The following is a 144,179-nucleotide window of genomic DNA, read 5'->3' as shown; positions in this document are numbered from 1 at the left end:
GCATGTGCGGGTGGGCAGCGGTTCTTGGCCTTAGATGCAGCGGCTACTCCTTCTGACGTCCCTGGCCTGACTTCCCCTTGTCCCCCTTCCTGGGCGTCTGTTGCAAAAGACTCTCTATTCCCATCTATGACTTCACCCAGAGCCTGTCCTAAGATAAGACCAAGACTTTTAACCTTAAATGTAATCCAGGGAGTGATTTTCCCCACATTATTGAACAGTATTCTCTTTTGGTTGAAGGGCCGACTAGTAGGATTTCACTCTTAAAAGTGTACCGTTGTGTGTCATCTGCGTAACTATGGAAACATACGTTATCTGTCACTAAGTGGCAGCATGTTTAGTGAGAATAGCAATGGGCCAAGACATCTCCCTTGTGCAACCCCAAAACCGATGTCATGTTTCTCAGACTCATGATCTCCAAGACTGACTGAACAACTAACTCCCATTGATTGTTGATTGATTGTTGTGAACCAGTTTAACACAAAGTCAGACAGGCCAACCATCTTGAAAAGAAGATTTTTCTTTCACTCTCTCTCTCTCTCTCTCTCAGTAATCAAGTCTCTGTTTTATGCAGATGACCTGGTGCTGCTGTCACCTACTATATGGCGATAGTTCAGATTTAGGTTCAGCAACATTGAGCAGAAAGAGGTGCTGGGTATAACATGCAAAGTAAAAGTCGCCACATCATGCAGCAACACAACTAATTTTTTATTGGCACCTTAATGAAAATGAAGTGATCGATGTGGTTACTAGAACAAAACCTCAAATTTGCTACTGAAAAGCAGAAGCCAGTGACACAGGCGTATCTTGAAAGAGGTCACACACAAATGGAGTGTGATTCTTTGCATAGTGGGATCGAGAGAAGATTCAGGGAAAGAGACATCTGTATTCCGTCTGAGTATGCTGCAGTGATCCGGTAAGCTGCGGAGTCTGAATCTGTGGTTGCGGGCTTCTTACTACTCCCAAGATTCTGATCGATCACCCATTGCTTCTCTCTCTCTCTATCTCAGTTGTCAAGTCTCTGTTTTATGCAGATGACCTCATGCTGCTGTCCAAAAGATGGACTACAGCAGCAGCTAAACCTCCTGGAACAATACTGCCAGAACTGGGCCCTGGCAGTAACCCCTCAAAAACTGAGATCATGATCTTTCTACACAATGAACTAAACCTACCTGGGCCTTCAAACCACAGCTTCAGCGGGGAACTTCTGTCCATCAGTGAATGCACTAAAAGAAAAATCTTGTACGGTTCTCTATGCAATTAAACAGAAAGTTAGAAGACAGAAAGTATCCCAATTAAAATCTGGTGTACGGTATTTGACAGTGTTAATAAGCTGATTGCACACTATGGAAGCGAAGATTGGGGTCAGTCATCAGAACTACAACATATGGGAGAAGCATCCCATCGGGACCCTACATGCAGAATTCTGAAGAAACATCCTACACATTCAGAGAAAGTGTCCTACAAATGCGTGTAGAGTGGAATTAATAATATAGCAATTACAGATACCCAAAAAAGAGCACTAAACTTCCAGATGCACCTCAGATAAAGTCCCCAAGACTCCCTTCAATTCTCTTAAAACCCTGAACCTAGAAAGGAGTTCCTTATGGCAGCTGATCCTGAGACAAACAAATCCTGCAACATGTCACACACACCTTTCTCAAGCCAGCACTGCTTTACAAACACCAGTTAGAATAAACCAAGTTATCACTCAAAGCAACAACACTTATTTGGAACACTGGACGGAAAAGACAAAAAACAACACAAACTAGAATGTTATCTGGCCATAAACAGAGATTATGAAATGGCAGAATGTCTCTCTTCTGTCAGAGATATCAAGCAGAGGCAGCTTCTTACCAAGTACAGACTCAGTGACCACAGCCTTGTAACTGAAAAAAGGAGACATAAAAAGTCCTGGTTACCAAGAGATTATAGAGTATGTGAGAGTGAGGTGTGACAGAGATGCATTTTTTCCTGAAATGTGATAAATATAGAAGCATAAGAGAGCTATATTTTGAGAAAATCCATTTATTAATATCAGATTTCAAAAAACTTGAAGATAACTATAAATTAAGAATAATCCTAGGAGAAGGAAATACAGCAAACCTCGCCACCAAGTTATCTGGCCCTGTGTCACAACCTGAGGGACAGCGAGTGGGTTAGGGTTAACCCTAACCCTTCCACACCTAACCCTAACCCTTACATCCTGTTTATCTGTAGTTTATGTTCTATCTTTATTTATTATTTTTATTTTTGTAACTTATAACTGCTAAATTGTATGGTCATATTCAAATGTAAACTATTGAATTTTGTTGCAAACTGCTTTGGCAACATGGTTTAACATAACATCCATAACTAAATAAATAAATATTTATTCAAGCTTTTCCTTGGCTGTGTCGCCAAGTGCTTGCTCATGGTTGGAATTGTTGGGTCTCAATTGCTGGGTATTATTACATAACAAGTGCAGTGAGATAACTTCTGTTATGAATTGGCACTATAAAAAAATATAAAACTGAACTGAATTGAACTGATTAAGAAATCATAGTCATTCATATAAAACTGCACTTAAATCACTTAATTATTATTTTAGTAAGAGCAGTTTCAATGCTGTGATATGTTCTAAAAATTCCTCCAGGAGTTTAGTTTCTTTAATAAAGAGTTTATTTGCACTGAAACCACCTTTGCAAGTATCTTACTAATGAATGGAAGGTTTGATATCAACCTTTAGCTGGTCAGTGCATTACCGTCTAGGTTGGGTTTCTTTAGTGAGGGTTTTACAACAGCTGTTTTGAAGTCATCTCGGTCGATGCCTGTTTGAAGAGATGTATTTATAATCTTCAGGACATGACCTGGAACACTCGCTTAGAAACTGATGTAGGTATAAGCCGCAGTTATTGTAATGAAGGGGAACTTTTCCATGGTTACATATTTCTTACAGGAGTTGCTGAGGTCATCTGTGTTTACATGGGCAGCAATACTGGCTCTAATTGAAGTTATTGAAGAAGGTAGGTTCTTTACAATTTGATGCAAAGTAATGCAGACAGTGTGGAGTAGCTGGTCAATGGTGGTCTTGGAAAAGTTATCCTTTCTTGCCAGACATATTGCTGTGTCTTTTTACTGTATATATTACAGTAAACTGTGACCCTAGTTTTTCTCCTTTTGTTTCAGCTGATTGACACATTATCTTAATAACTTTAACACTGCACCATGTAATATACTTTCTATGACTTGTTATTTATCCACCCATCTATTGTAAATCATTTTCTTTCTGAGTAGCATAAAGGGAACCACAGCTTCATCTTGTTATATGTTTGTTTGTTGTAAATGATAAATAAATCTACTTTGTATCTTGTTTAACTATGGGGAGATTCTGTCAGTCAACCTCTTTTTAACCTTAAGTGGAGCGACAGTATTTACAGCAGATGACCAGGTACTGTTGACGTTTTCAAACAACAACTGTATGACTCAAATGATCTCATAATATTAGAGAAATGTGCTTCAGCCTTGCTATATAGGAATCTCGTTTGAACCAGAAAATCACTTTTAGTCTTTGTTAAGACTGGGTTGGCATCAAAAAACACACAGTTGCTACACTGACACCATGCTGATGAGTGGCTTCATTTACATGTTATGTAAGTTCAGAGCTGTCCAGAAAAATAACAAGCTCCACTGCGTTGGAGTCATTCTTTGTGTTGATTTAAATATTCAGGTGTGCATTGAGGATTACTCTATCATATCTAGATCAGCTGAGAAATCGTGCAGAAACAGCAATGAAGAGCTTTGTGGCTGACAATGTAATGATGAGCCCTGATAATTTTGCTTTGAGGTCAAGAGCCTCTTGGACCTGAGGCCAGAGGTCTCACCGCTGTGAAGCCTGCTTGGAACAGACGCACAGCAGAACCGAACTCTGTTTGTTATGGCAGCAATGCAAAAGCCTGTCTAAGACCCCTACAAACAAATCTTAGTTAGCCACAGCAGCTACGACACAAAGTCTGCCAGCTAACTTCATCAAGCAACAGAAACAACTAATGAAGTTGGTGCAAGCTAACTCTGAGGACAGAGCAAAGGACAGAGTGAGCATGCTTCCTCCAATATGGACACTGCACCACAATTTCCCCCTGCCTGGCTGACCCACAACAAAACCGCCAGCTGGTAAAGCAGCACCGTCGACTGGTAATGTACATTGCCAATGTAATGTACACTGCATACAGCAGTGTTCAGCTACACAAACACACACACACACACACACACACACACACAGATCCACCCATGTGAGAACAACATTTACAGAATTTGATCGTTTCTCTGGATTTATTTTAGAATGAGCATTAATTATTTCTGGAGGACTCCTCCTGGAGGTGGTGAGGCTCGTCCAGGAAGGCTGAGAAAGAGGGAAAATCCAAAGAGCTGGAACATGAGCATTCAGAAAAGGAGGAGAATGGGGGGCCAGTCCTATCTCTGGAGGAAGAATCAAGAGACTGGGCCATGCCAGTCTGTGTCCTGCCAAAAGGGGATTGGACTGGAAAGAGAAGGACATTTTTGTGAATCCAGGAGGTCAGCTGTCACCTTGTAGTGGCACTGCATGAATGGGATTTTTGGCAGTTAATGTCATGTTAAATTGCCGTAAAGTTCAGATTAACGGCTGCACACGGGAATTTCTGGCCAGCATTAAAAACTGTCAGGAACCGCTGGGAATTGACATGGATTTTGTTTGTCATTGTGGTCTTTTACAATGTCCGGACTGGGTGTTTACAATGCCACGAGCTATGGGCACAAGGTAAATTACAGCTCTGTGGATAAAAGTTCATAGTTGTAACTTGAATGGTACCAAACTGCTGTATTCTGTTCTATGTATAATATCCGACCTGTCCTGTGTGAGTCCTGCTGTGATTTGAGTTCGCTAACTGAAGTTTTTAATCAGTTCTGCCTTCAGATAGAATGCTAGCATTCTAAGTCCGCTTGAAAACAGTGTTACAAAACGTCATCGTACATTGTTAACAACATGTTACTCTGCTCTTATATCAGGGAGCCATATTAGCAGAGTATACCCCACACACACAGCTCATGTATGTCTGTGTTCCTTGGAAAACTACAGGTGTGGAGATTTTCTTTGTGTGTAATGTTGTGAAAATGTTCTTGTTGGTTCAGTGTATGCTGTTGAATGAGCTGCTATTTTTAGCCGGGGTTGCGAGATGGAATTACAGATGCTTTCTAATATGATTTTAGGCTACGTTCAGACTGCAGGCCTTAATGCTCAATTCCGATTTTTTTTTTTGTTTGACAGTTCACTACTGTCTACATGCGCAGAAGAATAACACAATGTCACATGCAGCAGCACGCTGTTGGAGGTCACAGAAGTAAACAGGGAGCAAGAGACGTTAGCTCCGGTTAGCTCACAGGGGACTCCCGTTTTTCATTGTCCTCTCACGGGTCACATTTCTCCCGAATTATGACAACAACTCACTCCATCTCTCCTCACTGTGTCCGCACATAACTCAGAAGAGAGCTTGCGGTCCTGTGGATTTCAGGTGTAACAAAGAGAATTTGGGAGCAGATGATAGCGAGGTAGAGGAGGAAGACAGCCACATGATTAATACTGACTTTTGTGTGTCTTGTCTCACTAGAATGAGAGTGAGTTGATGTCTTGTTTTACATAGCGCTGGATTTGAGCTTCTATAAAATTGTTTACAGTTGTTGTTTTAGTTTTTGTTTTACCTCCGGATTTACACAGTGTGGATCATGATGACGTGCCTAAGTAGCAAACTTTTTGGTGTGGTGTTTTATAAAAAATGTTTGTACTGCGCCTATGCTATTTATTTATAACACTGAATTTTGTTTTCCAGCTGCTTGTGTGACCCACTATGAGACAGTACTGTCAACTAGATGTTGCTGCTAGGGCGACAGCCTTTAAGAGTTCTGTTGATCGAGAAGGAAGCAGGTAATATTAGTTGGATTAGATTAATTCATTCACTTTATTTTTCAGTGAGATGTATTGTTTCCCCCAAGCTGTGAGACTTTTGAACTCTGGCTCGAATTCATCAGCACTGCTCTGTGAAATAGTTTAAATGTTTATAAATGGGTAGCTCAAATCAAGCAATCTGATTGGTTCATTGTAGTGATATAATAAGCATACACCACGGCGTGTCGTGAGCTAGTGCTTAATTACCATTCTATGGTTATTTTTGTAAACTGTATATTGTCTGCTTTGCAGCAGAAGTGAGTTACAAACTTCATTTCAATTAACACTCACATGAAATGAAAACCTACCTTGTGAGCATGCAGTACTGATTCTGTTCTGTTTGTGTTTACATCTGCTGGAAGCGAGGCAGAGTGTGCTTGCAGCAGACGAAGTGGCGTTCTGGAAAGGCATCACTATCAATCTAATATGATGAGGAAGATTGCGGCTTTGAGGGGGTGTCACGGCGGACTGTGCAATCCCCAAGCCAGGAGCTCACCGACAATTTCACATTTGTGATGACTCATTCTATTAGTATTAATTTAGCATCCCATGAAAACAATATGAAGCTGCTGAAGCAAGTGTTTGTGGAACCAGGCCCCACTGATTGCTGTACAAAAACACAACTTTTCCTGGTGAAACTGGATCATATCTGATGGAGAAATATTAGAAATATGGAGAAAATATTTCTCTTGTTTTCTCTCTGATGTCCCCGGCTGCTCTGCCTCAACTCTGTGATTCACAGAGTTTCCTGATGGCCAGATAGCTTTACTTGTTGCTGAAGTTAGTTAACAAACTAACTAGCTGCTGTTATTAGCTCAGTTAGCTGTGCAACCACTGGTCAAATGAGCTTACTCTGCCCGTACAGGGAGATCGGAGCACCGGGGGAGCGTTTACCATAGACTGTAACGTTATAAAGGTGTTGAAGTTACACAGGGTGCGGTGCCTGATTGGGAACCATAGCCAGGCGAGCGGGCAACGAAACCTCGCTCAGCAGCTTCCCAGTGAACACAGCAAGAACAGGACCGAACACAGCCTCAATGACCAACAGGGAATCCAGTAACTTACTGAGATGATTTACACAGAGCTTCTGTGATAGCTAAATGTTTTGCTAAACTGCTAACTGTAGCCTATCTTCCTGTATCTGTGGCTGGTTACTGCGGTCGGTTAGCTGTGCTGCTAGAGGTCCTATTAGCTTACTCAGCCCCGGGTTGCCAAGAGCCAAACCCAGCAACAAAACCACCTTTGTACTGTATTCCCAGTGGTCAAACTGGCCTCCGTCGATCTTGGAGGCTGTGCTCGGTCCTGGTCCAGCTGCCGTGTTCACTCACTGGGAGCTGGAACCAGTCTGAACAGAGTCAAACGCCAATCAATATCTTTGAGACGTCCCTCCCTTGCTTTGTGTTTTTACAGAAACACATAGAAAAACATATATGGAGGCAAATAACACTGCATTTTCTGTTTCATGGAAACTTTCTGCTTAAAGTAATCCCTATGAGTAATGCCTGATTTTTCAAAATGTACCTGTAATCTGATTACGTCTTTATTTTCTGTATTGTAATGGAATACAGTTACATTTTTGTATCCTGATTATGTAACGCCGTTATCGCTGACGTAATCTGTACTCTGCGCATGCGTTGGCATCTGTAGCTACCTGTCGGAAGCTCCGTCTTAAAACGGACTCTTATCCAGTTTTAATCCACACTTTTACGTTACATTTTTTATATCCTTTTTATTTAACTTAAGTTTTTAACTTAAGTTTTACGTGGGTTAAGGATTTTAGTTATCTGACATGGATTTTAAGCTAGATGACCATAAAAATGCTATCAACGCTACTGATCACAACAAAGTTTCGGCTACTAACGTTATGCTAGCCGAGATAACTCTGCCCCATGAGGACTGCACACTCCTTAAGAAAGCGAACAAAAACATTGATGACCTTATGGAAGACATCCGACAACTTTCAGAGGAACTCAAAGAGAAAGATTCCCTGCTGACTGGCTTTATGGATGTGGCTTCAGTACAAGCCAAACAGATTGTTTCTCTTAGCGCAACCGCTAACATCCAGGACACCGTGTTATGGGACCCCTCTACCCTTCCAAGGCTTTCCTCCTGCCCGACTCCGAAGCATTAGTCAACCTGGGCTGAAGTGGTAGTCCATGGCTGCAAGAGAGGCTCGGACGGAGCTGCCTGTCCTCCGCACATCCGCCTCTCCAACCGCTATGCAGCCCTGTCTGATTACACTCCATTTTAAAAAAACTCATCGCTCCCGTCCTCCATCACAAGAGTGATAGTCCATGTGGGAACAAATGACACAGCTCTTCAGCAGTCTGAGCTGACAAAATCAGATTTTAACCGCCTTTTTAACTTTTTAAAGCAGTGTGGAAAGTCCGTTTTTATCTCTGGTCCAATTCCCACAGTTGGTTGCGGTGCTGGCCGCTTCAGTAGACTCCATGGCCGCCACGACTGGCTCCAGTCCGCCTGCAGGGCTCACCGTGTGTGTTATGTGGATAATTTTAATATTTTCTGGCAAAGAATGTCTCTTTTTAAGACAGACGGACTTCACCCAAACAAACGGGGCTCAGAAATGTTAGCTGCTCACATACAGCATGTGGTGCGGTCCACACATGACTTACGTGAATGGCTAATCATACATGCAGCACACCTGGACACACCACCACTCACAGAACAGATCTCTGCCTCACTGCCACAAACAACTGTCTCCACCTGCTGGCATGTAAAGCCGTCTGCTCCCAGCGCTGTTCCAAAGACTTCTATTCCTGTCATCATCATGCATAGACCAGTAAACCAAAATGTGCACATCCCACACAGCAATAGTAATCTTATAAGGATTAGGACAACTGCACCAACTCCAGCACCCAGAACAAACTCATTTAAAATGGCTCTCTTCAATGTGAGATCTCTGTCAAGTATCTTAAATGATTTTATCTTGTCTGCAAATCTAGATTTTATGTTTTTAACTGAATCATGGTTGCAAATGAATGACTATAGCCAGCTAGCTGAACTGTGTCCGCCTCAATATGATTGTTTTAGTCAACCGAGTGTCAGTGGTCGTGGTGGTGGGCTAGTGAGCGTGTATAGGAAAAATGTCAAATTAAATGTCATCAAGTACGCTGTGATGAATTTAACTCCTTTGAAGTTCTCACTCTTAAAGTTGGAGGGCTGCAACCTATCATATTTGTTATAATTTATCGCCCCCCAAAACCGCCTGGAGGATTTTTATCAGAACTTCCTGAATTTTTATCTACTCTGGTTTTAAATTATGACAGAATTGTTCTTTGTGGCGATTTTAATATTCATGTTGATGACCCCACCAATGTTAATGCAACTGACTTTTTAAATATGGCCACTTCTTTTAACTTCAAACAACATGTCAAAGGGCAAACACATAACCGTGGTCATACACTGGACTTGGTTTTTACCCTGGGTGTCAGCATTTCCTCTGTGGAATTAGTGGACATGAACATATCTGACCACAGATGTATTGTTTTTAGCTGCAATTCGCCTGTTACTCATGCCGCCTCACCAAGCTCTGTGTGTTCTCGCATCTTTAATGAACAAAGTGTTTCAAAGTTTTGCACATTCTTTCAGAGCCAAAGCCAACACCTGTCTGATTCCAACACCAACAATCTGGTCGATCACTTCAATCATATCTGCTTGTCGTCACTAAATATTACTGCTCCTCTAAAGGTTAGGCCTACGTCTAAAGCTAGTAAGCAACCCTGGATAAATGACAGTGTTCGCAGCCTAAAAAGGGAATGCAGGAAAGCAGAGCGCAGATGGAAAAAATCCAGTCTCCAAGTCCATTACCTCAGTCTGAAGGATTTATTAATTAACTACAATAACATGGTTAAGGATGTGAGAACACACTATTTTTCTGAACTCATTACTACACATAAACACTATCCCAGGTTTCTGTTTAAGACTGTGGTTCAGCTGGTAAACCCAACCCCTCCGTGTGCCTCAGCTGGAAGTAATGATGACTGTGAATTGTTTTTATCTTATTTTACCAATAAGGTGGTGTCAATCAGAGCCTCTATTACCCCCACGGCCTCTTACTCAGAGGTTCCTCACCAGCACCAAGAGAGTTTTAACCAGTTTTATCCCATCGACTTGTCTGAGCTTTTAAAAACAGTATCACAAATGAGAGTGTCCTTCAGCCCACTTGATGTAATACCTACAAAGTTTTTACTGAAAGTAACAGATTCTGTTGGGCCCCATTTGATCTCTGTTTTCAACAGCTCCCTATCTACTGGTTGTGTCCCTGATTATTTTAAAACAACTTGCGTGAACCCACTTTTAAAGAAACCTGGTTTAGATCCCTCCCTCCCACAAAATTTTAGACCAATTTTAAAATTGCCTTTTATTGCAAAGATTCTAGAAAGAATTGTGTCCAAACAGCTGCTCACTGTACTGGAAAATAACAAATTATTTGAAAAGTTTCTATCTGGTTTCAGGAAATACCACAGCACTGAGACTGCCCTGCTTAAAGTCACCAATGACCTTTTAATGTCTGCTGATGAAGGTATGTGCTCAGCCCTGGTACTCCTGGACCTTAGCTTGCTTTTGACACCATTGATCACAACATCATGTTAGACAGACTGAGGCACTGGGTGGGGATCTCTGGTACGGCCTTAGAATAGTTTTCATCCTACCTGTCAAATAGGAAGTTTTGCGTGTCTGTAAACAATTATGTCTCTTCGTTCTGTCCAGTTAAATATGGTGTGCCTCAGGGGTCGGTCTTAGGACCCATTTTGTTTTCCGTGTATCTGCTTCCCCTTGGACATATTATCCATAAACATGGTATTTCTTTTCATATATATGCTGATGACACACAAATGTACTTGCCCGTCAGATCCACAGATCCTGGAATGCTGAGTTCACTTAACAACTGCCTTTGTGAACTTTAAAAAATGGATGTCAAATAATTTCCTCCAGCTGAACTCAGACAAAACAGAAATCCTGGTCATCGGGTCTCAGCAGATGGCAAAACAAATACTGCCATCTGCTGGTTCCCTAGTAAATCACATTAAGCCTGTTGCAAAGAACCTTGGTGTCTGGTTTGATAGTAATTTAAATTTCGAGCAGCACACCACAAAGCTCGTTCAATCATGTTTTTATCAACTTAGAAATATAGCAAAAATTCGATCTATGTTAACTTTTAAGGACACCGAGACCATTTTACACGCCTTCATCTCATCACGCCTGGATTATTGCAACAGCCTTTTCACTTGTTTAACCCAAAAATCTATTGATCGACTCCAGACTGTCCAGAACAAAGAAATCTGACCACAGAGTCAGTATTCAATCGCGGGAAATGTAAAGGGCTGCAGTGGCCCACTTTAAAGAAGCCATAGCGCAAGCATGACTTTGACAGGTAGAAGGAGAAGTAGTTCCTATCAACCGAGTATAATTAGACCATTCTGGTGACAGCAAGATACTTATGATAAAACACACACTCACTCCAAATGACTGAGTTTAGATATCAGTCCTTTGATATGAGTATCGATCCCAGAGCAGGAAACGTTGGTATCAGAAATATCGATACTTTAGGATCAATCCGCACATCTCTAGTGTTCATGTCGATCAGTAAACTCCACACAAAAGAGTATAAGCGCTCTTGTGCAGTCCATGGCATCCAGCCTCTGTCAAGGCAAGTTTTCTCCGATAAGGCAGCATGGTTAATCTTATCGCAAAAATCGCAAAATAATTGCTATCGCGATGTCACCATTGCAAATACGCAACAGTAAAAGGGTATGCTCATTATTCATGCTGACAAAAGACATAACCAGTCAGTCTCTGTTTAGGCAGTAGAATCTGTGGCGTGGATGGTCACGTGAATATTAGAAGCGGAGACCGCGTGCAGAGCATGCAGAGAGGTGGAGAGGCCACATGGAAAAAGGAAACAATTCTATTCTATAGACCTATTTATAGTAAATTAAAACTGATAATGGGAGTGTAGAATGTGTATATCATAATGTTGTACAAGAACCTATAAAATAGAGGTGTGACTAGACAGATAACCCACAAGACCCACACTTTTAACACTGAATTATATGAACATTTTGAGCATTAAACACTTTATTTCCTACATGCTCATGTATTTTTCTGTATTTTACAGTGAAAATGTTTTATTTATGTAAAGAGAGACTCAAAATTCAAGTGACAGGTGACAATTCAAACTCTATAGCCTAACTTGAACGGAATCTAAGTCAGTGCAGCTCTCAGATCTGTTTCTCCTGTAAATCATCTTATTTAATATCTGCTGAGTCATGATTTAGTCTTCCCTCCTCTTTGTGCCTTTGTTTGGGGGAAGTAACCTCTTTAAATGTGCATATGGCACCTTTTCACCTCAATGATAAATTATTCAATTTTAATTCAGTTAGGAACTCCAGGACTTTAATAGCTCCTGTGTTTCAGCAGCTTTTCTGCTCATGTTCAAAACTTTCTGCACATTCAGAATCCCTCCCTAGTACAATATATCTCTGACATGTGCAGAGAAAAGTCACAATATAACGAGACTCATTATGAACATCACCATTTAATGAGAAATCTACCTGCCCTTTACTCCGCTGTGCATTACGTTACGCAGTTTGATTCTGCATGTTGCATGTAAAACCGAAAGTAACTGAAACACTTCTGATCAGGCAGAAATCTCCATCTCCGTTATTCAATTTTTTATTTGACATAATTAAAGCAACATTATGTAAAATTAGTTTTTTTTTGTGTGTGTGATTTGGCGCCCCAACCATTTCAGAGGATAATTCACCACTGTCGTAAATAGGGACAACTATACACGTGACACAATTTGTTATGATTACATTACTTATGATAAAAAACTAGTACGTTTGCTCATTGGAATTGAAAAACAAAAGGTTGCCTTTTTGTATCAAATTGTATATTTCTATGTAACGCTTGTATTGACATCCTAAGAAAAATACTCCAGCAGGAGAAGTATATGTCAGTGAAACAAAGCCATGTTTTTTTATTTGATTTAACTTTATGCAATGTGCAAATACGTTCTGTCTATATGACACTGACACACTACAGAAATATGTTGTAGTAAGCTATAGAGGCTTGACACACATTCTTATAGGTTATGTTTTTATGATGGAGTTTTTATGACTTATATTGCTATTTATTACAATTGTAAATGTATATTGTTATATTGTCCAAAAACTATTAAAAACATATTTCTTTGTTCTGCGAGCACTATGTGTGTGACTGAATGGGTGAATGAGAGGCAAATTGTAAACATCTTAACGGGTATATAAATGCAGCCATTAATTAATAAAATCCTCAAGAATAACTTGAACAACAGTTTGTACTATACCCATTTGTCGTACTGCCATTAGCGTTCTACTGGTATAAATCAGTGTAATGCCGTAGAACACAAGGTACAAGGTTGTTTATTTGTCATTATACAGCACAAGGTTGTATAACAAAACATATATAATTATGTGTAAATTAAAATATGGTAACATAAAATAAAACAATAGGCCTATATACAGTTACATACAGTATACATACACATATTCACCACAAACATTCCTCAGTGCATTTTTGAATTTTCGTCTGGGGTGAAAATAAACAGCAGCAACCAGATGATAATATGAAAGTTTCATCTTCACATTAAAAAGAGTCCACCTCCTCTCATCTTGCTAGAGTCTTGGCTCGGAACATGGACCACCTGCCGAGTGCTCGATCCAGGATTTTGATGGGGCAGGTCTCTGTAAAGATATAGGCACAATAGTATCTGTTTTCTGTTGCTTGGCCAACCTGAGTCCCATTTTGTCCAGACCGGACCTTTAGGAGCAGCCTTAAGTCAAAGCTGGGCCAACATGGCATCTTTCCCGGCTCCCTTTCCTCTGAACGATCACCACACCCGCCATGGTACCTGGTCCAGTTCATCGGGCTGTGTGGATCGTGGTCCGCTGCTTTTTAATCCAAAAACCCCGTCTTCATTTTCCAATGAATGTATCAGTCAGAGGCACCATGTGTTATAAATGCAAATGCAATAAAGCTGGACAAAACTGATGAAAAACAAAAGTGTAGCAATAATTGAAGGAGCTACTGGCTGCTGCTTCTACAAGTGCTGCCGGTTGCCATAGCAACACAACATAAAGAGTTGCAGTTCTGGTAGCTTTAAAGCCAAATTGAACAACAACTGCATGCAAATATTATATTTATATGAAAGTTTTCTAACATATATTTTTGTTATATGTATTTGTTATATGTTGTCTACTTTGATTAGTGGTCTTTAGTCGCTGTGTGTAGGCTATGTTTTTACTTTACAAAGGGACTGCAGATGAAAATTTGTTTTAGGCTGACTCTACTAAAAAAAATCTATTATGCTGGGCTATCTGGGATTCAGGAGCAGACACTGAGGGAAGATTAGAATTAGACACAGGGGTTTTATTGAACAAAGAGGGAATGGTGCTCTGAAGTTCTCCGCAGGGCAGGAGCTGAGAGCGGGCAGACAGGCCAGAGTCTGATCCAAACGGAACACGGCACAGGCAGGCAGGACGGGCCTCCACAACTGAAGCGGGGATCTGAGGCGGGAGCAAAAACACTCAAAGTCAGATCACGATCAAAACGAGAGGTTCAAAAGAGGGCGAACTGGACTAAACACTTTCGCAAGCAGGAGTGTGTTACCACATGGGTGAACAGACGATCTGGCAGAGAGGGGTTTAAGACAGGAGAGGTTGATTGCTGAATTTGCTGCAGTTAAGTAGGAAGCCACAGGAGCCCTGATGAGGAGAGAGAGAACTGCTCTCTTACAAATAAATGTCTTCAGTCTAAAAGTATTGTATTTTTATGGGAGACATTTACAATAAAAAGTTATTTATAAAATATATTGGCAGATTACTTTGTTGTAAAAATAACAGATACACATAGCGCTGAGAAGTCACTTTTTTAAGTTTTTAAGTCTTGATAAAAATTGAAGTACACTCATCAAATGACAAGACTATAACATCTTTACATACCAGCTTTTAAGTCTCCTGCTTTGATCCACTGTTGGTACAGGACAAAATAAGAACAGAGCCTCGCATGGGTTTCAGTTACGTCATTCTTTTATGAACCTCTGAACACAAATACTTCAGGGCACGTTGTCCTTAAGGCAAAATAAAGTCCGTCTGAGACATTACAGAGAGCCAATGATTTCCAATAGAAGAGTAAGGTCATCTGTGTTTAATTTAGACACCTTTAGGAATATGGAAAATCTATTATGTGCATAATCACCTTCTCAGGTCTGACGCCGTAGGCACAATACTGCCCATTGATCACAGCAGCCAGGCGTCCTCTAAAAACACAGACATCAACGCATCCAATAAGCAGCAGGAGGAGGACGAGAGATGGCCCAGCAGATTAACGCTGGGAGACTGATGAATGTTCTCCTTCCATCGTTGATTCATTTGATCAATTAATTTCATCAATTACGTGTGACGGCTACGTCAGTGGAGGGAGAAACGGAATCACAACACAGTGGGAGTATCAGATTACCACTAATTATCCACAGGGAAGGCTCTGATTTAATGAATAATCACAGATTTGATCAGTTGCAGGTTTGAAAATATAGCATAAGGTTATCAGTGGGCTGTGAGGATTTTCTTTTTTTTTTGTCTGGAATAAATTACAGTCATTTGGCCAAGGCCTGTATCACAGGATTAGCATAACAGATAAACTAAATGGATAATGCTGACTTGAACAAAAGATCTAGTCCTCATCTATCTTCCCTATCTGACTTAAGTGAGTGTTTATGTGTGAGTGTGTGTGTGTGTGGAGGCTATGTTTGCAGAATTGTTGCATACTGCTTTAGTCCTCATGGTCTCAAGACAAATGGAGAAAGCTTCATATTGTAGTTATCAGATCCAAATGTCACAGTTACATCTCTCTCCATAGGCTTTATCATCTGTCTACCTGTCTGTCTGTGTGGTCTGGAGGGCAACAAGGACAGATGGCATCCCTGACAGCACTGTGTTTATGATCGTGTCTGATGTGGTCTATTCATCATACAGATGAAACCCAGCGAGCTCTTCTGTGCATGCCAACACCTGACTGTTCTATTCTCCTTCTCTGCACTGTCTTGGAATGATCGATTTAGTCAATAGTTTAATGGCTTTTTATGAAAAATGACATCTGGATCCATCAATGTTGATGACTTCTAATGTGATATATAATGTGGAATATATGCTGGAGTTTATTTGATTACACAGTATGTATTGTAAATAGAGGTGGGAATCATTCATATTTTTATGTTAACGTGTTAAATGACTACATGTATTGTGAAAGGGGTCGCTAGTAGTGGCAAACTCATAGAGATTCAAATCCCGGACCCTGCGCTTACCTTCAGCTTTTTGACCGCTCTTTGATTGTAATCTTATAGACTGCAACCCAGTCCATAAAATCAACCTGCTTTTCAGTTGCACTAATAAACCCACTGTACAGTACCTGCTTAGCACCAAACAGCAGGCAGACAATGTTAGCGACTATCTAACAGAGCTAGAAGAGTCAATATTGGACCAACATCAGCTGCTGTGTTTCAAGTGGACACAAACACGACTCCAAATGAATCATAATGTTGCCGTCACTTAATTTCAAATCCAAACTAATAATTATAAAGAGATCTGTAATTTATTTAGTCTTTTGGGGTCCTCTAGCTACTTATAGCTACAAAATTTTACACCATGCAGTCTAGGGTTGGGCGATGTCTACAAAATTTCCATTGGACGATGTCTGCATTGAAACATCAAGATGGGCAATGACATCAGGGCGCGAGAGAGGCGGGGCAAGCCGGTGTTTTTACCTGAGGTGTAGGCCTGTGTGTGGATAAAGGTGCAAAAATATTTAAAATTTATAATAATAATGTTCGTGGTCATTAAAACCTGCTCAACCATCTATCAGCCATTGCCAATGGACGATGGCATCGTCTATCAGCCCAACCCTAATGCAGTCGTATATCTTGGCAGAATGGAAGCATGTATAATGAAAAAGGACTGGACAATGTATGGAACCTTGTGGAACACCACAAATTATAGTTTTGTTCAATTTCAAATTTTTTGCCTTGGCGGACACCTTTGCTATTGGTCAGTATTCCATTTTAATGAATTGTTTTCAGTCAGGTTTCACTGTTGGAAATAGTGGTATAACCTGGTCTGTATGTCTAAATTGGGTTTAACAAGGGTCTCAAGGATCAATATACACATGTGTAATTGTTAGGTAGGCAATGTGCTTGTGCATGTGCCCCAAAATACCTCTCTATAAAAACAGTTTGTACTGTATGGTGACAGACAGTACAGCATATAACAAAGCCAGAGTATGTGCATTTCTGCCTCTTTATACTTTAGATGTTGAATTTAAACAGTATTTGCCCCCAGCAGATTCTTCAGGCTCCACTTTAAGAAACACTGGTGTATCCTTGTGTATGTAAAACTACATCATGTGAAGTCTTGCAGCCATTAGTGCATCAAATCAACAGGCTGAGGAAGAGGAGCAGGATTGTGTGTCCAGCGCACCAGATTTTGGCAATAGCAGAAACAACACCGGTGAGCCAGGGAGCACCCAGCCATTAAATGGCTATGACGGCTCACTGAGCTGCTGCCAAAAAAACACACATAGGAAATGACTAGAATGCATCTGGGGGCAAGGAAGTGCAATGAAGAGACAGAGTGAGGACAGGGTTATAGGTGGCTGGGGCAACGGGAGCTCGTAACAGCAGAAAAATGACACTCAGTACTGGCCAGAGGCCAGGAACCACAGGCGAGGACAGCGAGCCGAGCAGGGCTAAAAAACAACATGATGGGGGCGACAGGAGGTGGGGTGTGGTACATCAAGTTTACTGTTACACACAAGCATGGCGGCCTCTAGCAGAGACAGTAAAATGCAATCTCTCAAACAGTGGATAAACACGTTGCAGTGCCCGCTGTAGACATTTGCGGGTCTAGTGCTTTGTGGCTGGCTGCCAGGGGTGGCATCACTGCAGCTTGTTAGGAGACTGTGGAGGGTGGCAGCCAAAAGACTCCCAGTGTTTGCCCGGCTAATATGGGAGAGGTTAGGAGCCAGGGAGGGTTCATTACCGAGGCCATCACTGTGCCTCTATCTGAGCCAACAGAGTTGGAGGATGAGGCAGAGCCAAGAGACCATGCTAATGTTACACACAGAAGCCCAGCCAATGTTAGTGCAGCTGCATGGCGATGTACAGTATAGGACGAGCACAGGCCAGCACGGCTCACTGTTGGGGTCAGATCCAAGTTTATTAGATTGCTGTGTATTGCTGTTATAATAGTGCTGATCCTTTATCTGTTACCAAAAATGAACATTATATAGAATTATGTAGCAGCGACATCATGACGTTTGTCCCTAGGACGGGACAAGTTCCATAAACACTAGATCCTAAATTTCCGACAATGCAACTCAGTAGTGTATTTTTTCTATTCCCTCCCTGTATGGTAAATGCCCACATCTTTCATACCATATACCTCAAGTTTATAACACATGCTTTCTGTTAGAAATGTACAGTCTTCAAAAAGCCAAGATCAGATCACCCTGATGAGATTACTATGACATCATCAGGGTTATTTTCTCAGACTTGACTAAACTGCTGTTGATCAATTCTGATACCAGTGTTGCAGATCAGGTAAGGAGGCTCTTCTTTGAAACTAAGCGTGGTAGTAATATGACCTATTTAATTCATTATTTCAAGCAATCTTTGAATATGAAATAAATTTACTGACATCCAAAAGTTAGAAATCCATTGGATTAATTGTCTAGGAGGAGTGGAATTGGACAGCAGGTAAATCAGCAAAAATGCACATTACAATCAAAATGGTCGAATTCCTGTTGGGTTTTTGGGCATCGCTCCAAGAGACTTAGATACATGTGCGACAAAAAACATACAGCATAGTATTGTGATATTTGCCATGGCAATACTGTATCGATACACGGACGCCAAGTATCGATATTTTATTATATAAATTGCAGATGGGACTTTTAACTTTTTGGTACTAGAATAAAAAATCTATTGCTTTTTTAGTCCACTAGAAAACTTAACAGGACCATATAGAGGACTGAAAAGTGATATGAACAAACAGAGAAATGTATCTTTTTAGATAAACAGATGTTGACAAAGTTTGACTTTAGGGAATTAATTGGAAGTTGGAATTTGGTAACAAATTGCAATATATCTCAATATAAATCGAATCGCAACATAAATATTGTGATTAAATCGTATCATGGGGCCTCTGATGATTCCCACCCCTACAGTCCGCGGGGGCAGCTCTTTAGGAGGTGCAAGCGACAAATATAACTAACCCATAAACCCAGGGTGCTGAGTTGCGAGTGATGTGGGCAGATAAGATGTTCAACTAACGTGAAAGTTAGGAAATGGTATGATCCATTTTAGGGGTGTCTGAAATTGTATTTTAAGATTCTTGAATATAAGGCATGAATACAGGGAAGAAAGACCCTCCTGAACTGTTGTTTTTGCCTCTTTTGGGGGGGTCCCAGCCTTAATTAGGGTGTCAGACCCCCATAATTCGAACCTTGCATAAACCTATAAATTGCAACAAGTGTCTGTAGAATATGTAGCTGTAAAGTCAGACTGAAACAACAAGAAACTGTGTTGGACTAAAGATTACTTAAACTGATCAAACACCATCATCAAAAGCCTTGGACTTATTTGTTCAATTGATAATGTAAAGTTGTTTTTATTTACCCAAACAAAAACCAGTTGAGATAAAATCTCTTTTTCAATGGTTAACTGGCCAAGAAGGCAGCAAAGTAACACACTGAGTGCACAGCAATTACAATAAAATACAAAACAATACATTATGAGTGTTATGGAACATCAGTTGTTAAAAGCAATAATGCGTTTGCCAGCTTTTCAAGCCACTGTTGAATACCCAGAGTTTAAGGGCTAAACTGCGACTCATTGGGCTTGTGAATGCACTTTGTCTGGCTGTCTAATTGTGGTTGCAGCACCCATGGACAGGTTTGAAGCCAGAAGGGGGTATGTTTACGCAGCTGCCACTGCTGGTTTGACAGTCAAACATTGTGTGTGCAGCCCATCAGGGATTTTAGCTAACCAGCATACTAGTTTTCACACACTCTGTCTCAGGGGCCAAGCGCACCTTCGTTTCTGTAGCATGGACAGAACATTGGACCACTGAGCTGTTTGAGGATGGACTACTGAAGAGCCAGTGAGCAGAGGGGGCTGGGGAGGTCAGAGCCAAAGCAGCAGAGCTAATGTGGCTTGTGGTAGAGCAGAGGCCAAAGGGCCATGTTACAGCTAACCGGAGTGTGTGTCTGTGTCTGCTCGTGTGTGTACTCTCACAGGCAAAAGCCACCACGGTGAGGGCTTGTTTGCAGTCTGTGTATCCATACGGCAGGGAGAAAGAAACAGACAGTCGCCCTCCAACAACCACCACATACCCCACATCCAAGCTGTCCGTCCTTCCTAGCCAAGAGAGGAGGGAAACAGAGACACAGGGGCAGCTTTAGTTTGTGTGCACAAACTGTTAGAAAAAACTGAGACAGTAGAGAGAAGAATGTGTAAAAGAACCTCAAGATGACAAATGAAATGTTAAAAATCATGGCCGTAACCATGCATTCTTTGGGGGTTGTGCCCCCCACACCCCCCGGACTGAAAAAACAATCCCCATAAACATTTACTTCTTTTTTTTTGCACACTCGAACAAAGGTGAACTGGACAGCAGACTGGATCCCACTAAAACAGGAACTAAATGAAGCAGCACAGAAAACTGTATTTAATGTGGGTTGGTCGTCGTGTTTGGCTGATGGATCGACATCTGCTCAATAATGTCAGTACTGGCCCTGATAGGCATTATACTCTGCTTAACTCACGTACCTGGGAGATGTGTGCCCTCAGGGCTTTCTGCTGCTTGGTTAGGCTTAGGCAAAAAGAAAGGCAGAAAGCCTTTCTGCTAGAAAACCCTGAAGCCAAACTTCTTCCACACACACGTAAATGTTATCATGACTGACAGGAATCATGGGAGAAAATACAGTTTTGAGCAGTGTACAGCATGTAGTAGTTCCAGACATTATGACTAACCACTTTAAATAGTATTGTTTTTTCAAATTATCAGTTAAAAACTAAAACTCGAAATTGTGCTTAATGACTATGAGGGCTGTCGAAGGATTAAAGATTTCCAACCTGGACCAACAAGGGCTCAGTCTGCAGCTTCAGAAAGGTTTGTTGTTTTAGATAAGAAAAAGTGTGTGGTTTCCATGTAACAGAACAGCATGGTAAAATGTCACCTGCGGGACTTCATCTAATCCCCCCACTGTTTTCTGTTCTGCAGTATTTATAGTTGTTCTGCTGATCAAAAAAAAGTTCTAGGAAATTTCCAGACCAGTATTTATCAAACAAAAGCGATCAGGGCTAACCTCATCTTCTGAAGTTGATTCACACTAACAACCTTCCAGTGGTTCTCTGTTGGAAGAGGTTTTAATTTGAAGCAGCCGCAACAGGAATTTTGCAGTTTGCAGTAGCAGTAATTTTAAGTGTGCTGTAAGTAACTGTGCAGTAAATACATTACCTAAGGCTGTTAAAAAGTGGATCAGAAAACAGTGAGGTTGCTATCTGTTAGATGAAAGTAAGAGCAGGACGGGACAGTGCTGTGAAAACACACACAAAAGGACATAGTGAAGCTTTTATTTTACACTCCACTGCAGTGTTTTGTTAAATCCATACCAGTGTTCTTAAACAGTGGAACAAAAATCACTTCATTGAACATTCTGGATTATTATTTGTATGTAATTTTAAATGCATTGATCATATTGTGCTATAATATCAGGAATATATTCATATGATATTGATTGTTACCATGTCAGAACACAGCTAGAGAACCCAGACAAAGCAAGTGTTATACAGAACCATTCATTGGGCAATCTTTAGTATGTGCACAAAGGTGCATGTAGCATTTCTACCAGCAAATGATGAATGATATGATTAAAGCATTATATGACCCGATTAGCCCAGATTCCATCTCGAGCCTTTTAAAACCGGGTGTCTGCCGATACCAAGTCAGATCTGACTTAAATATGCATAAATGTTCATTAAATATGTATCTTAACACATTGAAATCATCACCCCTCACAAAAAATCATTAGCTGAGTACATACAGAGGGCACACAAACCTTCCTTGGATACCTATGACCTGGATGACTGAGAATGTTCACAGACTTATTTCAAATGTTTTTGTTCGTTGTTAACTGTATTGTATGGTTTTTCTCCAACCTGTCATGTCTCAGAGGTTAAATTTCTATTGAAACATCAATAGATGTATGTATGTAATGTAACAAATTAAACTACCGAAATCTAGTGGAATACCCCAGTTTCGGTTTAGTCTGGGTGTCCATCTCATAGCTCTGTGGTCAGTCTCCAGTACTCTTGCTAAGCCCTCTCCATTTGCGTCTTGTGTAAAACATGCAGAGTGCATTTTGCCCATTGTAGTGAATCAGCTACTCAGTTGCGTCTCTGGGAGAGTGATTACTGAGATGTGGTAAGGAAGGTCATCTGGTATTTTACAACAATGGGGTTGCACAGTAAAATGGAAGTTGTAGCCCCTTCATGCTACACACTCATGGAACACATATACAACTATTAATATCATGAATAAAATAAAACAAAAACAAAATAAACAATATATAGTTATTTACATACCTATATACTTATACACACAGAAATTAATATACTGTAGTGCATTTTTAAATTGTGCCTGAGGAATTGTAAACAGCAGCAACAAGATTGTGTTGATAATATGGTCGGCATCTTAACATTAAACTCGGCATCTAGGAAACACTGACCATAAACTGTGAAGCATCATTCGTGTCAACTCGTCTTGCATTTTTTTCGAGTGCAGTAGCTTGATCTGGGATGTTGTGGTGGAGCCAGGTCTCTGTGGGCATAACGGTCTCTGATTTCCCGTTGCTGGGTTAGCCTGAGTCCCATTTCATCCATTCCATTTTCCTGCGATCGGTCATTAGCCGGGAGTAGGCTGGGTAGCGGTGCCGCCTCCGGTCCGAGCGGACTTAGCCTAGCTCTTATCACGGCTCTCTTCCCCCTCTTCCTGGGGTGGTAGCGCGGCCCTTGTTTACATCTGCCAGTCTTGTGTCCTTGAAAGGTTATGTTGAATTAGCTATTAGCAGTTCCTGTTCTCACAGTAACCATGGATGCACTGTACAGATAAAAAACACCGGATACTGAAGAAAAACGATGATTATCAGGCACGAGGTAGAGCTGATCAGTCATTTATTAACACACGATGAGAAACGCAGGCATACGGGATGCTGAGGCAGGCAAGGGTCAAAACCACAGAAGTCAAACCAAACAGATCTGACGAGCAGCAGGCTTCTTTTTAGCTACAGTAAGTCCGTTGAAGCGTCTGGTACAACTCAAATTGGACAGCCCACTGTGATGGACAAGAGTGTCAATTCCATGATGACTCGAGGGTCTATGATGTTTCAGATTTAACTGGAACTCTGTGTGTGTGTGTGTGTGTGTGTGTGTGTGTGTGTGTGTGTGTGTGTGAAATAGGAGACAGTCTATGGACAGGTACAGGACAGCCTCAAACAGTCCACGGGATTGTTTCAGTGTATTGTTTCTGAGATGGAGATTCTTTAGCAACGTGATTCTACACTTTGTCATTCAGAAGAAAAGAGAGGGTGAAGAGATGCATGAGGAAATATGGTTGGAGGCAAAATAACGAGCGCACACAAACACATACACACACATACATACATACAGTAGCAGACATCTTCGTCAGTCACTTGCACTCAGAGTCAGGCTGTTCCCATGTAATGACAAGATGTCAGCCTCATGATGCCTACACAATACCAGGCGTGGAGATTATAACCTCCCTCTATCTCACTTTCTCGCTGAGGCATCAGTTGAGGTGTTTGTGTGTGTCTGCCGAGTGTGAGTGCTGTGTTTGTTCGCTCACCTGCGTGTGTCAGGTCACCTCAGGCCTGCTCAGCCTCCAGATGGAGCAGCAGTGGCCCCTCAGCTGAAGCCCCAGGTCCAGATTGGTCTCTGTGGAGAAGCAGAGCCTCGGGGCCCCGCTGCACGCCCACTCCCCCCCCCCCCCCCCCCCCCCCCCCCCCCCCTCCATCTACCCCCGCCCATCACTGAGTGGCAATCACGCTTTGTTCTGCCTCACTCTTTACTTACCCGTACAAGCTGCATTGGAAATCTCTTAGCAACCACAGCTGACTTCATCCAGAAAAAAATTCCAATATCCAATATTTAGTTTTTACCAACTTTCACTATCCTGTCTCTGCTTGACATTACACAGGTGGGGATTAAATCATGCAAACCCATAAAATTGAGTTGTCTGTTTTAATACGTGCAATTGATCTGAGCATTATGGGTGCAGGCACACAGCTCACAGCCTGCACAAACAGACTTTTCCCTCCAAAGACAATCCAACTTATCGAACATTTGCCCAAGATGAGGAGTGCAGTGGTGGAAGACTTATTCAGACGCCTTTCTTAAAGCTGCTCTGAACTATACTTTTTATTATAACTATCATAACATCAATGTGTAAGGTGTCTCTCGTAACACACCCACAAAGAATCATCACCAACTTACAGTTCCCCTCAGCTCTACGCAGAGTTTTTTGAGCTCATTGTTTGGCTTCTCCGGCCTGCAGCTTTACTGTTTTGGTTCAGTCTCACAGCTCTCATGAACCCTGTTTACAGGCAGCTCTTTTCAGTGAATAACAACCCCCTTTACACTACCTGCCCAGCATTAAACAGCTAAAGACACAGATATTTTCAACCCGAGATGAAAAGTAATGTTGCTCCAGCACATGTTGTTTGCTGGGTGTGTCAGCCATATCAGCTTTTACAGCGTTGTCAGTGTTGTGTTTTCAGCTATTTCTACTGGCCCTGTGTGGTCCCCCCCAAAACAATAACACAAATGTAATGCAGTTTCAACTCAAATATCAAACCCTCATTTCTTGTCATGGTTCTGGGGTGTGGGTGTTCTTGCTTCCTGTTTTACTTTGTAGTTGTTCTGTCCCTGGTGTTCTGGTGTTGTTTTACTTCCTGTTTATGTCTGTGGTTTCACCTGTGTGTCATTATGTTTACCATTGCTGGTGCCAACCTCATCTTCACCAAATTTCACCCATTTGTGTAATAAAACCCCACTTCTGAGACCTCCATCGTGTAAATGTCTGTGTCTGGGCCCAAAACCCCTGTTTCCCATGTCTGAACCATAGCAGACCATAATATTTCTTTCTTTCATCTGTTAATAAGCAACAGTTTGCTAACATGTTTGCCACGTGACTGTGATAAGATGATAATATGTTCATTCTGTTTAAAAAACTTTCTTTACAGATTAGTTTTTACATTCAGCGCCTGCAGTTAGTCCAAAATGCTGCTGCCGCCTCCTGACAGGAAAGAAGAAGAAGGACCACATCACACCTCTGGCTTCCTGTTCATTAATGGATTGATTTTAAAACCTTACTTCTAACTTTTAAATGCCTTAATGGATTGGCTCCGCTTCACTTCACAGAGCTTCTTCATGTTCACACTCTCACAGCTAGAGTGCTGAGATCTGCCAATCTCCTCCTCCTGGATGTACCCAGAAGCAGACTTAAAACCAGAGGCGATCGAGTCTTTAGTGTAGCTGCCCCTAACCTGTGGAACAACCTGCCAGTCCATATCAGAACCGACCCAACTCTCCAATGCTTTAAATCACACAATATGTATCATATACTGTATGTTATAATGTTTTATTGCTGTACTTTTACTGTGTAATTACTGTTTTATATATATATATATTTATATTTTAACCTTGGTCAACCTTGGTTGTTTTAAGTGTGCTGTATAAATAAAATTTATATTGATTGATATTCAGCCATCACAGAGACTGGTCATGTTCCACCCCACCTTTTGCGATGTGGGCCCAGGTAATGACGTGAGTTTTCAGTAGCCCGGGTCTTTGACACACAGCCGTGTCGAAAGAATAAGGTTCGTATATAACATGTCGGTCTGCTGACAGTGGACTTGTTCATGTCTGTGATTGGTCATCTCCTGCTAACACCGCCTCTTTTAATTGAATGCGCTCACGGCTGGATTGGGAAACCCTGAATCAAGTTACAGAGTTCATAACCAGCTTCTTGGTACCGCTTATCCTGACCGTAATTGTTAGGGTTAGTTAAGCCAGATAACGTAAAGATATCCTGCGTATGTTGAACTCGCTTCGCGGTACAGGCCCCAGGTCCCTCTTGTGTGATCACCTTTCCCCACCCTAATGTGTTCCACCTGTGCCTCATCCCCAGTCCCTTTGCATAAATACCCACTCCTCCTCATTGTTGTTCCCTGCAACAGTATTCCAGCGTTGTATTTATATTCCCCGTGACCTGATAATTTGATTGAGTAACCCAAGGTTTTTTAAAATGATGTACCTTGTTCAAAATCAACAAAGATATGGATACAAAAAAGTACATTGTTATCAGCAAGATTCATCAAAAGAAAAATTGATTGCAAAATTGATTCTCTCAGAATGTTGTACTATATGGTTAACCATATTATTAAGACAAGGAAGTACAATCTTTTGCTCTAAAACTTCCTCTAAACTGTAAGTGGAGTGAAAGGCTCTATGAGTATGTCTATCACACTGTGTATACACTCTACTTGGTGTTTATAACTGATTGTTTTTTTATTTGGTGCACACTTTACTGTTGACCAAGTATTGGTCATTCTGCCCATCTTGTAGTTGTTGATTAGTATTTCTGCTTTATTGAGTTTAGCTTTTTTTGTCTGTACATTGCCATTTTGACATATTTTTATTCCCCACTCCTCTGTGGGAGTGATTGTGAGAAGTACTTAATTACAGCACTTAAGTAAATATATGAATAATATAATACATAAGTTGTTATATACCCTAATTTTATGCACTGTAATTATAGTTGTTAATTTTATGGATTTATTGCTGTATACTGTTTTATTATGTTTTGTGAGGTGACCTTGAGTGTTCAGAAAAGCGCCTATATTATTAACTGCATTCACAGTATCAGAAGGATCATGTGATGTTTTCTGTTGTTTGTCAAAAATTGCATGTTCACTGTGATGGATTTCAAAACCAGCAAGTTTCTCAAGAGTCTGCTGCGAGTCTGCTAAACCAACACCTGTTTGATTCTCTGTGGAGCACACATAAAAAACATGACTTAGGGTAATAAACACAAATGGGAGATCTGTTTTTGCAATAGAACATCTGAAATATTTGTACAGTTTAATCCTCAATTATATTTATTTGATCTGTGATTAATACTTGCATGCTATGACATTTGAAATGTAGGATTGATCTGTGTGCTGCTGCTGGAGGGTGGGGATACAGGCGGTGCAGTGCAGTGGAGCCGTAGGGGCTCTGCACACTCAGCAGCAGCACTACTGGCCAAACAGGCTCTCTCTTGCTTCAACCTGCCAAACAAGAGCTCCAGCATCACACTGGGTGAAAATTATGTTCTTAGTTTTTCTGTCAGAATTTGCCATCGTTGTCTTCATATAGTCAGTATGTATAAATATTAATGTTAGGGCCATTTCACTGACTATTTACAGACAACTACGTCTGTTACAAGTGTTGGACCAGGAGCTTGCTCGCCTGCATTGAGTTGATTGTGATTTATAAAGGGAAATCGGCATGGGACCTGCGAGCGAGCTCGCGCAACATCCATAATGTTTCACATTTGTGAATTGCAAAATGTGTGAAGTGAACATGATGCAAATGTAGTCACCCTGCCACTGTTTCTCCTATTTTATAACAGAGAAAATCTGAATAAGATGAATCATTTGATGAATAAATGGTTAAGCGAATGGTTGATGGATAAATAATGTGTTGAGACAGTAAACCTGTCTAATTTCTGGTCCAAATTGGAGCCTTTAGAGAACATTTGTTAATTCACAATGTGTAATAATTACTCCCAACTACAAAACATGATAATAAAAATGAATATGTATAAACATGGCAGCATATGCCATTAAAAAGATCTCTCGCCCTTTCACTCTTTTAATTGACTTTTAGTTTGTGCAATCTGTCCTTGTTCAGTAATGCCTTTTTCATGCGAAATATGAATATTTACGCTGCAGTAATTCACCAGCTTCCCGCCTGAGTCCCTGCGGTGCTCACGCTCTACTGTTGGTCGCCTTCCACGTCGCTACGGCTGATTATGTGGTTCACTGAGGGCGAGGCAAGGACGAGCAAACATACGGCAACTTTCAATCTCAGAGTCTGGAGGAACCTGGCTCCCTGCCATTCTGCAGATTTTCATGTTGTTCCCACCCTCGGCCCCCAAAGATCTGCTTTTAATGCTTCCTCTATCATCACTGCATCCTTTGATGCGCCGCTGATGAGTAAATTCAAAGAGATGTTGGCTGTGAGTGACAAAACCTTGAGAAGACTCCAAAAAGAGATGATAAAACATCGTTCACCTTTTCAGAGTTTCTTACGCGTAACAAGCTTGTCATATATGCTTTGGCACTTCCAAGAGTCAAAAGTCAGAGTTTTAAGGCACTTGAAGAAGCAATACGTTTATAGCTCTTCTTGAAAGGAATATTTCACTGCATAGTTAAGGCTGCAAAGAAAACGCAAAACTGTGAAAGCATCTTACTTCCATTGGCTTCAATGCTTGAAAATTCACCTTTAGAGAATAAGATCAGTGAAAGGGTTTCAGAAGCCCTATCTGTTCCCATTTAGCCATTGTATATTTAACATCAGCAATGGGAAGGAGAACTTAGAAACAGGAATCAGTGTCGCTCAAACTTTCCAGTGACAGGTCAGAATCTCTTCTTAACATCAAGGATTAAATAATACCTATAGATATACTTGGGCATCAGATACTGTAAAACACAGGTTAGTGATGATGATTTATACATCTTAAAATAAGTTGATTGCTCAAGCTAGAGGAAACAACTGGGTGTCTATTACACTGTGTGCACTGTGGCAAATGAGTATTTTGACACTATCATCATTTTTATGCATACTTTCCAACTCCAAGCCGTATGAATTTGAATGCTTATTGGATTTAAGCAGAACAGGTGATTTGTGTTTGTGTAATGAGGGAGGGTGTGGCCTAAGGAGATCAACACCCAATTTCAAGGCGTGCATAATTATTAGGCAGCTTCAAGGTGTGCCGCTACATTTTTGCATGCAAAAATAACACTTTAGGGCTACCCAGGGGGCTAAAAAGCGACGCCAAGGGTGTTGACCAAGCGTCTGTAACCCAGTAGAAAATGCATTCCTTTCTATTTGTTAAAAATATTGTGTCAGGTTGCTTAGACTTCTTATTGGCTTTTTCTGACTGGAGAGGGGATGTAAGTCCCACCTCCTCCAGGTTGAAGTTCGGCAGTGCAGTCCCAGCTTCAACACGAGCAGACGAGTTATTATTTGAGTTATAAGCTAGTTCAGCTGAAATAAGTGTAAGTGGAAAATATATTGAAGGAGACCTTGAGACAACCTTTATGTATAGTGGAGAGAGGTGGTTCTATGATCTGGGTGTCAGGAGTTCCTAACTTTTGGCAGCTTCTTGCTGAGTTTAGCTGAATTAGGCTAATGTGGCTAGCTGTAGTAGCTAGTATTGTCTATCGACATGAGGCGCATGTACCATCTTAAGTTTTTTGAAAATAAGGTATACTGTCAGAGGTTCTACCAGAGAATTTGATACTATTTGGTGGCCTTTTTTCCATTCTGTCTTCTGGACAGTTGGATTTCATGCAACTCTGACGTGACTCTAAAGCGTCCATCGTCACAATTCTGTACTAGCAGGAACCGTGAACCGTGGGTGAATGCAAACATGGAGGACGGCAGAGATGGAGGTAGTCAGTGGAGGGACAGTGAGGTGTCAGACCTCCTAAGTATTTGGGGTGACATGCAGGAATGTGCACAGATATTTTGGTGGGCAGGGGCTCCAGTGAAAAAAGGGCACTTCTCAAAATGATTTATAAATTTTTTTTTAAACAAAACATTAAATATATTAACACAACTCTAACTTCCTTCCAATTTACTTTAAATCCCTCACACTTGCACAATTGTTTAATACTCATTACTTTTCCACCGTCTGCTTTAGTATTCACTAGATTTATCACAGGAGTAGGCAAAAGCAAAGTAAAGCATGCCACAATGGTGTCTGCATGTTTTCTATGCTACTAATATATATTTAGAATAAATAACTGCACCAAGGAAAGGGACATAGTTTCAATAATAATTAGTTTATTTTTCACAAGGCAGTAAATCATTTAAATTCTTTTGATGTTAATGGAACACATAACGCTTCATTCTCTGCCATTGGGCTGCAGGCATAATTGAAATAAATGTTTTTTAAATACTTTTACTTTTTGTTTCACAAGCAAGATGCCAAATGAGTAAAGATAACCTTCAGCTTCACACAGCCAAGCAACAGAATACTGAATTGCCTGAATACATTAATGTATTGATCAAATGCATTGTTATTGTTGCTATTATATTACACTAATTGAGGAGATAAGCCTGGGCTGTGTTAGGCGAGGGATTCCCCAGAAGGTAAAAGTAAACATTACTGCATTAAGTTGAAAGGTGATCCAAATAAATGCTTTTGCTGCGCCTCTACGGGGAAGTTGCAATGTGAGCCGCTACGTTGGTCTGTTGTTTTGCCCTCCAGGTCACCGCGCATATCACGTGACTGAAAACTATGAATAACTTATGGTGACATGGACTTAGTTTCACATTTGAGGCGGGTTGTCTGTATCAAGTAAAGACCTATCAGCATACAACAAACTAATAGAATCAATAGTTATCAGATGAGGAGCCGACCATCAAAACTATGAAGTTATTGTTTCAGGCAGGACACTTTTTCACTGTAGTCAATTTTGAGGTTTTGGTCTATTTTGCTTCCATGACTTATTTTACTCAAATGGAAATAAAACTTCAAAAATACACATTTTAATTACTTAACGCCTAATTTGCATATTAATGTGGCAATTGTGATGACGTTATTAGACACAAATGTTACTGTATTCATTTATAGTATCTCCATTAAGTACAGTGCATTATCTTGTATGACCATAAGATATTTCTTTAGAAAAACTACAGCTAACTTATTACATTAGCTCAGCTCATGAGTTATGCATGTCAGCTATGTTTGCCTTTTGTCTTTTGTTTAATTAGCGGTCCTCCAATAAATGTATTTGTTTGACAGGGAAGCAGAGCGAAAACCGGAATAAATATAGTGTATATTTATTTTTTTAAAAAGCACCCCGGAATGAAGGGCTCTTTCTCTTGAGGAGGAAAAAGGGCAGGTGCTAAAGCCCCTTTTTATGTCTATGTGTGCACGTGCCTGGTAACATGTCAGTGCAAGCCCAACTTGAAGGGTCATATAACTGGTCAATGTTTGAGAGCATTTCCAAACAAATGGATGAATGGGGCCACAGAAGAATGTGGCTGCATTGTCAGAGAATCGTTAATGGCCTGAAACCTATCTAAAGACACAAATCAACGAAGCAGTCGTGGTGGGATCACCTGCCGGTTTTGCAATGAGAATGAGCATATTCTGGTTAATAAACTCCGCTTTCATTCGTTATTTCTGATTGATAGTTCTTGCGACACAGGCGAAGAGGACCTTTAAACTCTGGGGAGTGGACCCTGTTCAGCTGGGAGCCTCCTTGTTGATATGTTGTTGTTTTTTTAACAGGGTCTTTTTGTTGATCCAACAAGAAAAAAACCCCAAAAAACAACTTAATCAAATCCCTCACCCCCTCAACTACCAGTGTTACGACCCGGCTCGTCTCGGAGAGCAGTAACATATAATTGGGATTGGAAATGAGGTGGAATGCGACAACTGGAAGGTTCAGGTTAAAGTCAGGTATTTAATTAACCAAGGAAAGTGCTTGCACAGGAAATACAACAGAAAGAGGGCTATACAGGTGCTGACAAAAACTGATACACAAAATGAAACAAAAGAGGGTCTTGTCCAGAGACAGTTACTTAAAATACACTAAAGAACGAAAAGAGGTCAGCACCCATAAACTTAGAAATTACAAAGGGAAGAAAACAAACTAGCAGTTATTCTGCAAACTTAGAGGTCTCAAACAAAAGTGTCCAACTCTTGGTACACTATATCAAACTGGGCAATTACAAAGGTTCCAAAAGCACTGACTGAAGCCACTCAGAATACAAACACACAAAATACTCTCTAAACTAACACAATGGTATGCAACCATTTATAATAGTGTGATTTTGGAATGATCACTGGTTCGCAGCCGCCATCAACTGTGGACACACAAGCTATTTAAAGTGCAGCTGGGGATGATTGAAGACTCCAGATTGGTAGGTTCAACCAGATCACAGCCACACCCATCACCGACGCCAGCGAACAGCAACCAGGATGTAGCTCAGCTCCAGAGGGACCAATCCTCAACGGGGGATTCACACAGCTGGATTTGCATAAACGGCAGAATCTCTCATAGGAACAACACAATTAATGGACACTAAACGGCAGCCAGCGGCTGTTGTCATGTTGTCAGCCTCCATAGCCTCAAAAAAAGGTAAAGAAAGGACACCAAATAGTATAAAATTCTCCTGTAGACCCTCTAACAGTATAGCTTTTTTTCTCCAACTTGAGATGGTACAGGACTTCCTTAATCAAATGACTATCTGTCGGTGGAATAGGGTCTTTGCATTTAATTAGTCTCCTGTCCAATAGAGAGCAGCAGAGCAACGTACTGATTTCCAACCTGCTAAGAGGTGTGTCCACTGGGGCCACACCACACAGTGCAATGAATGGCGATCGCTCTACTACTCTTGAAAAAAAAAAATCTAGAGAAGGTCTCGAATATGGTTTGGTGGAACGTGTAAATGTTTTTGGAAATGTTCAAAACATACAGTATGCAGGAGAGTGGCTGGAGTTTGTCTGCATCGATCACAGGTGTGATCTATGTCAGCATTGATCTTAGAGAGTCTGACTTTAGACCAATGTAAACGGTGTAGAATTTAAACTGAACCACAGTGTGCCTAAGACATATGGACGAGGAGAAAGTTCCCTGTGTTATTTTCTACCAAGTTTCTTCTGAGATTGGTACATCTAAGTATGTATCCCATTTATTTTTTAAGGAGGTCTAAAGATGTCAAGTTGTGCGTATTGAGCAGTTTATAAAATGTGCTTACAGTCAGTTTCATGGCCGATTTCTAATTAAAAATTGACTCTAACAGTGAAGTGGGAGAGCAACAGTCAGCAGCAAAATTCCAGAGCTTATAATAGTGTCATTTTGGAATAGCTATCAGTTGATTAGTTAACTTGACATTGTAATTACTACTGTGTATGTCTATATAGAGAATGTTACAGTGATGTAAAAGAGAGTTAAAGCATCATATCACTGCAAGATAATATAAAAATACAAAATAAAGTATTTTACTTTAAAGCTGGGGTTGACAAGAAAAAAATGTTACACTTGCTGTTTGGCTGCCCGTTTTAATAATAATATGTAGTGTATTTAAGAAGACTCCTGGATATGTGAAATTAAGCTGTAACCTTGAATGATAATGTGAGGTGCGTAAAATACCTGATGTGCTGTTGTTTTACACACATTTTGGATTATCCTTGATGAAGGAGATGGCTAGCCAGTACTGAACCTGGGGCCCGTTTCAGAAAGGAGGATTAGTGAAAATTCTGAGTATGTTAAGCCTGAGATGAGGTTTTCCGTTTCAGAGACTGAGATCAGATAAACCCTCATCAGTAACTCCAGCAACTGATGTTGTGAAGGTTTGGGGAGGTTAAAAATTGGGGGTGAAAAAACACAAAACGCAAGTTGTCTGACAAATAAAGTCAGAGAAGACAGATGCAGGCAGAGAGAGGGGGAGAGAGACAGGTGTAGGTGTGTGCATGTGTCTGAAGTGAAAAGCAAGGTGAGCAGACTACTGTAGTGTGTGAGTAAACACTATAATAATTAAGTAGAATTGAAATGGTGAGATTAGAAATAAGATAATGTATTCTTTCAAACATTTTCAATTATAATATCTATAATATATAACAATATGTTAATATAAGACATTTTCAGTTAGATTGTAGGCTATTTGGACAGGGCGGCTCTGTCCAGTGAAAATGCGAATGTTATTTAATAATCAATGTTTAATTTTGATCCTACAATTTTGAATGGACCGCAGTGAGAAGAGCCAACATTTAAACTGGTGCTGACAGGGAATGAGGAATTGGAATCAGCCAGGAAAAAATATGTGCATCTGTTACTAAAACTAACACGGGTTTTGCACATTATGATAAGTTATGTGGCAGTTCAGCTTTCTTGCTGCCGTTTAATATCTAAATAACAGACGTCCTCTGTCCCAGAAGAAACCTAAAATACTATGAAGAGGACACAAGTTAATTAGAATAATATCACCGCGTGGGGGACTGTGGTTAGCACTGTTGCCTCACAGCAAGAAGGTTGTGGGTAGCCCCGGCCTTTCTTTGTTGAGTTTGCATGTTCTCCCACGTACCTGCTTGGGTTCTCTTTGGGTGCTCTGGCTTCCAAAGACATGCAGGCTAGGTTAATTGGTGTCTCCAAAAATTGTCCTTACCTGTCCAGAGTGTACCCCACCTTTCTCCTGATGTAAGCTGGGATTGGCTCCAGCCCCCTGTGAACCTGTACGCAGGATAAGATGTTGGAAATGGATGGATGGTCCTAAGTTGTATTTAAACAACTTTCTGTTGTTGACCTGCCCGTTTTGCAATTAGTGTATTCTGGTTAATAAACTCAGCTGTCAGTCATTAGATCTGCTTGATAGTTCTTGCGACACAGGTGACAAGGACCCTTAAACTCTGGGGAGCGGACCCTGTTGAGCTGGAAGCCAATGTTGATGGCGAGACAGGTAGGTTACACACTGGCTGCCCCTCAGCTTTAGCCATATGGCCCATAAAACATTACCGTTACTCTAATGTGAGTGGAATGACTCTGACATAGAACTTGTAAAGGCCTGTTATGTATATGTTGCCCACATGTAATTTCATCAGAATTATAAGTTAACTGTAAGTCCTTCAATGTCTTCCTAATCCTAGCAACACTGATTTATATTAGCTTCAGTTTACTAAAAGAGTTGTGATCTACTTCAACATACAGGGCTGTATGGCTTACTTTCCACCACTGTAAATAAATTATGTGTTTGTTGTTCATACAGGAATTCAGCCTTTTTCTGGAGCCGTCCATAGAGAAAATGTTTTCTAGTGATAGACCAGGGCCTACCTATGTCTGAGCAACCAAGCCATAATTTATTTACTATGGTGGAAAGTAATCCATACAGCCCTGTATGTTAAAGTATATCACAGTATTTATAGTAACTTAACATAAACAATATTGAGGTGCTTGTTACTTTATACACGCAACACTTTTTTTTGCCCCCGTTTATCATGAGCTGAACTCAAAGATCTAAGACTTTCTCTATATACACAAAAGGCCTATTTCTCTCAAATATTGTTCACAAATCTGTCAAAATCTGTGTCAGTGAGCACTTCTCCTTAGCCGAGATAATCCGTCCACCTCACAGGTGTGGCATATCAAGATGCTGATCAGCCAGCATGGGGATTACACAGATGTGCCTTAGGCTGGCCACAATGAAAGGCCACTTGAAAACGTGCAGTTTCCCTGTATTGGGGGTGTTGCGGGGGGGGCAACCAGTCGGTATCTGGTGTGACCACCATTTGCATCACACAGTGCAACACATCTCAGGTCTTTTTCTAGTTATTCCGCAGAATAAGATGAACATAAAATACATAAAATATAATCTCCACCACTGTTTCTCTACCATAGTGTGTCTGAGGATGTTAAAACATTGTTTACAGGCTACAGCTAATAAGCTATGGTCTAATTAATGACGTTATAGCATTATATGATTTGTTTGTTTGAACCAGGTGGTACGACTCCTGAGTCACTGCCATCTGCATTGTCTACATCTGGAGAAAGCTCATCCTCTGCACCTAGCACAGAGACCTGTCGAAATAATACCAACTCCTCTGGAAGTAAGGGATCCATACTTGACCCTTAGCTAAGCCATGCCCTGAATACGCAGCTGGCATATCATGCTACCCAGAGAGGTTGAAATCCAGAAAGTGTAGGCTGTGGATTGTTCCTAATGTGATGATTATTAGCTCATGATACCTAACTTAACTCACTAACGTTATATAATCCTACTGTTTTTGCCTTTCAATGATCGTAATAGTGAATAGTGACCTACCCAGCTGTACATGAACAGTGTTGATCCTTAATTTCATTGTCCTTTGTCTAAACCATCAGGTGATGTCATGGTTCACTTTTACTCACTTTTTCTGGGTCGGATTTTATATGCAAAACAAAGCCGCGGTCTCCATGACACAAACGCCTTTCTGATGTTATTTTCAACCAGTATCTTTCTGACTCTCATTTATTCACATAGGACGCAGCATCATGGCTGTTCCAAGTGAATGAGAAAGCAGGCATGTGGTTAATTTTATATATAAGGTTACACCTGTTCACAAAGAGGCAGTAAAAAAGTGATTAATCGATAAGTGATTTCATTAAAAAAAACACATATAGCCCCTTTAACTTATGACACTAACTCACTTATTTTAACCCAAACCATGATCTTTTCCTAAACCTAACCAGGTAGTTTAGGTTTCACAACTTTAATGACTTGTTTTATTTTGAAAATCTAACTGGACACTGCAAATGTACTTTTTTATTTTTTTTTTTGCTAACTTGACCGGATGTAACATATTTACTGTTGCTAACTTGACCACACAGCCCTGCACATTCAAACGTACAAATGATTCTAAAGGGTTAGCCAGGGTGTTTATCTATCTATCTATCTATCTATCTATCTAACAAATGCTGCTTAGGGCTGACTACTCCACTTGGCCACGGATCTGCCTGGGACCTAACAGCCCAGCCGTCAATACTACGTGCCTGGATCTGAAAGAGAAGTTTAATTTACATTTAAGGCATAGATCCTTTATTTTGGATACCTTCTTTTTGTGTGTCAGGATATCTCCTCCTGGCACTTCATAAAATAAAAACAAAATAATTGTTGTGCTCAAAATCCTTCACAAAAGACATTGGCAAACTACCCACTTTCACTGAGCCCTGACGTTAATCTCTCCTCTCTCTGTGTTATTAGCAAAGAGCAGTGTACAAACAACCATGACTGTTGCAGCTTCTGGTTTTCAGCTGGCACCTACCATCGCTTTTGCTCCAAAAAATGACAAACATCATATCAGCTGCCATTAATTAAGGTTAATTCCATGAGATACTTAAAAAAAAAGTATGTCTGAACTCCAACAGAGTGATATGTCTTCTCTCTAGCTGACATCTCAACTTAAGGAGTCACATTCTTCACTTAAACTTTAAAAATGTGTGGGTCCTTTTCTTGTGGTTGTATCAAATTGAACTGCTATGAGTCTTATCAACACATACCTCTCTCTCTCAGTTCAATTCAAATCAGCTTTATTGCATGAATGTATAACAACAATATTGCCAAAGCTACATATAAATTACATGAGAACAATTAATTTCATACATTTCATTAAATAAGTAAATAAAAGTTGTGTTTGTGTGTGTTAATAAAAAATAAAATAATGATAATAAAAAATATATAAAACATACAAATTCTGTAAAAATAAATATTAAAAATAAAAGTAAATAAATAAAACAGTAAGCGTGTGTGTGTGTTAAAAAGAAATTAAAAAGAAACTTAATAAATGAAACAGTATCTTAAAATTAAAATAAATTATAATAAATTATAAAACGGGTAGCTCAAATCAAGCAATCTGATTGGTTTTTAGCAGTGATATAATGAGCGTATATAACGGGTATGACGTTGAATTCCTTTGTACAGATCTATATTACTCCGCTTCACTTCAGGCCGAACAACGCCCCTTAACTGTGATATAAGCGTATACCACAGCCTGTCGTGAGCTATTGCTTAAATAAACTGATAAAACCGTAGATGTGTGTATGTCTCTCTCTCTCTGTAATTCAGATGTCATGCAGAAAGCTTACAGTTGTGACCTGCCACATCCCTGTCACTGATTGCTGTGACACAGGAGTGCTTTGACCTGCATCCATTTCATGAAAGCTTTGACATTTGTTGCTCTAATCACTGACTGGATACTAGTCAGAATGCACTGCATACTGTACTCCGATTGGAACTCAGTATACAAGACTATTCAGTTTGCAGTGCACTCAGACTGACTTTAAAGGCCTGAACAGGCACTCAGGTGTTTTCAGATGATTTAGCATTTTACTCCTGCTCAGCACTGTGTAGATGTAAATGATTGACAGCACCCTGATTTACAACACGTCACAGCAGGACAATTCTTCTCAAACATCTTTGAGTGAGGCCAGCAGTCGCTGTCCATTCATTTCCATGAGTCCCTGATGGGGACGACAGGGGGTACTTGATGTGGGCAACATGGTGAACAGAGTCCCCATTTGTTAACTGTACATGTTCACAGGTTTTTATCAAACCAGAAATATTTGCATATGAATGGATAGATTCAGTGTACCAGGGATATAGGAACCATGATGACATTCTACGCCTTAAATATGTCAAAAAATGAAAAACAATTTTTATCCATTTTTTCAATTCAATAGTTTTTTTCTCATTTCTATTAGTGATGTGTATTTTTGAATTCAGACACCATGGTAATGAGCATGAAAGTGAATTATTGACCTTTAGCAACAAAGGCTGACCTTTGGAGCTTTTTGAAGCAAAGGCTGAATGAAGTTCCTAAAATGTGGTTGCAAGCTGGTATGCGGACCTTTAATCTTTTTTTAAAATAGAAAATAATGTTGCCATGGAATTCCAGTGAGTTTGCTATATCTAAGGCCAACTTTTCTAGCCTGCAAGTAAATCAGCACCATAAAATGTCATTAGCTGTTAGTGCTTGGAACCATGGATGGACAGGCAACAGCCCCAGGCTGTGTTTCATTACAAAAAGATTTCGGACACAGCCCTGGATTGCTCTGATACTGAAAAATAAGTCTGAAAGACCTGAGAACATTTGTCATTTGAAATATTGTTTGCCAGTTAGAAATATGTAGTCCAAGCAGAAGCAACTAGGCAGTCTGCTCCTCAGAGCTGATTGGCGCTGCTAAGAGACCTACGGTTGGATTCCACCGGGCACGGCTTTGTGGCGTTGCGTCACGTCTATGAGCCGGTTTTGTCCCCTCCTCTGCACGGCTTTATACCCAACAGGAAGCGCACAGTGTTTTAGTTTCAATTTGCTCTGTGCAGTTTGATGCGGCTTCCGTCCAAAATACAGCAAAGCAGAGCAGAGAACTGCTTCTGAGAGCTTCTCAAATGCGCTGCAGCACATGTGATGGAATCACAAGCGTTGTCTAGAATGGCCTTGATCAGCTCAGGCCGCCATGTTGCAGCCGGAATGCGACGCAGCCGGTCCCGGTGGAATCCAGACTTAAGTGTCCCTGCATGTTTTTTTACCATTCTCACATGGGCGGCTGCAAACCTCCACAATTACAGAACATAACTGAGGCTGGTCCGTGGAGCCACCATCTGCCTCTCTGCCTCCGGCTTGCGTGGCCACTGTTCCAATTAGCTGGTGGTGACACAGAGCAATATTTTGTGTCCAGGAAATAATGTTTATGATCTGCTTCTGAATGGGTGATGAGGGCATGGGCTTCCATATGGAGCATAACAGCTCAGGCAGAGCACCAAAGTTAAGGTATAATTCAATCTTCACTTTCACTGGCTCATTCATCAGCCACTTGGCTATCAGCTGACTAGAACAAATCCAATTACATTTATACAGGTGTACAGTTTGGCCATTGTAACTGTTCTCACTGATGACGACATTACCTAAAAAATATTGCACAGTACATAATATTTTATGGACAAGCTCATTTGTTTTTATACATTTTCTATCTATCGGTACATTGCTGCACATGTGTCAAGAGTTAGCCAAAAGGCTATTTTTCATTTAAAGTCACTTGACAGGCACTTACTAGTATAAATAGTTGCTTGTAGATCTCTTTACTGATGCTTGCATGTTGTTCCTCAAATGTAAGTCGCTTTGGATAAAGGCGTGCCAAATGAGTAAATGCAACTGGACAGATAGTTCAAAGTCACCCTGCCAGCAAACCTTAAAGAGCCCAATCCTATGCAAATGAAAAAAGCAAATTAAGAAATAAATGACAACATGAGATAGAAAAATTTTGTACAACAAGAATTGCACGGCAGAGTGCGTAGCCCTCAGAGGGTTGTGTCTATATATAAAGACATACTTGCATACAAATGGACATCTGCTGACAGAATCTAAGAATTCATGTTATTTCTATTGCATATGAACAAATCAACAGAAACTGGCACTGCTTCAATCCAAGTTGACACAACATAGAATAGAGAAAATCAGAGAACTGGAACAGTGGTATATAGATGTCAAGGCAAATCTCGTTCTATTTTATGGTCGTCCCACCATTCAGCATGGCTTGCCTACATCTATCTCCCAATTTTACTTGTCTTTGGTGTTTTTGCGGTTATACCGTTTGAAGTGAATTGCATTAGTATGACAGCAAAGAAAGAGATGCGTATCTATGTGTGTGGAGCTGGGGGACGGCTCTACTTTAACCACGTTGCTTTTGTTAAACTCTCTTCACGCTCCATGTGGCGCCGGGCGCTGAGGTAATTTCACACCTGACCGGCCTTTCAGCGGCTCTGCCAACCAGCACCGGGCACCCTGGCGGGGTTGCCATGGAAACAAGGTGGAAGCTACAGCCAGTGTCAGTCCGTTAAGTGACTGTTTAACATGGAGTGGAGCGTGCTGCGTCTCATCTGTTGATGATTTGACTCCCTGGGCTGTTGAAAAATATGCCATTATCACAGGTGTCCGTACAGGTGGCGTGGAGCTCCAGTATTTTATTATCTGCAGGCTGAGTCACAGCGGGGTCACATGTAAAAGGATTTATGTATGCGCTGAGGAGGTGATTGAGAGTGGATGGTACAAAGCCCACACACTAATCCTTCTGCCTTATATATAATGCAGCAAAAGTCACGTACATTTACAAGTAATGAGTGCAGTCTCATGTAAATATGAGTACTAGAATTTACAGTCGGTCATGCTGCCTAGTGTTTACCTAACCTCATCTGCATTCTGTGATTACATCATCAAATTATCCACTGAAATGAAAAATAAATAAAAAAACGATGGTAAAACAGCTCAGACCCAACACTTTGGTCCAGAGTAACATTTCTCAGCAATAAAGGGCCAGACTGTCTTGCTTCTGCTTCTTGTGGACATTCACTGTCCTCAGCCAATCACATACATGCCTGAGCATAGCCATCCTCCCCAAAGGACAGACAAGTAATGAGCTTTTATGTCAAGCTACTCTTTTGTACACAAGATACTCAGAAGCCAATACTCCTTTCAGGCCATCCCATCGAAACGGGTCAAACCTGGGCTTGCAGTATTACTGTTTGGGTCAACATGCAGGACTGCAGGATCAGCACCTTCACAACAGTTGTGACACTTTAAAAAGCTCCATCTATTTAAAATGTACTCAGTACAATTAAATCCATAATCTGTGTGTTCTAATGTGTGTGTTTCATTTGAATTAACTGAAATGATTTAGTATCCTTACTATGAATAATGTTGCCTGCTCTGTGCTGCAGGGAATAGGCCCACTCAGGGTTAGCTCACAATTAGCAGTAATCTTTTTGAACCTTTTCAGTCTGTTTTCAATAGTCTGTGTAGCACCTTTCTTACAAAAAATGCAGCTTTACGAACTTCACAGCAAGAAGGTCGCGGGTTCAAACCCCAGTAATCCCGGCCTTCCTGTGTGGGTTTGCGACGGTTTCCCCCACCACCACATACATGTACAGCTGCCCACTGCTCCCTTGAGGGATGGGTTAAATGCAGAGAATTAATTTCGCAATGTGTATATGACAAAGTATCTTATTCTCTTAAAAAGACAGAATGAACATAAGAACAGGGATATAATGGTGTAATCAATCTAAAATAAAACAAAGCCCACTTGATAAAGATAATAAAAGGGCTGCCATTCCAATGAAACTGCACTTATGTGGTATATTACACTTTCCTTACCATTGATTCAAATTCCACTTTGGTGCTAATAGAAGTGCAGCATTTGATACAATTGATGATTGTATACATGTAGACTGACTGGAAAACCAGTTTGGCATTTGAAATTTATAAACCATCAAGACAATGAATGTGTTTGGAAAGCATCAACTGCTGGTCTACTTAACAACAACAAGAATTCTATGGAGTGTGACGAAAACTACGATAGAAGGGGATCATCAAACACCAGATTCTTTTCCCAGCAAAGCTTCTTGTGACCCACAGAGACTTCACTCACACTCACACACACAGCGTTAGCAGTTAACCAGTGTATCGCGTGTACTTGTTCTGTTGGATTCTACGGTAGAGGCCTTCTAAAGATAAAACTAGAGGTGAAGTGGGAAGAATGGAACTGCTTTAAACTATCTTCAGGGGTGGACTAAGAATAGTAAATACTTTTACTGTACTGGTTTAGCAGCCCAGGAAAGTCATAGACCAATCGCATGTGTTCCAAACGTCCCATGTGATGCTGCTCAGCCAATCAAATCTGTGCACTGCGAGTCGAGCCCGCGAGTGAGATACACACATGGACAGGAAGTTATTGTGTGGTAACAGTCTGCAGCTCCAAATGAAAATAATCTTTTATAATAAATAATATTAAATGTAAATACTTCAATACTTAATAAGTTTATTAAGAAGGTGTGTGACTGGCGACCTGTCCAGGGTGTACCCCGCCTTTTCGCCCAATGTCAGCTGGGATTGGCTCCAGCCCCCCGCGACCCTGTACGCAGGATAAGCGGTTGACGATGGATGGATGGATGGATGGATGGATGGATGAAGAACGTGTGTGAAGCAATTAGAGAAAAAGCCAAGGGATTTATATTAATTGTTGGTGATTTTAACACCTTCAGTGTGTTTCAGGCCCTCAAACTAATTATTGAACACCTGGTTCTTTGTAGCTAAAAATGAGTTTGATGAGTTCTGGATTGTAAAATACATAACTTTATGTGACCATTCCCCCCTTAACCTGGTATGGTACTTAGGAAGATGTATCAATTCAAGCTGCTGGTGACTAAATGTTTCACTTCTTAATGATACAGTGTATCATATAATATAAAGATTTAATTAGCTGGATACATTGATTTGACAACACATGAGGCATCAGTGATCTTGTAGGAAAGGTAATTTCATTTGCATCAGCTAAGAAGAGACTTCGGAGGGCCAAACACAGAACTTGAATAACAACTGAAACAGTTGCAACAGAAAAGGCCAGATTTCTACAATCAATCTAACTCTACTTAATAAAGCTAAAAGAGCTGATGGAAATTTGCTTACAGAATAGATTGAGAGAAATCTAAATTTAAAGCAACGTTGCTATGAACACAGAGGTAAAGCTCGTACATTATTAGCATTCCAACTCAAAAAACAATCTAGCAGTTGTACAAAAAATTTCTTTATGAATCAAACATGATATTAGATCCTTGTGCTGCTTTTTATAAAATGCGGTACTCAAAAACTGATTGTTGTACTTATTGGGTAGACCAGCATGCAGGCGTTAATTTTTCAGATAAACAAAATTTATTCAGACCAACCACAAATAACAAAACAGAAACAAGCAATCAGTAGTTTTACCACTTAGGTCCTCTGCAGATAATTAGTTAAAAAAACAAATCACAGTACACAAAACACTGCCCTCCTCCATTTTCCTGGTAAGTAAAAAAACAGACCAACCCTAAATCAAAAATATGAATTACATTTACCCTCTCAGTTGGCATAATGAAAACACATAGGCCTTCTGGTAGAGACGTCGTACAAGTAAACATTCCCTGTTTTGAAACTCATTGAAAGATAATTAAAATATTTTCAGAAAACCACAAAAAGATGAACCCAAACCATTCAGACCACGGATACCCATTTGCATATATTGGCAATGCGCACTATTAAGTAACTGTTGGAAATAATTTTTTACCACTGTGTACAACATCTTAGATGTTTAATTGGTAAGAGACCCCTCTGATAGAAATTATTGGGATGAAACCACGGTAGGAAAATGATGTATCACAGATATTGTGGACGGCAGTGAAGAATGCAATCTCAATAAGATGGCTTATTTCCGTTGTTGTTGTTGTTGTTATGTAAAATGTTATAGATGTGAGAAATAACCTAATAAACAATATGTTTAAAAATAAATTCAGTCATCTCCGTCCATGGCTGATGCATCCTTAGCACCGCAGACCGGGTTTGAGTCCGTCCCAGACCCTTTGCTGCATGTCTATGCCCTTTCTCTCTACCTTTCCACTCTCTATCTACTGTACAGTCACAATAAAGTGAAATGTGTACCAAAATATTTTTACATTTCTACATCTATAAACATCGAAACTGTAGTGAAAGTACGTGGTATGAAGCTGGTCTATCCATACGACTTTCAGGCTGCTGAAATGAAAAGCTATATGTTCTGCGACACACACACCGTGCCCTGTTAAACTTGTTTTCACATTGTCTCTAAATGACTCAATGTGTCACGATCCTGTCCTGAGGTTGTCTGTGTTATATGATTTTGGCCATGCCTTCTCTGTGTTTTGGTTCTTGATTCTGTGGTTTGGGTTTTGTATCTTCATTTTAGTTCTGTCATCTGTTCCTTTGAGTTTAGTTCACTGTGTGTTTATTATTGATCAGTTCGGTATCTGTTATTTAGTCTGGGTTATTATTTATCTGGTTAGTATGTGTCAGCTAGTGTTTAGTGGTGTTTTGGTATTTTCCTTAATTCTGTCCTGTTCCTTATCGTTGTCCTGTTTCCTGGTTGGTTCTGTTGGTCTCTGTTCCCTACCATGTGGTCCATGTGTTCTGTTTTGGAGTTTTGTTTCTTGTCTTGTGTTGTCTGTTTAACCTTGTTTAATTCATTATTCAGTTGTAGATCCTGTTTAGCTCACTTTGTACCTGTCTGTCTTGTATCTTAGGTTTAGCCCATACATTAGAGTTCTGTGCCTTAGTTATGTCTTTGCATTTAGTCCTAGTTATGTTTGTGTTATTTTGGTTTTGTCTGCTCTTGGTTCTGTTTAATCTTAGCTTAGTCTGTGTTCCTTGTTGGTGTTAGTTTATTTGTGATCTGTCTTTGCTTGTGTCTGGATTAGCTTGTTATTTATTTCATTCTAATTCTTATTTTGATATGGCCTATGTTTAGTGTTCAGTGACTTGTGTTATGTTGTCTTTTCCCCCTCAGTAATCTGCCTGCCTGACAGTCTCTCTGTTTTCCCCTGCTGTCTCTCTGCCTGCCTGCCATGATCCCTGTCACCTGTGTTGCTCCCGCCCTGCTCATTAGTCCCTGGTGTATGTATGTTTGGTTTTTCTGTTTAGTCCCTGTCCGGTCATTGTCGTGTTGGGAGTTTTCTGCCTGTCTCTGTGTTGCCTGATCCTCTGTTTGGACGTTTTACACCCGAACTGCATATAAACCTGAGTTTTTGTGTTTTTTGGATTAAAACCTGTGCTCCTTCAGTCAACTCTCTAGTGTCTTGCATTTGGGCTCTCTCCTGCTTTGCACCCTCAATCCGTGACACAATGAGCTCCTCAACCATACCTGCTGAAATTGTGCCAGGTTTTGTTAAACAGGTATTTCTATCGGGGATGGGAATTTGATTAAATCTTATTGACATTTAACCAACAGCACGTCTCTTTTAAAATATATTCATGAGAACGACAGTACCTTTAACAGGTCCGTAATCCGGAAAAGACAGGGTAACAGAAAAGACAACTTACTGGGAATAAAATGTATTTATATGGAGATGAGGTAAAGGACACTGTAGTAGGTTACAGTGCATCTGATAATAGAAGAAGTGAATGGCATTCAGATTGCTTAGCCAAACACGTTGACTCTATGAACATTGGTATTTTCTGCAATTCATTATTTTCATGTCAGGAAACTGTGTCCCTTCCACCAGGCATGCTTGAAATGTCATTAAAGCAGTGAAGCTCGGGGACAGCTTCATTTCCTCATCAAAGTAGATGCTGTGTGGAACTGGATTAGTGCCAATGCTGATTTTATTGATACCATTATTGCATGTCAAGGGATGTTTTACTTTAAGAATTATTAACACAAGTTTTTATTTAAAACTTCCCTGATGTATTAGTTACAGTTTCAGAGCAAGTTGTCAGAAAATAATCAAATTAAATCTCATCACATTGTTTGCATTATACAGCTATAATAAACTTGGGACTCATATACATAATATAAAGACTTATTGATTCCCAATAGGGAAATAAAGCAAGAGGTAGATAACAGGACACAGATAAATGCAAAAGCACATCATTATTGTTTGAACTTTTGGAAGAAGGTAATTGTTTGTGTAAAACCTTAATATCTAGACGCACTTAACACATGAAATAAACAATTAATCATATAATAATGATATATGAATAATTGTGAAATTGGCTGAACTGGAAACCAGGAAAACCTAACTGGAGGAAGGACATTTTGCTGCTGACAGATGAGGTAGCCTACATAAGAAAAAAAAAAGGGAGGATTACAGTGTCAAGTGCCAGCAGTGAAGTGATTGTAAATTTTTAAAACTTTATTTTTGTTGTTTGCACCCCTGAAGAATAAAAGATTTAAAAAGCCCTTCAATGTCCTCCAAATTAAACAACATCAACAAAAGTATTTTCTGATCTGTGGCCCTTATCAGCAGGACATCATTTGTCTGTACCTTCCAAAACAAATCACTTAAAAATGATGCTGACAATGCTATGGTTAGGGTTTGGTTAGGTTTAGGAAGGGCTGCTCGATTATGGCAAAAATCATAATCATGATTATCACCCTCTCTAGTAGAGGCAGAGCTGGAGGCTGTTGGGGGTTTTTCATCAATTTCCCTGGAGGAAGTCACTGAGGTAGTCAAACAACTCCACAGTGGCAAAGCCCCAGGGATTGATGAGATCCGAAATCCAGAAATGCTAAAAGATTTGGGTGTGGAGGGGATGACACGTCTCTTTAACATTGCGTGGAAGTCGGGTACAGTGCCCAAGGTTTAGCAGACTGGGGTGGTGGTTCCCCTGTTCAAAAAGGGGGACCAGAGAGTGTGTGCCAATTACAGGGGTATGACACTTCTCAGCCTCCCCAGTAAAGTCTACTCCAGAGTGCTGGAATGGAGGGTTCGGCAGAACCTCAGATCGAAGAGGAACAACGCGGTTTTCGGGAGTATGGGGTGAAGGGGGGCCATTCTCAGGGCTATCCAATCCCTGTACATCCAAAGCGAGAACTGTCTCCGAGTACTCGGCAGTAAGTCGGACTCTTTCCAGGTGAGGGCTGGCCTTCGCCAGGGCTGCACTTTGCCACCAATCCTGTTTGTGATATTCATGGACAGGATATCGAGGCGTAGCCGTGGCGGGGAGGGGCTGTGGTTCGGTGGGCTTGCTTTCTGCGGATGATGTGGTCCTGATGGCATCATCGTTCCGTGACCTTCAGCTCTCACTGGATCGGTTCACAGCAGAGTGCGAAGCGATGGGATTAGCACCTCTAAATCTGTGGCCATGGTTCTAAGCAGGAAACCGGTGGAGTGCCAACTCCAGGTAGGGAATGAGTCCTTACCCCAAGTGAAGGAGTTCAAGTACCTCGGTGTCTTGTTCACGAGTGAGGTGAGATTGGAGCAGGAGATTAGCCGGGGAGTCGGAGCAGCAGGAGCGGTATTGCACTCGCTTTACCGCACCGCTGTGATGATGGTCAGATTAGAGATAGGGTGAGATGCTCGGCCATCCGCGAGGAGCTCAGAGTAGAGCCGCTGCTCTTTTGCGTTGAAAGGAGCCCCAGTTCAGGTGGTTTGGGCATCTGGTAAGGATGCCTCCTGGACGCCTCTCTAGGGAGGTGTTCCAGGCACGTCCAGCTGGGAGGAGGCCCAGGACTAGGTGGAGAGATTATATCTCCACACTGGCCTGGGAACGCCTCGGGATCCCCCAGTCAGCTGGTTAATGTGGCTCGGGAAAGCAGCTGGAGCTGCTGCCCCCGTGACCCGACCTCGGATAAGCGGATGAAGATGGATGGATGGATGGACGATTACTTTGGTCATAATTGAAATCACAATTATTAACACGATTATTGATTGACAAAAAAGATTATGCAATATCCAAAATAGCCCATGAAATAGGAAATAGTATTAGTATTTTTAACTTTAAACAGCATCTTAGAACCAACAGGAAGACATCAACGCAGCGTGTGTCTGTGCAAGCAGAGCAGGTGAAGTATTTGAGTTGACAACACCTCATTATATTACATAATACTGAAATTCAACAGTGGTGTTCCATCTGGAGACACGGTTACTTAAAATAACGGTGAGGAAAGTATAAATCCGGTAATACAGACGGGGACACAGTGAATATTTTGCAAACATGGACCAGGTAAAGCAAGGCTTAACAAACCAGGTTTAATATAAGTATACATAATTAGTATAAATATAAAAGTGTAAATTTCTATGAGTAGAGGAAAAGTCTGCTAGCTGCTAGGCTGAAAACTTTATAGGCTGAAGGTAATAATGGTGACGAGCAAGTTGTAGCAATAATAACCTCGTCATCTCGGCTCGAGCTAAAGTAAACATCACAGCCTGGATAAGAGTGAGTTTGAGCTTTTAGGGAGGGGCAGAGGGCACTGCTGTGAAGGAAAGGGTGCACTGGACTTATAAGAAGACAAATCGAGTGTCATTGCAAAACAGAATGCGCACAATAATTGTTTTAATTTGATTAAACTTATTTCTTTAATAGCTGGTAGCAAAAATGGAAATTGTGATTAATTGCACAGCCCTAGATTAAGTGAAAGATCATGGTTTGGGTTAAGATTGCGACTTTAGCCTCTTTGTTCCAGGCTTTTTGTTTCACATGTAAGCCGCTTGTTCAGGCTTCTGGGTACATGCAGGCCGCTTCTTTGTCTCCCATAAGGTGTGATCTCAAAAGTATTAAATAGGCTAAAGGAAATAATCAGTTTCTGTGGAAGCACATTAATCAAATAAAGGTTACAAGCGTTTTGAAATAAAGATTAAAAATATATGGACAAGATGAAAATGAAATTGCAAAGTCCTTTAATATGTTTTGTAACAACTCAATACAAGACTTATCTATGTATTTGGGAGTAGAGAAATTGATAAGGTGGTAGGAGCCATATTTATTGATCTGAAAAGCGCATTTGATACATTCAATCATAGTTATCTAAATTATTAACTCATAATGTACCAAAAAATACAATTGAATGGGTGTCATCATATTTGAACAATATGTACAAGAATTAAAATCATTTTCATCAGTTTGCCTCAAGGTTCAATTCAAGGTCCTATCTTATTTAGTATCTATACTAATGATGTACTATCCCCATCTGTCTTGAAGTTAAGATTCAAATGTATGTAGATGACATGGCCGTATTAAATTGTGATTGTTAACAGTCTAACTTCTTCAAAAAACAAATTAGAAAAACAATGATTCAAAAAACAATCATTCAACCTCTTTACAGTTTGTAACAACACGTAGAGTTGGCTCAAGGTTAAAGAGCTTCCTTTAGAGGGGACTGGGTCAGGATTAGTGCCGAGTGCAGGGGCAGGTTGAGGACCCAAGTGCAGGACACAAAACAGGATAACAACAAAACTCATTTGTGGTTGGCAAAGTCGCAACCAGAACAAATAAAATGAGTAGATAATCCAAAGAGCACCGAGCAGGCAGAACACTCAACATATGATGACAACCGGACACAGACTGACAGAACAGACAACCATTTGTACATGGGCAAACAAGTAGGGCAGGAGATCAAGGCAAATCAGACACATAGCCTGGCAGAGTGATTAACAGGGGGAACAGACAGGTAGCAAATATAGGCCAAACTCAAAAAATTAAATAGGCAGAGGCCAAAACAGAGCCGGCAAGAGCGAAGCATGAAATAAACACCAGTCAAGACTAAACTAGAACAGCAAACAGGCGGACTGAACACAAGACATCAAACAGACACTGGACTCAAAGACGGAAAGGATAAAGCAGACTAGATGGCTGATTAACAAAGGCAAATACCAGGGTTCATGACCAGCACAGACAGACAAAGACAAGAATGCAGATGCAGAAACCACAGACAGAGCAGACTAGGATAACTAACAGAACAGACTAAAACACAATGATACTAATCAAGTAAATTACAAAATAGGCAGAGGTAACAAACTAAGACCGGGCAGACAGTCAGAATTGTGACAGACTGTTAAGTAAAATTTCAGTCTAAAACATTTGGGCAAAACTGCTTCACAGTGTGTCACTAGTGGCCCAGGGACTACAGACTACTTTTTGGCTATATCTGGTTCAATGCAATAGCTGAACGAAGACTGAATTCCCCCCTTGTATTATAATTTCTTACCATTTATTTATTTTAATTCATTTTAATTGAATGTATTTTATTTTAACTCATCTTCTTGTTACCAAAGACTATTTTTTGTTAAGAGCTGTTCCTTCTGGCTATATTTTCTCTATATCCTTATACTGAAGAAATGGATTATAAGCAGCCATGTTTGTGTGTAAATTTTGAAATGTTTGTAATAAAATGTTGAAAAAATAGCTGGTTCAATGCATCTATTGTACTTTGTCCCTGCTAAATAAACCAAAACAAGTCAATAATGTTGCTTTTGTGTCAGTGACATTTAATTATAAATGGGACTAATATTAAAATGTGATGTTTTGTTATAAATTATAATGAAACATCATGCTACCATTAAGGTTAATGTTTATTGAGGGCCTGCCTTACTGTTTAAACCGGTGTATCAGGTACTCATACTCTGGATAAAAATGAGTATGAGCATCTGAGCTGAGATGCCACATAGCCTCACATAGCATGTTCATTTGTTCATGCCTGATGGGCATAGAGTATACTAATATAATCAACCATAATGTATAAAACTCACAGGTCATGGGATCAGAGGGTAGTGGCAGCTCTGCGTTACTACATACAATAATCTATTATTATGCTCAAAGACCTTCTACATAATTAGCACAGACAAGCTGTCTGACTCTATTTAAATTAATGGAAAACATAATATTCCACAGCTCTACAGTATTATAACACATACAGTTAAGTGAATTACTTCCTAATGAAGGAGTTAATTGTGTTAGACTTCCCCTACTGCCACTTAACCTCATCATCAGCATCCTCATTTTTATTTATTTAACTATGAATTGCTGCCTACACATATACAAACATACAAATGTAAATGTTACGGGTACCGGGCAGCGACACCCATAAGCAGCTGAAATACAGGAAAAAGGGTGAGACAGAGAGAGACGTGGTGTTTCCTCGCTGAAATCTCCGCAGTTATTTATTGATTCACATTTCCTTTATACTATCAGAATTGTCATTTGTTTCAATTTCCTAGTATTTCTCAGTACCGTACATGCCTTGTCTTCTCAGACACATTGTTCATGTTCTTAACATAACATGCAATAAAACTCCAAACACAAAATTATACATATTTCACAACCATTTCCATATTCGTCTGTCCAAATACTTTTGGCTATTACTACAGTGCGAAATACACTGGATAATCTGACGCCACGAAATATGACTCTTGACTCGCTGACAGTATAACAGTATTCACCACTAAAACATGTAAATACATAACACCATTTCCAAAATATTCCAGCATGCTACATATCGTTTATGAAGCCAGCCAGTATAATATTCTAACCTAAAACAGTGGAGACGTGTGGCTCACACTAGCATCTTACGCTAACATGCTATTAACAGAGCAAACCGCGCCGCTATCGTTACTCTCGGCGGGACTCGTGTGAAGTCGTATCTCCAAAACCTGCTCATTTTACTCTTATACTTGAACTCAACTTATCTCTCAGCATTCACTAAAAACCTACAGTGATTTATGTGATGTTCTAACATTACTAACCTGAAATACAGGAAAAAGGGTGAGACAGAGAGAGACGTGGTGTTTCCTCGCTGAAATCTCTGCAGTTATTGAGGGAAAACAGTGGAGCATGCGCTCTTGGTCATGGTCCCTGAGGGTAAACCACAGTCTCACACTGCCACCTACTGCCGGGAGGCTGCTACAGCAGGACAATCTTTCACATTTCCACAGTCATCTTACTTGTTTTACAGCACATAAAATCCTCTTCAAATAAAGGAAATAAAATATAGATATAACTTTAGCTGATCTTATACCATAAAATCAAACACCAATGTGATTACACTCTAGTGGGCATCACATAAACACACTGAAGTGAGAAGTAACTTAACCCAACAACATACAATCGTATAATGAAACTGAATTTAATTCTGCCTCTTAATCATATTTTCCTCCTAAAGGTTATATTATTGTTATACAGTAATCTGATGACTATAGTTATGATTCAGTAACTTGGATCAATATGATTGTAAAATTAAATCTTGACATAAAGTTGTAAAGTATGATCCTGCATGTCTGGTTTAATCCACACATCAGTATACTGAAGTGATATAATGGAATATAAAGGCCACTTAAAATCAAGATTTCCAGTACAATGTCTTAATATGTCTTAATTATGTTACAAGGACAAAATTGTAATTTTACAAAAAAAGCCAGTATTATAATACATACAGTAATATTGTATTCTCAAAACCATTATACCCATTTCTCATAAAATCACAACTTTTAAATAATATTGTGAATATATTTTGAAAAACTATGACTTAATTCTCATATCTTTAACACTTTTTCTTGTCAATTTAAAATCCCAGCAGCACCTGCATCAACTACTTTACCCCACTTCACTATATCTATATGCTGCTTACGGTTTAACTAACCAATAATGTTCATGTACTTTTAGGGGAGGGGCTTTGTGATCACAATATATGGTACATGTCTTCAACAGTAGGGTTCCCCTAATGGCCCCAAACCTTTCATATTTGGATACATTTTGTGACAGCCTATATTTTATCACCAGGTTTCGCTACCTGTGTAAACCTCTCAGAAACACCCATTTTCACAATCCACTCATTGATTTGTTCCCAGCTGGTGCCACAATTGAACTCACTTCTGTTATCTGTTATTGTGTTGGAAGGAGATGAGAAAAGAGTGAAAAGTTATCGGAGCAACTCAATTCGCGGTAAAACATATAGCAGGAAGGTTGTTTAAATCCCTTGCGAACAGTTTTTTAATCCACGAGGGTCATATCTCCAGTCAGATAGACTGCAATCTTCCAGATCGCTCCATATCCCCAGTGCTCAGCTGTTTGCAGGAGCCGGTCAATCATCCACAACCCAGCAGCAAAAACCCAGAAAGCACTCTCAGACTGACTCCATAAGTGAACAAACGTCTTTTTGTTTATTTCATTCTTTTCATGATCTGAACCTAATCTTTATTTTTCTTTTTGGGTAATTGAAATATCTGCATTAAAAAAAGAAAAGTTTGCAAGAAGACCAGTAGTGAAATTCTTGTTGTTGTTGTTTTGTGGAGGAGTTTGTTTCTGTTGTTCTTATTGTTTTGGGAATGGTCATTCAGTGGTAGGGTGTACACCTATAGACCGTATTAAAGAAGTGAATGTAGCCTCCGTGACATCACCCACTTGTTTGCACACTACAGTTTTGAAGCCTTGATTTTGGCATTTTGGCCATTGCCATCTTGTTTTTTTTAAAACTAGAAGCCTACTTCTTAGAGTGTCTTTTAGTACAACCGAATGTTGAACAAGACATTCTTTCGGTGACTATATGTTGTAATTAACTTTCATCAAGCGAAAACACACTGTAAAAATGTTGTAAGATGTCGATCCTTTGTTAAGTTTGATTTAAATAATGAAAAAAAATAAATAAATGAAACAAAACGTGATTAATCTTAATGCAATTACAAAATGATATAAAGTTTCAAAATTTATACCTGTTAATGAATTGTAACTTGATTTGTATCATTGTATCATTTGTATCATTGTAACTGTCTGAAGACAGTTGTGATTGGTTTAAAGAAAAACAAGCAAGTCCAATAAATTCTCTCCCGACTCAACCCGATCGCATCTCATGCGTCACATATACACGCTTTGGAAAAGCCGTGTCTATTGTACGCAAAATGGCGATTTTGCGTGTTTGCAATAGCGTGATGCAGCTACGAGCAGCCAGCTAATGCTATATTAGCTCAGACCTGCCGCTGTTTGCTTCATAACGTTCAATTTAGCTTTTATTGCCTTTTATCGATACTCAGGAACCCACTGTGGGTCACTTTAACTAACATGACCCACATAATATACAACCCAGAGGAAGAGCCATCCACTGACACTATAGTAAATTTACTTACTGTGGTCTGACTGTTATAAAGTGTGACACAATCTCGTTATAATATTCAGTCCAGCTCACTACGCGTTTCCTTATCATCCAATACATTTAGCTGTGCTGACATTGCTGAGATTCACAGATTCACAGATAATAAAGATAGTTCCTGAAAGCAGCAGGCGAGCAACCTGCAGTTGATAAAAATATTACTGTAATGTTGCACTAGGAGTTTACCTGAGTTTCCAGCATGTTGTGTGAAGCTGTTGCCCTATAGACTCCTCTATAGTTGCTGTCACCCTTTTTTCCAGGAGTATTGTGTTGATATGTGGCTCGCTGCGCTGAATGAAAGGCACGGCGCCGGTGTTGATCTGCCTCTGAGATGGGAACATTGAAGTAACAGAGCCTGAACATGTCTGGAGAAAAGCCACTGCCTGCATGCTGGTGTTCCTGTGTTTACTGCGGGATTTCTGTATGAAAGTGGTTGTGTTTCGGGATTATGCTCGCTCATGACTTCAAGTGAGCACGCGTACGAGCACACGCCTGGTTGCAGTTGTAAAACCGCACCGCTAGTGGCCACTAGAAACTACATAATGGCCCTTTAATGTTGAGTTTTTGTTTCACACAGGACACAAATACCGCTCTCCTGGTTCAGAGTCCGGGTCATGGCCCTCCCTCCACCCCAACCACCTCCTTACTCTGTTTTCTTTTAAATATCATAAACCTAACTTTACCGTCAAAAGCTGACGCTACAGGGCTTCCCCCACTGCATTCAACTATGACACTATAGGGATCCCCTGTGCGTTACAAACTGACACAGATGAGCCTTGACCGTGCGTCCATATGTGAGAAGTCGGGGAGTGAGAACGGGTTGGCAAGACAGAGCTTACCCCCTATCCCAGAGTGTGGAGTATGGAAATTGGTCTGGCTATTTGACAATAGGTGACCATAGATGAGTATGACATCAGAAGCATGTGTGTTTTTCCCCTGTGATCATGAGACAGGATGTTGAATTATTACATCACAAAACATACATGTCATGATCCCGATAAAATTAAGCATGGTACTGATGATCTGTGATCACAAGGAAGTAAAATGTTCCGTGAAAATGAAATCTTGATTTTGATGGCTGTCAATGTTTACATGATGTAACAACATTCATTCACCACATTCATTGTATCTGAAAATACATGTTGATCATTTTTTTTGACGCTTTTCTTGTGACATACCACTTACACCTTGTACCTACTCTTTCTCACCTCTTAACAAACATACATGGAGACATCTTCCCGGGGCTGGAGATGTGTAGTGGTGATGAAGAGTGGCCCTCCTCTTCTTGTCTGTGCTCCTCTTCTTGTCTGTGCTCAGACTGGACGCAGCAGGAGCGTCTGTTACGGCGGCAGGCCTCCTGCACGCTCTCTCACTCCATGATCAAAACCCCTTTTTATAAAATATCAAGCCAGCTCTATACGCACAAATGCACACATCCATACATAAAGAAGCAGCTCATCCATTATCAGGGGTTACAGGCAGCAGCAGCTGCAGGTGGTGGGTGGCTGCCTCCCCAGATGCGGCTTCCTTAGGGCCTAGGGCAACGTATCTGAATCCTCTAACAAATCAAACGTCTCCACTGCAAAGACCTGCTACCGTCCTCTTGATATGTAAAAAACACATTTGAGCCATCGGAGGTATGACTATGCTTAACAAGCTCAGGGCACACAGGGGTCTACATGGTGGGCAAAGAGAGACTAGGTGATTGGGAGGGGTTTTAGCATTCAAATACCTGCAACCTTCCTCACTGGCGATTCAAATGACCTGAGGGACCGCAGAGTTTATATTTGGGCTTGTAATATTCATCTGATGTAAATGACTTAGGTTAAAGATCAGATCTACTAATTGGTTAATAAATAAATAAATATGGTCTACGGTATAAATTTTGAGGAAATCCACGTTTAATTCCCATATTTACTGAACTCGCACAATCTCTCCACCAAGTATCTGTCAGTCCTTTCTGTGTTTGGACAAATCAACTGCCCTTATTTCAATTCAAGCTTTCGACTTTGCAGCAATACTGCCAGTTGGCTCTGAATGGGAGGCTTAGTGCTTAGCACTGTGCTCCAAGGTATTGAATGCATTATCAAGGCCTTTCTCTGTGGAGTTTACATGTTCTCTCCATCGGCACGGGTTTTGTGAAGGCCCAGTCACATGTCTCCTAGGTCTATAGATTGAGTTGTGCATCCTCAAACCTTTCCAGTTGACCTCCATTTAGTTATTAGGTGAAGGTCAATTACAAGTTAAAGAGAGACACCATAGAACTGGCCATAGGGAGCACCAGGAGAAATCCCTGTTGATTGGCTGATTGGCCTGGAGTGTCAGGCCAGTGTCAGGTTAAATCAAAGGCAAAAGAACACGGGGCCGCTACAGTCCCTCAGAACTGCAGCCCGTCAGCCATCCACCTGCTTTTAATTTAATGATATGATATCCGCCTGTCATCACGCATATGTATCAATACCTTTCAGTCAGTGCATGGACGAGCACTGTGGAAATAAAAGGAAGACAGAAGAAGAGAAAGAGAAAAGGTGGAGCTGGAGCGGAGAGGGAGCACATTAAAAGGAGAAGAGCCCTGCAGGAAAGTGCAGCTAAATTCTGCAAAATTATATGTTAACCATTAAGGGACATTTGTGTTTTAAAGCATATGACTGTTGTTGTTTTATGAATACTAACTAGTAATACTAAATACCCTTTCCGAGTTGATTCTATGTTTCAAAAAACGAATAAATGGCATCAACACTTAAACGTGTAGGAAAGCAGGGGATGCGTATGCATGGGGATAACATGCATATGCGAAAATAAAGAGGTGTATATTGTTTTCTGTCAGGTGGTAATACCTAAAGTTACTCAGAGCTACCTGAGATTCATCAAAATAGGTTCAGCTCTGAGGAAATATCAGGTGCAAAACAAGCACTTCAAAAGTGCACAAGGGCTACATATTTGAATATTTATTCCTGTGTAGTCATTATGGAAGTGGAACTGACAAACCCTTGGAGGTGAAGACACTTGGCTGTTTTTCTTGTCTGTATTTTGAAGCTGTTTTTGTGTGTAGCAATAAAAAATGTTACTAATCAGTAAACAGAAATAAAAATGTTTCAACTAAACAATTACAGTATACATGGTCTGATGTGAATGTGTGGATGTGTGGAGTAACACAGTGCTTTATTGATCAGTCTGACTTTACATATAATCAGTAATGGCTTGAGATCTTTCTGGCTGACTTAGTTTGCATCTTACCTGTGTCCTGACAAGGAATTGCTCCTGTTAGGCATAGGCTTACTTATATCCTACAGTTGTGGTCAGAACCAGCTCATCAGGACTCACAGCGGAACACAAACCTTAGATAATATCTTCATGTGTTTTTATCAAATTTGAATTCCGTTTTAAATTATACTAAACAAAAAAATATTGTGGATTTAACTAAACTAATCTACAGCTTAATGTGTAGGTTGTTCCCTTCTCCCTTCTTTTGTGTTCATTGTCTGGCCAGGTAGAAATGTCCCGCTTTCAGTCACCTCAGTGTGCTTATTGCTTATGTCACAGGTGTCTAAACACAGCTCAATCACTTTCCCCTGTTAAAGTTGAATGTGTTTATATTCAAGCTCATATTTAAGCTTGTGTGTTTTGCACTGACATTACAATTTGGGTAAGTTAACATTTTCACTGTCTCTTACTGGACTAACTTGGTTCCCTCTCAGGTTTCCACTGGGTGCAGGCAGGTTAAGTGAACTCTAACTGGACTTGGTGTGAATGGCTGTCAATCTGTTCAGGGTATACTGTACCATGCCTGTCTCCCAGTGACTCGTAAGATAGTGTCTAGCCCCACGACTGGGTAGACAACATGGATGGATGCTTGCACAGTAAGACTTCATGGTAAATGACATAAAATAATAAATGCATGTATACAGGGAGGAAGGAAGCCGGAAGGGTAAATACAATATTCTCAGTAATATGGAAAACATCTCCAATTCAAGTGAAACCATAAACATACAGCCCACGAGATGAAATAAGAAGAATGACACGAGTACATAAAAAGGAAAGTAAAAAAACCATCCAATTCTATTGAATCTTACAGACATGAAACAAAGTAGATGACTTTGAAGTTGACTTCAAGCTATTCCAGAGAGAGGTGTCTATATTTAATAGTATATTAGTATCACAAAGTAGGACAATAAGGTAAACGAATACCTGGTGAAGGTCACCAAATTGAAATGATTAAAATTTGAAAATGACATCGGAAAACATCAGGATGAGTTACATACAGAAACTAATACATAAACACATGAGAAAATATTAGCAGTTAAAGTTGGACTAAATACAACAACTATGCAAATATTAAATGATAAAAAGTAGCGTCCAGTAGCACAAGCAGAGAATAATTGTAAAGAATCTGTAGTATAATGTTGAAGTAAAAATTTTATTTAATAGTTTTACTATTTTATATTTCAGTTAAATGTTTTATGTTACCCTATTCTAATATAAATTGAATTATATTCTATGTTCTGTGTGTTTATGATTGACTACAATCTTTCTCTATTTCGTTATACAAACTTGAGTTGTATAATGACAAAGATACGACCATGTTACCTTGTAATTTTTTGAAAAGATTGCATTACATAAAGCTAGATCTATTTCACAGTATGAAAAGGATGATTTTACCATCGCACCACCAACAGCTTTCATTGATTTCATTCAGCACGCTGACTCGTCTCCCTGTCAAGTACTTTTAATAGAAGCCAATTCTTCGATTTAGAAACAAGGCTATGACTGTCAATTAAATGAATATCACTCAGTTTAAGTTGATGGAGAGTAATACTGATATGTGGAATGTAATAAGATGATTGAATTTAAAACTTGATGGATTCTTAGAAGCAAGAAAGTCAAGTGACATTCTGCAGGTGAACAAAAGAAGAAGAGAATTCTTCAACCGCAGAGCCTAATAAGCAGCTCTCCTAATATGAAAAGAAAAAAATCAGTTTGTGTTACTTTGAAAAGTCACTCAGGATGATATACAAGGGGTCTTAATGTTTGTTGGTTATCGTTTTTTTTCTTTTCCTCCCTCATAGGGCAGATAAGCAGCAGCAGCTAAGCTTAATGATTCCTGCTTGACCTCCACAGCTCCTTTCCCTTGACTGAGCCAGACTGAGACTCTATAATAGCCACGCTTCATATGTTTAGAGCCACATGGCTGCAATTCAACTCCATCCTTGGCTGTCGACATTGTGTGTGGATCATCAGAAAATCTTCAGCGCGCTCAAACTGTTTCTCCTTCACCCAGTGCTGGCCTCGTCTCTGGCTCCCTCCCACCAGGCTCCACCAGATCTGGAACGCGCACAACGCTTTTAAACATGGCTGCCGGAGCCATCGGCGTAATTGTCTTGGCATTGGCACGAGCGCCCCACCATCGGTGCATAAATTACTATGGTCGGGAGACAGAAGGATGAATAGGGTTGTTTTTAGGAGGGTGGTGGAGGGAGACAAAGGGGAGAGTGGAAGGACGGAAGAGGGAGTGAGTGACTGAAAGAGTGTTAGAAAAACAAGCATCTCCAGTGGCAATAAATTGGATTGAGATCTATTGCCAATGCGGCAGTTCTTTCAACCTGAGCGTGGGAGGGAGGCATTAAAAATTCAGTCATTTTCAAACATGACCATCACTTTGGAGAGATAATGAGTGTCCTGAACGCTGGCTGACAAACCCGCCCCCCCGACCCTCTCTTTTCTTCCCTGCGCCTACATGAAAGATAACACTTCATTTAACTACAGAGACGGAGACATGAGTGATAATGAGAATTCCCTAGCAATGTCTTTCCTCTAAAATCCTCTTGCTAATTAGCTCAATGCGTCACCGGGCTGAATAAACTCTCCAATACTCCCTCCTAATCCTCTCACAGAGGCTCTTTTTGATCAGTGTGTTGAGATTAGTGGCAGTTTCACCTCTGTGTGTTGTTAAAAGCACTGCTGAGCTTTCAAGGTGATGCCACAGTTGTTACTGACCACTAAATTCGCACAATTAGGTGTTAAGTCATCAGAGCATTCCACTAATAACCCACTTGACCACTGTGCACAGTGCTGGCAATTAACATTCAAACACTTAAACATTTCTGAGCTTGAGCCTCTGAATAATCGTGCTTGCATGTGTCAGGCACATGGCACATCAGAGTATTTGATGGGATGTGATGCTTCTGTCACAGTAGGGTGGAGAAAAGGCAACTTCAGCCAATGTCAGGCTGGCTATTAACGAGACTGCCCATGAGACAAGTGGAGCGAAACCATTTTTGATTTCCTCCTGAATTACTTTCTTGGTCACCAAGGGGTTCTCTGGGATCTCATGGGGACAGAGAATGCATCCAATAGTGCTAACAGGATGGAGTAGCATTTCATTTTACACTTTGTTTCCCTCGGCATGCGTCTTCTAATCTCTAATTTGTGTCTCTTAATCCTACAGCATACCCTCCTGGAATTAGCCGGGTTTCCTGATGGAAGTGCTGGTCTGCACTGCAATTGCCTGGCCTTCCACGCCCATCTCGTCACCTGCATTTCATTCCCTAATCAGCTTCTCTTTACATATACCAGTCCAGGGGTCTCATTTATAAATGTTGCATATGCGCCGCTTTCTAGGGGAACTTTAGGATTTAGAAAAAACATACTTGACAGGAAGATGTGAGGTCGTCCACGGTATCTCTGAACCATGCATACGCACATAACTGGAGAATCTGTGACTTACATGGCAGAAGGATGAAACTGTTTGAAATAGATACCATTGTGTGTGTTTGAAAAAAAAACAAGATATATATATATATATATTTTTAAATGAGATATCTTATCAGAGCCACCCAACACCTGTTTGATACTCCCTGGAGGGCAGACAAAAGTAACCATGACTTAAGATAATAAACACAAACAGAGATCTGTTTTTGCAAAAGAAAGCCTCAAGTGTTGTACACCGTAATAGAGAATCATTTAATTTAATCTGTAATTATTAAATACTTGCATGCTATGAAATATATTCTCAAATAAGGTGAACAGTAGGATGTCCTCAGAGTGCATTGTTTTATATATTCTTATCATGCAGTACATTTTATTTCTAATGACTTTTAGTTTCTTTCATTTCTGTTTTAAATGTGTTTGTTCTTATACCCTTGACGCCGATTGTCGCAAATTCGCATCACACCTCTTCCTTGCAGACCGCAAGCCAAGATAGCACACGGATTCCCCCAATGCCTGTTGGTGCATATTCGATACGAACCTAGGAACCTTTTGAACCTTTTTCTCGTTTATGCCTGTTGTCGCTATCTTCACTTAATTTAACATCAGCTTGAAAGCAAATGAAATCACAAATTATTTATTTTATTGTAAAAAAATTCAATCTTCAAGGGGTTATTGTAACTGTTTTGAAAGGTGCTATGCAAATAAAGATTATTATCATCAGCACATGTTTGTTTTGCAGACGTTTGTCATTAACAATCAGGGTAATTCCAACACCCCGTAACTTTTCAGATACAATCAAATGGGTGGGCTTAAAAAGCCATGCAATCACGATGTGTAATGATGCACAATGGCCGATTTGATTTGACATTTGTTGGAAGATGTGAATCTTATGGGATCAGCAAGATCTAATTGCCATTGATGATGAGTGGCTCATGAGCCAGTTCACCAAACAATTTCCTTTTTCTTGCGTTAACCCCCTCAACAAGAACCTCAATTTCACACCTTTCTGTCGCAATTTGCCTGATCGTTTTTCTGCAGTCAATTTGAATATTAATTTGGGGCATTTCACTGAATACTTATAGTAAACTATAGGCGTTACATGAATCTCCCAAAGATGCACCACACTTCTAGCTGATCGTGATTTATAAAAGGAAACAGGTGTAGGACTGTGTTTTAAATAAAAATATTTGGTTGTTTCGTCTGTACGCAACCTTTTGATTTGAATCCTATGTACAATATGCAATGTGTTAGATTCTTCACACAGCGACTGATTATTCCTAATACATTTAATCTTACAGTAGTTCTGCTCAAGTTCTCCCCTTCTTTTAGGACTCTTGCTAAATCTTGGTTTTTTACAAGCTATTCAGTTTTGCTAGCTACCTTACTTTAGCTTAGCAGCTAGTGATGGCTTTTCTCTCTCTTTCTATTTAATTCAGTTTTATTTATACAGCAGTTATCTCATTGCACTTTTGATATAGAGCAGGTCTAGACCGTACTCTTTTATGATATTATTTACAGAGACCCAACAATTCCCACTACGAGCAAGCACTTGGCAACAGAGGCAAGGACTAACTGAAAATCCCAGTAGATCAGCAGTTTCTGAAATACTCAGACCAGCCAACAACCATGCCGCATTCAAAGTTACTTAAATCCTCTTTCTTCCCCATTCTGATGCTCAGTTTGAACTTCAGCAAGTTGTCTTGACCACGTCTACATGTCTAAATGCATTGAGTTGCTGCCATGTGATTGGCTGATTAGCTATTTGTGTTAACAAGCAAAATAAAGTGGCCGGTGAGTATATACACACAAACACACAACATACCTCGCAGTTGGTGCAAATTCTGTGTTTCAGGGTGCCTTTGCTTTTTAATCAAAGATGTTAATTGATGATTTTGATATTATTCTTAATAAATAAATAAATAAATTTGGAGAACTATACAACAGAACAAAGCCCCCCCAACACACACTTGAAGGATGACTGCCTATGTTAAAATGCATAGCACGACTACTTGCTGCTGTTCCAGAAGTCCGAGTTTCCCCCCAACTTGAACCAAGAAATTCACGTTGTTTTAGAAACAGGGCTAATGTAGCCATGCTGTAACTGTGACCCATCACAGTTACAGCATGTTTCTGTCTTTGAATCAGCGAGAGTGGTTTTGTTTTCCGCTTTGATTAACCTGTGTACAGGCAGCCAGCCTCTTGTTGCCTCGCCTTCCGTCTCTGGCATCATGTTCCTCTAATGAGGTTTCAATGTAGTGGATCCCACCAGAGACCTGCTGCACTATCAGGGACGGAATTTCATCTCCAAAAAGACTTTCGTTTAACCTCCAGCTGCATACACCACTACAGCAGGTATGACATCTTTTGTTCTTCGGTGGAGGATCCAGCCTGACTTCACCTCATGTCTTCTTTACTGATAGATGTAAGTGCAGCCACACGTTGCATGTCTCCTTTTAGTTCCCTCTGCTCAAACAGTGGGGGTACAGTGTGGCACACACAGAACAGCCTGGATTCCAGCAGAAAAGGAACTTGGGTTTGGCAGTACGAGGGGTAGGAAGAGTGCAACAGAAAAAGGATCTCAGAAAAAAGGAACCAATCCTTTGTAGTGACACATGGAACAAGATGTTTCACCAAAGAAAAATGCAAATTGCTATCAACGGGAACAAAATGTAACAATATCAAACGCTCTTGACAATGAGAAGTCACACAAGACATGTCCTAATGAGGAGGAACAAAAAAATGAACATCAGACATTTTAATCTTTTAAAACCCCGGCAGGGAGTACATTGTTAGACAAACTGCGTGTCACTGTGTTGATTTTTTCCTCCGCACTCCTTTCACTTCCCTCTTAGTTATTCCTCTCCACTTCCTCCAATGCATTTTAACAAGCTTGCGGCTCTTCGAAGACTTGGGCCATCACATGGGATCAACTGTCCTCTCCTAACGTGGGGGCCTGACACCAGCTGTAAAACCCACCCTGCTGACAGACACACGGGCATGCACATGTAAAGCTCACTATGAACACTGATGGATGCCTGCATGCAGCTGGATTCAAAGCAGGTTTCCTGCATTTTGGTGCTAGGCAGTGGTATATTGATGTGTAGACGGCATATCCGCAACTCTATATTTCCCTAAAACTAACCACATATACATATCAGTAACCATGTTGCAGAGCAAAGCTACACGCAATTGTGTTTCATGTAGTCTGGGGTGGTTACCGCTCACTGGGAGACTTCAGTGTTGTTTAGTCTTTAAGGCAGCGCATCCTCCCAGTCACCAAGCTGGAGAGACGTGCTGTCGTTTAATAACCAGCAAGCTTTATAGCTAATCTGGCACACACACACACACACACACACACACACACAGCTACAAAATATGAAGCAAACACACCAAGTCACAATGTTGAACTCCTCAACAAGAAAAAGAAAAAAAAAAGTGACAGTGATTACACTGACAACCGTTATGAGCTTTCCAGGAAGAGACCATGAGACAGACATGATGTTAGATGAAGATGTTACATCGCCAAGCGGGGCGCTGTCTTGTTGATCGGCAGTGGAAGAACTAATCAGATCCTGAAAGTAGCATTACAGCAATATAAATAAGCACAGCACAGTATACTCGCCTCAACACCACTACACCACTGGGGGCTGATAAGTAACACAAATTACATGCATAGAAATGTTGCAAAAGGCGGGGAAAATAATACTAGCTGATTTAAACAAGGATGTTAACAATGCAGGTTTCCAAATATTCTGAAAAATCCATTTTGCAAATGGGGAATGAAACACATTCAACATGTTTGTCAGGTCTCAAGGATATGCACAAGGATCAAAAAACTTATATCCATAGGGTACATTTAATGTATCAAGTCCAATGCAAGAGCCCGGTTTTCTTTAAAGATCAAAGATAGGAAAAGGACTGTTCCTCCTAAAGTTTTCTTGAAGGACAAACTCTTTGTCCTTCCAGTCCACACAAACAATCAAACTGTTCTCTCTTACTGGTCTGTATTCAGTTCAAGGTCTTATCGACTTTAGCTTGAAGTGGTTATAACAGGCCAAATAATATTGTATAAAATATCCTCAGTAACAAAGGCTGTTTTTTGGGCATATCCAGAGATGGTGTCCAGATGGATTATAGAAAGTCTGGACCGCAAAAAAACATATGAAATATGATTTTTTGCTAATCTCATCCAAGCCATATTTGGAGGTGGATTGATATGCGTTTCCAATCACATTTCTACAGAGGTGTCTCAGTTTGGATTCTCTGGCCACTCACATTTCAAAGTGTCTTTTGTGTGCCTTACAACATGAGACGCAACGTCGCCATTACAATCCAGAATGACGGAAATGCATCCGAGCAGCTGAGTCCGTGCTGTGCTGTGCTGTCGCGTTGCAGACAAATCTGATCTGATCACTTGCAAATAACATTTCGTACAGTCCCTCCTAAAGATCTGACTTGAGAAACAAATCTGATTTGCCTGCAACCCGAACAAAGCCTTTGAGATCAGCCAAGGATTTTCATTGTTGGATCTCATTTTTTGCCCCCCGACATTTCCAAGAGGTTAAAGTCTCAGCAAAAAAACTCAGCAAAAAAAAAACTCCTGGAGAAAATGCTTAAAGCAAAGCAAGATAAACAGGTAGGCTTCTAGAAGAAGAAAGTAAAAATGGAGTTTTGAGATAGCCTGGTCATTTCTGTGTACAGATTGTTCCAGAGTCTCTACCTCTCCAGTGCTGTCTATCCAGTCCCCTGATGAAGCCTGATCTCGAAGGTCGCTCATCACCATAAGGTTTCTGTCTCTGTCTAATTACTGCACACTCACAACTACAAGGGTTAACCCTTCTTTCTGAAAACGTCAGTCCAACAGCTCTATGTGGGAGAGAGCTACTCATTAGACTGACTCTATTAAGCAGTATATGACCCCAAGGGGTCATATGTTGCAATAGGGCTGACAGCTTGAAGCTGTACCGTCTAATCTCTGGCCAAAAATCTGAATTAGCAAGTTTTGTGTGATAGAACACGAAACCTTTGTGGGTTATTCTCTCTTGTTCTCCTGTTCTATTCTTCTTTTCAAATGAAATATCTTGTTCATTAAAGAAGGCATGTCATTTTAGCACTGAAATAGCTAGACTTTTCCTGCCACATATTTATTTCATAAACCAGTGTTGTTTATTTTATTTACCCTTTATTCAGTTGACAACATATTGGACAGTTTGTGGTGTGTGGGTGTTTAAATGTGGCCAGAAATGGAGCTTCTTGACACATACTCTATGTGTATATGCTGCATATGTAGCTTGACACCTGGAATGTAACTTAGCTTGGTTTGTGAGCAGACCAAGGAGCGGACACTGAGAGCAGTTAAAGTAAAATAATTTTAATGAACAAATTACAAATGGGTGAAGGAGGAGCTGGCTGTGCAGATGAAGGCAGGATGTAGACTGGCTGAAGAGGGTGCAGTATGACTAGGGTTTAGGCAGGGACAGTGAGTGATGAATAGGGCTGCAACTAATGACTATTTTGATAGTCGATTAATCTATCAATTATTGAAACGAATAATCGACTATTTGGATTATGAATCGCAAAATGACACAATGCCTCTCATTTAGCTATTAGCCTTTAAATTAAACCTGAGGTTGTTTTAGGCATGTGCTAATTAACAGTCAAGACAATAAAACTGGGAACGTCGCCATGAGCGATGCATCGTTGTTGCAGTTCACAACCTTTCTGGCTGTGTGAAGAGTGAAATGCTGCCACACTCTGGAGGTTTTAGATTGTGAAGGTGTTACTGCAGCTCTGATGTTGTTTCAGTAACTTTACTGTTCACATCACTTTACTCCGTTAAGCTGACGGTGTCGCTACGGCCCGATGACATCATGAATGAATCGATTATTAAATTCGTTGTCGACTATTTCGATTGCACCCCTAGTGATGAATGGTGGATGCTGGCACTGGAATCCTGAAGCACAAGAGAAACACACTGGGAAAAATCACACTGGAAGTTGCACTGGAGCGGTATAGACTGATACGCTGTACTATAAAGGAGATCAGGAGACAAGTGGTAGGAGAGCTGGAGTATTTAAGCACAACTTAGATATGTTGTTTGAAGAGATGAGCCAGGTGCTAGGCAGGTAAGCTCATAGGGCCTATGTGTGTGTTGTGGAAAGCATCATCATGATTTACTAAAGGTTTGCATGAGTAAAAACATGTGCAAACTTGATATCACCAGCCAATTAGCACGTAAGCTGATCTACTAATGGTATGCACGCAGAATGACGTCTTTCAAAAGTGCAAGATAGCACCTGTTGTTCATTTACTACTTTTGCCTTAATGAATATGCAATTCGGGGCTTTTCAATGGGAGGGTAACATGCAAATACATTCATTTACTACACGCAATGTGATCTAACAAGCCTAAAAGCAATTTCATGTGAGTGCAACAGCATCTGTATTTAATATGTTTGAAAGGAAGGTGCAAATAAGTGTTACACAGATATGGCTGCTGGTATTGTTGCTAGAAGGAGACACAGCCGTGATGAAAGACATAGAGAAATTAAGAATATTAGATAACGTTATTCTATATCCAATGTATTGATTATATTTATTTATTCGATGAACTATGTGAATAGATTTTTATTGTATTTTCCTTTGGCTTTGGTAACACTGTTGTATTAACATTCATGCCAATAAAGCAAATGCCAATAAAGCAAATTTTGTTTCAACCTGATTTCTTTTCTCTGTAAGATGGAAGAGTTTAGAAAGTTGCGTGGCGCTGCGGAGAGCCTCCAGCTGCAGTAGTGCACGGATCACGTGTAAAATTCATCCAGCCAGAGGGAATATAGCGACAGAACCCACTGTAGGTATCGGAGAGGGAATGGGGCGTTGGGGCGTACAGGGACAGGAGACCGCGGAGCGACCGGGCACGGTGCTGACGGTCGGTGATTGTTCCCTCTGGCTTCATGAAGCACGATCTGCTTGCATTTCCTGGCGTCTGGGTCATTCCAGCATACTGTATCTGTTTCTGCTGGGGTTTCCCAAAGCAGTTTTTACAGGTATGCTGTCCCAACTACTTAGTGCAGTCTCAGGCAGGATGGGCAGGTACATACGATTTCCACATACTCGGGACGCACTGAATGAAACAAACCAGTTTGCAGTGGCTGCTTTCCCTCTCAACTCCATGGCGGAAACCATTAAAACACACAAAACACTCATTTAAATACTTCCACCTCCATTGTGTTTGCTCCTGTTGTCATCTACGCAGTAATTCTTAGTAAATCACCCATAACAGGTACTAACATTGCACGTGCAATATTTTAGAATGTACACGCAATTTAGTACCCTTTATTCAGGATGTTAGTAAATTGGGCCCATAGTGTGGTTCTCAATTGCCTTATTTATCGTTTCCTCGCTCCCCTCGTTCTGCTCCGCCATCTTGCAGACCGCCATCTTGCAGACCGTCCCAAAACTCTTATTTGTGGTCTGAGGAGCAAGGAGCGATCTCTGAGGAGCTTCGAGTGAGGACACACAAGTGTGTCCTTTACTGACCGACACACCTCCTCATTGGATAGCCGTTACTGATTGGACACTGCAGCTGATTGGACTGATCTGATTACAAGATCACTGTAGTTTCATACAGAGTGATGACATATAGCAGATTAAAAGTGAATCACCACCAAGTTATATATTTGATTTGTTTTATGATTCACTGTCTCCTTAAAATCTGTGTTCACTGTAGGTCTGGACAATAAAAGCACCGCACATAACTTACATTCTGTTTTAATACATTTATTAAGACAGATTTCCCTTTTCTGTTATTTCCCCCATTAAATTTTATAATGAAGATAATTAAAATAAGAGAGAGTCGGAATCTATCAGCACGAAACACTTTTTACATCATTTATCATAATTTTCATTCAGTCACATGTGAGGCTGATCATTCCTGAGTGTTTAGTCCAAATAGATGATAATAAAACTAAGTAAACAAGTAAGTCCCTAAACTGCACTAAAGACTCAAACAAAGGAGGAGAAAGCCTGCACATCCAGCCGATCACACCGACTGACTCTGATGAAAGCAGCGATGCGACTTTCAGATAAAATGTAAGGGTAGTGTTAAAGCATATCAGAAGAGAAAATAAACCCAAAGCCTAAAACTGAGTTAAAGTCGGCTTCGATGTGAGTTACATCATTTCAATTTCCCCTGGAACATTTAGCCTAATAAATCAAAGGACACATGATCATATTCTGGGTTGTTCAATAGGCCTAATTAATACACAAGTATTATCAATAAATACAGATGCAGATAATCAATAAATAATTGCAGGACACTGTACACAGGGCTTTTTTTTGCTGAGATTTTAACCTCTTGGAAATGTTGGGGGGCAAAAAATGAGATCCAACAATGAAAATCCTTGGCTGGTCTCAAAGGCTTTGTTCAGGTTTCAGGCAAATCAAGATTTGTTTCTCAAGTCAGATCTTTAGGAGGGACTGTACGAACAACACGTTCTCACCTCAGGGCATCAAATAGGCCTCCACTTTGAGAAAGCCTGACAAGGCGTTGGAAGCTTTTTTGACGTCCTGTGATGAGATCGGGCTCAGCATAATTACAGAATGCAGGTTATTTTTCATGTGCAGGTATTTGTTAAACAGGTAACAGCTCATGCTCAATCATGCTGCTCTGCAATGAGAACTGTGACTTTATTAGTGCCAACACTATATATAACACAACTCCATCAAAAGTCTCTACAGCTGTTAGAGCCGACTGACAGCTGATCCTGCTGTGATCAGCTGCCACCGCCATCAGAAACGGACGTCGCTTCACGTGACGTTTCGGAGGAAAGGACGTCTTGTGTCTCTAAAAACAAATTTGCATGTGTCTTCTCTCCTGGCATGGTTTCCTGGAAAAGACGCAAGTGAGGGAAACATTGATGCAATTAAGAGAACTGAGAAGCACCCATAAACACAGACAGAAAAGGGAGGGAGAGACAAGGAAAACACAGGGAAAGACTGGAGTCACAGCCAGAGCTGTGACACAGAGCATGAAGATATGGTTTAAAACTTGTCTGTTCTACGAGTTACATTATAAAGAACATGCAGCATCTTGTGTAATTTTTATGTCAGTGTCTTCATTTTTGTGTGGCAATGCAGTCATAACATAGACACATTTTTATAGACCATGGCTTACTTTTATGGGCTGGAAGGAAATCTAAGATCAGCTGCTGAACACCAAATGCACTGACCAACCACAAACTTTTTTGAGTTTGGTATTAACTGGCTTTGCATAGCTGCATCCAGAAAATAGATAATGTCACACAGTCAAAATTGAAAAAAACTAACTTTAACATAATTTATTCCCAGAGACTGAAATTGAAGCATTATATCCTTAAGCAGTATTACAGTACTTGTCTTAAAAGGTGCTTCCACTTTTACAACGTTGGTGGGTTTCACCCCCCAAAGATTGTGGCCTTGAAAGCAAACTTGGATGTCGGATGTGAAAAAAAAAAAAACCCAGACAGTTTTGACAGCTGCTGGGATTACAGATGGCACTGTTCAACAGCCAACTCTGCTGACAAATGCTTTTTTATTTTATGACCGGTGATTGTAGCAAAATTTCCCAACAATAAAACAAAACCAATTTATCCAAATACAATATCAAGCTAATATTCGGCTACTTTGATGTATTTATAAGTATATTTTCTTCTGTTAAAAAGATTTACTGTCAAAAGCATCATAATGATATAAGTAAACAGCTACAAAATTGACATGTAAAATAGCCACTTGGTGCATGTATGTGTGGGTGAGCATGACAGAAAGAGCGGCATAAGAGAGAGCGATAGTGGAAGAGGTTAAGTGAGAATTCAAGATGGTGGGCAGGGCAGTGAAAGTTAACAGAAAAGAGAAGCAAGATTGGGGAAGTGATTTACACACCTCTGACAACAAGTTATGGTACCATGCTCTCTTAGCATTTAAGGTGTGTGGCTGCATGTAAGGTGTGTATGTGGGTTAGTAAAAGGAAAAAGAGAAAATGCCAGATAAAGCGAAGCAATAAAGATCCTAATCGCCGTGGCAAGACACAATAACTGTCTCTTTTATCACTCAGGAATCTGGTAGGTGAACGTAGATTCGCCAGCCATGGTACTGTTCTTTTAACTGATAAAGTGCTCTTCACGTGCGGTGGCAGAATCACAAGCAAAAGTCCTGTGTCCCAAGTACTGTGGGAAAACACAAATACTGTAAATTATCGTGTTCAACACACAGAAACAAGCACCTAATTGAGGTATTTCAAAACAAACAGGAATCTGCGGTCAACTTTACAACAATAAAGCTTAAGTAAAAACTGTTTTTAACCTATCTTTGCCCAGGCAAAACATTTTAAGGACTTTTGAGTCCTTAATTGTTCATTTTACATACCAACTCTTGCACTAGCACCATCCCTAAAAGGCACTTTATTGAGTATGCAGATGATACTGCCTTGGTGGGGAGGAGGAGCAGGGTCTAGTTCTTAATTACTTCCTGAACTGGTGTGAGAAGTCAAGCCTCCTCCTACACACCACCAAAATAAAAAGAAATGTCTATAGATTTCAGAATGATGCAATCATTTAACTCTACCTTTATCAATGGGGAGCCAACACAATCTGTTAAAAATTACAAATACCTTGGGGTTGTGCTCGACCTTAAGCTATAGTGGGATCTGTGGTCTGACCCCATAAGCACTTTAAAGACACGTATAAGACATTTGCCTCTGCAGGCAAAGTGAGATCGCCGGTTGTACAACGATCTTTCTCAGGATCCACACATTTGGTTGAAACCCAATCTCACACTCAGGTGAGAGTCACAAAGCCATTTAATTGTTCACATTGTTTCTACATGTTGGACTTGGTTTCACTTAAGACACATTTCCTCATGTTTAATGGAAATTATGTCTGATATTGGAACTTTTACTCTTTGAGAAAGAACCTTACAAGCTTAACAGCCTTAAATGTCAGTAAAAGCTACCTCAGGTGTTCATCTGGTCACTGCAGTTAATAAGCTCAGCAGCTCACAGTTGTATCATTTTAACTGCCTTTTTATATTCTGATAATCAGGCTCTTTTGGCCTGGTTTCAGCTTTTCTTCTTTTGAAAAGTTCAGAGGATCCATTTTAAACTTTCTCTGGTGTTGTGTTTTTGACTCGACCTCACCTCTGAACCCAGACCCAGCCTGACTGATTCAAATGCATAATGTATTCCTTTAGTTCAGGTGACATTATGTTACAGTGATTGACAGAGCCTCCTGCCAAACACACACACACACACACACACACACACACACAGCACAGACATGAGATCTGGATTGGTGTCCTGTTTTGCACCTCCACACCACTGCAGTCAGATTTTAAAAGTTGTTCACTTGTTCATTCTCAGTAGGCAGTGCTCATCAAAAATAATTTATACAAACTATGTTGTGTTTATATATATATATATGCAGTAGATGCATAAACACAAAAGCTAATACTGCTTCACATGGGTGTTATTCAATATGACGAGGCCTTCCTCCTGTGACAGCGTTACCAACGTGAACCCAACGAAGTTCACAGAGCCACTGGTTAAAATACTGCACCAGGACAGAAGAGTGAGTGCATTGAGCCATTGAGTGGCTCAAATTGCCGATGCTGTGAAAAACTACAGTAGAGCTCCGGTGTCAGCAGTTTTATCACTGCTATTTCCGACAACAAGAGTATTTTCTCCGATAAGGCTTTGTGTCTCTGCTTGGTTCCCTTTCCCCACTGCGATGAACGGCGCTCCTCAAGGTCAACTCTGCCTACGGCTGGATCCAGGGCCCACACACACGCACGCATATGCGCGCACACACAGTCATTCACATTCGTATATGCCCCCGTGCATTATTGTAGTTTAACATAATGACACAACAGCAGATCCTTTTGTGGTTTTATCATGTATAAACTGCTGTGTAAGTAATACAGAGGGCTGTATCTACTGTATGAACAGGGACCGGCAGCAACATCACTGCTTCCTGTTAAGTTGTACTGCAGTTCTGCTGCATATAAATAAAACACAAGCTCATCTTTCTCTGAGAGACTGGGGCCTCTGCAGACTTGGTTTCTGTCAAGGATCTAGGTAGAACTTGAGACTGGCGAGTTAGTAATTAATGTCTTCATTGAAGGAAAAGGCAGGTAAGGTGGGAGGGTGGCTGGCTGGTTGGAGAGGTCGGTTGATGTAATGAGGTAAATATTCAGACAATTATGAAAGACGTCATTCTGCGTGCACACCGTTATTGTGCTAATTTGCTGGTGATATCAAGTTTGCACATGTTTTTACTCACGCAAACCTTTAGTAAATCAGGCCCTAGACTTTGAGCGGAGCTGAAACGTGACACAGTGGCTCAACAATCAGGGGTAGACTGGATCTCAGCACTGTGTCTCCGCTAACAAAAAACAATGTGGCGTGTGCTTCATGGTGAATAAGGATTGGTGTGATAGTATTAAAAATAAAATACTATCCTGTTCCAAAATGTTTAACAATCACACGCAGACCGTACTTTCTACCTAAAAATATTGACATTGGCAAGTACAGAAGCTGCCCTGTCGCTTTCCACTTCTGGCACAAGAGGTCAGGCCAATCAGAAGCCACCGTGCAGACTGCTCTGCATGAAGCAGTCTGGAGCACGTTCCAGGACACCTTTGTTGACGTTATAGGTATAGAGGACATCAATGGATGCGCTGGGTCTGTGGCGGATTCAATTTGTTCAACAACAAAAGCAACCCAGAACTACAGTTACATCATTCCACGACCAGAAACCATCCAGAATGCTATAAACACACACATTACAGGCTAGAGCTTAGAGCTGCAGCCTGGCACCATGGACGATAATAAATCAGTATGGATGAGTATGAAGAGTAAGAAAGGCAAAAAGGGAGTATGGGAAGAAGGTGGAACTACATTTCCAGAAGGGCAATCCCAGAAGCCCATGTGACAGTTATATGGAGATAATTTTGTTTTAAATATTATTTGTGTGAAGATCAGATCAGCTATTAACACATGGATTGTGTGTTAATATGTATTCAAACTCACAAACACAAAAAGAGGATTTGTAAACTGTTTTGCAAATACAAAACATATCTGTAAATACACAAACTACTGGCTACTGGCTTTAAATCGAGCATGTTGACTGTTTTTCTACTAGGCCTACTGCTCCCTGTCTTTTCCAACGTTGTTTGCAAACCAATAAATCACAATCAACAGTCCGATAGCCACACAAGTCTCGTCGATGTTCGCCTGAGATCGTACGTTGGCATTAAAAGTAGGCTATAGCTGGGAAACAGCAGCCAGCGTACAGCGGCAAACAGCTGATGGAGTCAGACCGGAGGTAACATCTGCGTGGCTTTTCAACGATAGTGACAACTGAGGAACACCGAGGGGCTGAAAAGTTACACCGTGGTGGCTTTATTTCTGCTGGACAGGTAATCTGGCATTTATCATTTTGATGGTGGTTTGTTACTTTCATCGCTAGCAAACGTAGCTACCTACTTAGCATACAGCTGACGGTAGCTCTGAGTGCAGGCTAGAGCAGGAGCCAGAGTAGAGACCATGAATTATATCTAGCTGTAGGTGAGCTGCTAATAGTAGGTAAGACAGTGCAGGTGTAGACTGCGCCGGTTTAGTTATTCACCACCTAGGTTTACTATACTATCTTTCCACCTTGTATCTAATCTGTTTGTGTAATTATCTTGTGTCTGCAGGAGTTGTTTGACTGGATGTTACTCTTTTACAAATGATGTAGCTGTGTGTTTGTAGTTATGAGAAAGACATTTCAACGTTGATGGCTAAAGGTCCCCAAGTATCTGTGTTTCTGTTATAAAAGCTACCTGTAATATAGTATAATATTGTGTGAAAACCTCTTACTGTAACTGCTGTTATGCCTTTACTTATTTTACCAGAAGTAAAAAAAATCCTGTATGTTTTATTTCTACTGCTCCCTCAGGTCACCTGCAGTCTTCCAACACCCTGTGCTTCTCACCAGTATACGCTGATCGGACCACGCTGGCTGGCCTGGATTACAACCACCGTGTCCACAGACCGGCCAGGACAAAAGCTGATGACACAGTTCAGTATGTTGCATTATGAGTACTCTTGTGCATAGTAATACATTTATAAGTGAGTCAAAAACTATTAAACAGTATGAGGAATACAGATAGATGGTGCTGATTTATTGTTATTGATTGCATTTTATGTGGAAATAGTTTACTAATTACTCTGTAAGAGAACAATGTCGGGTGTTAGAAACTTTTCACTAAGCTGATCCTCCTTTCTGTGTTATCAGGTACAGCAAGGTGAACAACACAAAGTCCAGGAAATGGAGCTTGACCCATTGGAGAAGGACTACAGTTACATCGCAGACCTCCAGAGTGCCATCCTCCTCCTCCTCCTCCTCCGGTTGTCTAACTCTGAGGAGATGCATAGAAGCAGAACCAGGAGACCTGATGATCCCCGTCAACATGGGGTTCAGTCAGGTGTCCCTGCCCCAACTGTGTTGCTAGATAACAAAAAGTAATATGGTTGGTTTTGAAATGTGGTAATCATGCCAGAGAGGTGACTGTGATATATTTAATAATCTCCACAGCAGCGATATGATGCTACATGCAAAGTCTGAACTGTCTTCATAATCAGTCAGGACACCTCTGGACACATCTTGTCTCTTCCTCTATATACTTACTTTTATTGATGTTTTAAAAATGATCTATTTGTGATATAGGTTGTAGTTTTAGTGGTATGTAATAAACAAGTGTTATACCACATTTGGATGTCATTATTTGAGACATAAGACATAAATGTAGTTTGTTTATACTGCAAGTGTAAAGAAAAGGCATTTATCATTTCCAATGTTTTATTTAAAAAAGAATGAAAATATCCAGAACAGGGGAAAATATCTTTGTGTTATCATCCACGTGTTTTGGGGGCACGGCTTTGGAAGGAGCCCAGAAGGGAGGGGGTGGGAGTTTCTCTGTTGGATACTTTCAAAATCTAACAGTTTCTGGCTAGTTTCTCAAACTTACCTACCCTGCCTTTAAGTTTTCATCAGTCAGGGAGTTTTTACACAGAGATGAAGTCTCCTCCTCTCACAAGCAGGAACAGCTGATTCAAGGTACTCCCAGGATTCTCAAAGTTAAATTTTTTTAAGACCTTTTTAATCCCACCTAGGATGAAATGTAATACCAACTTCACTGCTGTTTAATGGGAAATCTTTTAAGCCAGAGAAAATTATTTACAAAGTTACATGAATTTAATAAAACATATTATTATATTAATCCTTAGGAAATTTTTGAGCACTAAATACTTACTTTCCTGCATTCTGGAGACGTTTTCTGCACCAATTTATGGTAGAATTGTCTTTATTTATATAAAGTTCAAACAGAATATATAGCAGTACTCACCAGCTTGTTTTTAAGCTTAAGAAACGTTTTTTGGACAATGCACATTTGTTGCTTCTATATTTAAATGGCATTGCATGTTTTCTTATTGTGCAAAATAAACCTTTCTCAAAGTATTTACATTTGTTTTAACATTTCTTATCGCAAGCCATTTTTCAAAACATATTTAACAAATTAAAAAAATTACACCTGTGACATGAATCCAATATTTGTGCACTAAGAACTCTTAAGGGGTGAAATCAAAAATGCAAAAAATTGGGCAGTATGAGCTGTTACAATCAGTTACACCTTGGCTAGATAAGGTAATGTAATATAATGTCCCAATTGCTACAGTGATTATTCATCCAGTTCGGTTTGTGCATCTTAAGGCTGTTTGAAATATAGTATTATATAGTATTGGTTTGAAAGCAGCAGGGATAAGGAGTTGGGCTCCGGTTTGTTTTTCCTCGTCCTCGTGATCAGCGCATCTGTAAGTTTAATGTACGTTAGCATGTTGGATGTTTCCATTCACATAACGTTACCCTACAACAGTGGCGCAACGCCGACACACAGACACGGTCCTCATCTCATACACAACTGTCTCTCCGTTGCTGTTGTAACATTCACTGATCAGGAACCTGCAAGCGGGTCTTCCAGCTCCGCTGTTTCGTGTGAGCGCCACTGTCCTCGGCCTTCACCGCCACTTGTTTGTGTCTCTGGCTTTCTGAATTTCAATGAATTCGTGAATTGCTTTTAAGGCCTTATTTTTAGATTATGACTTTTTAAAATACTTTTAAGACCCCGCGGGTACCCTATGATTACAGCAGGTAATAAAGCACTTTAAAAATCACGTTCCCCTGTCACTCAGGCAACACAGACCTGAGCGCTGCAGCTGATCTGCAGCTCTCGTCGGCTGGAAATGTTTTAATAACCTTCCAAACTGTCGCAATTTTATTTTTGTGTTGCTTTCTCTGTGCTGGAGCTATTTTAAGAACTTGATGGCTTCATCCAGTTTGTTATTAAATGTGTAACAATCATTGTCGTGTGTCTCTTCATTATACTCCCACACAAAAAAGCAGTTTTAATGGTCAAGCATAGGCTATAGTTACATTTACATTTACATTTACATAGTTTGTCATCATATTCCATCAAACCTGGTGTTCATTTGTATGGCGTACAGGCCTACAGCCTACGTCAGCTGGTTAATTTGCCTAATCTTCGCAGGTCTTTAGACCGCAGTGGAAATGCTAACAACAGTGGGCTGAAGAAAACCTTTTAATTCCTTGAAAAGAGATCTGAGGACTTAAAAGTCCTGGGTACTTTTGGTGGACACACGGTGTTAGCTCCTGTTATACAGCCACAAACTTCATAGGGCTAACTGCCAGAAAGCAGGTGACCTACAGTCAATACTGTGCCTGAACACATCCTGTGTTGACACACAGACGCAGCACTAAAGCTGCCGCTCTGCTACACCAAGACGTAGTACAACACAGGAGACTACTGACTAACTGTTAGTTTCCCAGTTCCTACCAACTGTAAAAATTTGGTTTATTAAAACTTTGACTACAATGGCTAAGTTATTCTGTTAACCATGGGAAAGAATGTCCCCTGAAGTTAATGAAGTAGTTATTTAAACACAATCTTTGCCTAATCAAGTGTTGTTGTTTTTTAATATCAGATACAGATATCTAATCTGTCTAGGCACCAAGTGGCTAAGTGTAAATGAGGTATTGATGAACTTATTGTGGATATAAAAGCATGATTTGCTCCAGTAAATATCTCTGAAGCTCAAACATGATGAGTGAGTATCACGCTTCTGTATCAATTTATGGGCAGAGTGTTCCCTCCTGGTGCCTGTAATCATGATGTGAAGATGGAGTCATGTGGGGGGAGAGGGCTCTTTACCAGCCATCAAAGTCCTACAAATACCTTCCCCACTGGCGAAATGAGCCATCTCATTATTTAAATAAGTCGCGAGCATATTGATTAAAGGTGTTTAATTTACCTCACCTCTCTGACTGAGCAGAGAGGGCCTAAAGGAAGGAGAGAGAGAGATGCATGCAGAGTTCAAAGCATAGACACGTTAGAGCAAGAACTGTAATATGGATCAGAATCCAAAAGGTTTCAAGTACCTTATCAAGTGGAAGAAAATCATTCTGTGAAGACAGTAAGGCTCATTGATGAGATGTTTGAACACACTGATTTGATCTTGTGGGTGCAAACCGATTTAGAACGTTTTTGTCTTATCTCCAAAATATCTGTAGGTAAGAACCAAACTCACAAGTGGTCCTGATCACTCCTAAAATGGTCCACATGGATTCTTATTATGGTTTTTATGGTGACTTATAGGCTGTAACATAGTAAATAGACTACAAGTGATTTGGGGAAAATAAGGCGAAGAGTTTACAGCCATGCTAGCAGATCTGTGAGGCTGTAGTGTACGTGGCACAGTCGTTCTTGGAACGTCAGCTAACAAGCTCACAATAACAATGCTAGAATGCTGATGCTAAAGAGGTATAATGTTTACCATGTTCACCATCTTACAGGGTACCCCCAGGATTCTCAAGTTAAATTTAAGACTTTTTAAGACCTTTTTAATCCCCCCTAGGATGAAATTTAATACCAACTTCACTGCTGTATAATGAAAAATCTGTATGAATTTTAAGCCCGAGAAAATTATTATTTACGAAGTTAACTGAATTTAATAAAACATTTTATTATAATACTCACATTCATATTTAATACACTATAGCTTTTGGGGGGTGGGGTGTTTTACTATGATAACATAAAATGAATCAAGGACGTCACTTTGTGTTGAAAAGTGGTGGGGACATAAGGGTTCAGATTAGGGGTGTGACGATTCACTTAGCTTACATGCACAATTCACAATATTGGGTTCACAAGAACAAGAAAAGAAGATATTTTAACACTATTTTGATGAAATATTCAATGCTGAAATATATAAATGGGGGGTCTGGAGTTCGTCCCCTAGATAATTTTGAGCACTAAACACTTAATTTCTTGTATTGTGGAGACATTTGCTACACCAATTTATTGTAGAATTGTCTTTATTTATAAAAAGTGAAACAGGAAATTCAGGTGACAGTTCACACAGAATATAATGCAGTAATCAGCAGCAAGTTTCTTTTTTTGAACAATGTTTCTTCTATATTTACATGGCATTGCATGTTTTCTTATTGTTGAAATAAAACTTTCTCAAAGTATTTACATTTGTTTTTTATTTCTTGTTTCAAGCCATTTTTCAGAACATATTTAACAAATGCTTTTTAAAAAGTGATGGAGACATGTCCCAAGCGTAAATGACACCTACGAAATGAATACAATATTTTTTGCACTAAGAACTCTTAATGTATGAATATAATATAATATGCCAATTGCTTCAGTGATTATTCATCCTTCTCTGTTTCTGCATCTAAAGGCTGCTTGAAATATAGTATTATATAGTATTGGCTTGAAAGCAACTGGGACAAGGAGTTGAGCTCTGGCTTGTTTTTTTTTATCGGCGCATCTAGGTGATAAAAGTTTAATGTGCCTCATTAGCGCTCGCCATAGTGTGACTGCCCTCAGCCTCGTCCCCCAACTTGTTCTTATCTCTGGCCTTCTGAACTTCAGATACTTGCCCATTCTGAATCGACCAGCTAATGTTAGCTTGTTAGTAGCACGTCAGAGAGGTTTTGTTTTCGTTCCTAACAACTGACCTATTCGCGCCAGAGCTGGATGCCAGAGCTTGTGCAGCACAAACACTCCACAGTCCAGAGCATAAAGCTGAACACTGATGTAAACAGTAACGTTACCTGTACTGCTGAGTAACATTCAAGTCTATGGTCACACCAAATGGAGTAAAGTCACACAGACAAAAAATGTTTATTTATAACGTTACTGCATTTATTTAATCCTACAAAAGGACAAGAAAAAATTTAAGAGCTTTTTAAATGAAATTATACTTTTAAAAATACTTTTAAGGCCTTATTTTTGGAATATGAAATTTAAGACTTTTTAAAAACTTTTAAGACCCCGCGGGTTCCCTGATCTTAGTGGAACTTAGTAGCGTGCAAACATTTGCTAATTAGCACTAAACATGGATGTCTATACAAGTTTTCATGATAATCAATCAAATAGTTCCAGAGATATTTCACTTTGGGCCAAAATAGTGGATCCACACACAGCCCACAACTGCCATTACCATCCCTAGAGCCATGCCGCTAGCATGGCTAAAACAGACATTAAATATTCAAACAAAGTAAGTTTCAAAACTATGTGATCTTATGTAATATCAAACCAAAGCTGGGTTTAATTTGACGCTAGAGTCAAGTTCATCACAGTTCGTCACGATATCCACTGGAGGCTGTAGTCTCTTTCTCTCTCTCTTGCTACTTCCTTACAAATAACAATATTTTTTTCATTTCATTATTATTAGCCTTTTTTGTCCTGATATTTACTTTATCATGGAACTAAGACTACAGTTGAGTTTGGCATTTCCTCATACTGATGAACTGATTTCCTGGAACATCCAATTTAAGAACAATCCAGAATTTTAAACTTTTTCACATGGGTTCAGAACAAACCACAGATTCTGCACACAATTCATAAATCCGATGTGGAGTTTTCTTATGTTCCTCTTATTCTTTATTTTACAAATACTTTTAAGAGTAAACGTAAGAAAACATTTGTGATTCAGGCCCAATTACTGCTTTAGAGATTTCTCTGCAGGTGATTTAGTATGCTGGGATGATATTCTAGCAAAACATCATCCTAGATTCACACATTGCATGACACACTTTGCTGCCCTTCTTAATAAATTAAGCATGGCCATTTCTAAACATTTACATAATACACTCAAAATAGATCCCGCAAGTGAATTTACATGCTGCAGCATACTATCAAAGCCTCATACCCATCTCAGACCACATGAAATGCTGCAGTTCTCCGAGAACTCAAACACAGCATCCCCCCCCACCCTGTCCATGTCTGTCCAGTGGTCAACAGGACAAAATATGGCTTGGAGGGACAGACGGACAGAAGAAAATGCTGTCTGTCACTACTGTCTTGACCAACTTTCTTAAGTTGCCACTAATCAACAAAGAGCCTGTTGGGGTTGCAGCCCAGGGGAAGCCTCAAGCTATTTTCCAATTAGTGTCACCAGAGAGACAAATAGGAATTCTACACAGAGCACTCAGGGAAGAGAGTGAAAACAAGAAGAGGCGAGGTGGAGGAAAGGGGGATGAGACAGGATAAGACTGTGCTTTGCTGAAGAGCACATTGCAAGGGCAAATAGAGAGGGCGAGTGCACGGAGGCAAGCCAAGAGAAGAAAAGTGAAAGATGTTGAGGCGGGTTTCTCTTTTCTCTGGGGTGAGCAGATTAAACGATTGTGACAGCAATTTGGGCAAAACAACATTCGTAGCTGAGACAGACAGATAGACAGTGGGCCAAGGCCTGTCTCGGAGAATAGTCATTCATTACTGTGACCAGTGGAAGGAGATGTGGAGACAGACAGGGCTCCAGCTCGGCAGTATCAATTAGCTGCTGCCTGCTTTGTATGCTGGGGCTGTGTATGAACCTTGACAGTCCTCCACCAAGTTCTCTGAGCTTTTTAAGATGCAAGCCCTTTCTATCAAGCGCGCTCTCACTGCTCAAAGGTCTTGCGGCACTCCTCCAGCGCCCCACACACCTGCATCAAGAAAACAAAGGCACAGTGACTCAGTGCTAGTTCATTTAGAGGTGTGTGAGCGGACTGTGTGGGTAAAATGAAGGTCACAGTGCAATTGCTCAACTTACTTAAGTTAGTCTCTGATTATTAACCTGTGACAGTATTATGCTCTCTCACACATACATTGTTTGAACATGTTGGTAATCAAAAAAGCATATCTCATACCTCTCCCTGTCTGTAGTCACCACTCTGAAGTCTCACTCAGTGTCCCGCCCTCAGCGCTATCTGATTGGTTACACGCCACAAGCCTATCAACACAGACGACTACCGTGCCACAGATGAGCAAAGAGGAAAGCATGTGCAGGCTGGAGCTGTTGCGGTGAGTGAGCGAAGACACCACACTCTCATGATCTATTTCTATGATGAGAAGCATGCATGAAGCAAGTTTAACAGTTACTCCACTGAAAGGATGTTGTTGTTTGAGACTTAATGGAACTGCATCTGAGGCCTGTGTTAATCAGAATCAGAATCAGCTTCATTGCCAGGTATGTGTACACATATTGCTCACGATGTGCTTACTCGTACAAAAATACAAAAACACAAAATCACAAATACAAATCCTTAATCAATAAATGGACAGCATGGATGGTGTACAGAGTTGAATAGTCATTTCTATTGCTATTGTACAATTCATTTGTAAAACAGTAGGCTGGTTTTGAATGAGGTTTGAGTGACATTGCCCTTGCCACTTGACTGGCCTTTGGTCAGGACCATGAACGCCAGCGCCCTCGACAGCCATCTGTGCTGCTCTGTAAGCCACTGTACTGATCCCAGCATGTCAGATAACCATCTCGAAGCACTCACCTTCCACCTGATTAATGCACCTACACTACCTGTCATTTTGGGTTATCCCTGGCTCAGAGGTCACAACCCACACATAGTCACTCATTGTCCTTGTCTTGGTTAACGTTGTTGCCGTTTAAGGCAGCAAAACTACTTGGGTATGCATAGTAGTAGTATGCATGGTAGTAATATTAGTTGGGTACATAAGTTAAATATGTTACATAAACACTGACTTTTGGTTTCACATTCTGGGGGAAGGTCCTGTGTCCTACAACAGAACTGACTGGAGCACTAAAGCCTTGTACTTGTACATTTAGGGTATGGCAATAAGCCTACTTACCACTTTGAATTATGTGTTTATTTTTTTTATTTGCTCCCAAGTTCGTTTCACATGCCGGGGTTGCAGCTGGAAAAAATAGGGCTAAAATGGTCATACATGCTATAAGAATCACATGTTAATTTAACACACAAAAGTAATTATGGTCAGATCTACTCGTGCCCTAATGATGGGATAAGCCTGTTAACTTGCGTGTCCACACAGTGACTGATTTTCCGTCGTCCTGCATGTGGCAGCTGCAGCTGTGTTGGTTTTTCCCAGGATCGTGTGTTTAACTTCTTCATATTTGTCTGATATTACAGTTTGCTCTTGGTAGTAGACTTGTTCATGTTTGCAATTGGTCATCTGCTGCACTGCCCTTTTAAGCCTCGTTCACACTACAATTACGATTTTTCTGATTTGCTGTTGACATCCACATCCAGCCAATGAGAGCAGGCAGCTACTTTTTCACTGCAAAACACTTGTTACTCCCCTCCAGCTCTCTCTGTAGCTCAGACGATCCCTGCTACCTGCATGTGCTAATCCATTCTGTCACCCAGATTCTTTGTCTTTAGAATTGCCATCATTATAATAAAAAACAGCAGCTGTTTCGTGTGTAGGTTCGTGTCATATCCCTTTTCACTTTTCACCTGTGTTTTTCTTGACAAAACGTGGTTTGGAGACCAGGGTTGGATGGCAGAGTCGTTGTCAGCTCGTGTAGTGTGTGACCCCCTGTCACCGATCAGTCAAAAAGTGTGAACGTCACAACGACTTCATACTCCCATCACCAGATGGCAAGTTGTGTAGTCTGAACAGCACGGCCATCGGCCGACGCTGAAAGTCCTGTAGTCTGTGCGAGCCTTTTTGTGAATGTGCTCCCGGCCGGATGGGGGAAATCCTGGGTTGACTTACCGAACTGATAACCAGCGCTGTGTTACCACTTCTCTTCTTCCATTCCATATTTATATATTTCTACATTTATTTATGTCAACTGTATGTTTGTCTACGTGTAGCACCTTATCACCACAGCAAATTCATCGTATGTGTAAAACACTGCTTGGCAATAAAGCTCCTTCTGAATCTGATTCTGATTCACTTAGCCTGATCATGACTGTTGAAAAGATGAATGAAAAGATGTTGAACTTGCTTCGTATTACAGGCCACATGTCAGGTGCAAGGTCATATAGAGGGTCTGGTAATGTGGCAATGCGCTTGTTTTTTAAGACATTTTTGTGCGTTTTTGTCATTTCACCTAATTATTTACCTAAAGTTCAAAATAGTGATGGCAAGTTTGAGTCTTTTGACAGAATCGTTCAATCAAATCTAAAAAATTAGATAATCTTTTTTTGAGTCGTTTCATTCATTTGAACTAGGCTGGTTATTGTGGTGCTGCAGCCCTCGAGTGGGCGATTAAAAAACAGCGCCGTTCTCAAACACAGAAGGCTGCCTGGCTTGCTTTAATTGACAAAGTGTAATGCACCTCGGAGGTAATTCAGCTCCAGGTAGAACCCTGTCAGGGCTCTGAAGTGGAGCGGACCCAGAACAACTCTCATCAGCTGTTAGCTGTAAACACTAGCAGGACTAAAGTTAGTTAGTGCGGCTGTGTTAAAACTATAACTTAGCACAACATCACTGCGCTGTAATAACGTTATGCTTTATTTAATGTCACATAATTAACAAAATAGCTATATAATGTCAGTCCAGTGACTGTTACCTGACAGCCGACCTGCCTCTCATTCTCCGGCGCTGGCAGCCACTCAGCCTGCCGAACGATAGACTGAGGACCCATGTGAGCGCTGAACGAGTCGTTCATTCCTGCTCCACAGTAGCCGAGATATCACGTGACAAATGAACGACTCAGACCCAGAGACCCACAGTTGAGAGTTGTGAACTAATCAGTTCTGTTTCCTGTCCTGACGGAGCCCATGCAGCTGCCGTGTGACGAGTGAACGTAAAGCTGATGATACACGGAGCAACTTTTAGAGCAATCGTGCAGGGCAACGTTGCCGTCAATGGTAATCAGTAAAGATTACTACTGTAATCCCCTTCCCCCACCACTCCGCCACCCGCCCCGCACCGCCGCTATCCGTTCAAGACATAGTCGGACTTGCCACTAGCAAGATTGCCCAGCAACATTGCTCAAAAAGTTGCCCCGTGTATCATCAGCTTTAGAGGCCAAGATCCTTCACGCATGCGTGAAAATAAACGAATCACTCACTGAGACAATCGTTCCTCCCGAGTCATATACACGATTAGGTCTTATGAACGAAACGTTCATTGAACGACACAACACTAGTGTAAAAACTAATGACTCCTATCATATTCATTTTACCAACCTTCTCTTCCAAAACCTAACCATTGACTTTCTCAGTAATAGACTGCTAAGAGTTACATTGCTACATTTAACTTAACCGGGAAAAAAAGTTATTCAGCACCCTGAAATTTTGATTTACTTCATGTGTTTTTGCTATTTTCAGCCCCTTCCCTACAGTAAGCAGTCCTGGTCAGCGATTGTGTAATTAAACAGAATGCAACAGATTAAATAGTCAAAATGGGAATTAAATCAACACCATAACTTAATTTAAATGAGCTTGTTATATTTACTGGATTCATTCTGTCAGTCAGAGATAGAGCACAAACACCTTTAGAAATCGAGGATATCATTATTTTGATGTTTTGTTTTATTTTGAAATAATGATGCCATAATAATAAAATAATTACCTCCCATGAAATGTTTATTTTCTAATTCTGAAAAACAAAGCTTGATACATAAATTATAATAACCCGATAAGGAACTTATAATCACAAGAACATATTGAAATCATGATGAAGTAATTATTCACAAGAAAATAATTTTGTCCATTTGATTTGCTACTTAAGTGGTAAATCAACAAAAAGTGGGTGATGGGTATCATTGTACACCTTTGCACTCTGTCGTCCAGCAATTGGACTTACTAAAGATGAATTAAAAAAATCCGGAATAACTTTTAATAACACATTTTTTGCATTTGTAAATGAGTTAAGCAACAGATGTTGAGCATTATTTCACTGGGCGTGTGTTGTGCAGAGCAGTGTGGGAACTAGAGAAGAGAAGAGGAGGTGAAGCTGTTGAGCATCCCTCCCCTGCTTCTTCTGATCCCATCATCACGCCATGCATTAGTCAAGCCTTGTGGCCCCTCTGACGTCTGCAGAGAATATGTGAGCGAAGAAGGAATCCATCAAGAGTAATGGTATTGCTGTATGCCCTCAGGGCAGCCATCTTTAATCCTTACCCATCATGCCCCAGCCATAAACTATGCAATCACAGCCCAGTTTGCCGGCAACAGGCGGGTCCCACTCAGCAAGCGTGTGGTCTTCATGCTCTATTTAAGAAAGAGTCAGGGGTTTTACTTCAGATGTGCTCCCTCCCCTCACTCCTTTTTTTTCTTTTTTTACCTTAACCAGATGTGTCAGGTCCCCAGCTTCTCTTCCATTATCCTCCTCCTCCACTCCTCTCCTCCCCTTGGCAGCTGTTCCCTCACATCGCTTGCCATTTCTTTCTCTGCCTCCCTCATACCTTGAGGGAGGCACTCCTTTTCTGTTGAGTTCTCGCACACACTTTACTTGCTGGGTTTTTGTGGGTAAAATCATATTAAAGTGGAGCACCACAGCGTGCAGATGATAGTGTACAGTGATATTCCTCCTAAGTTGCGGCTGTGAGCAACAAACCATTAGTGAGTTGCGTAATCTGTGTTTAATTTAAAAAAGAATCTGTGATGGAGTTGGAACACAACACCAGTTATTTGACAATATATTCGTAGAACTTAATGGCAGTACAAGTCTTTTATTTTTTTTTAATTTTTCTTTTTTTAAAAAAGATATAGTTTTGTTGCTGAACAGTGTCCCAAAATCCCACAATTCCCTTCGTTTAATGGTCGCTTATATTTGATTTAGAACATTAATGGCAGACAGAGCTCACTAAAACTTACAGTAGCATTAAATGAGAATTTCACTGTTTTCAAACCTAGGCCATATTTTCCCATATTTTGTTGTTGAAATGACTAGTAGCTACTGTGATGGCAGAAAATTGTTCTTCTTATACTTATAATAATCTTATATTATATATAATATAATAATCTTTTATGCAAGTACTTATAAGAGTGCTATTTCTCTATTATTATTATGTCTTACACATTGTTTAATCTTATTCTCATCCAGCTAGTCTGTCCTCATGTGTAGGGTTTAGGTAAGGGATGTGGAGTTGTTTTCTGTTCCTCTCCTGTTTTGGCTGGGACTAGTCAAAGCTGGTAGAGGATCTTTTGTTCCCCAAAACATAGAAACCCAGACTGTGTAAATGATTATGCAGCCCTTTGCTCTGGGCCAGACGTTATTGACTGTCTTAGGAGACAGAACCTCTGGCCCAGCTGATTTGTGTTTGAGTACTTCTCTGTTTATTCTCTTTTGTTAAATAAATTCTTAAAAGACCACGGTTTGTTGTAACTCAATTATTTGCTCAACCTCTCACCAGGAAAATCATTTCCACGACAGCTACAAAAAGTTTTGGAATCTGTGTAGTGGATGGCTTCAGCTGACTGCAGTGGCTGCAATATATTCATTTACGGGCAACTGTCCACAAAAAGTGCATATTTTTGCCTCTGACAGGCTCAACATCATGAAAATATGATCCCTACAAGTGACTCCCAATGACACCCTTTGTTTTAAATTGGAAACTTTTAAACTAAAATTTTTAATCGCGATTAATCGCAGGATTTTCTTGTGATTAATCACATTATTATGCACAAAACTGAATAATGAATTCTGAAGTAGTGTATTGCGCAGTTTTAATTTAAATGTACTGCTATATACACAAAAGTGCAATAACGTGGTTTGCAAACATTTTAACAAATAAATGCTTTTTACTCGCAGTATTCCCTTTACACAGTAGCAATAAAATATTTCCTGTTTCTTGTGTAGCGGTCATCTTATGTGTCTGTTCACTCACACAGACTTCACTTGGTTAAAATCTTGAAATGATGTTACAAGTCGCGGTGGCTATTTCACAAGCACGGACCAGGTAACGTTAAAGCAGCATTGAACACAGGGTGCAGATGTTGCTTTGGGTTGTTTGATAGTCTGCATCATTAACAAGCAAGCGGCTCAAAATACAGAAAAGAGATGACAGCGTAGTCTGCAGAAGCCTCCCTCCACTGCTTGTTTGGGTGGCTGACTTGCAGGCTGATCAACATCCCGCCCCTCCTGTGACCCATGGTTTGACTGTAGTGAGCAGCAGACTTTCAAAATAATAATAATTTTAAAAAAACTGCGTTAACATGCGATAAAATAATTGTTGATGTTAATTAATTAACGAGTTAACGTGCCCAGCCCTACAGGAAACTGAAGTCTCACTCTAGGACAATTCTCAGTCTGAAATCTGGCAAGAGGCAGAGTTAGAGAGAGTTTTGTCCTGCTGTAGTAACATTAGGAAATTAAGGCTTGCTAGTATTCCCTCTACACAACAAACTCCTCTCCCTCGTTTTCGCCGTGCTGGACCCATCCACTGCACAGATTCTGAACCTTTTGTACCTACTAGGGCTGTTCTCCACTCAGAATTTAGATAGTTGAATCAGAATTGTAAAATCTTGCCTGTAGTCAACTGATCGTCGAATCATACGTGTGTTTGTGCGGTGGCGCGGCCTTGTGTCGAGTTTTATGTGCATGCCGTGCGTCTGACAACTGCATACATGTTGCGGGTGTATTCCAAGTAGGCTACTGTTTTAAAACGATATAATATTCTTTGTGTGGTTCATCAATGATCAGAACGTACCGCGAGGTGCGGACCTCTAGACACAACACCGGTGGAGACGTTGCTGTAAGTGTTCCCTGTGACGACACAGGGATGAATGCTAAATGAAATGAAATGATGAAATGCTAAATGCAACTCATATATTGCTCGCCAAGCGGCAAGTCCGACACACCCTCAAAAACACTGAGCTGCAGGACACACCTCTCCTCTCCATTCCAAACACTAGCTACCCTCCAGGAAGTCAGTGAACATAAAGTTGTTCCTCAGCTCAGTTAAAACTTTATGGATGAAAGATACTTTTGTTACAGATTAATAACTCACCACTCTGAAACTCTTGCTCCAGTCCATGTTGCCAAGCTGGTCGGCAACATGTACAGCTGAAACAAAGCCGTGTTTGCTTCTCACTGACCCGCCCTTCTCTGCTTATGATTGGCTAATAGTCCTTAACTAGGAACTGCACATGTGCAACTCCCAACAAAGATCATTTACAGACAAGATGTATCACTCCATAGCTAATACAAAGCTTTCAACACAGGGTGAAAAGAGGAGCTGCAGCAATGTGCAGTATGACAAACAGTGGTGTTTTTTGAAAATTAAACCATGTAAACCTGTTCTGGTACAACCACTAAATAAGATTTCGAACTTGAAAATGAGCAAAATACCACCCCTTTAAATAAACTCACTGTACACGACCTGCTCAGCAGCAAACAGCAGAAAGACACAGAGACTGGCTAGTGAACATAGTGGAGCATTAAGCTTCTAAAGAACCAGGACTTTCACTCAAGAGATGGTGGAGACCAAAGCAGAGCTAAAAGGAGAATAACTATCAAACTTAGATATACGAGGTAGATACAAATGTGACTTTAAATGAATGCTAATGTGTCACCACATCTGTTGGATGTGTAAATAAGCAAAGTTTGTGAACATGTTAACCATATCAATTTAAAAAGGGTGATGGTTCATTGTTTTGGTAGTTCTGCTTCTTCACGCAAGTGGACAAAAAAATTAAAGAGAAAACAAAGTCAGGGACTACATTCACCAATTGGACTACATATACATGGGACATGACGAAACACATATAGAAACACTGCAAGTCGTAAAGAAAACACAGTTTCCATGGGACATTAAAAACTGAAGAACACGTTAGTGATTTGTGACATGCTCAAATTAAGTGCATAGCCAATATCTTCAAATGTATGTTAGTACAATGCAATCAGAATGTTTTTAAATTTAAATTCAAATCATGAGCTAATTTTTCAACATCATGGAAGAGTGACACTGAATGTAAACAGAAACTTTTTTGCAAGAAAACCTCACAGGGCACCTTTAATTTAAAAGCAGCTTATTTTCCTAAATACAATGAATACGTCAAAAAATAATTACATAAATATACATAAATCCATCATAAATCATGAAGTGATATTATTAGGGCAGCAAACTATTTTCCATCAATATTATGTCTATTAATATTCGATTATATTGTTATTATGTTTTTGAATGCTAAATGAATTGGTTAGTCCATAATGTGTCATACTGAAAAATATCCATCACAATTTCCCTGAGCCAAAACTGAAGCTCTTTTGTCTGACCAGCAGTCTGCAACCCAAAGATATTCCGTTTAAAATAACATAGAACACAGAAAGAATTCTTACATTATACAAGTTGCAAACAGAGAATCTCCAGCACTATCGGTTTATAGATGACATAAGCAATTATACACTTGTCAAAACTGATTGATGTTAATGCCTCAAGACCTGATGATGATTGTAGAAATGATCCAGAATGCTTTGTTCAATGCTAGATAAAATAGTTTCCATAGCTCATACAGTACAATAAGGACCTGCCCCAGCCTCTGCATCACTGTAACTACAGCTACAAGCGAAGTAAATTAATTTTGGCCTTAAACATGAAACACATTTGTCATCATTCATGAACTTCCTCTAAAGTGCAGCATTTAATGATTACATGGATGTATTTTGAAAGCAGCACTGGTGTGCACAGCTGATTCTCACTCTGCAGACAGCCTATCTCTACTGTATGTCTAATTCATTGCCCCCATTCTGTCATGTAAACTCTGCTTTTTAAAATGGACATTTATTACATACTGTTTTGCTTTCAGTTAGTGTTAACCACATTCAATTAGAGTCAGGTCCTCTTTCATTCTCCCTGGACCGCAGCTCCCAGACGCGTGCTGTGACAGGAAGTGAAAGTGAAGGAGGACTTTGCGGCAAGGGCAGGCCTAAAGCGACGCCATCGCAGCCGCATGACAGGAGCACTCAATTACAGTTCACAACAGAAAAACAACAAACAGGAACGACAACCACAAAGCTACATTTTTATTTAGTTTTTTTAACGTTACTGTTCATCTAAACTTATATTTACTCCAAACTTTTTATTGCTCTTCTGTTGATGCCTGTATTAACAAGAGACAGGTGAAATTAGATATGTTGACATGGGACTGAGCTGTTTTGTGTTTATAGTCTTTCTTCTAGTGTATTTCATTTTAAAGGCTATAATATGACAAGTTCAACTGATATTAAATTCAATTCTTTTCCTGCTTCAGCCTGCCGGTGTTCTATTAAAAAAAGAAAAAAGTTTTGGTTTCATGATGCTTTATTTCATACCGGTCAGAATACCACTCGAAGAACGTTTTTATTACAGTCAGTCAAATCTTGCAAAGTTGATTGCAATAAACAGTAATGTCACGTCTAATAGGCAGACTTCGACATGCTTCTCCGGGTGTGTATAAAGTTTTTTTTTATTCCCAGTTGAAACTGCCTCCCAGGTCTGCACTATGCAGATCTCCTTGGCAAGGCTCTGTGAACTACAGCTGCCCAACTGACCCACAGTCATTTACATGCACCTTCCACAATTACGCTCCGACACACAACCAGGGTTGGGGAGTAGGTACATTTTAAAATAAAAATGAGGATTACACATAGGGATTACTTTAAGAACAAAGTCATATTTTCTATTTACGTCTTTCCTGTAAAAACACACAGCTAAGGACACACAGATATTGACCAGCGTGTAGCCAGTAGTTGAATATGGTCACGCCCCCACCCCGTTATGCAGACTCTGTGTGGATGGATTCCAGCTCCCAGTGGGTGAATGAGTGAACACGGCAGCCGTACCCGAGCACAATCTCAGAGACCGACGGAGGCCATGACCACTGGGAATACAGCACACGAAGGTGGTTTTCTTGCCGGTTTGGCTCGTCTCCCCGGGGCTGAGACAACTAACGTTAACGTTAATGAGGCTGTGTTCAGTCCTGTTCATGCCATGTTTACCAGGAAGCTGCTGGGCACAGTTTCGTTGCCCACTCGCCCGGTGTCACTACCAGCAATCATTCCCCGCCGGGTCCCCCTGCCCCTGGCCTAAAAACCTCCAGTGCTTGAGTAGAAGTGTGAACTTAAACACACACTCCGGTGCTCTGAGTTCCCAGTACGGAGAGAGTAAGCTAAGTTGGCCAGTAACTGAGCTTATTAGATAAAGGCAGCTAGTTAGCAGCAGCTGACTTGGTACAGCAACAAGTAAAGCTCAAAATCACAGAGTTGTGGCAGAGCAGCCGGGGAACATTAGAGAGTTTCAGCAAAATCAGTTAGTAAAGTTGTGCTTTTGTACAGAAATCAGTTGAAGAAACACTACTTTTCAGCAGCGTCATAAAAATGAAGAAAGCTTTTCATTGGACACTAAATGAATACAGAGGGCCAGTACAGGATGATTCATCAACATTTTAAAATCGTTTTCCAGGAAATAACACACTCTAAAATATCATCAAACATACAAAACAACATATTTTGTCAATATTTTGTCATATTTTGTCATTGACGGGCCAGATCCTGAAATGAGGTATAGGCCTAGTGCAATCATCATAAAAAAAACCTTTAGGCCTAAACATTGATTTTGATTTCATGGGAATGGGATATTTTATAGCCTAATTGTATTCTCTGAAAATCTACTGAGCAAACAAGGTATCTTTGATACCCTCGTCTTTATTTGCGTTTTTGGTATTGAAGTAATCCAAAAGTAACTAAAAGTAATCAGGTTACATTACTTTTATTTTCTGGTACTTGGATTACGTTACTGATTAAATGTTTTTAACATAATTGGAATTGGACTTTGACATCACTCTAGAGCAGCTGTTGTCACAGTTCTGCTCTAGGCGGAGCCGCGGTGAACAAACACAAAAAAACCATAATTAAACATGTGGCTCTCTTTTTTCTCTACCGTGCTATCATCTGCTCACAGATTCCCTTTCTTACACCTGAAGTCCACCACATCGCGAGCTCTTTTCTGTGTTACATGGATGCTTCTTGTCCGCGGAGAGAGAGAGAGAGAGAGAGAGAGAGAGCGAGAGGGAGTGAGTTGTGGGGCAGAAACTGTAATGGAAAGAACAGAAAGTTGTGAACACTTGTCATCATTCGGGAGAGATGTGATCCGTGAGAGGACAATGAAAACGGAAATGCATGTTTATTAATTCCTTCCAGTTAAAAACTGATAAAAGTTCTGGTGATTGGCCTGAAGCAAATTTCCAATTATATCCATGGCACATCATGGCCCTCTTGGCCCTTTGGTTTTAACCCATTAAACCAGTGGTGTATATATTTTTGTAGTGTACTGAAATTTTTCCCTTCAAGCCTCATACTCACCCGTGCCAAATCGACACGTCCCAGAGCGACACCTCATCAGAACCACCACACTCATACAGTATGAATCTACATGTAATTGAAAGTATTCTGAAAGACTGCTTATGTGTTATTAATGTCAATTTATTATAAGCAACACTAGACTTTAATAGCCTATGACATTTACAGCTGGGGAGACTGGACTGATTTTCTACTGGTTTTATCAGCTGGCAATTTTCAATGCACATTTAAGACTTCAAGTTGCAAATATTATTAACAATAATGAAAAGCTCGTAAGGCTTATCAGTAGCAGTATTAACAGTGAACATTTGGGCAGTTATATCACCAACACTCATTCATTACAGAATATTATGCACTTAACAATGAGGACACAAAAGTTGCCCACATCTTCTCAAGCACACTTATCTTCTAAAGCCATTGTCAAACTTAGGCTATGAGAACGCATCCAGGAACTGCTTACTACAAGATTAATTAACAACTAAGCTTCACCTCAATAAATGAGGGCTGAAAAGGCACTTAACACCATCAAAGTATCCATACTGGGTTCACTGTGTTAGTCCACAGGCCCTGGAAAAAGAATGGAATACTTACTTAGTCGATAAAGTTTCCCATATATGTTTGTACTCAGGCACCTGAGGCGTGCATTGCCTCCTTGCTTGAGTTGTAACGTACTTCCTTGGCTCAACAATTCTTACAGGGGACCATTGATGCTGATCATCATCAAATTACTTACATTGGACAACAACAATGTCGATCATTTGTCCGTGCATACATTGTTCATGAGACTAAAGAGCCTTTCACACTCAGCTGTGCTGCAAGGGATGGTCTGCATGTATCGTTTTAGGCTTTCATAGCTCCATTAGATGCTTGCTCTTCACAAAGTTTAAACGCCTGCACAGCCGTTTCACTTGTCGTTTCACTCGTTCTTTATGCCAGGTGTTGATGGCCAGTTGCCTGTATCCAATGTTGTTGATCAGACTTTGTAGGAACTGCTTTGCATTGATTGGTGTGTGCTTCGCATTGGACTCCAGGGGAACCAATCCGTAATGTCCCAAAGCATGTGCTGTCAGTGCCTCCTCTGATTTCTCTCCTGGGGTGTCTTTGAATGATGCTAGAATGATCTAACGGTGCACTTCAGAAGCTGGTCTTCTCTCAAGAGTGTGATTCCTGAGATAGGATTGCAAGTGCATCATACGACCTCCACAGAGCCTTACAAAATGGAAGCTGCTGGCCACCCATCACGTACTTAAAACTCAAAACGGCAATAATCAAGACTTGTGATCCCACTTCTTGCGCTGCTTCCAGAAGCTCCTGTGAATTTTTATTGGACTGAATGTAGAGATTGTGGATCTTCTTCATGAACGCTTTGAAGTGGTTCATCCACAGCATCAGATACAGCCAGTTCCAAACGGCGGTTCAAGCAGTGCCATGTGAAGAGGTTAGGATACCGTGCAGTCAGCCTGGTTGCCACACCTGAGTTATTGCCTAGCATGGCACTGACTCCATCAAAAACAAATGAGACCCAGTTCTTTGGAAGCCACTATTTACTGAAGCCTGCAGTGTCCAAACAGTTTAGTAGAGCTTCTTCTATATCATGGCAGATTTGTGTCTGAGATGTAGCCTCGTAAATGAGAACAGACAGCTTGCCTGAAGATGACACAACAAGATGAACTATTTCTTTCTGCATACCTTTCTCTATGTCGTCCACTGTTTTTGTGGAACTGCACTTGAGTGCAGACTACTGCCCATGCATGACACCGTTTTTTTCGCCCTGAAGCTCAATGCCATTGTCATGGTCAGTGAAAGGTCGGTTCATCTTCGCAAGAAAGTATGCTTTTCTGAATACAGCATCTGTCTCAGTCAACATGGTCTCTGACACAGTTCTCACCAAATTTCCAAGTAAATCCTGTCCACCCTTTTCAGTGAGTTCCTTGGCTACTTTGTGTGCCTGGATGTCTCATGTCGGCACATCTTGTTGATCAAAGAGGCCAGAGATGTTGATCTGTTTGCGTTTGAGGACTGGACCTTAAAGTACAGCCACTCCTCAGATATGGACACTCTGTTGTTTGTGAGGATGCCAGTTGATTTTGTTGCTTCTCCCAAAGTCACTGATCCACCACACTAACGTTAGTGAAGTTAGCTAGTTTTGGATACAATTCATTATACCAACAATCCCCTGCTGTTACAGTTACGTTAATGGTAACGTTAATGAACGTAGATGCTACTTTCCCTTACCAGGTAACGTTACAATAGCATCAACCTCATCTGGCTCATTTTCCGTAACGTTTGGTTTGGTAATGTTCGTGTCCTCTGTTGCAGCTGCAGTGTCACACAAAGCAGCTATAGCTTCATGGGCACACTTACCAAAACACTAAAAGAGTGTGGTTAGCTTTGGTTTAATTTCTCCTTCTGTGATTCACATTACTTCATTTCACTTGCGCCGAGAATGACCGCCAAACTACTGTGTTGTTCCTAGACATCAGATCCACATCACAGGCCACAGAAGCCCCAATGGTCCACGTATCCTCGTACCCTCCCGCTTTTTTAAGTGGGCATACGGAAATCCTTGACCTTTCCTAGTGGGTATACGGCATATACTTACATATCACGTAGACTGCACCTCTGCATTTTTAGGAAATCAGGAGTCCAGTTTGACCTGACCTTAAAATAAAAACATCAGCTTTTTCAGTTCAAGCAACATTGCAAACACTTGATACATTTCAGTGACCCAGAGAAAATAATTTTATGACCACAGGGAGGCAGAGTGGCACCGCTGTGTGCTGAATGCAGCGGGGATTCTTTTAACTAGCATCTCTTCAGTGGGTACCTGTTCAGTTTTGTTTTTTAATTCAAGGTAATCAGGGGATCAGGCCTAATGACTGTGGTGACTTTTCATCATGCACCGCCATCAGGTCAAATGTTTCACTTAGCCAGTAAAATATGTCAACATCTACTTGATGGATTGACATAAAATTTGGTATAGACATACATGATTCCTGATTAATGTATCCTAATGACCTTTGTCATAACCTGACTTTTATCTAGAACCATCATCATTTCAAGATTTGAGGTTTGTCCAGTACTTTGCTTTATGACCAAAAACCTGCAAAACAAATGACATTTTCATCAGTGCCAGCATCATTTTGTGTTTAGTGCTTTAGTAAGCATGCTGACATGTTAATGGTGAACACAGTAAACATTACCTGCTAAACAGTAACCACTGTGAGCATGTGAGCATGCCTGACATTGGCATTTAGCTCAAAGCACCACTGTTCTTAAGTACAGCCTCACAGACCCTTTTAAAGAGAGTGTCACAGAAATTATTATAATTACCTAAGCCTGAGGAACATGTGTGGAGGAGGTTGCTTGTTGAGCTTCTTGCCACTGTAGGCATTGATACAGTATCTGGGCTTGACATACAGTATTTCTTTGCACTATGCATAAATTGCAAACATGCCCAAATGGTTTCTTACTATACAGTTAAATGTTATAATTAAGCGGTGTAAACTACTGTACATTATTTGGATTGAGGTAAACATGATATGTGACTTGGCAAATCATGCAAAACTGGACTTTCAGAGTAATTTGCTTGACTTTTAATTACCTTCATCTACCTTTCCTTCTATACATTTATCCATCCATTCATCCATCCAGCCATCCAGCTTTCCACTCGAAGAGTTAAATTAACATTTCCAGCCATATCTCATTTCCTGTCATGTTAGATGTTTTATGTCCTCCTTTTCCAGACCTACAATTAATCACAGAAGTCTTATTTCAGTGGTGAAAGCCATATTTCACAACCGCTGGGAGTTATGTGGATTGACTGATCAAAGACCTCACATTTCTAACAACAGACAACCTGTTCTTTTAACCATGCAGGGATATTTGGATAAAAGGGGATGAAGTCCCTGTAGCCTAGTGATCAGTGGATTGCCAGATTTACTTCCTTTGAATGAATTCTACATTGATTAGACACGGTTGGAAGACGTTTGAGCCTGAACGTTTTTCTTACACCTTCTGAGGTTGAGATATATGGTTTAACTATGCAAATGTCATATCCTAGTTACTGAGCCTTTACCACTGTTATTTTTCTTTTGGGGGGGTGTACAGTTGTACAGTTAATCTTATATGCATATTTAGTAATATATAAATGTAATTTTGAAGAGCCATGGCACAGTGGCCAAGAGAGCCCGGTGCATTCCAGCTTCAGAAGTCATATTGAGAAAGCTTTAGCAAATTGAGGCTATGCACCAAGTAAACAAACATATATTATTTTTCATATCTTGGTGAAAACGATAAAATAAAATAAATATCAAGTCAGGTCAGGAGTGACATTTAAACAATAACTGCATCCTTTACAGTGCTGCTCTACAGCCTGCTGAATACACTCACCAAGTACTTTCCCATCACACTAACATTTAGAGTCAGGGCCTTTGCAGAAGGATCACAGCAGGCACTCATATTCACCCATACTGTACAATAATGACATTTTGTGAACAGAGTGCACAGAAAGAGTGTGTTAGGAAAAGTGCTGAAGTACAGTCAGCAGGGAGTGATGACATCCTGTGGAGCAGCAATCACGTATCAGTTGAATAGTGCGTAGTTGTATTATAACACTCGTATTCAAACTCAGGCTATGAAACCACATTATTGACCTTGGCTCGGGAGACTAAATATGAAATAGATCAAGTGATTAACAAACAGTTGGCAGTTTTTTTTTTACAATGCATTCATCCCTTTTCTTACAGTTTGCCAAAATTAAATAAAAACAATTTAGAAGAGCTCTTTGTACCCCAAATAAAATAAAATAAAATAGAATGTCCTTCGTGTCTCTGCTTAAATATCCGTTCTGTTTGTTTCTGAGCAGTTTCTGTATTTAATGTGTTTCCTGTATTTGTGCATCCATTTGAAAATGCTTGTTGTTGTTATCCAAGTGGTAAATATTGTATGTATTCTCCATTTTTTTACCAGTTGAGTTCTCCCTGGTATCATTGTGTTGCTATAGCGATCAGCCTGACCATGTATATACAGGAGACAGTGTCTTTATTCAACTTTGTTCCACAGTGTTTTAAACTTATTGGCTCGGTTCTCCAAGAGGAGGGGTGGCCCTAACAGCTGCCTTTTATTTGGTTTCACAGAATCGATACAAGTTTTTTTAATCTTCATCAGTCTCCAAAAGTAGCTGAACTTTGGTTTGTTTCCCTTGGTAGTTGTGTTGTCTGAGTTTTGCTCTTGTTCACTAACTGTTGGCTTGTGAAAGTGTGGATCTGCACTCAACTTTTCAAAGCATGCTCAGCTTACTGAAAATGAGCTATATCAGGATTCTGTCAGGATTGTTAGGTTATCTGCCCCCTCTGTTTCAGTGCCTGAATTCTATTTGTCCATTAGTCTAACTCTGGACTTGGCATAGACACTTGGCAGCAGTTTTGCTTGGATTTTACTGAGTACAACGACTCATGTGTACCTTTTAATTTTATGGTATGGACACGGCAGTGGGTATAGCTGTTGACTGCTTTCTGGGTTTGGCTTTCCACTCAATATACACAGTGTGAAATAACAAAATGTATTGTTTTACAGCTTGATGACTTAATTGTGATGTTTATAACTCAGGCACATCTTTCACCATGGTGGCTGCGCCTCTCAACTAACATTGTCAAAGCATAAAGAGTGTCTCACAACATTTGCTTGATGTATGGAGGGTAGATAAAACACATGCTTCACAAAAGAGCTGGACTATCTTCACTTTGTTGTTCCAATATCCTCTTCATTTCTTTTATAGCATCAGTATGATAGGATCATTAGTCATTTGCACATGTCTGTTGGAGCCAAAGAATGATTGCTCTTGCCTGACATCATCTCTTGCTGGTGTTTGAAGCAGAAAGAGTCTAGCTTTATCAGAATGAGAGAGCCCGGCTGAAAAATAACAACCGAGGGACCACTTTCTCTCCTCCCCTGCTGGAGATAATCTTGTTTTTGACTTGAGTGATAGGCAAGGATTTTACAGGCGCTCCATCTGTTTCTGACGGCTTTGCCTTTATGTCAAATTGGATTTCTTAATCTAATCGCAGTGGTTCAAAAGTAGCTTTTTTTGCTTGCCTCCCTTCCGGCACATATCAATGATTGGGATTTTTTGTACTCTTATGCAAAATACTTCCTCTGATCCGCCAACAACGGACGGCCCTCAATTACAATAATGGCAGCACAATGCAAACTGCACAAATGATATGATATAGGGCCTTTTGCAAATCCAACTTAAGCCCTAGTTGGAAGCGTACACACCCTGCAAATGAGCCCAGAATGATCTCCCCAGACGGCTGCTGGATGAATTTAGCTACCAGTGTAAAAAAGGGACGACTCAGGGATAGATTGGGCAACAGGATCAGGTGGGTTCGATAGGGTGAGTAGGTTTTGTGTCGACCAGGATTAGAGGAATGATCTGTGTCCCGGATGTGTCTTAATGCACTGTCACATTATGTAAATCCCTACTCCGTATGAATGCCACAGATACTGTATTTGTCTGCCTGCTACATGTTGTCGCCCCATGAGCTACATGGATTGACCTCAATTTGTTTCACAACCTCCCATATTTGATCCATTTCCTACCCTTCCTTTGGTTGGCTCTCGCATTTCTTTCAGGGAGAGCATGGTGGTAAATGACAGCTTACCTTTCCTGTTTACAGGATGTGGCAAAGAAGATCACAGGGCATTCTCGCCGTGAATAAGTCAAAAGTTTAGACAGAGGAAGAAGAAACGCTCCTGCGAGGCTCTCAGAGAGACAAGTCAGCTCCTGCTCTCCGTCCTCAGCCTCTCTCCCGTCTGTCTCTTATCTTGCCTCTTCCTGCCTTTCTCAACCTTTAACACCTTTCTCGCTGACTGCTAGACCCAGACTAATTGACAGACTGACCTGAGGAAAAGTAGTGTTACTCCACCTTTTGTCTCAGCTTCAAACATTCCTCTTTTCTCTCTCTTGCTATCCTCTCATTTTTTTCCTTCCGCTCTTTCAGACTATGCCGGCATAGTAGCCCGCCGCTCTGTTTTTTTTCCTACGGACTAGGAAATGAATCATGGCCATGAGCGTGGGCAGTCGGTCGTGATAGATGAGTAGGGCAGGGCCTGGGAGAGGAGAGAGTGGACGGACAGTTTGATTAGCTACTGCGAGGTTAAACTTTAACAATGTGATGCCTACCACTGAGACCGGCCTCCAGCCCTTCTCTGTCAAGAGGCTTTCAGCTCATCAGACGCTCGTACAGTTCAGGTCTTTGCATGAATCCTCTTCAGACGGACGGCGAAAGGGAAGGCAGCTGCCCCTCTTTTCTCACTTCAAGAAAAATCTTTACGAAATCTGTATCTGTTCTATCTGTTCTCTTCTCAGTCTCTCTCAGTACCGTATGTTGGCCTACCTGCCGCTCTCCTTGTTATGTTTTGGACTGCAATGGCAGACAATAGGTCGTGTACAGTAGCTGAAGAGTAAGCCTCAAAGGTCACTGTTGTTTAACAACACTGTCAGTCACCACAGTGGCGTTGTCCCCCACCATTGCTTTCCATTTTTTTTCCCCACCAAAGGGCCACTGAGCGTTATCTTTATGACTGTGAAAACTGGCAGCTGCTGGTAGGAGTGAAATAATTGCCACTGCCAGTGTGACAGACGTTATTGGCAGAACAATGGCATTCTTTTGTAAAGCACTTGGAGGCCAGAGGAATTCATGCATTCCCATTGTGTGGAGCAGCCCGTTTCTTGCAGCTGGAGCAAAGGGGTCTAAGCAATTACAATATAACTTTTTTGTCACTTTCTACTCTCAAAATACTGCTTTATTTGCATGTCGTCGCTCGCAACAAAAGCGCATCCCGGATCCAAAAGCATTTTGGCAAGATAATTCCCAGCTTTAAAAATCCACCACGCTGCTTTACTGGCACAGAGTAGACCAGCATGTCATCACACACAGATCACAAATAGCCTTATGAGCCTCAGAGTGACATTCACAACCAGCTGCAATTATTAGTGTGCGCCCCCCCCACCCCCCCACACACACAAATTCAATGAGGTGTCCCCGGCAGAAATGTGTCATGTACAGGCATGTTTTACTATTACATAATTATACTGTATGGAAAACTGGTTGTAGTAAAAGTGCTTGTTATTCAATGAGTGTCAGCCACATTACACGTTTGTTACATGCTGACATGTTGTAGTTCCATCATTATCTCAAACAATTTCATGATGGTGGATGAGATTATTATTTATGATCAAGACAAGTGTTTGTGTCATTGCTTGTTCATTCCTATCTAGCCAGAAATAACTGATTGATGGAATCATGATCTATTTTGTGGAATACAAAAGAAATCACTGAAAAGTTACAATTTTCCTGGCTTCAAATTATTATTTTGATATTTTCCACCCTGTATTTTGACCAGACTGCAGCACTGTTTGCAAAGTTTTACAGAAGATTTGTTAAGACAATTTTGTTGCAGCCTCTGCAACAAAACTTTACCTTGAGGGTGACTGGATCTTAGTGCTACATGGCTAAAAATGACTGACTGAGAGTATATTACTGGATAGACTGTAAACTAGGCTGAATTTTCTACCACAGTCCTGAATCTTATTTCCATTATAGGGAATACATTATATCAATTAATTGGTCATTTCATATTGGAATCATCAAAATATCCAAGAATTGATTCTTAGGGCTAATCTAATTAACTAAAATCTCTGTTAATGTCATGGGGGTGAGGTAAGGACGCACAGATGAACATGTGAGCAAGGCCAAAAACTACATTGGCTTTGGTGATAAAGAAGAAAAGTCAATGGTCAGTGTTCATCATAAATCCCTCTGCTTTGGATTTAATAAATAAGTATAGAAACATAACTAAGGAAAATCCATCACTTCCATTTGCCACTGTCAGATGTCTGTAAATTTTGTTTAAGAGCCAACCTTCTGTTGATTAATTATGTCTGCATTTCCCACAATATGTTGTGTCATGTTAATGTCTGGATTTTCTATATTAATATCAATATGTAATGTATCATTGTAATTGAATAAGTATCAAACGCATCACCCCCTCCTGAACAGTGATAGTTGATTCCATATCTAGGAATGTCAGTTTCTTCAATGCAGTCACACACTGTTTCGGTGGTTCCACAGCTTCCAACATTCTCAAAAAGCTCCAACTTCTCTATAGGAAGAGTAATAGTCCATGTGGGAACAAATGACACAGCTCTTCAACAGTCTGAGTTGATACAAAGCATCTCTTTAAGTTCATGTTTACAGGTCGCTTCAGTAGACCAGTACCCATTACTTCTAATGGAACCGGACTTCTTTTTGCAACCAGTAGAGTCGCCCCCTGCTGACCGAATGCAGGTTTAAGGCACTTCCTTATTGGCTTTATAGACCTAGAGGTTACTGCTTGGTTTAGCACAACCAGTCAGCTTGTCCATCCTCCACCCACTGCTATCTCTGCTACCTTAACTGAATATTGTGAATTATAGAGGTCCTTCCTGTCATTACCTGTCCCTCACCTCTGGTTGTGGCCCCCGATCAATTTAAGACAGTCTGCATCCAATTTTAGAACCATATCAAAATTACCTTTAATTTCCAAGGTTTTGGAAAAACTAGTTGCTAAGCAGCTCCTTCAAGTTGTTCAATTGAATAACATTTTTGATAAATTCCAATCTGGCTTTCACCAACAACACAGCCCTGAAACTGCTTTGTTAAAAGTCACAAATTACATCCTCATGCAGGCTGACAGGGTAGAACACTCCATCTTAGTTCTACTCGATGTAGGTGCAGCCTTTGATAGATCACACATCACTCCTATTCTAGCCCTTCATTGGCTGCAGTGAAGTTCAGAATTGATTTTAAAATTCTTTGAATCACTTATAAGGCACTAGATGGCATGGCTCCTGCCTACATTTCCAAGCCACTAAGCCCTAACACCACCAAGCAGACCCTAAATGTTTGATTTTCAATCACAGGTTCGAGTTCCTTCTTCCCCTGGATTGTCTGGGGAGGCTTTGGAGGTGTTTTGTAATGGAGTTGTTCCGTTTAGAATTGAATCTCTCTGACTTAGGTTAGGCAGCTTGACTTGACAACTTCACTTGCAAAGGTATTGTACGTTGTTAGTACGCAAGACGTTGGGAAGAATCATAGACCAATTTTGAAGGGGAGAGAGAACATAGCAAGCAGGGCAGTTATTACAATTTATTCATTTATTTTAATTTTCTTTCTTTCTTTTTCAGTCCTTTCGTTCAAGCATCAACTTATCAAAGTACTGAAAATCTACGTTTTTAGTTACTATACTTACTACAACTTGTCGTGGGATACTAAAAGCAGCTATACCAATCATATGTGTGCAGCCATAGCGTATACTTATCTGAGCTGGAATATTAATGGACTAATGGAAAGTTCCAACTTCCTAGCACAACTTCATAAGACATTAAAATTAATGTGGTTTATCTACAAGACTCCCATACAGACCATTGCAAGCTCAGGAAACAATTGCAGGGTTAAATATTTTAATCTCATTTTCCTCTTATGCATGGGGGGCCAAACCAAGACGATCCCTCCTTCTATGTGATCCTCTTTCTCAAAGTGACATGCAACCCCTCAGAGCTTATAATTGGTGGTGATTTTATTGTGGTGCTGGACTCTGGTTATGGAGTCGAACCCTATCCACCACCACTTCCAAACCTTCCTTAACCTCTGCAGCTAAAACCCTCAAAAAATAACCTTCAGACCTAAACTTACTTGATGTATGGTGGGATGGACATATATCTCAATGTGAATACAGCTTCAATTCACACATGCACAATAGTTACTCTAGGACTGACACCTTTGTTTATTCATGCTACAAAAACCCATCTTGTTTAATTTTGTGAATATTTACCCAAGACACAGTCAGACCACACCCCCCTCTTACTTCAAATTTCTATAAAGGCTATTTCACTTGATGCATGGAAAGCTTTTGACTGCACAGTGGTCTTTTCTCTTCTAAATAGAATGAACTTCAGACCATATTAAGGATGATCCACGTACTGTAGCTTAACCCTACTGCCAGAATACAGATAAACAATGATAGTTCACCACCACTCACTCCATCGTGCAGTACTCAGCAAGGCTGCCTCCTCTTGCACTTTCTTTTTGCACTAATTGAACCCTTAGCCGTCGCAATAAGGTCACATAATTCTAATCATTCACTCTAATAGTGAATCACGTCATCTCTTTGTATGCAGATGACATAATTTGTTCCTTACACTTATCTATGCCTGCTCTCACTGACGTCTTGTCAAAGTATAGCATGATTTCCAGATACAAGGTTAATGTACAAAAAAGTGTAGCTATGCCTCTCAAACCTGTAGCTGAAAAGATTTGAAGGACCCTTTTTAGTGGAATACCCAGTTTATGAAATATTTGAGCTTAAAGATCTCTAACCAACTAAACAGAATTTTCTCACTAAATCATGACTCATTGCTTAAAAAAGTGGAGGGGGATCAGAACAGATGGATGCAATTACCAATTTCCCACTGCATCAAGATGACCGCCCTACCTAAATTTCTCTGTGTTTGATTGTTTCAAACCCTTTCCATACCTGCACATACAAATTTCTTCAAGAATTTAGAAAAGGCTATATCTACATTTATCTGGAGGAGGGAGAATCAAAATCCAAACTCTTTACAATACCTACCAGCATGGGGGTTAAAATTTTCAGCAGTATTACTGGGCTGCTCAGTCCAGCGCACTTCGCCTCTGGCAGAGAACTAGTTATCTCTCCTACTTGTAAACAAATGGAGCAGCACCATACATCAGATGTGCCGCTGGCCAACATCCCCTTTATTTGATCATATCATACCTTGAAGAATGGTACTGACAATCCATTTATTAAACACACTGCCAGAATCTGGTCTGACATTCAGACATATCTTAATACTGTTATCATACTTCATAATAATACCCTGTTCCATTCCAACCCAGCTCAACCAAATGTACTTAGAGATGGAATAACCAAGATGGGGCACAATCAGGGAAGGAAAAATAATTTTAACTTCTCTTTATGAGAATAATATACTGATGACCTTTGAACAGGTACAGAGAACCCTCAACCTCCTACCTACTCATTTCTTCAAATACTTGCAGATCAGACACTTCAAAAGAACACTCCAGGGAGGAATCTCCACTCTCCCAAAGACCCTTCTGATTGACAGTTTTCTGAAAGATGTTCCGCACGCCAGATGTATCTTGTCCTTAACATAATCAAATTCTAGCTCTGCAAAGTTTATACCCGTTAATACTAGGACCAAGTGGGAACAAGACCTGGATTATACTTTTGAAGAATGGGAATGGGAATTATGTGAAAAGGCTCTAACCTTCCCGCGACCCTGTACACAGGATAAGCGGTTGACGATGGATGGATGGATGGATGGATGGATGGCTTTAACCTTATCATAACAGCTGCTATTAACTTCTGCAGTTCAACAATTTATTTTACACTACAAAGACATCACAGGTTAAAAGAATCGATCTCAGATCTTTGCCCGAGATGTAAAGCAGAGACAGACAGCCTCATCCATATGTTCTGGCAATGCAATCAGTTAAAACATTAGTGGGGCACAATATTGGAGACTCTTCAAAAGATTACTGGGTTTGAGGTCCCCTATTCACCTAAATTAGCCTTACTAGGCGATATATCAGACATCCCTCTTAACAAAAGAAATAAGGAGGCCATGATTGCTGGTGATAAATGTATTGCCCTATTATGAAAGAGCACAGACTTTCCATATGGCTTAAAGAAATTTCCTCAAACATGGCATCAGAAAAAATTATGTTCAACCTCAAAAGAAAACCACATCTTTTTGAGAGATATGCCACAGCCTGATCTTTCTGATTTACACATGTGCAATTACGTCGTTATCTATAACGGATGCTCCATGTACTATATGTAAACTTTGAGTTTAATTCAACAACTTATTTATTTTATTTTTTTATAGTTGTTTGTATAAATATATGTTTTATAATATGTTTATTATTATTATGTTTTTTGGGTTTTTTTCCCTCTTCCTTATTGGCACCATTGTTTTATTATGGCCCTTGAGGAGGTAAGGGTGGGCGGATCTGGTCTAGTGTGATTATTTCATTGACTTTTGTTACATATTACTTCATTTATGCTTGTAGTCTTTTATCATAAAATTCTCTGTACATGAAAAAATGGTCAAATACACACTTTAAAAAAAGTGCAAGGACACACAAAAGATAGCGAAAGGAATGTGAAGGTCGTTTTCTGTTCCTCCACTGCTGGAAATGCAAGCCCTGTAATTGTATTAGTGGAAATTATTTGTGCTGTGTAAGGCAATTTGTGCTGGCATAAACACAGATAACTACAAATACATGCTGATTATTGTTTACGTGAACTAAGCTAGTTTGGAATTATGCAGACAGAGACAGAGCCTATAAGATACTTATAGGGCCCAGGAGAGGCATGCTGCTGATGAGCTGTGTAATGAACCAACATCCTGTTAGAGGGGGGCTTGGCTGGGATGTAGAGGTTCTCCAGTTGGGTGTGACAGGTGCCATGTCTCCCAGGTAAAAAGATAAATTAAAAAGTGACACTCCTATTCAAACACAGATATCAGTGACAGACATGTGATCACCTGTGTGTGTGTGTATGTGTGTCCAGTCCAGCAGCAGCAGCAGCAGCAACAGCAGCACTTGGCTGGACCGACCTGCACACGTCCACTCAGTTCATTTCACAAACAGGTGTGAAGAGGCCACTGCCTGCCGCTGTCAAGGTGTCACACATGCAGTGTCTCTCACGCAAGTGCAATGTATTAGGGATGTCAGGTACAGACATATTACTAACCTGTTCATGCACAGGTGTTGACAGCTATGTAAATACGAGAGGTGGGCTGAGGATTTGCTTTGAAAACAAAGCAACAGGTTTGCAACCACAGGGCTTTTCAGGTCAAAACCTTGCCTTAGACATTGCTTTTCACTGAAGAGGTTAAAAAAAAAAAGCTGGATGTTATCTAGTTTTTCACAGAACAGTGGAAGGGGTGAGAGAGGGATGGAAGGAAAGCGAGAGGGGAGGGAGGCAGCTTTCACAATACACACACAGAGGTACAGACAGTAAAGATGATGTTGCTATAGACTGAATGAAAAATGGTACAGATATTTATAGCAGTGTTAATGATAACAATCGTAATGTTAATGATTATAATAACAATAATAACAATAGGACTAGTAACAATAGTTGTTGTAGCAGAGGGTGTCGAGCAGGAACACGGGGGCAGCAGGTGACCCGCAACCACAGATCCAGACTCCACAGCTCCAGAGCCAGAAACCTGCAGGAAGTGATAGGAGGAGAGAGGAGAGGGACGAGAAAGCACAAGACTACCGGAAAGGGAAGAAGTCGAGTTAGTAACATGCATTAATGGGATGAGGTTGCATACAGAGGGAGAGAAAGAAGAAGAGAGAGGAGCTCAGTGCATCATGGGAAATCCCCCGGCAGTCTAGGCCTATAGCAGCATAACTAAGGGATGGTTCAGGACTAACCTGAGCCAGCCATAACTATAAGCTTTATCAAAGAGGAAAGTCTTAAGCCTACTCTTAAATGTGGAGATGGTGTCTGCCTCCTGAACCCAAACTGGAACCTGATTCCACAGGAAAGGAGCTTGATAGCTGAACGCTCTGGCTCCTAGTCTACTTTTGGAGACTCTAGGAACCACAAGTAACCCTGCATTCTGGGAGCGCAATGCTTTGGTGTTGTAGTAAGGTACTATGAGCTCTTTAAGATAAGATGGTGCCTGACCATTAAGAGCTTTGTAGGTGAGAAGAATGATTTTAAATTATTACTATTCTGGATTTTACTGGAAGACAATGCAGAGAAGCTAAGACAGGAGAAATATGGACTGTGTTCGAAACGGAAGGCAGTTGCCTCAATGCCTCGATACCGTAACAGTCAGCTGATTCAGAAGGCATCACTTTCAAGTGATGGCAGCTCTGTTTATATTAGTTTCGAACAGCCTTCTAGGGCAGCACTTACGGCAACGTGTGTCGTCAGCACGCTGTCTTGCGTCTCTTCTGGCTGTCTGAAGAGACGCTAGCCTTAGCATCAGCTAACTAGCTATTGAAAAGTCAAACGGCTAACAGACACCTCAGAAATCATACTGAACGAATTTGGTTGGTTACAGTCACGGGCTAATATGACAGCTCAGTGTTTAGTTCTAGCTTGCTTTTCAAACATCGAAGCGAGAAAAATACTAAAAACTTTTAAAAACGTATTTTTGTGTACAAATTTGGCTTGTTTGTCCGCCATCTTGACCAGTTTTCGAAAGCTACAGCAGCCACAGCCACGCTGCTTTATGGATAATAGTCAGCATCAGGTCACCATCGATGCTGCCTTCAAAACTGGACGTTACTGGGGCAGCTTGAAGGCATCTCAGGAGACAGGAAGAGATCGTTCGAGCCATTTCGAACACCACTCAATGCCTCGTCCTGTTAGACACCTTCTGAGACAGCAATTTAGCCCGTTTGTCACAGCCATGATCTCTTTTCCTGTTTCCTGTCAGAACACGTGCTGCAGCATTCTGGATCAGCTGAAGAGTCTTAATGGACTTTTTCGAGCAGCCTGATAATAAGGAATTGCAGTAATCCGGCCTAGAAGTAACAAATGCATGGACTAGTTTTTCTGCATCATTTTTAGACAGGATGTTCCTGATTTTTGCAATATTACGTAGGTGAAAAAAGGCGGTCCTTGAAATTTGCTTAATGTCAGACTTGAACGACATGTCCTGATCAAAGATAACTCCAAGATTCCTCACAGTAGTGCTGGAGGCCAGGGCGATGCCATCAAGGGAAACTATATCTTTAGATAATGCATCACGGAGGTGCTTGGGCCCCAGAACAATAATCCCAGAACATCGGTTTTATCTGAGTTTAAGATAAGAAAATTACAGGTCATCCAGGTTTTAACATCCTGAAGGCACATTTGAAGTTTAGCTAACTGATGAGTTTCATCTGGCTTGATCGATAGAGCAATAATAATTGAGTATCATCTGCATAACAATGAAAGTTTCTGGAATGTTTCCTGATATTGCCTAAAGGAATTATAAAGTGAAGAGGATTGGTCCGAGCACAGATCCTTGAGGAACTCCATGACTAACTTGGAGGCGTGCATGGAGGACTCATTGTTAACATGTACAAACTGAAATCGATCTGATAAATAGGACTTAAACCAGCTTAGAGCGGTTCCTTTAATGCCATTGAAATGTTCCAGTCTCTGTTATAGGATCTGATGGTCAGTGGTATCAAAAGCAGCACTAAGATCTAATAAAACCAGTACAGAAAACGTCCTTTGTCTGATGCAATAAGGAGGTCGTTAGTAATTTTCACCAGTGCTGTCTCTGTGCTATGATGAGCTCTAAATCCTGACTGAAAATCCTCAAATAAACTATTGCTCTGTAGAAAGTCACACAGCTGTTTAGCAACTGCTTTCTCCAGAGACCCTTAGAGAGAAATGGAAGGTTAGATATAGATCTATAGTTATAGTAACATCTGGATCAAGGTTGGGCTTTTTTAGAAGAGGTTTAATTACAGCTACTTTAAAGTACTGTGATACGTAGCCTGTTGATAGAGATAGATTGATCATATCTAGTAGAGAGGTGCTGACTAAGACTAACTTATGAAGGTAGAATTATAACTATTGCTAGTCAATTCAGTCAATATTAGACAGACTCAGATCAGATGAATTTGGCTAGGTTAGGAATTGTGAATTATTTAATTCTGGATGCCAAATCGTTGTTTGATTTTGATGTTTCTCCCTATGTGATTCAACAGAGTAAGGGCTTCCCTATTGAGAAACTGTTTAATCTGTTTTCTCTTTGCATGAGAAACATTTTGCTCCTAATCTCTTGAACATCACAAAGTAACCTGTTCTGCAAAAGGAATTGCAAATAATTCAAGTAAAATTTGAAAAGGATTGCTTTACGTATTTGGTATTTTATCATTTATGGAGTCAAAAAGAAAAAAGACTGCAGTTTTATTCAGCAGCTTCCCGTGAAAAGCAAAGGATGACGTTGTTGTAGGATGATGTAATTTGTTAGTACAGTTTGTGGTAGTATACGAATGTGAATCAGGGTAAAACTTAAAGAGAGCACGGAGCCAAGACAAGCCTACGACAAAACAGGTTAAACGGACACATGCAGGATGGTGGCTTTGAGGCCTTCTTCATACGATCTGTCTATTGTGGGTGGCAGAAGAATGAGCCAAGGAAGAGGATCTCTGAGCCAGACAGGGGAGAGAAAATTGCCTGTAGCATTGTGGATGTAATAGGGGGAGGCAGTGATGCGATACCGGCAGGCTAGTCTGGTCACCAGGGAGCTTCTGTCTCCAGCGTTCGCCACTCACTCTCAACGGCCAGAAACTTCTCCTGCCCCTCCTCGCCTTCGCCTTAGTTTTCCAGTTTTCTCCTCCTCTCCTCTAAATATAACCGCAGCCTCTAGAGAGTGGGTGGGTGTACATTCTCAGCTCGATGGGGAGTTTGCGGCATGTGTTTGTGTGTGATTGTGGTTTTTCTTCCAACCTTCTGGCGAGGGCCATCTCTTTCAAGCTATATCTGCTCGCCCAATGTGGGCCTGTCTCTGCTGGGCATCTGCTAATGCCTGCTCAATTACATCCAGCCCTATCAGATGTGTATGTTTGTTGGGGGGATAGACGCCTTTGAAGTCCTGCGATGTCGTCCTGAGATGCATTGTCGAACGTTGCATCGAGGGGAGAAAAAAAACGAGCGGATAAACATGTAAACCAGTCAGAGGCCAAAAAGAGCTGGCCTCTTGGCGCTCAGGGGAGGCCAGGGATATACTGTATATTCACAGGGGGTGGTGGAAGCGTTGGGCAGGGTTAAATGGTCAGGCAAGCCTTCAATTTGTACGACCTGTACGATGGTTCATTAGGGAGGGCCGCTTAGGTGGCGAGGCAAGGACCCAGGGGCCCCCATTAATTACACCATTCTGACTCGCTGATGGGCTTAGGAAGGCCGCTCTTACACAGCAGGAGGGCTCATGTTGTGTTGGGTGTAAACACACACACCACAGGAATACAAGCTCTTTTGAGTAACAGAAGAAATTTGTGCCAAACCGTACCTTGCAGTTTGGTCTAACAAGTTTTCTTGTTGAGTAAACTCAGTGTGTCTGATATCTGTCACTGAGTCCCAAACACCACATCTTACTAATAGTATATTATATAATGAGATAGAGAAATTATTCAATGGGTTTCCTGGTCATTTAAATGGATTGGTTTCTTTATATTCATCTTCAGTTAGCTGATAAAAATCCATTTCAGGATATTTTGTGTTGTTCACAAGCACTAACACGAAGATTTTTACGACTCTTGTCTTGATTTTCAAAGCTTAAATGTCTTAGCGAGATTACCCCCACCCCCCAGAGTTAAAAGGGGTTGGCAACCAAACACTTCCTGCTTTTATGCTCTTGACAATGTTAACAGGGATGCTATGGGTTGTACAAAGGACATTTTTGTTTGTACTGATGATGTTTACTGATACAGGTAACACTCTGTTTCAAAAGAGAGGAACTAAGCCACCCCTGTTTGAATCTGGTTCTGCCTAAACGCATTCTTCAGTAGATTGAAGGGCCTATTTAAGGGAGTTGGTGTCTGTTTTATCCTTAATTAAGCCAAGTTAACATTGTTGGTTTTCTTTTTGTCACATGTGATCTGTTTACGCAGTAAAAGAAACACTTTATTTAAATTTAGTTTCACAAGTCTGCCTTCTTTGACCTTCCGTATCGCTCTGACCAGGCTTCCGGACATTTCAGATTCTCATTCTTCTGATGCCAAACCCTTCACAAATAAAGCCGATACTATCAGGAGCGGGATACCACTAGGCAAGTAAAAAAAGAAACAGTATTGTTTTTTATGCTAATTTGGGTAAAGTGACCTTTTAAACAGTGGTAACAGGTTGAGTGTGCGGCCTCTGTAGACTGTCCAGTGGCCTCCTCACATTTTCCTGCATCCATGTTCTTCTTGGACTTGAACCATTGAACTGTTTTACTCAGAATGTGTTAATGCAGTAAGTGAGACGTTTATAAACCTGGCAACAGCATAAATCACACTTCAAGATTGCTCATTTGTACATAAATAAACTGTTCTTCTGTTGTTTTTTACATTAACACTTTTATGAACAACACAAATAGCCAGAGCTTTATCAAGTGATGATCACAAACTTGATCTTGAAACGTTTAGAATCCATGGGTAATTCAAAGTGATTTTTTATTTCTAAATAAAAGCCAACAATTTGTGTGTTTTGCCATGAAATAGGATGTTGTTAACTGAACTATACATTGTCCAACACGCTACAAACTCATGACGATTCAGAGTGTCAGCCAGCCCCAAATGCTAAGGATGCAACTGTCGCTCCCCACGCTGCTTTCAACTTTCATTATTATTATTACCATGATTACTTCCTACTTCCCACGACATGCATGTTGTCTGTTATATAGCTAAATGTCAGCATGTCATCTTGATTTAATTGATGTTTTCTTTTGTTCCTTCTTTCTTGATTTGAGTGGGCAAGTTCTGTGTTTGTTTGTTTTTTATCTCACTTGTGCTAATTAGTATTTATAATTATCATTTCATCTACGAGATTTTTTCTGAACACTAAACTCATCCCATTTTTTTTTACTGCATCTATATTCCAAAGACAATGCTGATTAGTTTCTCTGGATAACATCAATGCATATCTTTTTTTTTGTCCCAACAGCTCTCGATTTAGTTCAAGTGTTACATGCAAATCCATGGCTGACTGAATGACAGCGTAGTCAAAGTGTTTGACATTACATCAATACGCCAATTTATAAATTAAGCTGACTTAACAACCCCAACGCTGTCGCTCCCACTTACAATTACAAGTCAGCCCAAGCAGGTAATTAAACTTTATGAAGCTGCAATTCCTCCAAAAATACACCAAACCCCTTCCAACCGATGACATGCACAGCATGATTTTGTGCCGTGATCAGCAGTGAATATTCAAATGATTGCTGTAAATAGACGGCTAAATTAGAAATCAAACCTGAAGAAACAATTTGTTGTAATGACAAGCTCCTTCAAAAGACCACAGCATGCCTGCCTTCCCCTGCATCTTGACAGCCTTTCTTCACATCTCGGGCTCCTGACAGGGCTTTGTAGGCGCCTTGTCACCTCAAATCTGTCTGCCACTTCTATTTTCTACCCCCCCTGCCTCCATGCTTCATCTTAGAAAGACACTGTTAATGTTAGATTTCATCAGGCAGCCATTTGGTGGTTGTTCAGGTAGGATCCCAAACTGAGGACTTGTAACCACGAGTGCTTTTTTATTCCCTCCACTGTATCTGATACGGATCCTGTTGACATTACTGATCGTTAGCGCAACACAGTGATGCTAATTCCAGTTGATGGCCTTTTCCTTTCAGCTTCGTTGTAACCTGATTATGCCAATCAGAGTGTCTAACGAGTGGAGAATGTGAAATGTTGGCAGCTTGAGAGCCCTGTTCCTACAGGAAATGTTTTTTTCCTTGTACCACATTAGATGACGATGCATCAGGTTCAGTGTGGTGCACCATTAACCCCTTGACGCCGATTGTTGCGAATTCGCATCATACCTCTTACTTGCAGACTGCAAGCCAAGATAGCGCATGGATTCCCCCAATGCCTGTTGGTGCATATTGATTCTCGTTTATGCCTGTTGTCGCTAATTGGCATCATACCTAAATTTATATCTTTTCTATGTTCTATAGACAAATGAACAATCTTCACTTAATTTAACATCAGCTTGAAGGTAAATGAAAACACAAATTATTTTTTTAATTTTTTGATTGTAAAAAAATTCAAGCGTTAAGGGGTTAACCTCATGAACTGGTTTCTATGAAATCTTACCTGAAATATCATACTATAGACTTATCCAGAACCGCTCTGTAGCTCAAAGGCCATGCCTTTATGAACTGAAACTGAAATAAGCTGTTTCAGTGACGTTTTCCTCATTGGATTTACTTACAGCTGAGTTTTTTTGTGAGCTACATGTGCATTCTTTCTGTCTTCCAAATCCACTCAGTATACTCTTGGAATAAACCTCCAATTAAAGGCTTTCCGATGAAATAAAGAGACAGGAATCTAATGACCAGATATTTCAACCACAGTGGGGTTTGACAGCTGGAAATGTTACAGCAATCTCAAAACAAACACAAAGAAAAACTAATAATTGGCGAGGCAGATCATTTCTCTACTGGTAGGAGCCTCACAATGTTCTGCAGACAAAGCTTGTAGGTTTAGGGCTCTCTCATGGGTATTGCGTGAGAACAGCCTCTTAAGAACCTTTCTCATTTGAAGAACCAAGTCTGTTGCTGATATTTACAGTGTTCATGAGGATCGTCTATATGAAGGACCCTTTTATAAAATTCCTGCTTTTCTGCCTGCCCTATTTTATCAAACTGCCTTCGATTCTATAACTAATAGCCAGTTGTTTTACACATTAGGTTGACACCATAATGGTCCGGTTTCACCAGAAATACATCACATTAAGAAAGCAATTATTCAATTTCATTGAGCCTGTAAAATAAATTGAGCCAAATGAAGTTAAGCAAAAAGTACTTTACATTTCTTTTTAAGAAAAATGTGCTGCAGATGGAAAAGCCCACAACCCATGAAGACAAAATTGGAGGTTTGGTAGCAGTTAGCAGTGACAGGGGCCACCCTGCAAGGGGAAGTTGGCAAACGTAGAAAATATCTATGAAAAAATTATAAAAACTGAGAACAAGAAGGAATCTTGATCTGTCCACTTTGTCTGATTTTGTGTAATGGTGTTTAGTCGTGTCTGGCTCAAGTGTGGTTCCATCTTGACAAGAATCTTGATTTCTGAATAAACAAGAAATATAATATATAAATCTGCTTTTTTCACACAGTACGTGTTCATCCCTTCATGTATGTTTTCTGGACCTCCAGCTAACAGTGAAACTCATAGAAAGGCACAGATGTCCCACTTTATACCTTCTCATCTTCACGTTTACGTGTCTCTCAGCTGCTTACAACTCACTCCCTCTTTACATCTCAGTTCACACTCTGCAGCCTGAAGCCTGATTTACATTCGCAGCTTCTGCCTGTGTGCAGTTGGAGAGGGAGACACACGGATCAGCAGAGAAAAGTCGGTTCCTGAAGGACATACCAAGAACAAAAACTAGGACAGTGGATTAAAGGAAAGAAGAGTATGTACTGTTACATAGTAAGGAAATGACAGGTGGTGCTGCCATTTGGGAGGCAGAATGGAGAGGACTGATCATCAAGTGGACCTTGGTTTATTTAAACATTAAAGAAGATAACGCAGATACTATCCCAGAAACTGGAAACTAAGGAGATGGCAGCACTTGAATGTATGATTGAAGCATATCACTCACTCTTCATAAAAAAAGGAATTCTGTTCATATACCGTAGCTAACTGTGCCAAATTTAAAGTACTTCCTCCAGCATGCAGAGTGTATGTCCTCCCACATAACATGACCAGAACAAATAAATTACCTAAATCTTCTAAAATTCTTACAAAACCACTATCACTATTTCACACTTACACAATATATCCCAGACTTACTTCCTTTATAAAGTAACCTGTCTGTATTATGAAAGACCATATCAATGACTCAGTTTCATAATAATATATTAGGAATGTAATTTCCTGGAGAGACCAATTATGTATTAATCACAGTGGAAATTAAGATAAAATGTACTGCAACATAGGCCTGACCTGTTCAGTGGCTCGACTGTAAAAATGAAACATCAAGACACATAACAAGCATCCATCATGTACTTAATTCAGATAAGAAAAATTAGAAAGGCCTTTTGGATAATATTAACCCAAACACCAGTGGTGGAATGTACCTAAGTAAATTTAATCAAGTACTGTCCTTGAATTACTTGTATTTTCTTTTTCATGCTACTTTATACGTCAACTTTACAGTTTCAGAGGCAAAAAATGTAATTTTTCCTAAAGGCGATTCATCTGACAGTATTTTTCATACAAAACGGCAGCTTATAAAACATGATAGAATGGTAATTATTCAACTGGCCAATGGTATATAAAATAATTAAAATTAGCTTCACCTCAAAAAAATACAACAATAAAATACTACTTACCAGTTGAGTGCAGCCATGAGTGCTGTACGTGTGCTGATAGTCCTTGAGCTTTAGCTTAAGTAACACATTCATTGGTACTGCTACTAGTAAAGAATGCATATACTTCCTCTACCACTGCATGTTAACAATGCAATGCATGCTTGGAAGAATGCTAATAAGCTAACAATGTTTATAAAAAAGGATTTAAGTAACCAATCTGATGGACATTTAGTGAAGTTGCAAGACTGAGCTCTTTTCTGAAATTGGAACTAGGAATAGAAAAAGTTGACCTGAAAATAACAATCTGATCTAAATACATTGTTTTAATAATAAAAGATAAGTTAATTTAATACATAGAGCTCAACAGTGATGGTTCTGGAGGTGAGTGTCACATTCATTCATTCCACTGATGTTTCACAAAGTCCTAATATAAAGAGTTTTAAGCATGGCACCAAACCACCCAACTACGAGATGAATTGTGACCATAAAACATTGATGAAATGATTCGGAACAAAATAAAAATTGGAAAATGGAGGGGGGAAAAAAAGGTACTGTGTACACAATAATTTTAACAGTGAAGAAACTATGTGGCCGTCAATTTAAAAGTGGATGGTTGGAGTGTTAATGGAGCAGGAGTTCCCATCCTCACTTCTGTCTGTTAATGTCAGGAGGGTCACAGTATTTTAAATCAGACACTTGTTAAATGTGTTTAGCAAGGAAAACCATCTGTTTGTCACCTGTTTGTCTTATGCTATACTTGTGCTCCTCTGTTTAGACTCGAAACTGGCTAAACTGTAAACGGAAGTATGCTATTGGCTTATGAAAAACGGGTTCCTGGAGGAAGGCGCCGAGTATGGTAGTGGAGGGGTGTCGAGGTGGTTGTGAATAAGTTTTAGTATATTCTGTAATTTAATTGTAATTTAGATATTGTGTGGACCAGGTGTTAATCTCTGGCGAGATAAGTGATTAACAGTCACTAATAAATGTCTCTTAGTAAAATCCAGTAGGTATAAAGGACGAGGCTGGAGTTCCAGAAAGGCAATATGGTCATATTATGCTCATTTTCAGGTTCATCGTTTTATTTAGGGGTTGTACCAGCACAGGTTTACATGGTTTAACACCTCTTTTCACCCTGTGTGTTGAAAGCTCCTTTTTAGCTACCAAGTGAAGCATCTCACTTCTATACAATAGTTGTTGGGAGTTGCACGTGCACAGTTCCTAGGAAAGCATTATTTGCCAATCAGAAGCGAAGAGTAGTGCGGGTCTTGAGAAGCAAGGTAGTGTGATCCAAAACAAAGCAGCTTTAGCCGACATCCGTGGCTTTGGTTCAGCTGTACACGAGGCATGTCAGGGACAAAGCAGTCAGGCAATGAGGAGAACAGGTTTTTTTTATTTACCCCCCAAAAAAGTTGAACAATAGAAACCAAAAACTTAACATCTAGGCCTATAAAAGAGGTCAACAAAATATAAAAATACGAAAAACAGCATACAACAAAACAGGATATAAACTGAACAAACGTCTCGGGTTACGTATGAAACCTTGTTTTCCGAGAAGGGGAACGAGACACTGCGTCGGTGACGACACTATGGGAACGCATAGTTCGGTGTAACCGGAGGGGGTATATAGGACACAGCCTTTTCTATGAAGCAAGGCACTCCAGGCGGGGTGAGGTGTGGCGGACTGACGCAGTGTCTCGTTCCCCTTCTCGGGGAACAAGGGTTACATTCGTAACCCGAGACGTTCCCCTTCAAGGGAACTCGAACTGTGTCGGTGACGACACTATGGGAATGAGATACCCACTTAGGCCGCGCCGATACCCCGCCTGCCCCCAGCGTACAGAACCTGACGGCACGACTAGGAGGAGAGCGCACGGGTGCCGGGTGCAGAAGGAAGGTCCAGACTGTAAAACCGGATAAAAGTGTGAGGGGTGGCCCAGCCCTAGAAGCTGTCATGCCTCAAGTAGAGTGCGCCCTTACGGCCATAGGTGAAGGCAAACCGCGCACCTGATAGGCCAGGGAAATAGTCTGAACGATCCAGTTGCTGATGGTGTGTTTAGAAGTGGGGAGCCCAGCCTTTGGGGGACCCGAAACACACCAGCAACTGGCCTGCTTTCCTCCACCGGGAAGACCTCAGAGTGTAAATACTCAGTGCTCTGACAGGGCAGAGCAGATGAAGTCTCCCATCCTCCGCCGTCACATGAGGTGGGGGATGAAATGCCTGCAGCACCGTGGACCCTGCCAGTCTGGCCGAAACCTTAGGGACATAACCTGGACAAGGGTGCAGGATGGCCCTGACCCTCACCGGGGCAAACTCCAGGCATCGGGGAGAAACCGCATCCGACCATCCTCTAGAAAAAGAGCCGCTCGAGACCTCAGCACCCTCAGGGGCAGGGCCTCGCAATGGTCGCAGGCATCCCCAGGCATGAGACGCACATCCCATGGGTATCACCTTCTGTGATGAAACGCTCACATGGAAAGACACACTGTCGGAATCGCCTCGACGTGATCTGCTGCTTCGTCTCGACTTCAGGTAGGATGATGGAGCTTCCAAACATAGCCAGAGTGCCTGCTGAATAGAAAGAAGCTAATGTGTCCTGTGTGCCGGCGTGCTTATATACCCCCTCCGGTTACGCCGTCACACACTACCGTTCTAGTAGCACCAATAGGATTGGAGTAGTTTCATTCATAGTTCAGCCCTGCCACGCCCAGAGGCGTTCCCATAGTCTCGTCACTGACACAGTTCGAGTTCCCTTGAAGGGGAACTGACCTAACTGAATGAGACACAAGGGAACATATATAGCGCCTTGGCCAAACCAATTTACACATAAGGGGAAAACAAAATGGACAACAACTACAACTACCAAGTAAAACAAGCTAAACCGGAAATCCCCTCCAACATGGCAGACCATGGTACAGCTTGATTGGCAGGCCACAGGATATAACAGTCCTCCACCCTTGGCCCTGCCTTTCTTTCTCCAAGACAGACTTCTCTCCAACATGGTAACACAAAAAACATAATTAATATAACAGAAAATATTTACTTAACCTTACAATGTGAAAATGTTTGCACTCCATTTAAACAGTGTATGGCTAAAGCAAATAAATGTATATTATAACTCAAATAAACTGTGTGCTGTATTTTGAAATCATGAATTGTTTGGGGTGTGGCTAACTGCAAAAATAACTTTACTTGTGTACTTAAAACATGGCTTGTGTTACCATTGCTGGCTGTTACCCTGTGTGGCTTAGGCCATCACAAGGTGAAACACAGGCACCAGCTTCGTAACTTTTAGAGTTAAGTTATTAATTTGTAACAAGTTTATCTTTCATACGTACTGTTTTAACTGTGCACTCTACATCACAGTAACAACCTTAACCCCAGGGACAAGGGTCTAAATCAAGTTTCCTTTGTTGTGGTGAACTTTTTCACAAGCTATGGTAAATTACTATAGATAATGAAATGTATGGGACAAGTGGTGAGCAAACCCACTTTGTCACATTTGTCTTTATTCTACCCCTAAAAAGTCCCCTCTTGGACGGTAGGACTTTCCCAAAGTACCAGAACTTTGGGAGAGTGGGGCTTGCTTTCTGTGCATCTCTGAACGGTCAAGCTGAGGCTACTCGCTTTAAGTCAAGCATGTCGGGTGTTTTGCTACTACTGCTAGTCTCTTTTGTGTTGACTAAGACATTTGCAAACCAAGATAGCGCACACAAGTCTTGCTGATGGCAGCCCAATTGTACTTCGGCATTATATTTATAGCTTGGAAAAAGCAGATGTGGACCTAGTCCTGCAGTGTTTTAAAGAGGTGGTATTATGCTTTTTGGCACTAGTTGAGCCAAACACTAGCTGAGTCATTCTATGAAATTTGTGCCATTTGGGTCCACAATGTTTGATGAGATGCATAAGTTACAGAAATTTCCCAAAGTGTGTTTCCAGAGCTTAAAGCTATTAATTCAAGTGTTGTTGTTAGCATAACATATTAAAAAAATACTGTTACTAAAGAGTAACATACTATTTTTAATAGTTTTTTCTTACATGTACATGGCCTATTTCACATGTCCGTACTGACCAACAAGACATTTGCATCTAAAATATCTCCAAATAAGTTTAATATTTTTTTCAAACCATAATTATTTTCAGGATTATATTTGTGTCCCTGATTACATCAAATATACATAAATAAAAAATATAATTATTTCTTGTAAATATTTCATCATTTGTAGGGGTCCCTTAGTTTGACTTACCACCCCGTCACACTAACTTGTTTTATCCATAAATAATGTACTGTTGCTTTAAATATCATCTCAAAGAGGAAGTGAGATCATTTCATCTTTTGGAGCCGAAAGGACAAAGGCAGGCAAGTACAGGCACTCTTTTACATTGCTTATTTGTTGATTTTTCATGTTAAACAGGGTCCGTCAAGCTCAAAACAACCACCCAGTCACGCAAAATAGATAGGGAAAACTGTTTTTTATTAATATTTTTACATTATTAATGCAAAGAAAACTATATTTCAAAGTGAATACATGTATGCTAGGTCAGAAATTTGACCCCATGGAGAACTGCAGCTATTTTAGGATGAAATTTACCACCCCGTCACATGTTTTAATGTGAGGGGGCGGTAAGGGATGTGACGGAGTGGTTCTACTTCCCGTTACAATGATTGTAATTTATTGAAGTGGAGCCTATATCAATGTATTGGTTAAAATGAGTAGGAATGTTTTCTGTTAACCCTGTTTGGTTCACTCACTCGTCTCTGTGTTTAAATGTTAAATTTCATAATATTTGCAGATAGATGTCTCCATCATGGCACCATTAAGTGCCGCTGAGAGACAACGGCGATGCCGTGCATGTCGGGGTGCTGATTCTGAGAGGAGGGAAAAATATCTAGAGTGAACATCAGAAATGGAGACGCAGCCTAATCGTGGTTTAATGACATGCGGCAGATACACCGTCATTCTGGTAGCTGCATAGCTGCACCAACAAAAAGTCTCATGGCTCAGAGTGTTTGAGTGACTCGGATGTCAGTGATTAATCAGCCCAGCTACGAGGCTCACCTGTCAAACACCAAATGATTGATTCCTGATTGCCGAATACTTTTTTTTTGATTGCCGAGAATTTATAATCTAAGCAATACGGTTACATCTCTCATGTGTCACGGGGTTTTGACGTCATTTTTGGGCCTACATGGATCCCTCCATGCAGGCTTTGGTCGGCTTCACTGTCCGATCTCTGGCTTACCCCCTGGGAGACCCCTTCTCAGAGTCCACATCATGTCCAACAGCAGGCAGGATCTTCAAGGTCAGGGTAATATGCAGTTAGGACTGAAAATGGACACAGAGAATAAGAAGCAGGTGTGTCATTGAAGAGTAAGTGTTTTACATGTGGTGTACATGACTGACCCCCTAAGTTACCAGTGGATTTTGTTTTGTTTCAGGAAACATTAAGAAGGAAAGTGAATTTCCAGGAAGAACAGGGACACACTACACAAAGAAATTGAATAATGAAAGAAATCGCTACAGAAGGAAAGAAAACGTGCTGACAAACACAGAAAAAGATATAAGCGCTTAAACAAGAATGAATCTCCTCATTCAAAAGTAAATGAATTAATGAAGACAGGCAGAGTAAGCTCCAAAATAAGAAAACCACTGCTCTATCATGAATCATTGATTGAAGACATAAAGAATAAGTACTGTAAAGCAAGAAAAGAAAAAGAAAAACAACTAATAGCAAAGGTAACAGTGGGGAAGATTGTGAAGAAGTACAGGCTCCAAGCATTTGCTGAGAAAGCTCTGGGATTCTCAAAGAAGCGTTGCAGTGTTCAGAGTGAAAACCACTATACCACCAATAGACATCCCACAAACAGGTTCGCTTTTGCTTCCAAGTCCAAAGTCAAAACCTTCTTCACCCGAGATGACGTCAGTCGGGTAACGACGGGACGAAAACAAACAATTACCAGGAACAAGGTGAAGAAGCAGAAAATGTTCCTGGTTGACACAATGTAAAATCTTCACAAAAGATTTCTCCCTGAAAACACCAATAGCATCTCATACTCCCTTTTTTGTAAGCTTCGCCCATTTTGGGTAGTACATCCCACCCTCTCTGAATGCAGCACATGTCTGTGCAAGATCCACGAGAATCTCAGATTTGTCGTTGAGAATTTGCATCATTTAAGGCTCATAGAAACTTTAGATCTCGAGAGTTTGACTGAAATGATATCCTGTGACACCTCTAGCAAAATGTGCATGTATGATGAGTGTGCAGAATGCAAAGACAAGACTGTTCAGCTCTCCAGATTTGACGGCTTAGCAAAGGTTGCATTTACTCAGTGGGCCACAGCAGAGTAAGAAAGGGAAGATGTGAGGGAGGGTCCTACCACTGTCAAGATCACAGTGAAGAAAACTATAGCTTAGAGATTCAAGCTGCGCACTTTGGCTCCTCCCACCAACAAGCTACTCTGCACACTGGTGTTTTGTACATAGGTGGGGAAAAGGAGCCTATTTGCTTTAGCACGGTGTCACCCTCCAAACACAAAAGCCCCCCCAGCAATCGGTGAACACATGAATCCAGTGCTGAATTACATACAAGCCACATGGATCTGTTCTACACTTTCTGAGTGATGGACTATGTACCCAATACAAACAGCACAGAGCTTGCAAGATGAGGCCTGAAAGGCAGCACATGGAACCTTTTTGAGGCAAGCCATGGCAAGGGGTCCCTGACGGTGTTGGAGGGACCTTGAAAAGAACAGCGGACAAGCTTGTGTCCAGTGGTCGTGACATACCCGATGCCCATGAGCTATACAAGGCCCTCAAAGAAACATCTACAACTGTTAAGTTGTTTTATGTAGAACCCCCCGCTGTGGAGCCAGATTCCCCCAGTGCCATCCACAATGAAAACCCACCAAGTGGTCACATTCACTACAGGAGAAATTCTTTACCGGGAGGACAGTTGCATGTGTGCCACACGAAAGCAGCTGAGATGTCAGTGCTTCACCACACGGCACTTCACCTTCAACAAGACATGTCAGCCTGTGACATGTCGTCACATGGAAATCCAGAGGGATGTGTGGATGCAATTCTCTCAGTCACTGTTTTGATTTTAAAGTCTTCCACGCCGGTTTTCAAACGTTACGAAGGGGTAATGCTGCAATTATATAGTTTTTGATTACTGTGAGCACCAAAATAGAATAAAATGGCATTGTCATGTTTTGTCGCGTGATTTCAGTGGCAGTGTTTAAGAAATCTTTATCAGAATATTTTTTCCAGCCTGGAAGCAACCACTCTAACTCCATTTTCAACCACAGTCTCATGTCCAATCCTTCGCCAGTTCCTTTTAAATAGCTGCTGTGAGAGAGGAGGCCTCTTCACATTAACTTAGACCACATACGGATCTGTAACATCAGCAGACTGGCATTTTCACAATAACGGCAACAATAATTGTTTTTTAAATGTAAGTTGTCTGTTACATTTACAATTTTAATGTCTCTCCTCTCCCAGTTTTTACAGTTTTCATGGAGTTAATGTAATATTTTGCCTTTTTGAATCATTGTTAATGTTTTATACTTACAATTGTCTGTTGCATTATTAAAGCCTAATCTTCATTATATTTTGAATCTTGTATCATTAAGTCACACCTACATTTGTATCCAGAATCCAAAATGTTAATTTATGGCTAAAATGCTTAAATTAACCCCTTAACGCCTGAATTTATTTCAAAAAAATTTTAAAAATATTTTTGTTTTCATTTGCTTTCAAGCTGATGTTAAGTTAAGTGAAGATTAATTTTTCTGTAGAACATAGAAAAGACATAAATTCAGGTATGTGTAGGTATGATGCAAATTAACGACAACAGGCATAAGGTTCCTAGGTACGTATCCAATATGCACCAACAGGCATTGGGGGAATCCATGTGCTATCTTGGCTTGCAGTCTGCAAGGAAGAGGTATGATGCGAATTCGCGACAGTTGGCGTCAAGGGGTTAATGCTAAAACAAGCAGACCTTATAGAGAAACAGTTTGTCCATACCAGCCTGTCACAGTGAACCACCCCATCACATCAGTTACCACCCCGTCACAGGGTAATTTTGTTAAAAAATAAAGGAAAGGAAGTGAAATGACCCATAAATGAATGTTGATTAACATTCTTGTTTTGTGGATTAATCAAATAAATTTAACTTTTATGTGAACATTTTAAGTGAATTAGTATTTTTTGTACAAACAATGTTGCCATTGATATTGATATGTTGAATATATAATTCAAGGTTAAAAATCTAAACATTAAAAAAAATAATTAAATTACATACTTTCTGTTGATGGTGTCCCAAAAACATTTTACTAGTAGGAAAACATTCGTTTTTTAGGTTGTGCATATTGATTACACATTGTCCGTGATGGGGTGGTACAATAATAGCTCCCATGTCTGAGTAAAAAGGATAATATTAAGAAGGATTTTGTGTTTGAGGTGGGAAAATATATTTTCTTTAACATATCTTTCAAGTTGTAGGTTAAAAGAAAAAAAGTTTGCTCTTGATAAAACATTGTAAACTGACAAAGTGGAAATGGCACCCATTTGTAGAATGACTCAGCTACCCTCCAGGCAGTCAGTGGACATAAAGTTGTTCCTGTGATGTAGAGACAGAGCTCAGTTAAAACTTTATAAATGAAAGATACTTTTGTTACAGATTAATAACTCACCACTCTGAAACTCTTGCCTCCAGTCCATGTTGCCAAGCTGGTCGGCAACATGTACAGCTGAACTGAAGCTGTTTACCAGCTTCTCACTGACATTTTTTGCTTCTGATTGGCTAGTAGTCCTTAACTAGGAACTGTGCATGTGTAACTCCCAACAAAGATCATTTAGAGACAAGATGTATCACTCCATAGCTAAAACGAAGCCTTCAACACAGGGTGAAAAGAGGAGCTGCAGCAATGTGTAGCATGATAGTATGAAATATGGTGTTCTTTAATAATTAAACCATGTAAATCTGACAATTGGCTCCCATTTTTCTTCGGCACTGAGCTAAAGAGCAAATTTACAGCGGAAATCACATCAGTTGAAACAAGTGACCTCTGTAGATTAGTTCACTGGCAAAAATACAGAACATTCATGACCAAAACATTCTTATGAGCTCAAACTACATTACACAAGAAAAATGCATAAACTCATATAACAGAATTAATAGTATGTGATTTCACTTGCCATAATTGCCATCCTTTAATATCCATGTATCTGTATTGGCTTAAGGGTACCCTCTCACAGAGGTTTTTTGAAATGTTGCCAGTTCTTGAGAGACGTGCATGAGTTGCAACACTGGCGACCAATACTGTGTATTTTGTCTGTATGGCCACTGTATAAACACATGTGCACTGTGACTTATGGACATTTTGATGAAAAGAGTTACGAGTGCCCCGACCCTGTACGCAGGATAAGCGGTTGACGATGGATGGATGGATGGAGTTACGAGTTTGTTGTTGTACTTTTTAAGGGCTAAAATATTGTAATGGCAAAATGCATCCTCTAAGCTAGCTAGCTAGTTAGCCTCTGTGCTAAAAGAACTTGCTGTTCTTGTCAGTCTTTATGACTGACCAGTATAGATTCTGTTCCTGTTCAGGTATATATGTTCATATTATGTTATTTTTTCTTTCTCTAGTGCTGCAAAGATGGTCTTTGAGAGCCATGATTGCCTCCTCTCGCACATCACACGGATTAGAGTCAGGCTTCTCTCTAATAATCCTACACAATTCGCACAGAAAGGTGGAGAGCAGAATTAAGCAGCTGGGATTGCCTGCAGCAATAGAATGAAGTCTACTTGTTACTCTCTACGCATGCCCCCTCCACCTCAGTAATGAATCCATCGGCTGATCTTAAAATTGATCTGTATAAGCCATATATGTGCAGGTGTGGAAAAATTCTGTAAACTAAGAATGTTTTTTTTAAAATAGAATTGTTAATAGATTATTTATTACCACTGCAAAATGAGTGAAACGAACAAAAATCTAATTCAAATTAATATTTGGTGTGACGACCAGCATCATTTCTTCCAGGTATACCTGCACATGGTTTTTGAAGGTCCTCTGCCCAAACATCTTGGAGAACTCCCCTCAGACCTTCTGTGGATTTAGGCACCCTCAGTTGCTTCCCTCTCTTCATGTAATCCCAGAAGGACTGGATGATGATGAGATCAAGGCTCTGTGGGGGCTAAACCATCACTTCCAGGACTCCTTATTCTTCTTTACTTACTAATGATTTTCGCTGTAAGTCTGAGGTCATTGTCATGCTGCAGAATACATTTGGAGCCAATCAGATGCCTCCCTGATGGTGCTGCATGATGTATAAATATCTGCCTACTTATCAGTATTGAGGAGACCATTCATTCTGACCAAATCCCCAACTCCATTTGCAGAAATGCAGCCCCAAACTTACAATGAACCTCCACAATGCTTCACTTTTTAATTTTATTTAACCGTTATTTATTCAGGGAGCTTCACTGACAGCAGGTTTGGTAACATTTGGTCAACATGTATGCCCGTCAGCATGTATGCATTTCCCTGATTAATAGGTCAAAAGCTGTTAAAAATGCTGTGCTTGTACTCCATGCACTTTGTTGGTTCATCAAGTCCATTAAAAAGTGTATGACAGTGATCCCACAGTAATAAGCCCCGAATCATTCCCGTACAAGACACCTCCTCTTCATCCTGTCAGTGTGTCATTACTTATAACATGCAGTAATACTGCTTATAATCAATTATTTCTTTGTAGGCTCTTTGTGGTTTGAGGGTCTGAGGGTAGTACTGACTTACAGTGGGCCTAGTTTATAAGCTGTGTTGTTGATTGTGACATTGTACATTAGGCTACATGGTTGTGCTCTGTAAGTGAAAAACAGGTTACAGTTAATAAATTCCTTATAGATATGCAGTTTTATAAGCAACCTGGATAGAGCACAGCAGGTGATACAACACTCATAACCATGAGACTTGAGACTTGGACTCTAGCTCAGAGATGTGAGCATCTCTGCTAAAATGTAGCAATGTATCATTTTTTCCCCTGGTTTCCCTATGTGTGAAAGCAGCTCAAAGCCTGTCCGCTGTATTTCTTTCCCTCGCTGTTTTTCGTAACAATAAAAGTGTAAAAAAAGTGCCCTCCTCCAGAGTCCACGGCAGTGATGCAGCCACTCCAGGAGCACCACATAGCAGCCATCACACATACTCACTGTCCCTATCCAAACTAGCTCAGAATTAAACAGGGGATCCCATTTATGGTTGGCTCGGTCATGAACAATGGTACTGAACACAGAGCAAAATTGTTTTGTGGGTTGTTTATTCCCTGACAGCACGCAATAAAGAACAGTTTTGAGGGTTTAAGACAATCAGCGTATGCCACTAAGATATGATTCTATCCATCGGAGCAGTGCTGAGGATGAACTAGAGTCTGATAGCTTTGGGTAATAGCTGCTCTGCAGTCTGGTGGTGCAGCAGCTGAAACTTCTATCTCTCTTCCCAGAAGGCAGCAGGGTGAACAGGCTGTGGCTGGGTGGGTACTGTCCTTTAGTATCCTTTGGGCTCTGCGTAGGTACCTCACCTCACCGATATCACTGATGCTCGAGAGATGGGTACCAATGATCTTCTGAACAGTCGGGATGGTGATGGCGCAATGGGTAAACACATGCCTTTGATGTGAAAGACCGGGGTTCAATCCCCCACTGTGACCCATCCACTAGTGTGTCCCTGAGCAAGACACTGAACCCCTAGTTGTTCCAGAGGTGTGTGACCTCTGACATGTATAGCATTTTTGAGTCGCTTTGGAGAAAAGTGTCAGCTAAATGAATACATGTAATTTAAATGTAATCACCTGCTGCAGAGCCCTCCGTTCCTGGGCCGTGCACATCCCATGCCAGTTAGTGGTGTTTCCAGTCAGGATGCTTTCTATTGCTCCTCTGTAAAAGCTGACATTGAGCAGTAGGTTGTTCTCTGAGCACCACTCTACAAGATTATGAATTTCCTCCCGATATGAAGTCTCATCGTTGTTTCAAATCTGGCCGATGATGTTGGTGTCATCTGCAAACTTCACAACAGTTCTCTTCATGTCGGGGGGATGCAGTCGTGGTCATATTTCTCCCACACCTAGACTAAAATACCCACCTCAGCAGTCACTCGTTCCCTGTCTCTTCTGTGCAACTAATGTATCAAAGGAACTCCATTTCTTCAGCAAAAACAAAGAGCTATTACAGTAATAATTCACCAAGCAAACCATGCCACACTATTTAACAGCCCAATAACACTCCCTACGCCTTGTTCTTTGAGATTACGGGTAAAGTCATATTTTGAAATGATGGAAACACACTTATTTATCCCATTTCCAATTGAGTGGGATGAGAAAATAGTAGTAGTAACTTAGTAGGCCTCAGTGTAGCTACGTAGACTAAGCACTGAAAGTGAGCGATTAAATTGATTGCACTGCAGCTGCTTATTAGTAATGTCTGATGTAATATATGTTTTTAGTATTTGTATTGATGTTTAAATGCTACGTTTTGTCACGTATGTGAAAGTGTATGCCTTGGAACGCATGACAAGGTCAGAACAATATTTTGACGGTAAAGTGAAAGTCAAATGAAGTGACTGGTAAGAGGGGGGAAGAGCTACAAGTTGTGCCACAATGCCACAAATTGTCAATTTTCCAATTCAGTGTGTCAAACTAGATAAAGATATAGATAGATATAACATGTTAATTAGTGACCTTAAGAACTTTGGACAGAACCAGAGTAGCTGCTTTGCAGTGTTCATGTTAAGCATGGCTAACCACGTCCAGATTCCAGCTCTCTACTTCAAGGAATAGTTAGACATTTTTGGAATATGCTATTAATTGGCTGGGAGACTACAGGAAGTTCATGCTCCCAGCCGAGAAATTGTCTGGCACATCTACTCTTGTAAAATGGCGAAATGTAACTTTTACACCTGTTTTTATATGCTAATTAAGCTAAAAAGATATAACATGTTATTAAATGAGCTTTAGATTCTGTTGCAAAACCTGTCCATACACCAACTCCAGGCACATAATTATGGCATTTTAGTTATGTTGTTTATTTTGCTGCATAATTTGAATATCATTAACATGCAAACATAACTTCATGGATTGCTATCTTGATTGATAGATGAATAGGTGTGCTATATTAAGCATGTGGATCCTTTATCATACTGTTTAACATGAACTGTAATCCTGGCTGCAAAACCAACAATAATATGCTTTTGACATTAATCACAGTGTTAGAGGTTGATATGGAATCAACTGATTTCATTTATGGCCAATTTTTACACTGAGACGCTACAAGACTGTAATTCAAATGTTATTACTAAAATGTGCAGCTTTACAGCCTTGTGTTAAGATGCTTGTAGTTATGACACTGATCAAGATAATCAGAACTTGTGGCACTGCAGCTTTACTCTTGTGTGCTTTTGATTACAGTGTGTTTACAGCATGCTCAGAGAGGACTCCGGGCCATTATGTTCTTCTTCAGGAATCCTCCCCTCCATATCCTGGCTTCTGAAAATCCCTCAGCCTGCATAGCACCAACTAAATTGAAAAGTAGTGAGTGACAGACTGGCTGGGGTGTGTTTGTCTGACTGTGTCGGTGGGTGGGTGGTATTATTTCAGCCTATTTTCTGTCCCTGCCCAATACTTTTGTAAGAACACAGTTACACTGATGTATGATTATTTGTGTCCATGGAAACTTGTTTTTTTTTTTTATAAAATACCATTTAGACCATTGTGGGAGATATTCTCAACTTAAACCTAGATCAATGGAATTATTTTAAGATTAACAGTCAAGTATCAAGGTAACTTATTTATCATTATACAACACAAAGTTGTACAATAACACAGGCAGACTGGGGGCTCCCAGGTAGTATAATATATAAATTAGCTATGTTAAGTGGCATTTTCATTACAAAACGACTCCCCTTAAAGGAGAACTATTCAATTCAGTTTACTAGCCACAAGAGGTACTGGAGCAGCTGTATTAATGTCTTCTGTTGTTCTGGAGAAAATGAGTTAAAATGATTTTGTTTGGCCTTGGAGAATACAGATTTTAACAGAAGGCTTGAGTTACAAAATGGAGGTGTGAGTTTTTGCTGTGGGTGCTTAACTGTCAGGGAGGGTCCGCTAAAAAGATGCAATTAGCACTAATGATAATGCTATTGCTGCTGCTGATAATTTTCTCTGTTGAAGTTATGAAAGAACAGTGGTGAATAAGTACTTAGATGTACAATAATGTAAAAATAATCCATTACATATACAAGTCTGACATTCAAAATCCTACTACTAGTACTAGTAGGATTTGGCTGTGGCTCAGGAGGTCGAGCAGGTTGCCGTTAATTGGAAGGTTGGCGGTTCAATCCCCGGCTCCTCCAGGCTGCATGTCGAAGTGTCCTTGGGCCAGATACTCAGTAGGTATACTGAATTGCCTGTGTGTGAATGGTGAATGCAGATGTAGTGTAAAAGTGCTTTGACTGGTTGTATTTGTATAGTGCCTTTCTAGTCTTTTCAAAGCATTTAATAGTAATATCATCGGCAAAATGCACTCAAAGTGAAAGTACTCTTTCTGCAATTATTATATATATATATATATTGAACTGCTAACACCTCATAACACATCTTAAACTTAACCAGCAGCCACTGTTACACTGTGTTGTGTATTTGTGTGCTTTTTTTGTAAAAAGGTCACAAGTTAAAGGGTTGGGAACTACTGGAACCCCCATCCCTTTGTATTGTAGAATTCTAATTTGTAATGTACTGTAACCAGCTATTATACCTGCCAAGTATAAAGTAACATAAAATGAATTTACTCAAGTATGTTCTTTAGCTTTGACCCTAGAGAAAACAGAGAGTTGGGCCCAATTATAAGACACCAACCCGGCAGTGTCAGTTTATTAAACAAAAAACAGTATATGTACAAACTTATGGTGGGGTAGTAGGCAATGTCCAATAACCCAAGTGAAGTAAAATAGATCCCCACAGTGCACAGGTAGTAATTCCAGGCAGAGTTAGCAAGAGAGAAGCAATACACAAAATCCACTGAAGACAAACATGCAGGCGAGGGTAACATGCAAACACGAGACACTAAGAGACATACGATGATGGGCCGACAACACAGAAGGGAAGCAGACAATAAATACCGACGCACACAAGCAGTAAGGGTGACAAACCCAGGTGAGACACATTAGGAAATCCGGACAGACAGGAATCAAAGCATGACACCAACACCAGAGACAGATTATTAGCAAATTAAAACAGGAAGCAGACACACCTAAAACCTGACATTTCATTGTTTTTCAATAACTAGAAACTAAGTGTTTGAAAACTCAAAATCTTATCAAAAAATAGTTTTGCAAGATTGAAAACTAAGATTTGCAGGCTTGCAAAATGTTATAAAATAATAAAATGTTATGTTGTTTTTGAGTTTTCCTTCGTCAGAACTGCAACTTTTTTTTTTACGGTGTTGCACAAACTATTTTTCAGAGTTTCAAATTTGTCAGTGTTCTCCCACTGTATAAGTTTGTTTTGCAGGTTTGAAACCTTGTAAATGGTGATCTGAAAACTGGTGTGAAAATGTGTGAAAAAAAAGATTTAAAACTCTGAAAATTGAGGATTGAAAGGGCGGATCTTTTTTTTGCAAAATATCTTTTTTGAAAACTGAATCAAGTTACATAAAATAGGCAACTTTTACAATTTAGATTTTTCAACAGATAACAGAAAACAAGAAAGGAATAACATAACATAAACAAACCAACCCCCTCCCCTCACACTTATCCTCTACTCTTGGGAAAATTGCAGATAATCTTGCTTTGGAGAAATGGACAGGGCAAAACTTTTTATTACATTACATTTGCTCTTGTATTGCCGACTATTTTTTCAGAGCTGAGTTTACAACACCTACTTTGTGGAGATACGCCCATACAGTTGCGAGATTGCGACTCACATGGTTTGTGGCAGCGTTGTCATGCAGATCTGCTCTGAAACTCTGAAACTCAGACTGAGTGAAAATGAAGCTTCGCAACCTCACAACTTAAAAAAAAGTCTGCAGGCAGGGCCTTCTGCTGAAGTACAGTCCAATCACAAGTCGCATTTACTGGCTAGAGGGATTGACATACTGCTCCACCAATGACAGACGCGGACAGGATACGTGTTCAGGAAGCACGTCTCGCTGGACTTTCAGAGCAGATCTGCGTGACAATGCTGCCACAAACCATGTGAGTCGTAATCTCGCAACTGTGTTTAGGGTATGGCTCCAAGAGGCTTTTTTATTTTATTTTAGAGATGATACATCTGCCTTCCAAATTCCGTACATCTAGGTGAAGCGTACAGTGCTGTCCGCTTCATTGAAATTTTTTAAGGGGCACTATTGAGCCACTTTTCAGCACCCATGCCGCAGAACCGTATCAGACAGCAAAACATTTTCTGAGTTTGGGGCAGATTTAACCATGTACAGTCCTTTTGCACTCTACTTCCTGTTCCATGGCAAAACATTAAAATTCAATGCCACGCCACAAGTGTGTTGTTGAAATGGTGAAAAATTTCATAGTCAATTCAAAATAGCTGGCTTCAGGTTGGGTTAAAGGTAAGGCTCAAAAGTATTTTTTTGAAGTTTAAGGATAATTCATCTGCTTCTCAAATTTCGTACATCTAGGTGAAACGAACAGTGGGGCCTGCTTCGTTGAACTTCTGTAGGAGGCGCTATAGAGACCCCAGGCCCAATCACTGCAGAACTTTGCGATAATCACCAACCCTGATGGGTGTGCAACTTTTCATTATGTTTTGGGCATCCTAAGTCCCTGAAAAACAAGTTTAAAATTATAATATTAATCTTTTCTAACACAATAGGTTCCTTGGACTTTCAGTGCCAGGGATCGTTGGTGCCCAGGCACTTTCGTGTTCTGCCCAAATTATGGCATCCACAGCAGTCAGTTTAAAAAGGAGATTCCCTTTGATATGTTTAAACAATTGTGCATTTCTTTTGTCGTAGATGAAATATAGAATCCATTGTAGGAACCTTTACAGGTGACCATGGATTCAGCATGGCATAGAAGCAGATACAGTGTAACTGATACATATACAGGGACAAAAAAGGTTCCTCACCACTGCTTTGTATTTGAGTGCCCCCACACCAAGTCCATGATGACCACAATCCTTTTTTTTCCAGAACTACATATAGTTCCCAAAGCCTGAGTGGAATCAGCCACAGTGCTAATCTGTCTGGATCCTAGCAGAGTATCTGAAGCTATTTCCCAGCTTCAGTCAGCGGTCCCCTGCCACTGATAGAGATCTTCTCTCCCCATGGGAGAAGGCCAGTGGCTGTCCAGTCGGCCACCACACTGCTTTCCATGATCAAACTGATTTCCTTCTAGCTGCTGGGATTTGGTAATGTCCTCAGAGCTGGGTTTCAAACTCTTTGGCTCAAATCCAATTGTGCTGGAATAAGAGCAGAGGTTGTTTTCAGCCGCTGCTGAGCAAAGTAAATAAAAATTGGTGGTGGATTTTACATTTGTGTTGGGTAACTGAGTGCAGAGCAGAGTAGTTGTTCTTCCCAGCCTCCCAAGTGGCTGTTGCCTTTGTTTCCTGTTAAACAATCAACAGAAAACAAGAAACAAAAGGGAGACAGAAAAGCCAAATGACAAATTATTTTAAGAGTTTGAGTAAAAATGCAGCATGTGTCAGAGGCAGAGTGGGTGTACTGTATGTGTGTGTTCATCTGTGCACATCGGGGATGGCTGAGCCATTCTTATTGATTGTTAAACTGGAATGGAAGGGATTGGAGTTACAGAGATCAATGCTAAGACAGTTTGGTCAGCCATGAAAGTTTCCAGAACACTCATTCTACCCCGTCAGCACAGTTAACAAGATATCAGACCACATAGAAACATGTTCAGTCTTGAACACATCCCTACAGTTGACTCAGAGTTACTTTTTTTTTAACAGTTTTATGTTCCAAGAAGACATTTCTAGTTTTGATACCCAGTAACTTCTAAAGTTGTAGCCAGGTTTTCGGGCAGTTTAATCCGAATCAGACAACATCATGGATTTTTTTGAAATCTCTGCAGTTTGAAGGCATGTTGAGTGAATGTGTGGTGAAGTGTTCTACAGGTTAAACAAGAAAAGCAAGGCAATACAACTTTCCCATTATTGAGGGTTTAATACTCGGCAGGTCAGTTTGATAGTCTGGAATCAACAATTATTAACAATGTGAAGGCTGTGGCTTTAGGGATGTTAGTATCGATCTGTCTGTCAGTCAGTGGGTCCACCACTTTGGTCCAAACTGAAATATTGCAGCACATATTGGATGGATGGTTATTAAATGTTGTACATACATTCCTGAATTGTAACAACTTTGATGATCCCCTGACCATTCACCCGTCATACTTTTGGTTTATCACAGAATACCTGCCTTGGCTTCTGATTTTAGCAAATGTTAGTATGTGCTAAACTAAGATGATGAAAATGTTAAACATGAAATTTGCTAAATATCAGCATTGTCATTCTGAGCATATTAGCAGTTAGCTCAAAGCACCACTGTGCCTTAGTATGGGGTCGCAATCTGTATTCAGTATCTGAATTACTAAGGCAGCAGCTCATTAGACTGTTAGCTGCTGGACTGATCCTGGTACTGCCCTCCAGATGCTTTCTGTGATTGAAGTAGTGCACTTAAGCACTGTTCAGCAGTGGGATTTACTAAGCACAGAAAATAAATGATAACATAGTGATCTTGATTACAAGATATTTACATTGGCCACAGTTTAACTCCACCTGAGAAAACTGCTTCACTTTTACTCCAAATATTACTCTATTATAGTTGTGTGTTACACTAATTGCTGTACATAGATATATGACAATTGACATACATAGAGCAGATAGAAGTAACAGTATTACAATATGGCAAACCAAAGTGGTGCAGTGCCCCTCTACACACTGGCATTTGACTAATTTAACCATATACAACACTATTTTCAACAACACGTGTTCATTCACCATTGCAAATCTAAAGTAATGTCCTTGAACAGCGGAATTAAGTAGCTATACAACTACATACACACGCCTGTAATTGTCTGAATATATCACAGAAATGAATAAAATATAAACATTCCTTGTCCTGTATCCACTTCAGATTAACAGCCCTCTAGCATTTCTTTGGAAAGGATCCCTTCATTTGTCAGCAAGGCTTTTATTGGGTTGTACTTATCAAAGGCAAACTCAATGTAGAAAGATAGTGCTGGCTGTCTGTGTGGACACCACACGAGTGTGAGCAGCAGCAGTTCAGCGAGGTAGCCCTCACACACAGGTAGAGGTAGCAGGGCTGTAATTATATTGTTGTGAAGTTCAGCCGTGTACAAAGTTGGTGGCCAAAGGTTGAAAACAGTGTGTGAGTGTATCAACAACAATAAGATTGCAACAACATTATATCATAATAAAATATTTTTTATTTATATAGCACAGTTACAAAGAGCTAATAAGACTAATAAAGTAGTCCCCCAGTGTGTGTGTGTGTGGGCAGGGGTGGTTAATTGATAAAACAATTAATTCAATAAATGAAAAAATAAATAAGTAAATAAATAAATAAAGGAAGGGTGGACAGGAAAGGAGATTAGATGACTGAAGAGGAGAGGAGATGAAAAGGTGAGCAACGAAGGGGAGCAGCCAGTGGCCTCATGTATAAACGCAGACACAAAAGACGTATGCTACTTCCTAAGAACACTTTGGGATTTATAAAATACAAAGTTGAGGGTAGACTGTGTGCGGTCCTCCACAGAAGAATATAAACTGAAGAAATCAGAAAGTTTTTTGTCCAAAATGATACCACTGTGTAAAATAAATGGAAATATTACCTCCCACATGTTGGACTACACAGAGTTAATTTGCAAGAACAGATAACAACCATTGCTAAAATGTATAAACAAACGCCTGTTTGGTGCTCCCTGGAGTGCACGTGATTTAGGATAACACAAACAAAGAATGCCTCATATGTTGTACAGTTTAATCAAGCATCATAATTAATTTGATCTGTATTTAATAATAATTTGCATGCTATGAAATTTATCTCAAATAAGTTGAACAGTAAATTACGTTTAAACTGATGTCATTGGCACCATGCATAGTTTTATATATTGCTACCACATGTATGTTGCCCTATATCTATCATATCTATATATAGCGGCATCTCTTTTTTTTAAACAAAGGAATTCAAATGATATACCTGAGTCATCCGGTGCGCCCTGCATGTCTGTGTCCCACCTCCACCACTGCTCAAGGGCAATTTATACGTGTGCGTCGAGTCTGCGACATTGCCGGTGATGTTGGTTATGTGCTGTCATGAGTATTTATACACTCAAAGAGTCACTTTGCATTGTTTAGTATTGGAATTTGTTTTTATCCGTTTTAAAGTCTCCAGAATAAGCACGCCAACATGCATATCGTCGCTTACACAGTTTTTTTGGTAATTTGTTTCATAGTTGTGAAAATATAGTTTTCATTTTTATATTGTTAGTATTATGTTTAATTGTTGGTTGAGGCAGAAGAAGAAGGACAAGCCAGAAATGCCTAGAAGGAAATGTGATGCTACCAAGCAGATGAAACACAGTTCTTGCAGTCTGCGTCGCTGTGACGTGTAATTACAGATGCGCGTCAAATCTACGCCATACCTACGGCGTAGATTTGACGCAGGAGTATATGTTGGCATTCTCATTCTTGCAAGACACTCATCAAAATGGAGCTTTTCTTCTTTTTTATTTCGGAGAGGGTCTGACCTCAGCCAGCAGCATTCACAGAGTCGGCCGCATGCTGACTCTGTGTCCACCAAACAATATATGATCTCTTGTTTTCAAACTCCCCAACTTTATTTGTGTATTAATATTACTTCGGGCTGTTTTATGGATGTTAAAAGGGTGGGACAAGGCGCCAAATTTCAAGTTGACTGTGATTTATTAATGGAAACAGGCGTGGACCGTGCTGTAATGAATCAGAATATTTTTCTGATCTGATAAAATAAATGGCCCCTGGAGAGGAGATGAGATGATTGGAGGGGAGAAGAGAATATGGCCCAGAGGAAAGAAGGAGAGAGGGCTGGTAAGGAGAATTTTGAGAGAGAGAGATTTTTGTTTATATTAGGATGGTTATGGTTGTGGGTTTGGCCCTGCGATGGACTGGCGACCTGTCCAGGGTGTACCCCACCTTTCGCCCAATGTCAGCTGGGATTGGCTCCAGCCCCCCGCAACCCTGTATGCAGGATAAGCTGTTGACGATGGATGGATGGATGGATGGATGGATGGATGTGGGTTTGTTATTATTAATAATCCCTTATCTCTGTCATTACATACAATGAAACAAGAAAAGAAGAAAGAAGAAGATCAATTTAATACAGTCCACATTAAAGATTATTGTAAAAGTAATAAAATGTTCATCCCCGGCAGATTCTGTCCAATATTGACTCCATGGCTTCAGATGAAGGCAGTGTGGAGGCGCCACAGAGTGCCGTCCGCTTCATTTCGGCAGCTATGTTGACCAGTTGGACCAGTTGGACTGTTCAGACAGACTTGTAAGAAAACACACTGATAATCTATTATAAATTACATAAATGATCTGATTCTGATAAATGATGAAATATGTATCCCATGCTTGCCAACTTTTTTGATTTTCCTGCACCTCTCCCTGCTGTTCTGCTGGAGTTTCAATCCCCACATAAAAAATGTGTCCATCCACTGTGTTTATCAGAACACAAGGCGATGGTCCCTTTAACTTCATTGTTGCAGAAGAAGCGATGCCCTGTCCTCACGAGCTTTTTATAAAGATCAGGTGCCTCATTTATAAATCGAGCGTACGTACAAAACAGGGCTGGAAACGTGCGTATGCCATTTCCCACGCACATTTTGTGATCTATAAAAAACAAACTTGACAGGAGAATGTGTGGTCGCAAACTCCGAGGAATGCATACCCACATAAAAAAAGAAATTAGAAACAGCAACTCACATGGGGGAAGGATGAAACGTTTGAAATGGATACTATTGTATAGAACAAATCTAAATATTACCTCTGAGTATTATAGGCTTAAAGCCTTTCTGAATAAACACCTGTTTGATTGATTTTCCCCATAGTGCAAATAAGAAACATCATAAAGATTAGTTGCAGCACACACAAAAAGAACCAGATTTAAGATAATAAACAGAAACGGAGATATCTGTTTCTGCAAAAGAACGCCTCAAATACATGTTGCATAGTTTAATCAGGAATCATATTAATTAACACTTGCATGCAGTGCAATTTATTCTTATGAATAAGGTGAACAGAAGGACAAATTACATTTAAATTGATGCCGTTTTCAGTGAGTCAGTCGAGCAAATACCAGAGCATAGTTTAAGATGTTCATTGCCTTATTGAGCCAAACGCTGTGCGCCAGCACGTGGACGTGATGCTCTGCTTGTAAAAACATGTCATAGAAAATATAACACTAATAAAATAAATCATATTTCATTTAACTCATCAGCAGCCTCGTTAAGTGAGCGGGGTGTTTGTGTAGCCTAAATAAATGTTTAAACACAAGTGAAATGCGTTTGGTTTACTCTCTTTTCAAATGAGGGAATCCAAATTATGTACAAGGGTCATCCACTGCAGCTTTCTTTTGTGTCCCCCTCCCTAACCCTAACCCTCAGGAGGGATGCAGTTTCCTGCAGACAGGTTATAAAGGGGTGGAGCTCCGGTGCGCGTTTTACCCACCAAACAACGTGCTTCAGCTCGACCAAAACAAACGTCAGTGTCACACTGGGTTAAATTCCGTTTTGTAGCTTTTCTGTCAGAATTTGCCATCCATGTCTTCATGCATGTCTTCATTCAGTACGTAGTAATATTAATGAGGGGCGTTTCACTGACCAATTATAGGCAACTATGGGCGTTTAAAGCGTTGTTACGTACGCCACAATTTAAGTTGATTGTGATTTAGAAAGGGAAATTGGCGTAGGACGTGTGTGCGCACTGTTTTATAAATCAGAATATTTTTGTGCTTACGCACTTCCTGCGTTTTGTACGTGTGCAACCTGTAGGAGTTTTCCCATGTACAGTTTTATAAATGAGACCCCAGTTCTACACATGTGTCACAGTGCTGTGGCTCTGGGGTTATTTCTTGTTCCTCCCATGTTTCCCCTCCCCTTTTGTCTCTCTGTATCTATGTGTGTGGGTGTGTTATGGGCGTGACGGCAATCTGGGCACTTAGCGGAGCTCCACACCAATCCTCAATTATCTAATGAACACACGGTTCAAATGCTCCAGGCTTCCTGTGACTTGTGGCAAGATTATTTTTAACCCCTTGTGGTAGAGTACTTCAGGCTATCACTTGTCTCTAGTAAATCTTGGTTCTATGGTTACTTGCTTCTCCTGTCCAGACAGAACGAATAATACACTGTTGATTTAGTCTTGAAGCCTTAACTAAATTGGGGCTAAATTGGGGCTAAAATGTAAAGTCTGTCCTGATGTTAACTCTGGGGGAAAGCTGGAGCGTCTAAAGGAGAAAGGGTTCATGCGCTTGAATCCATTAGTGTGCTCAGTGAACGTGGCAATCTGCACATTAGAGAAAGATATTTGTTGTGTACTAAATCTAGTGTAATAGTAGCAATAGAGGAAAGGTCAGAGGTCATCCAAATCATTAGGATCCATCCTCTGGAAATCATCTCAACAATACTTTTCATGGGCCAGATGAGTTGAACGTTGGAGTATGAGAAGTTTGAAATCATCCTCTGGGGACCTTGGATATGCCAAAAACATAATTACAGTCTGCTCACCAATTGTTGATATTTCTCAGTCTGGACCAAAGTCTTGAACAAAGGGGAGAACAGATGGAAGAACCAAACAACATCTCCATCATTAGGCCCTCCCATCAGCAGGATAAAACACAGTGATATACCTTTTAAGCCAAGAAAACAAACAAAAACAATTAAATCTCTTGTTATAATTGTTCTTGTCTGGGAAGAAAATCCTGTAATCTTATCAAAATGCAACAACCACTGTAGCACTACAACAAACATGATGAACATGTAATCAACAAACTGCATTTTATCTGTCATATCAGAGGTGGACAACATCCTCGGAACCTGATTCCATTTAAATATTTAAAAGTTGTCCCATTGTCTTTACACTTGTTAAAGCACTTTGTAACTTGTTTTTGAAAAGTGCTCTACAAATAAAGATTATTATTGTTATTATTAGTCCAACATCACATATTGTTAATAACTTGTCGGTCTGTTTATTCAAATAAAATTTCCTGGTAGAGTTAAAAATTGATAGAATAAGATTACCTCTATAATCTGCTGCAATCTCTGCTGTCAAATAATACTAATACCAATATCAAAGCCAAGACCACTATCATCGCTTTAGTTGCATAGCAAACAAACAATCAGATTGTCCTAGAATCAAACGAGATAGGATCTAAGGGGATATAAGGTCTTCGCAGCAAGGACAGTGCTGCAGATGTGTGTTTATCAGAGATAGCAGGGATTATCAGGCATTAACAGTGTGGAGCTGCTGTGCCACAGCTTTGCAGTCAGTAAATAAGGAACACAGTTTAGTTGGCCGGAGCAAAAAACAACATCGGAAAGCATTATAATTGTGACATGGCAACAAAGTGCTGGGTCATGTTGTGTAGACCGTTTGAACCACTTTTAATTTAAACCTTCTACATTCCAAGAAGTAAATAAGACATTTATGTTACCGTGATGATGGAGGTGGGGGAATTTTCTTTTTCTTTTTTCGATATATTTTACCTGCAGTATTTCTTTTGTTTGAAGGTTTGAAAGTTGGCTCTGAAAAGTTTGTAGCTTGCTCCTTGGGGAGGTGAAAAATGTCCATAGAAACTAGTCCTTCAACATATTATATTTCTACGCTGTTGATCCATACGTTCAGCATGTGCAGTCACAGTAACATAGTATCAGAGTTCAGTGTAATGAAAAAGGGGGAACTAAATCAAAAATACAGTGGCATTTAAAATAACACAAATGATCAGAAACCCAACCCTAAAATATTCAACTTCTCAAAATTCAAATTCTACTTACTACTCTATTTGAATGGCAAGCAATAGGAAAGGACAGAAGAGCATAGACATATATCAGACAGCAGAGATTACAGCTACAAAGTTGGAAACAGCGCATTTGAACATTGGTGGATATCATAGAGAGATTGAACGCTGAAAAATGTATCATTGTTTAAAGTGGACCTCTTATGCTCTCGCTTGTTTTCTGTCATACATATAATGTGACAATGTTAGATGTTCATATTAAACATGGCCAAAGTTTCCAATAATGAGGTTAACACGCTGTATGTAACAGTAATCCCTGTGAGCAAAAAGCTCAGGCTTCACACTGCTCTGAATAATAGGTTTCCAATGTTTTTTCTACTTTCGTGCCGAGCTGATGCCAGATGTGCACGGATGTCCTTCACACGATCATCTGCTCCTGATCTGCTCCAGGCACAGGGTAGCTCTTTTACATATTTTTTCAACGTATAAATAGTATATGTGAGGTCAGTGTCAGTCCATGTAGTATAGAGTGACAAAGCTAACATAGGGACGATGGGTGCTTCAAACAAATGCCAGACTATTACCCAAGACACCAATGTTTTCCATTTGTCAACATTAACGTCTTTTTAGCTTAAGTTAAGCTAAAAACATAATGTATGTAATTTACATAACTATCTTAAGTAATTGTCAGGGTTTGGTCTGTTTGTGAATTTTAGATCTGTGGCTCAGCTTGTTTTCCTGGGGCTTGTACTACGAAGCCAGTTCAACATCCACACGATATCTTTCCGTTATCTGGCGTCACTAACACTAACAACCGTGATCAGGCTAAGCGCTTTCACGATGCTGGTTATCAACTCGGTAAGTCAACCCAGGGTTTCCCCAATCGAGCCATGAGCACGTTCACATAAAAGAGAGCGGAGTTAGCAGCAGATGACCAATCACAAATATGGACAAGTCTACTGGCAACAGAGTGTCATATTTACAAACCAAGAGCAAACTGTAATATCAGACAAATAGTGTGAATGCGTAAGATAATAGGCGTGTAATATGAATATGTTGCTTAGATGTAACGTTTGAAATGGATACTATTATATAGAACAAATCTCAATATTACCTCTGAGTATTATAGGCTTAAAGGCTTTCTGAATAAACACCTGTTTGATTGATTTTCCCCATAGTGCAAATAAGAAACATCATAAAGATTATTTGCAGCACACACAAAAAGAACCAGATTTAAGAGGACGTGATGCTCTGCTTGTAAAAATATAACACTAATAAAATAAGTCATATTTCATTTAACTCAAAACAACAAATTTGCGTAACAGAGCCCTCATCCATCCGAATGCCATTTAGAAAAAAAGTATTTTAAAGGTTGTTTGTTTGCTTGTCATCTTGTGGACAGAGCTGACAAAGCCTAATAACATACGTTTAACAAATCGGCATGATGATATAGTTATTTTGGCATACTTTACTTCTAGATACTTTTCTCAGGAGTTGATGGAGTCCAAGCCAGAGCTGAAAGAGAGAATATTGGACTTACATTCATCAGGTGGACACAAACACAACTTCAAATGGATGCTAATGTTGCTCAGCCATATCAACTTTATATGGTGATATTATGCCAGTGTTGTGTTTACAGCTTGTTTGGCTCACCTCAGCGGCCAAAATATATGTTAATACTCCTTTAAAGGAAGACGGAAGCCAATGTGTAAAACATCCTTTTTGCGCTTAAAGGAATGCTTCACCAAAAGTTAGTAGGAAATGCCCACCCATTTACAATGGACCCAGTGTCAAGGCAATAAAACCTGTCAAAACATCCTTATACACTGCAGTTGTTTTTAAAAAATGCATTGCACAGATGGGAAGAGTTGTTTATATAAGCTAGATCACCCTCACAGGGAACATAAAATTAACAAGACGGTGGAGACCAGTTGTACAGGTAATTTTTTCAGATTGCCTGGATCTCAGTATGTGCTATGCCAAGTAATGGTTTTCACTACCCTTTAACCTTTCATAGTTTTAAAAAAATGGTAAGAGACAACGGTACTAAAAACACAAAATAAATCTGATTGACTAGAGCAGTGACTTTTTGATGCTGGGAAGTTACTTAGGAATTGTAATAAGTTATTTTGCTTGTGGCTCCGCCCCTTCCCAAAAAGTGATGGACAACCTAATCAGCAGCTCATTTTAGAATTCAATCCACTTTATTGGAACAATAATTAACCTTAGGAGTCGACATTTAGCTAAACTGAAAACACTGCAGCCTCTCAAACCAGGTGATGCTATAGGTAGAGGCTATGTTCCAGCTGTCCAAAGAACCCCACCCCCGT

Source organism: Micropterus salmoides, unplaced genomic scaffold (genome assembly GCF_014851395.1).
Source record: "Micropterus salmoides isolate LMB-PRFRI ecotype aquatic unplaced genomic scaffold, ASM1485139v1 Ms_hic_scaffold_5, whole genome shotgun sequence".
NCBI lineage: Eukaryota > Metazoa > Chordata > Actinopteri > Centrarchiformes > Centrarchidae > Micropterus > Micropterus salmoides.
The sequence above is the reverse complement of the archived record's forward strand: the minus strand, read 5'-3'. Positions refer to the sequence as shown.